This window comes from Aulonocara sp. 'chitande type north' Nkhata Bay, linkage group LG13 (assembly GCF_057382095.1).
Source record: "Aulonocara sp. 'chitande type north' Nkhata Bay isolate Kocher_YH1m ecotype deep benthic linkage group LG13, A_spYH_male_GT1.1, whole genome shotgun sequence".
Classification (NCBI taxonomy): domain Eukaryota; kingdom Metazoa; phylum Chordata; class Actinopteri; order Cichliformes; family Cichlidae; genus Aulonocara; species Aulonocara sp. 'chitande type north' Nkhata Bay.
Window position 1 is genome coordinate 23,382,028 of NC_141356.1, and position 144,179 is coordinate 23,526,206.

The following is a 144,179-nucleotide window of genomic DNA, read 5'->3' on the forward strand; positions in this document are numbered from 1 at the left end:
ATGACTCTAATGAGACCGGGAATTGTGGGCTTTTAACCTTGAGTAAATGTTTTTACCTGCCTTGTAGTTTTTAACCTCAGGGGAAACAGCAGAAAACACCACATCACATGTTTTTTGGACTTCCAGGTACATTAAGACATATCCAAGGTAGGATTTTTTTTTTGCACAACAGGCAGTTTAGAATGCAAATCTTCTCTTATGCTAGAAATCATAGCCTGGTAGCAATGTCATAAAATATTCATTTTTTTTTTTACAGGAATCCTATTCTATGGTGGTGCAAAATCCTCCGCTTCTGAGAGAGAAGTACAAAGATAGACTCACATACCCTACAGTCTTCCTCTGCCATATCATGTACCTGTCAGGGAAATTACAAAGACTCGTGAGCTCATGTCAAATTTTCAAACGCCTAACCTTTTTGTTTTAGGTTTGTGTTTCTGTGGCAGCACTAAATATATGAGATGCCCTCTAGTATTGTACAAGCTTTCCGTTTTGATCTATGAGGTTGTGATATAACCTTTGGTTAATAATTGATGTCTGGAAGAATGTCTCTCTCCAGCTACTTCGTATGACTCAAAAATGACGTTCCTGAAAATAAGAAGGGGTCTTTTGCAGGATGAAAATGTTCACTTTATGAATCACTGATGCACTGTGTGGGAGTTCCTACGCTCTCCTTGCTACCTTATTATTGTGCAAAGTTCAGTGTTTTTAAGTTTGCCATGGCCTTTAGACTAGTAAGAAAAGGTTGAGATGACCTCATTAGTGGTTACTGGCTAGCACCTGGAGCTAGTAATGTGTGCCCTGAAGTTTATATCTGTATGCTAAACATCAAAAATGACCTTCTCATTTTCTCTTATGTGTCTCACCATGGTTAATTAATGTCAGGAGAAGGTGGTACCAGAAGACACCTGCTCTGCAAGGTGAAACATGAGAACAGCATGTTGCTTCCAAAGCTAAGCTGCTACCAAACGTGGTGTAATCCCCACTGAAGAGAAACAGCCAGCAGTCTGTTAGTTTAATTTAGCATACAGACTGGAAGCAGCACTAAACAGCTATGTGTCTCTCTGCACCAAACAATGCATCTAAAAAAGGATTCTTGAAGTGGAGTCTCAGGATACCTAAGAGCCTACGGGTAGCCGAGAGGTCAGCAATATAAACAGCTAAAATCCTAATATTATACACAAATACAGATCATTTATGACAATTACGCCCAGATATGTTATCTTGGGGCCAAGAGACGTTCTAATTTGAGATGACATGAAATTACTGAAGGCCTGTTCCTGCTGCTGTGTAGCTTAGCATGTTAACCAGCTTGCTAGCTAGTATTTGATTGCGCCCCACCAATTCCACTGGACTAAAGTACAGGGTGGGCCATTTATATGGATACACCGTAATAACATGGGAATGGTTGGTGATATTAAAGTCCTGTTTGTGGCACATTAGTATATGTGAGGGGGCAAACTCCTCAAGATGGGTGGTGACCATGGTGGCCATTTAGAAGTCGGCCATCTTGGATACAACTTTTGTTTTTTCAATAGGAAGAAGGCCATGTGACACATCAAACTTATTGGTAATGTCACAAGAAAAACAATGGTGTGCTTGGTTTCAACATAACCTTATTCTTTCATAAGTTTCTCTTTGTTCAGAGCCATTGACATGTCGAAGAGGTTAACACGTGAGGAGCGGATCAAAATTGTGTTGATATCTGGTGAATGCAGTAACCGGGTCATTGCAGCAGATTTCAATGCAAGACACCCTACAAGACCACTCATCTCCCATGCTACAGTTAGCAAACTGCTTGCTAAGTTTCGTGAAACTGGTTCAGTGTTGGATTTGCAAAAATGTGGATGCAAGAAAACTGTCACTAATGAAGAAACATCAGTGGCTGTCCTAGCTTCATTCAGCAAGAGCCCACAGCGTAGGACTCATGTCACTGGAGAGTGGCATTAGTCGAACATCCCTTTGGCGGATATTAGCTACTCACAAATGGCACCCTTACAAACTCCAGCTACTGCAGCATCTCAACGAGGATGACCCAGATTGGCGCACAGAATTTGCAGAATGGGCAAAACAAAAATTGAAACAGGAACCTCAGTTCACGCAGAAGATTTTGTTCAGTGATGAGGCAAACTTTTATGTGAATGGTGAAGTTAACAAACAAAACCAGTGCTATTGGTCTGACACTGACCCACATTGGATGGATCCCTCCAAGACTGGTGGAACAAAAGTGATGGTTTGGTGTGGTATATGGGGTACAACGATAGTGGGTCCATTCTTCAATGGAAACCTCAAGGCCACTGGATATTTGAAATTGCTACATGATGATGTGTTTCCCTGTTTATGCACTGAAGCTGGCACGTTCCCTGAGCTTTTCCAGCAAGATGGTGCACCACCACATTATGGGTGCCAGGTCCAAGCATTCCTAGATGAACAGTTTCCTGGAAAGTGGATTGGTCATCGTGGGCCAGTTGAATGGCCCCCAAGGTCTCCCGATCTGACCCCCTTAGACTTTTATCTTTGGGTCATCTGAAGGCAATTGTCTATGGTGTGAAGATACGAGATGTGCAGCACCTGAAACTACGGATACTGGATGCCTGTGCTGGCATTTCTCCTGCGGTGTTGCTATCAGTGTGTGAAGAGTGGGGGAAGAGAGTTGCATTGACAATTCAACACAATGGGCAGCACATTGAACACATTTTATAAGTGGTCAGAAACTTGTAAATAACTCATGAAAGAATAAAGTTACGTTGAAACCAAGCACACCATTGTTTTCCTTGTGACATTACCTATAAGTTTGATGTGTCACATGGCCCTCTTCCTATTGAAAAAACAAAAGTTGTATCCAAGATGGCCGACTTCTAAATGGCCACCATGGTCACCACCCATCTTGAGGAGTTTCCCCCTCACATATACTAATGTGCCACAAACAGGACTTTAATATCACCAACCATTCCCATGTTACTACGGTGTATCCATATAAATGGCCCACCCTGTACTGTTAATTTTGCTGTGCCCAACACCACTCATTGACAGCACAGAGCAGAATGAATGTAACTATAGATTTACTCGAGTAGTTTACTAGAGTATAGATGTAATGTAGTATATTTAGGTTTTCTCAAGGCATGAATGGAAATATTGTACTTTGTACTTTAACAAATGAGACAAATTACATTATTATAGATCAAGCTACCCAGGAAGTCATTAAAAAGCCATCAACATCAAGTGCCATTCTACATAGTGAATATATTAACTTTAGATAGATAGGGTTATACAAGTTGTGCACTGCTAGTAGATTTATAACTCAAGTAAACAAGCTTTTTTAAGAAAAGAAATTCGACTTTGTAAAACAAATAACCAAAACAGTGTTAGTTATGTGCAACTCATGTGCGGCATTTCTTTTCATGTATTAATCCTATCTTTGATAGGACAAAACACAACACATGAGCCTGACATCATTTTAGATCATTTACATTTTTTTTTACACTTATTTCCTATTAAATTCTCTGATAAAACACTGATGTCATCCTGTTCTTGTCCCTCTCATTATAACCCTATTAAAACAATCTGGAAATGTCCCTGATGAGGAATTTCCCCTAAGGAATCCCATACTTGAACATGTTATAGCTAATGTGTTTATTTGTATAAAAGCAAAAAGAGAGTGAGAGACATGCTGTCTCCTCCTAAGAAAGTCAAGTGAAATGACATTGTCTTGCCAAAAGAGGTATCAGATGAAACAAACTGCTTACGTGCCATTCTAGAGGTCATAGACAAACCGTGGATGTAGTTCATTGATTTAGAGGGCCTGTTGTCATGAGCCAATTTCCAAAAATAGAGCGTATCTTTTCTGCGTGTATTCATTTGTATATTAAATATATAATACAAGAAGCAGATAGATAGATAGATAGATAGATAGATAGATAGATAGATAGATAGATAGATAGATAGATAGATAGATAGATAGATAGATAGATAGACTATTCAAATCCTAGGAAACAGTTTGAATGCGAGCATATATAATTGATAATTACAAGTGTGTGTCACAGTTTGTGGTTCTGCAGCTGGAGGCTGATGAAAAGCTGATCAAAACCGTGACTCCCACTGTGTTGAAATTGTTTGCTTCACCCAGCTAAAGAATAGCGATCAAGCTTAGCTTAAACATTCTCTGAGAACAGTTTCAAATGTTTATCTAGTTGGTGTATAAAAATCATGTGGTATTCTCTTACTTGAGAGCTTCTGTCCAGTTGTAAATTACCATGATGATGTCTAAATTAAGCAACAAAAAAAGAAAAAGACACATCGCTTTAAGGAGGGGATGCTCACCAGGACGCCTGGACATCTGATTGATTTTGATTTGATTTGATTTTATTGATTAGCATTCAAATTCAAATCTCAGTGAAAACAGTGAGAAAAAAAAAACAAAAAACAGTGAAAACAGAACAAAAATCTACCATAAAGAAAGAAAGCATGAGACAAGGCTAATCAAAAGGTATTGGCTGAAGCATTTGCTTATTACGCCAACCCTTTTCACAAAATATCTTTTTGTATGCAGCTCCTGTACACAGGGCTTGAAGAAAATAATAAAACAAAGCAAAAACCAAACAAACAAACAAACAAACAAACAAACAAACAAACAAACAAACAAACAAACAAACAAACAAACAAACAAACAAACAAACAAACAAAACAAAGAAAAAAAAAACTTTCCACCTTAGATAAGTAACTACATCAAAGTAAAGAATCAAGAGGTTGTTGTTTTTTTTCTCCTTTTTGTTCTTTTCATTCTTGATATATATATTTTTCTAATACTCTATTTTTAAACATGTTTTTAAACAAGGAAAATGAACTACACCTTTTTAAATCACTGTCATAACTATTCCACAGGTTAACTCCTCTAACAGAAACACATCTCTGCTTTATATTTGTCCTCATCTTGTTTTTCTTAAAGAAATCTGTTCCCCTTAAGTCATATTGACTCTCTCTGACTTTGAACAGCTTCTGAGTACTGGGGCAAAGCAAGTTATTTTGTGCTTTATACATTATCTGTGCCATTTTATATTCAACTAAATCATAAAATTTCAGGGTATTCAGATTAATAAACAAAATGTTAGTTGGTTCTATATAGTTTGATTGGTTTATAATTCTTATAGCTCTTTTTTGTAACTTGAAAATATGAAGAGTGTTCGTTTTATATGCATTACCCCATATCTCCAGACAGTAAGTCATATATGGAAGCAACAGAGAACAATAAAGTGTGTATAATGATTTTTTGTTCAGGACATGCTTTGTTTTATAGAGAATAGCAATGGTTTTTGACATTTTTGTTTTCACGTGGTTTATATGAGACTTCCAACTCAGCTTATCATCAATTATCACTCCAAGAAATTTATTTTCGTACACTCTTTCAATTTCAATTCCATTAACCCTTATTTTAGATACATTTTTCACTTGTCTAGTGCCAAAAATAATCAATTTTGTTTTCTTTATATTTAATGATAACTTATTTACATCAAACCAGTTTTTTAATATATTTAACTCCTTTTCCGCTGTAGTCAGAAGCTGTTCTAAGTTTTTACCTGAGCAGTACAGAGTCGTATCATCAGCAAACAATACACATTTTAACAGTTTGGAAACACTACATATGTCATTTATATATAATATAAATAATTTAGGGCCCAGCACAGAGCCCTGAGGAACACCACAAGTTACCTTCAACTGCTTAGATTTTACATTATTGAATTTGACATATTGATATCTTTCATCCAGGTAACTTTTCATCCACTTGTATGCTATCCCTCTTATGCCATATCTCTCTAGTTTATTCATTAATATAGAATGATCAATTGTATCAAACGCCTTTTTTAAGTCTATAAAAACACCAACAGTATATTCCTTATTATCTATTGCATTAGATATCCCTTCAACAAGTTCCATCACTGCCATTGAAGTGGACCTTTTCACTCTAAAGCCATATTGGTTATCACTTAGGAGATTATGCTTCTCAATATATTTATCAAGTCTATTAACAAATAACTTTTCTAAAATTTTTGAGAACTGTGGGAGTAGTGATATTGGCCTATAATTGGTAAACTGACATCTCTCTCCGTTTTTATGGATTGGAATAACTTTTGCTATTTTCATTTGTGAGGGAAACACACCAGTTTGAAAGGACAGATTACAAATGTATGCGAAAGGTTGCACTATATATTCTATAATACTTTTAACTAATATCATGTCAATACCAAAACAGTCAGTGGACTTTTTATTTTTAAATGTCTTCACAATGTTAATTATTTCTCTATGAGTTACAGCACCAATAAACATGGAGGACACATTCTGAGTAATATGTTTATTTAGGTCGTTATTATTTCTTGACTCTGGAATTTCTTTTGCTAAATTAAAGCCAACATTTACAAAGAAATCATTAAATTCATTTGCAATGTCTTTAGTTTTATCAAGCACAATATCTTTATCTTTTTTTAAATAATCTGGATAATTCTTATTTTTTTAGCCCTTTTTGATTAGACTGTTTAATATCCTCCATGTTTCTTGTGTGTTACTTCTACTTTGCTCCAATAATTTGTGGTAATATTCTTTCTTACTTGTTCTTATAATATTTACTAATCTATTTTTATATAACTTGTACTTTATTTCAGCATCTTTTGTCCTCTGTTTTATGAATCTCTTATATAGATTATTTTTCTTTTTACATGCATCTTCTATCCCCTTTGTGATCCATGGCTTATTTGATCTGTGATGCTTTCTAGTGATTTTCCACTTCACTTCACTTTGTAGTGACATCTGTCACTACAAAGTTTAATTACAAGCTATATCAGGAGAACTCCAGACCTGCTGTGCCAACATTTCAATATTTCTCTCAGATATTAATGTTTACAGCCAGCGTGCCCTCAACTACAGGTTCAGCTTTTTTTTTACTTTTCCCACTTTCTGGTTCCTCAGACCACCTAAAGTCATCCCCCAGGAATCAAATTTGTTAATCTAATGGTGGGTTGAATCACCTAGACAGCAGTTTCCAAGGAATCCATTTTTATAAAAGACAAAAAAAAAAAGACAGAAGGAAAAAAACCATGGGGCCATTGTCTGCAAACATGCATGAATTTGCTATCGTAAAATGAACTTTTTCATAAAACGAACTCTCTTTTTCCTGCCTTTTTATGAAGTGTACCACATAAAGATGACATTTGTTAAAGGCTATACACTCACGCAGAGAGAACTCTCATTCATTGCTAACATTTCCTTTAACTCCAACAGGCAGGTCCGCAAAAACATAATTTAAAAGATATTTCATTTCTGAAAATGGATGCATATTCTATTGAAACGGGATATTAGGCTTGTACATAATGTGATCTTTGGCTGGGTTTTGTTCCAAAATAACCTGGGGAGGACACCTTTGTCATCATGGCTGCAATAGTAAACGTGCACTATGGATCACTTACGGTAAAAAATTCTTTACATTTCAAAGACTACACTGACAGTCAGCACAGAAGCAAATTACTGAGTCCGTGTCTAAAGCACATCTTATCCAGAAATAACTCTAGGTGTTGTTGATTACATTGTTTTTTTTACTAGCAGACCTGAATGTAAACACATTTTCACTGTACAAGAAATGATGCAGTCAATAATGAACGCCTTCAATATTGCACAGTTGCTATCCTCCTCGATCAGTTTCTGAATGCTAATTAGCACTTGCATTATCTTTTAATATTTAGTGCCTCCATAGTGTAGTGGTTTACACATTCGCCTAACATTCGTCTAACAAGCAAAAGATTCTCCCATGTTTCCTATGGGAGGAAACATAAATCCCTTCGGATGTGAAAATCTGTCAAATCAAAAACATGTGGAGCTACCTGCTGCGGTGACCCCTTGTGAATAAGGGAGCAGCTGGAAGCAGCTCTGTTGTCTTTTTAAATTTTGTGGTTATTCAAGTCCTTCTAAGTACTTCAAGTTTGGACCTGTAATGTTAAAATATTCAAATTAATGCATGATTCTCCAACAAAAAATGAATGCAATGATAAAGCAGGTAAACATTTACTCAGTACATTTGTCTCACACTGTAAAAATACCTTTACTACCCAAACCACTTATGAAAAAGTAGTCCAAGCTACATAATTGTTGATGTTATTCTTTTTGTAATTTAAATTATTCTGCTCCTAGTCCTAACTGTAGCTTTCAGCTAAATTTCCTGAGACCAATAATGGGGTCAGATCAAACACACTGTAGTTAAGCAATAACATCAATGCATCTGGCTCTCTGGCGGGAGTAAAATGAGGAAAACTCTATGCCCTGTAGCTCAAAACCTTTATTTCTTAGCATTTCCTCAAACTGTGAAAAGAATGAACTCTTTCAGATGTGGATTAATGATGCTTTTGTGATAATATTAGGCTGCTGTTGTTGTCCTGAGCTCCAATAAGGCAGATTCTGCCCACTGAAGGTTAAGCAAAACATTAGGAAGAATGAAGATTAACATAATGGTGAAGAAGTATGATAAGCACTAAATTTGTGCTGAATAACTAATGGTTTTAAATTAGACCTCATATGCAAGAACCGAAGGTCAGTTAATTAAAGCTGCACCCACCTTACCTGAAATAAGCAGAAACTAGACTTCAGTACACAAAGTATGCATGTGGTAGGTTTCTGTTACTTACACGTTCACAGCATTTTACACACTGCTTCACTTCACTCACAGCAAAGCAGACACATCAAATCATATATTTGAACGATCCACTGAAAGGTTTGAGCTATCAATTGTACATAGCCTGTAGCATTTCAGCGTTTGTTTCAGCGTTTTACCTTATCTCTCAATATTGTAATTGAAATCATTATTTGAAAAGGTGATTTTCTCTTCCTGGTGCCCCCGAGGTGTGTTCAGCATTAATTAAAGTGGATGTCTCAGGTGTCCGTCATCGAACTGAGCTCGGCTATTCCTACCGCAACACCTTATAGCGAGGCACGAGTTGCTGCATAACACGTCTGCACAGCAGCTACACTTTTTTTCACCCCTTCTCTTTTATTTTTAGACGATCACATTTTCATTATGTACATTGAATTACTGTATGCAAAAAAAGGTTATTTTTCTATGGCAACCGTGTGTGACTTTTGCCATATACAGATACTGTTGCTGCCACCCAACACTTTGCAGCACTGAAGGCAGATGTTACCTTTTAGTTTGAGCAGAAGGTTTTAGACAATGTTCTGTGCATGAGTAATGTCCTGACTGTCTTTGCTCCCTTTTTAAAGCTATTATGAGGACTGGAGTAATAAGGACAGTTGTGAAAGTAAACCAGACGTCAACATGGAAAAGACTAATTTCAGAGATGCCCTATACAGTGCTCTCTTCTTCTTCTGCTGAATTCTATTTAATTAAAAACACAGACTAATCCAGCAACATAGATAGCTGTCACCTCTTTCCTTTGTGTGCTTCTCACACTGCCGGCTCACAAGTTCCCATCATAAAGGCAGGAGCTCAGGAAGCATACGCAGTTTGTATTCAGTCAGTGTGACAGGCAGAAAAGCAGCAATCTTGTCTGTCGAAAGACAATGATTCCACTCAGCTGCCATGTTGTGCACACAAATGTGCTATACGACATCAGTCCCGAAATCTGTCACCTTGCAGTGAAATTTAAAGTCTGCAAACAAGTCTAAAAGATCCTCCGCGGATATTGTTTTTTTAATGCACAATTTATTTTTGCTCTCTTTCACACAAAGTTGGCTTGTACTTACCACAGTTTTTCTTTTTCTGAGACATCTACAAGTTTTTTTTTTTACACTTCAGCCTCCTACCGTGGCTTCAACAATGCGTAAAGAAAACAAGACTTGCAGCTCAGGGTTTAATGATTAGTTGGCTACTGGTTTATCCACAGAAAATGACTTTCTCCCTGTGACACAACTGCTTGTTTCATTTATATGAGCTAAAATCAAATGACCCCTGGGTTTGGGAGATTTTTTTGAGATCAAGCAAGTAATTTCAGAATGTCACCTTAGACTAAGATATTGTCATGGCCTCTTTTCACTATTTTCTGATTAAAACATTTTTGAATAATATGACAAAGTAATCAGTAAACGTAATAAATCTGCTAAAGTGGTGATGCTGAGGATGACTTTTTAGCATCATCTATCACAGAGACGTTAAAAGCAAAACAAAGGCAGGAACTGCTTATCCACATCTGAACTATGCAGATAGGTCAGGCATTATGATCACTGCATTATTACTGTGAACTCGACAAAGGCAGAACAAGCACAGAAACACACATGTGTAAACTTGTGGAAGTGTCACTCACACACACACTCGTACCTAGAGAAAAAAGAGACCAGTTTTTTCCATTTTTAAAAAAGGTGTTCTGTATTGAAACAGTTGGACTTTGCTTGAGGTTTTCATTACAGTCGAAAGTTGAGGTTTTTAGCCAGTGTTCTCTGTGATTGAAATTCTCAGTCAGCCATCAATCTGCATTATAGACTGGTTTCCCCTTGTCTGGTGGGGGCTAACTGAAACAGATTGAGACAGCTCTTGCTCACTGCATCACTAATGGCTGGCAATGAAAGACGTCTCTGTGCAGTTGACCCGTATGTGGAACAGGATCACGTCGCAGCTCAGAGCGATGGGGAGAACGCAGCTCAATATAGGGAGTCTCTTCGGCATCACTCACCAGTCAACAGCATCCTCATCCTATTGACTAAATGTTGCCCAGAAATAGAATCTAATCACAGAGTTTGGACAGGCTCTAGTTCTCCTAATGGTCCACCATTAGCTGACTGGAACAAAGCCCAAAGTATAGAGAAATATAACAATATATTTTTGCTGTATGCACTGCATGGCAATAATGGGATCGTTATTATTGCCGTGACACCTGCGCACTCTTCTGTACTTATACTCAACAGCAGAGATCAGAGATGTAGCAAGACTGATTACTCACTCACCTCTGCTTTGAATTCTTCTCATTATTTTCTGTTATTCAAGCCTCCATTAACCCCAAGAAAGGGCCACAGAAAACAGCAGGTAAAATTTGGGGAATATGCATTTTCTCCATTCGGGTGTATTGAATGGATAATACAGGAGCAAAGCCTAAGTGAAACTATTTCCAGCCCATTTTGCAGGCAGGCCACAGCCGGGACTTTACCTGCATGACATAATTGACAGTGAACACAGGCAATCTTGTTAATTGATTACTCAGACCTGCTAATGGAAAATGCAAAGCCTCATTGTATCTTCCATAAAGCTCCTGTCAGTAACATTTCCTCACAAAGACTGCCAGTGGCAGACCCACTAATGTTTCCAGACTTCCCCCCCAGGGACCCCATACATCACCTTTCAGGCTGTTTTGATTCTGTGCATAATTACCAAGATATAAGATGATTATTAAATCAAATGTTTTATAATGACATACTATCTGTCACACTGTTGATCAGGAATAAACTTAAGTTACACCCAACCCCTATGCTTGTTTTTATTATTTTGTTGTTCCTTCCTTCTTCTTCTTCTTTTTTTTTGTTTTAATCCAGGTTGAGATGATGATGCGGGGTATCGGCCCCGCTCCCCTCTTGTGCAGGATTCAGCCTCCAGCTCCTCCTCTGATGCATCGTTTGCATCAGTACTTGGGAGCACTTGTCCGCGCGCTGCTGCACCTCCTCACAGTACATTCAACCACTTTACCAGGTGATGACAGACACTCGCTCAAGACTAAAAAAATGATATGTTTTTAAGTAGGAATCAACGTAGAATGGAGACGCGCCTCGGTCACTGCCTTTTTATCATTTTCTCTGAGTGGATTTGGATATTTACCCTAACTTCCATCCTGGGCGGAACAAAAGCGGAGGTAAGGTGCATTCCGTCTTGCCAGCTGCCGCTCATTTCCGCAGCATTTCCCCGGGAACTCTCGGCGCTGGATTTGACAAATTTTGGAGAGGCAACAGCTGAAGAGTTTCTTAGATTTACCGAGGGGTCGGTCACCCCCCGAAACGAAAGGCACTACGATGCAGAACTGACCGCGAGCGAAGAAAGTTCGTCCAAAGTACAGCCACGGTTTGGGGGAAATATCTCAAGTTCTCTGCATAAAGGCGCCCCAAGCAGTAACCAGAAACTTTCCCAATCTGAAGTGTCTTCAAGCGTGTCCTCCCCCTTTCTCAGCAATGTAACCGAGAATAACACAGACGACGGGGGAAATAAAATTGGTGATGTGACGGAAAACGAGGACAGGAATGTGACCAGTTGGAGACGTAGTGCGAGGAGCACAGAGACTTGGTCCGGATTCAGACCCGAGGGCGGGGAGGATGCCTCGGTTTCGGACCAGGAGGAGTTTCACCTCACAAGTTCGACATTTGCGCTCACCGAGGACACGGCTCATAACCAGGCGATGGTGCACTGGTCCGGACAAAACAGTAGCGTAAGTAGTTAATGTGCTCCAGATTTACGCACGGACCTCTTTTTGACGCAGTGTGGTCATCATTCATCCACAGGTCTTACGTGGCAGTAAGACTCATTCAGATGCGTCTGAAAAACGCGATGAAAGATTAAAACTGAGAGCTTGCAGACTTTAAAGGAATCAGTCTCTGCCTTTCAACCTCTCCCTTGCTCTCCCTCTCTCTTTTTCTGTCTGTCTCGCGCACGCGCACATACACGGGCACGCACACCCTATTTATGCTGTTGTTTATTGATCGGCTGACTTGGCAGATATGGTAAAGAAAAAGAAAATAATGTTAAGGGGATTATGCCCCATTTGCTCTTTTGTGCGTGTTTCTCCCATTTAGTCACTCACAGAAGCTCATTTTGCTTTTCCCCGTTTTGGTCAGTCACTCATTTGTAAGTTCTCTGCATACATATTATTTGCAAGCTTAAATCAATTAAACTATAATTCTCCTACCACCCATTATATAAGAATGGCTCAGATAAAGTATAGGACGAAAGTTATAATAGCGTAATAATTAAGAATCAATATAATTACAATCATGCAAAGAACCTAAACCTGGAGTCCTTTAGACTAAAAGACAAATTAAGGATAAATGAAGCATGAAATAACATCATAATACAATGACATGCTAAAATAAGGACTTGGAGACAAATGGATTTACAGGTTGAAAGATAACAGAATGCTCAGTGGGGGTTATTCCCTGATATCCAGAGGGACATACTTTCTACAGTTTGTACAGATCCAATTTTCTTGGGTCTGATTGTGGTTCTGAACTTCAAACAACCTACATGGAGGATGTGAGTAAATGTAAAGACACTTAAAACAACAGGGAGCCTTGAGGATGGAAGCTGGTGAAACACTGTCGTGCTTTATAGACAAACAAGTTATTTAATATCTGTAAAATATATATGGAGCTATACCGAGTTCAGCTAAAACCAGAATCACTCAGTGTTCTCTTCTTCTTGTTCTGGTCAATATCACAAGAACCCGGATTTGAATGATTTATAATTGACAAATCAAATTCTCAGCAAGACCACTGAAATACACAGTAGGCTTGTCTAGTCTACTGAGAATTAAGCACAAACTGGGTTTTTGATATGGCAATATTACTCAGCTGAGAGAATTCCAATTTTATGGTGTAATATAATGCTATGATCAAAGTCCAACACACTCTCACTAATGTCTTTTGCTTAGGCTTGAACTGTGGAAGCAGAGAGCTAAGATTTTTGGACAGTACATCTCTTGTGGCCCTGAGGCAAAGCAGAAGTATTTTTACCTTGCTTGTCTTTCATGAGTCTCACAAAGTTATTACTCATCAGACTTATTGTATCATTTGGCTGCACGGGTGTGCATAATTCTGTGTCATCAGCATAGCTGTGGAAAGTTCCTATTTGAATACATTACCTCAGTATTGCTCTGCTTTGACTTTAGGGCAGTTACACCTATTGGCTTTTTTGCTCATAGTTCTGATAAGGATCCTCTCTCCTCTGCACATAAACACTAGTTAGGATGCCAGAGCCAACTGGTGGTTAGCCGAGTTTAGCAGTAAGCCTGGAAACGGGGGAAACTGTTTCCCCAGCTTATCCAAAAAGTAACTGGTATGATACATCTTGTCTACAACAACAGCAGAATATTTTTGCTTTGTGGGGTGACTAGAGTGATTTCTGAACAGTTTCCCCCCAGTTTGTATTCATTATGCTAAGCTATAAGCCTCACAGCACACAGTTTTCTACCTCTTGCCAGGAAAGTAAATAAGCTTATCATCCATAATGCAGTATAGTTACAGTATAAGATGGGGAGTATCTTGGGGTACCAAAGATCCAAAAGTCACACAGTAATAAAAAGTGATTAAAGTGCTTTTTTGTGTATTTTTGTCTGCTTTTAATTAATAGTATTAGTTATACTCCAAAACCTATTATTGTATTAAGTCATTTTCAGCAGGATTTGGCACTATCGTCTTCACAGTTGCATGGCGAACTTTCTGCTTCAACAAATTTCCCCCTTATGCAGAATCTCATCTCGCCTACTCACAGTCTAATGTGTTTGTGTGTGTGTGTGTGTTACTTGCCACACCCTCTCCCCTTCTTTCTCTCTTTCTCCATGTGTGTAAGTGGAGGCCAGGTGGTCAGTAAGAAAACGTGTACATTTTCCAGCTGGTCTACTTTTTAAAATAAATCTATTTAAAGCAGTAATCTATTTCAAAATGAAGCCTTGTCCTAATTAAACATCTTTGCTTAATCTATTAACACTTACAGTTTAGTCATAAGGGCTTTAATCAGATTCCCTGGAAACAAGAAGACATTTAGTATCACACATCACAGGCCTAAGCAACCTTGTCTTACAGGCTGAATAGCACATTTTGTATTATTGACTGTCATACAAAGAAAGAAGAACCGTTTAGGGACCCGTGTAACTCAGTTTGTATGGGAACCTGCTTTGAGAATTTACACAGTTATCACATTATATTTGTCGTCCATGACATTATATTTTTAGTAGTGCTCAAAAATGTAGATATTTGTTTGTTGTGCTTGCTTGAAAACTCTGACATATAATAACTGATGAAGCATTACATCTAAAGAAATTCAGTCAGTTTGTACGGTTTGTTACACACATTGTCCGAGCTTGATGTCGACATGCCTTGATATCTAGTTTTTCTGTCCAGCTCAGGCAGATGCTTTGGTACTTATTTGCTGAAGCCTAGTTGATGGATGGTGCCATTCATTTATCATTTGTCCAATTATCACGGTTCACAAACGAAGCTGCAACATCATTTCAGCTTTTCAATCAACACAAAAAAACAGACAAAATCAAAAGTAGTGCTCAGTCCACGCTGCTAATTCATGTGGTTGTTGTCTGTCACATTTAGCATTTCAATACCAAGGCTGCCTTCATTAGAGTTGAACAATTTAACTGTAGTGGTTAATTAGCAAGCTTCAAGGACTCTATTAAGAAGAAACTGCAATAAATTGAGATATATTTGAATGTTTGCTTCACGGTGAATTGTAGTGTAGCATTAAATAACTTTCAATGGTTTACCTGCATTAGATTATTTCAATAAACTCTTCAGCACTGGGTTTTTGAGTGGAGCCAAGGGCACAACGTGTTTTGCAGGAGGAATTATAACAGCTTAAATATCCACAGGTGAATAGTGTTTGATAAACCATATTTGCGTTAGACTTTGTCGCTCTTTATTTGAACAAACGAGGTGTGTGTATCTCCAACAGGCTGCTTCTTATAGTCTGCTTGCATCTTTTTCAGTGCACTGGGTCTCTTCCAACACGTCCTCCGGATAAACGATTGTGATCAATCTGTTGTTTCAGCCGTCATAGCACAAGTCATCACCATTCCTGGCTTGAGACAGGGACGCTGGAGTAAGACTGTTATCTAATTTTCAGAATTTGCTTTAAAATAGAGCCTTTTAAAACATTAAACACATATTTCAAAGTTTCATTTTGTAGGTTATAAGGGTGCCTAAAGGTAGCGACTCTCTCATTTAACAGCTGTTTTCCAGGGGAGGACTGTCTCTTCTCCTCTGTTCAGTAAAATAGAAAAAGCATCTTAGCTGAGAGCTTAGACTGAATTTTGGAATCTACAATATGGATGGAAAAATTGTGGGTAAGGCTTACAGCAAATATTTCAGGTCACTGGCTTATAGAACATGTATAAATTGGACAAAACGTATACATCCAGAGAGCACAGGTAAACCAGCGATATATAAGGCAAATCAATGAAAACTTGCAGTTTTAGTCACACTATATAAAATACTTATTTTAAAAACATGCTTGCTGTAATTTATAATGGATCTTTTCATGGCAGCCATGTGGAAAATCAGACTGGAATTTTGGTGAGCAGTGTTGCTAAAAGTGCAAGACAGGTGACCAGAAGTTAATCAGGTAAATAATCGGGCATCGTGAGTCCCCATCAACTAAACATTTAACTTCAAATGATGTGGAAAAATCACAAAAACTGTGCGACAGAGGCAGCACTGCAAATTACTTCTGCAGAATATTGCAGGATTGGGCTGTGTGGGTCGCACCCAATTTATCTGAACAAACGATGTGTTAGTTTAATGTTGAACGTTGTAATTTTAGAGGGTATGATGTTCAGGTTGCGTGTTGTCCTTGTGTTCGAATGGCTTCATTCAGGTGCTCTAGTTTCCTCCCACAGTCCAAAGACTAGCAAGGTGAATCGGAAAGTCTAAATTGCCTGCAGGTGTGAAAGTGCTTGTCATTCTGTTTCCCCTGTGAGGCTGTCAAACCTGTCCCAGGTCTTACCCAGGTTACACTGGGATACGATCCAGCATCACATGACCTTGAAAACATCTGTTCCGTTTTATTTTCACTTTATCCAGCTGTTACACAGAAGAAGAAGAATGCAGGATGCACATTGTGTTATTTGTTTTGTGAAGGAAAAAGTTAAAAGCAGAAAATTATTGATAGTATTGTTAGTAGAAAACACATTTCCCCCCCACCCTTCCATATTTTCAAGGTCAGGATAGGGAAGAGTGCTACGACGTCCAGGAAAATTCTCAAACATTTTTGTCCAAAAGAATGCTTAAATTACTAGTAGATAGATAGAGAGGCTCCTAATAAATCTCCCAGTCCTTGAGCTTTTCAGGGGTTAAGACATTTAACGTGGTTCATAACTATTTTATCATGGTCAAGCTTGAAGCCTTCTGTGCATGTAGTGTTGAATTTCTCTGTGCTTCTCTGCTTTGAGCAACCTCGAGGAGAAGCTTCGCAGTTCATGACAATCCATATTTTCAGCTTTCCCATTTTTGTAGAGGGCATCCTCCTCTTCATAGATCACGTTCTTGATAGCTTGGTGCGCAGCTTCTCCTCATCTGCCTCATTGAGTTTTTGGTGAATTGTCTCATCCGCTACTGCGAAACTGGAGGCTGGCCAGGTATGCAGTCAGTCACCAGTTTCATCCGAGTTTTTAGTCGTTTCTATGACTCACTGACTGAATCACAGATAAAATTTTGTCATTCTCCAGTTCCACTTTATGACTGTCTTCTGTGCCCTTGAAAGTCAATATGGGTAAGCATCACTACAGTATCTTTTTAACTGTAATGTTCCTGAGCTGAGTCTTTGTGTATGTTAGGTTTGGGCTATAAGAATGATGAGATGAGCAAGCCATTTGTGTATTCACAGTCAATACAAACATCTGTCCTATAATTCACTTTTATATGTATTTAAATCTCTGCTGTTACATGGAAAGCGTGAGTCTACCGCACCCCAACTACATAAACCTGAAAACGGAAGATAAGATTTAGGGTTACAGATATATTTAAGTTTGCCAGCACCTGTTTTTTTTGAGGATAAATTATCAGTTAAAGATGAGGTTATGTGGTTTAAGTCATACTACCAGTGTGAATAAAATGATGTGATTTCCCAAGATAATTAAGGAATCAAAAGCAAAATGTTGATGTTAGAGCACTATGGAGGTATGTAAATTAATACATCAAAATTAAGGCTGGAAACTTCATGCTAATAAAACAAACAAATAAATCTTGAGGGTGCTGAAAAACGTGAAAGTCATATCTCTTTCCTTTCTAACTTCCAGGCCTCTTCTTCTCTGTTTTCCCATATATACCATCATCCCGGAGCCACAGCGAGAATACTGTGTTTGCCCAAAGTGCGATATTTTGAGTACAAAGCTGGCCTTACTCAAAGAAAATGCTAATGTATCAGCACCAGGAATATGCAGGATAAAATTGGATGAAATAAGCAGTATATGGTTAAAAAAACTGCTGTGTGGACCTGAAAAAACAGTCAAAAATAAGTGAGACGTGCAAAGTGTTGGAAGGAAAGTAAATAATCATATTTACCAAGATGTTGCATTTTTGGTTTGATGTAAAGGACAGGAAAGGCACAGCAAACATACAATATGCCATGTTTTTAAGAAAATGAGCACACGGGTCAGAAAAAATTCAGAGGTCTTTGGACCTTACCCAAAATTAGCTCATTATTAATAAATGTAATAAAGCAAAAATAATGCTGTCATTCTTTCTTTCTTTAAATCTATACTCATATAAGTCAATGCTAAATTAAATCTTAATGAATAAACAGTGACATGAAAGGGATTTATGACTTCACATCTCCCTGTTGATCAGTTTGACACAATTTCCTGTCCCACTTCTATCAAATGCCATATTGAAGTAATTACAAAAAAAGTGCAGCTTTCTCTGCAGCAAACTCTAATCTGGATCATATTGCTGCTGTTCTGCCATTTTTATTTGTGCTGGGTTCAAAAACTAGTCCGGTCATTAACACCTTTCCACTATTTTATCTCATGTAAATTCTGTCTCTTCAGCAAAGCATCACAAACAGCAAACAGCCTGTTGACATGCTCAGACATCCTCAGACAGCCCACTGACCGACGCAGCCAGAACGGACCTCCACCAGCTCTGCTCACTCCTGGCTGGGATGTGGAGCCCGAGGGGCTTGGTGTAACATTTCGGGAAGGGAAATATCACACACATAAATAAATTCATGAAATACATAATGATAGGAATCGCAACACCATGACTTAGCATAAGACAACCGAAGACAACAAATTAATTTTTCCTGACAATTTATGGCTGTAGTACTGCCTGTACTGCATGGATAAACAGAGAGACTGATTTTTTAAAGCTCAGCACTGCACAGAAACTACTGGCAGGATGAGTTCAGCTCTGCCGAGCCACCAAGCCTTCCTGTGGTGAGGTTCTCTTACGCCTTGAAATCCTGCTGAGTGTGTTTTTTTTTATTGGCAAGCTGCGTTCCCCTCCTGGGTTTCCTTTCTTCTGCACCGAGTGTGGTCTAACAGAGCAGAAATTCCAAATTCAAATCAGGTAACGATCTTATTCTAGACAAGGATAAAGTTAATTTGCCGGGAACAATGCATAATGAGATCTCACCTCTTTCTTTGTTATTTTTTTCCTTTTTTTTCTTGTCACAGACACATCTTTTTGTTTGCACTTCTTTTTGTTTGCTTAAATACAACTTATGCTGTGCAGGTCCATGCTATTGTTATGTGTGCTCTGGCTGTTTCCACTGTGACTCAGTGTTGTTTCATGAGCAGCTGCTAAAGCTTCAGAATAATTGGAGTACCAGTTGGTAAGCAAAGAGTTGGCCTATTCATTTGCACAGATATCTTCACAATTAATGTTAAAATTACCGCTATATTGTTGAAGTGCTATTTGAGTTGTCGGCTGCTTGGTGTGCCTCAGCGCCTCAGTGCTCCAGCTCAAACACTCTGCCAGTTGGTTGCTGCTGTCAATATTCTTTTGTCGACCATTGCTCAGTTTGCACCTCATTTTGTGGTTCAGAACACTTTCATTTTACAGTGGCCACCTGCATTACTTGTTCATATACCATCTGGCTGCTTCAAGAAAAGCCTTATAATCAAAACCATAACTTTGATTTGCTCACTCGAGCTCTCCGTTTTGGATTTACAGTGATGCATTTTGGCAAACAGAAGGATCAGCTGTTTTACTTTATTTACGTCAGAGGAAACATATTGAAGAGTCCAGGGAGCTTTTAGGTTTGTCAACACACTGTCAATTTTTTACCTTTTCACTCAGCACTTCCAAATTTCAAAGTGAGTGCTGAAGATTTAAAGAGAGTTTTGAAAAAAGAAAAAGACAAATCCTCCTCGCACAGCGGGCGTAACTTTTTGGCTGAGTTGGAAACCTACCCACTTGCTGTCTAATCTTGCTTGCATTGATCAGACCCCCTCCTCGTGCACACTGACTCACAAGCTTAGCATGCTGCTGCAACCCAGCTGCTGGACTAGCCTGGGCGTTCATTTATGGTGAAGAAGCAAATGATGCGAGAGCGTAAGCTGAAAGAGTAAGGAAGCCGTTTCAGATGACTTGCCAACCGAGCTTCTACTTCGACACAGTTCCGTTGTCTCGGCAAGAGAAGTCCAATAAAGTCACATACTTGCTGCTCTGCTCAAAAGCCGAAGCTGTAATGTGAAGCTGCACTTAAAATGCTGATTATTTGATGTTTTCTGTCTGCCAGAGGAACAGAGTACTGCCATCAGGCACATCGTAGATGAACTTTATTTCTGCAAGAATGAAAGTAAAATGTACATCCTTGTTAAAGCAGCGGTCAGAAAGCCTTTACTTAAATTCCCAAGCAGCACATTTACTCCGATTAACACCTTCTTGTATTTATACATCATTCTCATCAGGACACGGATAGTTTATGTTGTGCAAAGTGCTGTTGAGCAGTTACTTCATAATTTATGATTGCAGTGACCTGCAATCCATGGGAAAGCCAACAACTTCAAACAACCTAGCTCCAGCGCAACATCTGCTCTACGAGGAAATGTTGCCTTTGTTAATGAAATGATATAAATTGATGTGGCAGACAAAAGGCTCTGTACATTGTGTGTCTCACTCAGGTGGTATTGAAGTGTATGACGGCATGCCCTCCTGCAGGCTTTTGTTGCCGCGCAGTGTGTCGTAGGGCAATAAACACCCTAATAAAATTAGACAATGCTTTCTTTTTTGAAGGTGTTAAATGATGCTGTTTAATGTGGTAATTTCATAAAGTGAAGTTTCATAATTTCTGCTGTGCTTCCTCTGGGAGCATTGAATTTGCTTGCTAAGCTTTGTTTTTTTTTTCCATTCCTTAAACAGCGTGCACTCTAACATTGTTATCACCTCTGTGGTGTGGATATCTAGGTGTTCTCACATTTCTTCTCCCAATTAGTTTGCCTTATTTGTGAAAATCAGTGCCACCAGTTGTCACACCTTTAAGCGTCATCATTACGCAAAATCTTGATGCCCTATGACAACATGCAGTAATTAAATTTGCTTAAATTGTGTATTTGTGTTAACGGCGGATCGTATGCTTACTTGTGATGCGGATGTGTTACATTTGAGCATGCAGCAGGGAAAAAGGCTTCGACAGTGACCACTTTTTGATGTGTAATATTTGTCTTTATTATTAATATTCCAGTGAGTAACTCCTGTAACAACTGCTTTTATGGAATCATCCATCTGTTTAATTGCTGTGGCGAAATGTGATGACAGTTTTATTGATGAGGCGTCTTAATTCCAACAGCTGATAAGGCCTGATCAGCGGGTTGGTTAGAGTAGGAATGAATTGCAGTGTGCACTCTGTTGCTCATTTCATTTGTCTCAAGTGTTCATCCTTCAGTAACCGAATCCTCACACTGCTTTCTACCACCACACCGCCCCTACCCCTCCGCATACAACGCCTTCATTTCCCACCAGTAATCTCTTCACCCTAAGCTCTTTAAGTCACCATTAAGCCTCCATTCATTCTTATATAATGATCAAATTCATCCCAGGCCATTTACCTTCAAGGTTTAAGATTTACAAAGGATTAAGAGTTGAAAAATCAATTTGCTTGCACTTGGATGTCAAGTAATCCACTTTGGAAACATGCTGGAGTTACTGCAGCCTATGTGCCACACCTTAGCTGCAGGAGTAGGTTGAGGTTGATTTGCAGTGTAAACATGCGTGGTTTGTCTGGTGGTACACGATCTCGATAAGCACTCTGCAAAAGGTTTTGATTATTATTATTAAATCTGTTATTTAGACACTCACCTTACACATCACGCGTGATTCATTCACAAATAAAGAAAAGCAAATGCAAGGTTAGTTCAAGATAAATAAATATAACCTTTTAAAATGTTTCTATTAAATCGGGGAATGTAGTTTCCTAGCTTTTTGCAGCTCTTTCCATTTATTGACAGCAAAGTATTTAAATTCAGTTTTTCCAGTGCAGTATGTGAACAAGAAGTCCAGCTAATGTTAAAATTATTAGCAGTCCTGGGATTGGACATCGTAATTACAGTGTTTAAATTTAATTAAAGAGCATATGCAAGCAAGGAGTTTTTACAGTAGGACAGTAAATACAATCATAGAATGATGCTATCTTTTCTAAGCTTGTTCATGTAAAATATATAAAAAACAATCCCCACTGTGATACACACAATCAAGAGGACTTAAGGTAGATGAAGAAGCTTGCATGTAAACAATATCCCCATAGTCAAGTGCAGACAGATTGCTTAATGATTTTACGACTGCTGAATGAGAAGCAAGATTTGTTTATCTGCAAAAATCCAATTTTTGATTTTGGCTGTCTTGGTCCACGTGGGCCTAAAAACTGATTCCAGCATCCAGCCACTGTTGTAAAAGTATTTATAACAACAGATTCAGTTTTATGACCATGAATGGTTTGAATATTGACTATAGAGCTGATACTTCTTTATCTCCTCCAAGGAGGTTATGTGGTCTGTTACTCAAAAATAATTCAATTCAATTCAGTTTTATTTGTACCAACAACAGTCACCTCAAGGCCACTGATGTTGTGCTTATATACAGTTGTATACAGTTGTTGTTGTTTTTTAAAGCTGGTAAAAACCAAAATGAACCATTCCACCTACCAACCTGCATAAGTCATAAACCTAAATAGAGTCCAGTAACATTATCTATACGGTTATTGTAAAGCTGAAGCTGGTTTACTATTCAGCTATTCACCATTTTTATTTTGTTGTTTGTTAGGTTTATTTATGATCAATTTGCTGTTACTTAATAATAGTTATTATAATGTGAGGGCTTGAGTACATCAAGATCTGCTGCGTTCAGGATCTAGCATTTGTTTATTTTTCTTTCATTTATCCATCTGTTAATCTATAGGTGCATTTCTATTATATCCATGGGAAAAAATATTCTTCACCATTTGTTTCTTATTCACCCCCTCTCCCCTTTAAAACAAGGGAAAGGACTGAACCAAAGCCAGAGTACAATATGAGCCAAACAGTGAGTTAGAGTGTTGTTTTACCCCCAGGTAGCTGACACCTTTGTTCAAATTGAAAGGTAAAAATGTGCTAAAACAGATTCTTTTACCATTTTCAGAGGATAAATTACCATGTGGTGTATTCATTAAAAGAAGAGCCTTCATCTGGTGGTTTGAAAAAGCAATTTAATGGCTTCTGTGACATGTTAAGCACCTTTCTGACACAGACATGCCAACAAAGTGTCACAGTCTGGCGAGAGCAGACTGTATGTATTGTGAAGAGTGGACCCAAAATGCAGACACCAAGGAACTTGGATCAAAACTTGAGTATCAACAAAAAGCGAGCCGTTTAATGAGGCTGGCAGAAAAGGTACAAATAAAGGGCAAGGCAAACAGAAATAAAACTAACATTAACCTAAACTGGGAGAACTAAACAAACAACATGGAAAAACCTGGACATGAAACCTAGAAACATGGCATGGAGAACATGGCGTGAACAACAGACGACCTGACAATCACACACTGAAAACAGAGGACTTAAATACACAGGAGGTGATTAGGGGAAGTGGAGACACATGAGGAAACAGCTGGCACACATGAACATAATGACGTCACAGTGGGAGAGTAAAACTGAACATGATGAACACAGAACACCAGACCTCTTCACAATAAAACAGGAAACATAATGAGACGTAGACATGACAACCCAAACTTCACAATGTAAGACACAGACATGAAACACATGAAAAGCAGGGGAGATTTACCATAGTTGGAAACACGAGGGGGAAATAATAAGAACTAGAAACACTTAAGCATGATAACACAAACTTGATAACAAATAAACTTAGGAAACCTGATAAGCTTAAACATACACTATGAACATCAAAAGAACTGAAACTCAAAACACTGGGTCATAAGACCCAGGACCGTGACACAAAGTGAATATTGTATCACTTTATTGACGTGTTAACTGCAGCCATCAAGTTTCACCTTACTTTCAGCATCACTCAGAATACAGGACTCTTTTCCAGCCAGCAGGAAGGTAGATACACATGACATTTTGCTGTAATCCTGGAGTCTTTCCAAGGAAATGCATAAAGCTAATTGCCATACAGAAGAGGGGGTGGGAGTGTAATTTGTCCTAATTTTCAGACTGCTGCAGGTTGTTTTATTGTGTATGACAGTGTCCATGAGGCTATGACTTTTGGAAGGCATAAAGGCCATTTTATTGGAAGACCATAAATCTCTGCAAGCCAGTCTGGACACAAAGTTATAACAAGCTGTGAGGATTATCTTAGAACTACCTCCCATAAAGAGAATTTTTATATATTCAGCACAAGGTAAGAGCAGAGTCAGAGTTTTCTGTCTCAGCCTATGCATAGGGGGAATACAGTCTGGAAAGAAAGTAAAACCGTGAATTTACATTTTACTGCATTAACGGTGTGGTGTTAGGTAGAAGCAGTGGGCTATTGGTAATATTCATAATATATCAGATAATGGGGTTTTCTCTTGGAGAAACATAAATTTGCTGTTTAGAGGTTATATACAGTAATTGCAAATATGATATCTCTGAGAGGATCTTTCATTCAGCTCAGAGTAATTGTGATAAAATATTAACTGATCTGTAGACAGCTAATCAAAGCAAATGATCACTGATTTCAACCCCAGTCATATAATGTCCAAAGTAAACTGCAATCGCATAATAACACAATAATAACAATAACAATATGTACTTGAAAAAAAGTCCAGAATTTGTTGAAAACATAACTACTGTACATGAATTTTGTAGTTTTTTAAAAATATGTAAACCACAGTGGATTTTAATTAAAACAATTGATATGTAACCAAAATGCAGATTTTTAGCTTGATTTATTTGTTTAATTTTTGTTAACGAATCGCAGCCATTTGAATACTTAGTCTTCCATTTGCACAGACTCAAGTAACAGGGACTGGATGACTGCCTGTCTAATGCTATGTTTCCTCCTCTGAGATGCTCTGCCAGGCCTATACTGCAGCCACCTTCAGTTAATGCTTGTTTGTGGCTCTGTCTGTTTTGTACATAATAACTGAAAGCATTCTCTACTGGGTTGAGATCAGGTGACTGACTCGGCTATTGAAAAATGGCCTTGAGAAACTCTTGGGTTGCTTTGTAGTATGCTACAAGTCATTATCCGTTTGCACTGTGAAGCACTACCTGATCAGTTTTGCACTATTTTTCATGATTCATCTTGGTGCTTCTATCAGCAGTCACATCAACAAACACGAGCAGTCCAGTTTCATATGCCCATGCCATAACATTACCATGATCCACCAAATAATGTGGTATGCTTCAGAACAGGAGCTGCTGTTCTCTCCTTCTCTATACTTTTCTCTCCCCATCATTCTAGTACAAGTTCATCTTGGTTTCATTTGTCCAAATATGTTTTTCAGATCTGTGCCTGCTCTTTTAGGTGTTTTCTCAGAAAATCCAATCTGGCCTTCCTGTTCCTGAGTGTAACCAGTGGTTTGCACTTTGATTGTCTAAACCATCTGTATGCCCATTTTTGAAGGCAGGTCTTGATTGTAAACCTCGGCAATAATATGCTTACCTCCTCGAGTGTTCTTGACTTGTTAGATGCTCTGAAGTTGCTTTTCTCCCAAACCTTTTGCTATCTCTCTGTTTATTTTGTTGTTTCAACCTAATTATGGTCTCGCTCGCTTGCTGTGACACGTCTTTGCATCTACAGTATATTTAGGAATTATAAGCATATAGAGAACAAACTTGATTTGACTTCATATTGAATAATTTAGCTTTGAAAAATACTTTTTTTTTTTTTTTTTTACAGAAAATATGGTACATGATTCACCTGAAAGTGCACATTTATCAAATAGAGATGAAAAGGATTTGTTTGATTTTAACCTGGAAAATGAGTTCTGTTTGGCCTTTTTATATGCAAAAGTTTAATAAAAAAAGTTAAAAATTCCTGTTAATATGATGAAGTTCTTAGTCATCATAGGGAATGTCACCCCAAATGCTCATAACACTTGATAATTAGAAGGTAGCGGTGAAAAGCTCAACAAGATGCCTCAAAAGGCTTCCCGAGAGAGTTATATGAGCTGCTGGTTTTATGATTCCCTAGTGCACAAAGGGCACTGCTTGAGCAGTTAATTTGCGTAAAGGATGAAGGGCACCATGTGAACTGCTGTTCACGTGGTGCCCTTCATTAGCTCACAATGACTGTTTAGCAGACATTATTTTTATTTCTGCATTTGTTTCTGCTAAATATATATAATTATATGTAAAACCGTTTCTTCACTAAAAAAAAAGTAAAAAAACAAACAAGTAAAGAGCATGTAAACACGCCTTCATGCATCAGTAATTACATGCACATACAAACACACTGGCTTTGATTAAGGTTTGATACGTTCTGAGAAAAGCAGGCAAATGATATTCCACAGCAAGCCGTTTATTAATATTAATTTGAAAGACAGCAGGAAATCTGTAGTTTTTATGTGTTTGGTAAAGCCCTGTGAACTGTAAACCACACATGTAAGTGACATTTTTTATGACTCTCTACAGAATGGATGTCCTATATATTTTTAAGGTCTGCCTTTCTATGCCAAGAATAAATTATAGTGTTTACTGATTTATTCATTTAGTCATTGCTCACCAGTGGTTGCATTTCTTGGTCCTCTACTCTGTCTTAACAATATATAGGTATATAAAACGCAGTATATCATACATATGTGATCAGATTTTTTCCCTTGAGAATATGCACAAGGCTTCATGGCGTACGGGGGTAGTGGGTTGACAAGGCATCACGGTTTTGTTGTGTTTTTAATAAAGCATTGTCTGTCAGGGAGATTAAAAGACACATGCATGGGCGGCTTTTGGTTCGCTATCTGACACTTTGTGGCTGCTATTGAAAACTGATGATACACACCTTCACAGCTGGTAATCTGTTTGATCTGTTTTCTAGGTGATTCTCATGTTGACAAAATACTACGACTTTAACTCTGGCAGAGTAACGGAGAGTTCTTTATGGAGGTAAGATCTCCTCTCTGATATTACGCTCTGTAGTTATACAGCAGGACACATTGATGTTACTGTTATGTTGATGTTAGTGTAGTTGCACACTGTTTGGACCCTTGGAGAGATCAGCACAAAAGCATTAACACTGAATCATTAATTTAATGTCATTGTTGTGTCCACAGTGACGCAAGTTACTTTCCTGTCAGTAAAAAGTGAAAGATTTAATTTCGTGTAATAGAAGTTGGTAAAGTCTACACTTTGTCATCAAATGCTGAATCTATCCATTTCCACATATTTATGACAAGCATTTAAATTTTTGTTGTTATTAAAAGAAGTGCCCATTAAAATAAATGTTGACAACAAAGAATTTAATTAAATGGGAGGAACACAAATTACTGATAGAATAGTTGAAGGATGAAGCTTTAGCTTATCGTGCCTATCCTTTATACAGAGCAAATTTGAAATGGCAATGCTTTTCTAACTCGATTTCATTGAAACAAAAACCAAATGAAAAATAATACATTTGAAACAAATGGTAAACAAGGACAAAAGCGAATGTTTCACAGACAATAGTAATAAGGTTTTACATTTGTTCATCACCTGGTTTTTGGAATTTAAAAAGAGAACTACACAATCTTAATTCCTTGTCATACCTATTCCACAATGGTTACACCTATTTGATTTAACCTTTGAATACAGTTTGGAGGTAGATTATTTTGTGCTTTGTATATTACCAGTGCAGTGTTGAGATGGACTGAATAGTAACATTTTAAGGCATGTAGTTTAATGAATAGTTGCATGGTTGGTTTATGGTTGGTTTTTAAGTCCTGTAGTATTTTTCCCCTGTACCATACGCACTGTATTAGCTCTTGTTTTGAATGTGTTTCTCCACACCTCCACACAGTAAGTAATGCACAGTATGTATAATGATTTTGATTTATGTAAAGTTTTATGTATATTTAGTTTTGGACCTTCATATTTTTACATTGTTTATATTCGCCTAACAAGTGAAAGTTCAATCCCTTTCAACTTTGGGAACATAGATCTGTTTGGGCTTGTGTCAAGAACGGCATCTGTCGTAACAAATCTGCCAAATCTGACATGTGGAGTTACCCGCTGTGGCGACTCCTTTGTGGATAATGGAGCAGCCAAAAGTGGTTTTCATATGAACCTTCCAACATCATTTATATACAATTATCATGCCCGGAAATACATTTTTCTTGCCCTCTTTATACTTATAAATTTACTTCTTTTATTTGCCTGTTACAAAACATCCTCTGCTTTATTTTGCTTTAATTTAGTGATAATATATTTTTTTAATTTCAGCCATTTTCTTTCAGTTTTCTTTCCACTATATTGTTCCAAGTGTTCCTAGGGAAATATAAATTAATCATCAGCAAATGAAGTGAATTTTAACAATTCAGACATGTTACATGTCATTTCTATACAGCATGTTATGTTGGTGTTTAATACAGTCATCAAGAACTGAAGAAACAAAGTGATTTCCTAGTTATTATCATTCTTAGTTCATGAAGTTTTGTGCAACATTTCAGTGCATTCTCTTGCCAGGATATCAAATACTGGTGTTTATCCTCTAAGACATCCTAAATCCACAAGTTTTTTTTGTATTATGCAGTGGAACGGCTATTTTTTACTGAAATGTCACCAACCACCTAAAACCGATATCTATTTTGGTGAAAATAATAGGTATTCAAAATGAAATCTGAAATAGTGCCTTTGTTTTGAGATGAAAAAATGACTTCAAAACCCCATTATTAAGCTTTCAGGCAAATATGTCCTTCATTTGATTTCTAAAACACGACAGAGTGGTAATTAAATGTAAGCATCAATAATAACACAATAATAACACTTATAATACCACTACTAATTAAAAGGAATAATAATATCATGCCCCAGCCACACATGCAACACTGGATTTATTGTTTATTTTAATAATTTAAAAAATCTCCATTCATTTAGCAAATTGCTTCACGACTTCTGCTGTGGTAATTTTCTGCTTCCCTGAAATGCTTAATGATACCATCAGCATCTTAACTAGTAGGTGTTGCGCTGTTCTTCTCTTCTCTCCAGCAAAACCCATTTACTTTGTCCTGTAATTGAATTTTAGGTCAACTGATTATGGGACCACGTATGAAAAGCTCAATGAGAAAGTCGGGACAAAAACCATACTGAGCTACTTGTATGTCAGTCCAAACAACAAGATGAAGGTAAGTGTGAACGTGCATGTCGTGTACGTGGATTCATAAGTCTGTCAGCAGGGTTATTATGATCTTTACCCTACACAGCCCTGCAGGAGTCTGTGCCTTGCGTCTGTTGCACAAGCACTCTTTAAGCCCTGTGGAATGGATGCTGTCATGGTGGGCTGCTGATTCCCCTGTCTCTTGTCTTGTCTTGTCTTAGATCATGTTACTGACCGACCCAGAAGTGGAGAGCAGCTTGCTCATTAGCCTTGACGAGGGGGCGTCCTATCAAAAATACAGCTTAGCCTTTGATATCCTCAGCTTGCTTTTTCACCCCGAGCAGGAAGACTGGATCCTGGCTTACAGCCATGACCAAAAGGTAGAGTGTAGCTGTCAGATGGCATGAAATAGTTGCAATAAAATCTGAAAATGTGACAGAAAAACATCTCCATATGAGAATGTGGGCTGTTGTATACAGATTACTTGCTGCTTTTTATTCTTTTGTTACTTTTACTTGAATGTTCTGCCAGACTGAAGTCACCGTGGGGTCACATTGCAAGTAATCTCTCTTCATGCCTTCATGGTCAGATGCATTCATTTTAATGCCAACGTTAACTCTCATAACATGGTCTTCACAAGCACAGATATCTGCCGCTTCTGCAGCCCTTAACAGGTCATAAGGTGCAGCTACAGACAGCTCTGAATGGATGTGTCCTCAGAAAGCACAGGGGAAAGTTAACAAGTTAGACACGCCCAAACAATGCACAAACTCAGTCACACACAATAGCGAGCATAAACACACACCCTCCATTACTCTGTGTGAGAACCCTGCTGTCTGCTTTACTCAAAACCAGAGGCATCAAACTCGGACTCCCAGCCTGCTATTGGAAGACTTGATTTTCAGAGAGAAAAACAGTCAAGGTCTGAGAAGTGAGATAAATGATGCAGGGAGGAAGATGAAAGCTGAGTTGAGAGCCACAGATGGGTCAAAATAAAGATGCTCCAGAGACGTTTGCCTTTAGGTCATTCTGTATGTCTTTGTAAAGCTACATTTCAGTGGTTTTCCTTGTTCCTTTTATCGCAGCTATAGCTGGGTTTCATTTTACATTTATTGATTGCCTGTCATGTCTTTTAAAAGTTGTAAATACTTAGATAACTCAAAAATTATATTGCCGATCCTTGTAAGGCTGAGAGCTTAAGATGCACGCTGCTCAGTCATTAAGGAGAGATGACAGGCTTTCGGACTGCTTGAACACAAGTAAAATGGCTTTATGGAGAAAAATTACAATGACAGCTACAAGACGGATTTTAAGATGTCAGGTAGGAATCCTGCTGTGTTACTTTAAGAACAAGACGCTGTGGTTTTTAACTCAGAGACCACTTTGTATATCACTTCCCTCTTATTTAAGCCATCACAGTAGATATACACCATTCCCTGTTTTATTTTTAAAATCTGGCTTCTAAGGGTTGCTGCATTTTTACATGAACTGGTGGATCTCCGCATAAAGCATGCACTTAGTAGTGCTGTATTTTTTTAAAAAAACAACTAAAAATCTTAATGCCACAAAATTTAAAGATTTGGCAGCTGCTTGGAAAAGAAGTTGGACATAAATCTTGAAATAATCCTTTTGGAGATTCTGAAAAAAAATCATCTTTATACTGTACCTCATGCCGTAGACATTTGATTAATGCCTTCCCATTTTTCAGCTCTATGTCTCCGTTGAGTTTGGAAGAAGATGGCAGCTTGTGCATGACAATGTCGTCCCCAACAGATTCTACTGGTGAGATCAACATCCAGTCATTTGTCATTCTGGTAGAAACATGCTGCATTATTTTCACACAAAATATGTAAATTGAGTTGTGTGCATTTTTAGCACTCTGCTCACAACAGTAGTACAGAGGGGAATGATCAGTCAGCAGCTTGTTTTCAGTAATGACAAAGAAAACAAAACATTAATGTTATCAAGTCAGATTTAAACCTAACATCTAGAGTCTTAAGTGTGCCATTTTTTAAAAAGTTTTAGCTCGGGCCTGCCATTTTTATTTTGTCTTGTAAAGCACTTTGTGGCTTTGTTTTCAAAAGTGCCATGTAAAGCATTTTTTTAAATAAAGTTCTTTGTAGGAAGTGCCTTGGGTTATAGAAAAAACAACATGTTTGCATTTGTCCTTTCAGAAATGGTAAAAATGAATTAAACTTAAAGCCTTTTTCTTTAAATAGCAAATGCCAAGCAAGGTTTCCAGGAAGGCAGAGCTTGGCTTGTATTTATAAATATTTTATATTTGCTTGTCGTTCTTTTTATTTTTTACATAATGCGCTGTGTCTAGTTTACACACACTTATAAATATTTGATCCACCGAATACAGTCTCCTCATGAAATATTTTTGGCATATTTTTGGATTACCATATTATGTTACAAATCAGGGCTTACCCGAACATTATCCATCAGGTTTTCTTTTTTTTGGTTTCCTTTCTTTCTTTCTTTCTTTCTTTTTTTGCATGCATGTACCTGATGCATAGAGTCAGGACTGAGGTTGTGTCCTGGGGCTTTTGAGCTTCTCTTAGGAACCGATACAGGGACTATGGTCGCTGATATGTGTTAAATTTATGACAGTTTTTATAGTAGCTGGCTTCACACTCTTCTCTAAATAAATAAATAAATAAAGCCATATTAATCAGGAAGTTTGAAATGACGTACAGTGGAGTGATCTGCAGGTTTTTGTTAGTCTTAAATCATGTTGACAATATTATGGTAAATAGAAATCTGTAGGGAAGAGGTAATGACTAAGTAGAATTCAGGGAAAGTCATGAAAAAGGCATTTTAGTGCCTTGTTTAATGATGCTGATATTTTTATCCTCAAGCCTCATTGCTTATGGTTGTTCAGGAGAAATAGTTAACTTTCTAATTAGTTTTTTCTAGTCAATACAATTAAATGCAGAACGATGGACATCTTTGGGTTAAAGGTACTTCAGTTTGCAGCTAGGTTGGAAAATCTTCATAAGCTAAAACTGCTGCATGAAGTAAGCCCACAGGATTTACTGTGTGTGTGTGAGTTCGGTATTTATTGTGTCAAACTCCCAGCCCACAAGGACTTAAAATACACTAAAAATACAATTTGCAGTGGTGAAGGAGCTTGTCACACAAAAACATTTTATTGCCAACACAGAAATCCTGTCCCATGTTCAGGGCTAAAACACAGCATTATATTAACCAGCCTTCTACAAGAGTAGGTTATAATCCCTTTATAATGATGTGTAAAACATAAAGTAGACTGGATCTTTCCATGTAACCTACATAATGAACTACACCAGTACTGTACAAGGTCTTTCATAATTTTCCTATAGACTATAGGCTATTTTTCACTCATTTTCAGTCCAGTACTTTTAGAGAAATGTTACGTAACACTGACCTAATTATCATCTAAGGATACCAAAAAACTAACTGAAGGGATGAACCAGTCAACTTGACAAATAAACAATTTTATATTGTATCTTTAGGCACTTTGTTACTAAATCCTCTCTCAAACACATTAGTTCCCATTTCTTGAGCTAAATATGTGATACATGTCAAACATAAAGCAGTTTTACAAATGAAATTGTATGTTTGCACCAAGTTGATTGCCAAATTAGCTGAAAAGTTGCCATATCTCGATGTAGTGTGCAGTGTGTACAGGTGTAGTGCAAGGATGGGCCAAACTAATTTGGGCTGGAACTTGTAATCACATAAAATGCATGTGTTTGATACTATTCTACCACTTGTGTTTATTACGAGTGAATACATGCACATGCATAATGTATGAAAACAATACCTGATCTATCACCATTGTGAAGACCATCATAGAGTATTCACTCTCTTAAATACTGACATTCAAATTGTAACTAAATAAATAATATAATAAAAGAAAGAAAGCAAGTTTATCCTCACTGTATGTACTCAATTATCAGTGTTTTCATAGAATTCACATTTAGCCTTTTGTGCATTTTAATACGTTATTCTGATCATTAAAAATTAAAAACAATATTCTTATGGGCAGTCAGAATGGGCTCATTGTAGATGTGGGTGGGCCCTCTCCCATTAGACATTAAAAAATGATGAAATGCAGAATCTATGATCTAGAAAGCATCTGACTGACAACAGCTTAATTTTTCAGCATTAAAATGATCCCAAACACACAGTGAAACACGGTCAGTTATGAGTGGCCTCCCCAGATCCAGCCAAAAAACAGCCAATATTCAAAGAAAAGCTTTAAATGTCCTTCAATAAGCATGGAAAACTATTCAAAAACATTACAAGATAGCTTGCCTAAGAGGGTTCAGGCTGTGGTGAATGTAATCCTACCAAATATTGACTTTCAAGCTTGTTAGAAATGTGTTTTTAGGCAGTTTACCTTATACACTGTAGATCCATGTATGTTTACTGCACCTGTTCCACATCCCCTAGCAAAATATAAAGAAATGAGGGGCAGCTGAACATTTTTGCACAGTAGATTAGTATATAAGTACACATGTTTGACTTTCAAATTCTTTCTTACATGAGACTGCAGCTACTCTTCAGCAGAGAATGTGTTCATAATTTAGGTTTGTACAAGACATCAGCAGATGGTCTTTCTTCACAAATCACCAAAGGTTTGGTGTGAAAATCACTCATAACAGTTGTTTGTTTTAAAAAATAAAAACCAAAAACCAAATAAAGAATTCATCTCACTAACACAGAAGCGTCAATGCAACAAATCCTAGTTTTAAAGATACGTTTGATTCCCCCCCCCATCATCTGGAACAGTGAGTGATGCCAAAGGATTAATCAAAAATCAAATTTACAGTGCTCAAATGTGTAAGCACATCCTTTTGTCTTTAAGGAAATACATAACCCAAATATGCAAGAAAAAAGCATCCCACACTGCTCAGTTTAAGATGATTTACAAAAGCATATGGTAACACTTATCGTGAATTCATGACCTCTTGCATACTGATATGAAAAGTTGAATATGATTTATTTTCTGCTGCTATTTATCATTTGCTTTGCTGTGTTAAAGAAGGACAAGGCTGCCTCTTTATCGGAAAGGCCAGGCTAAAGATACGAAGAATGAAAGCTCTGATATGTAATTATAACATTTGGAATTCAACCAAAATCGCTCAATGCCATTACTTCAATTTCTTTAGCCCATCCTACACCATGATGAAGACATTAACATGATTTGATAATTCACAAATCTTTGCCATTAAAATTCCCTAAGTTGTTGCGTTAGATACTATTAATTCAGGTATGTTACTTATAGTTCTGAAGGTTTTAATCAAATATTTTAATCAAATGTGTTTACTCAACCACAAAGCGGTCTATGAATTCCTGAAAGGTCTTGCGTCCTTGCTGTAAAATGCTACCAAAAGGCGTTAGTTATTGGGGAACATAGTGTAACATTGCAGGGGTTATTTAAGACCAAGTGCTGCTGTTCACTGATAGAATTGGATGAAGTATTTGACAGAAAGTCCATTAAAAGAGATGGAGCTGTGAGGCAATTACAGAGTGCTGAGGGAAGCAGGATTGGAGCTTTTTATATTGTAGTTCAGACACAGTATGGAAAATGAGAAGAAAACCCATCTTCTGTCACAACAGCTGCTATTAATACAAGAAGTGGTCACTCCAGCCACTCTTCACTTAACCGCTACCGTGAAGAATCTGTGGTGAAAGTGAGTAAGTGTCAGGTTTCGTAGATCGGACTCACGCGCAGACCACTAGTGTCTTCAAAAGGTGCATTTATTTACAGTGTTCCTCTACAGTGGAATTCATATATACATATAATGGTGTCAAGGGAAAAGGGGCCGGGGTTCCAGGGTCCAGGAGCGAAAGAGGCAGGAGTCCAGGAAGGGAAGGTTTTCATTCAGCCCTCGCACATCTCCTCTCCTTTCCTCTATCTCTCTTGCTTCCGTTCAGTCGCCATGCACAGGGAAAGAACAGGTCCAGAGGCGATCTATACACAGGCAGAAAAAAACCATTAGTTTCCTGGTTCAGACAGGCTCACAAACTGACTTTACAAAATACAGGACGACTGACGCTGATGGCTCAACGATCCAGCGATGAGTAGAGCAGACTCGCCCTCTTAAGAAGGGTTCCAATCTCTTATGATCAGCAACAGATGTGCTGATCACCTCCAGGTGTGTAGGCCAGGGGCAGGAGCCCATACTGAGCTCCGCCCCGGCAGGAGAAAGAGAGAATGGAAGAGGGCGAGAGAGAAAGGGAAACAAAAACAAAGCACCTGACAGCTGTCAGCTGTCGAGGAGCGGAGACCATGACAGTAAGATAGCTAAGTATACTTTACAGATAACGAGTGGTACAGGCCAAACGACCCATCAGGTCTGTAGTTATGGTTGCCATGTTGTTGCTCCTGGAAAATGAAACCCTAAAAATCGCCACTGCTCCTTCTCTTATTTCTCATGACCACTAATGAAATTTAAATGACAACCAACTAATCTAAGACAAATATTGCACTTCTAAGAGCATTAAAAACCCCCACCAATTACTGTGAGCTCAATGCGCTTACTAAGGAGTTTTCTCAGTTTTCTTTGTTTCTGTTACAGCCTGATTATGTACAAGGCTCCACTTTATTCAAATATATTCAGTGCTTTTTGTCTCGCTATTTTACTAAGCTACTTGTTACAAAACACTGAATGTTAAAATTGGGGGACCTACAATGAAAGCCTAATTTAGGGCTTCAGGAGTCCCAAAATAATTTATTAAGGGGATAAAATAAAAATGAAAAAAAAAAAAGAAAATTCTGCCTGTTCTTTAAGTTAAACTAACTTTTAATCCTTTGCAAATGTATGCAAGTCAGTACAATTATATTAATATGTAAATAAGTTATTTCTCAGTTGGCATTAGTTGTTCTCGTGCAGTTTATGAAAAAAACCATGAACTGCATGAACATATGCAGCAACTATCAGCACTAGTGGTGACAAAAAATAGTAATACTCCAATTTAAATGTAACAACTTCTTGATTTTGGAACTAATGGGAATAACTGGGAATAACTGTTTAATACATAACTTAAATTCGCATGCAGTGTAATGCTTGCTGCTTTATATTTTATTGTCAGTCTGTATAGCTTTGGAGGAATCACACCAAAAAAATCTGATAAAATATAAATAATATAAAAGCTGATATTACTTCTGAACTCTTTAAGTCCTTCATCTCAGACAGCCTGTTGTCTTCTGATTGGCCAACTGGAAGCCTGGGCAGCTCCAGGTGCTTTGGAGCAATATCACATCTGTTTGGCAGCGTGGAGTTTCCAAATACACATATGTGTGTATAAAAGATAGATGTACCCAGCATGTCATTGTTTTCTGTGCTCTGTGTTTTGAAGCCTCATTTTGGCTGCTGCCGTGTTAGTTTTTGGACCCAGAAGAGACCAGATTTAGAGAAGAAAGCAAAAGTTTAACAAACCACCACCACAAACTTACTGGACAGACATGTGTACCTGCTAATTTGTTTTGTAGCACACTAGTAAAATACCAGAATTTAACTCTTTAACACTAAAGGGCAAATTTCTAAACCTTCTTGCACAAGCTGTACCACAGCCATAATGTCAGTCAGGTTATTTCATGAAAATGCTCCAGAAGACACTAGCAACAGACAGTGGAGGGCTTGAGTCTGTGACTATAGTGTTCAGCAGGCTGCATCAGCACACATCAGTCAAAGCAGCCACGTCCAGAATCCAGAAGGATGAGTTATAAAGACCCAGTATATATTTGTTATGATGGAGGAGACTACCTCTAAAGACAAAAAACAGTGTATTATGTATTTTCTGTGCCAGGCTGTAAACAAGGTTTTTATTGCTTCTAAGTTGGCCATTTTGCTATAGCAGTCTGTGGGGACTGACTCGCTTCAAGTGGCCTCGGTAGTTTTTTAAACACTTTTGTGTTGGATTCATTTTTCTAGCCTGGAGGTTGTAAACCTTCTAAACAATGTACATTGTTATTTACAACTTTTTAATATTCATGTCAGAGCCAGAATCAAATATGATTAATCAAAAAACCCATTGCTACAAACATGACATGAACATTTTTTCCTGCATCTTCATAGAGATTAAGTAAGCTTATCACAGATTTCTTTTATATAGATTTCTCCATATATTGCTTGTGATTGAAACTTCAGTGTTATATCATACAGTCAGCTGGTAATTAGCTTAACCAGTCTGTTTTGAAGCATAGATGCCCTGCTGCTGTCCTTGTTGCTGCAGATCTTCTCATATACCAGACTGAATTTGAACATGTGAGAGTAGATTGGAGAAATTGCCATTTGTAGTTAAGAACAAGACATTTGTGTTCATCTCTGTTTTTACATTTTGCTCTTGGAATCTCCTCACCAGGAACAGGAGGAGGCAGTGCTCACAAGCAAAGGATGGTAACTCACTACAGGCACCGGAAAGCTGGCCAGTCAGAGCACAGTAGGCTTATAGAGAAGAGGTGGGGCTCAATGAGCCCAGAGCTAATATCACCTTTTTCATGAGGAGGCTTCAGCAAAGCCCATACATCAGACGAAAGTGGGCTTTTAGGCAGCCTGTAGCTCTTATATGTGCTTCAGAGTAAGAAATAAATGAGGAATTCTTCAGACAATGTGAAACGTTCACTTTTCTTAAGGGTCACGGGACAGACACTGATTATAAAACAAAAAGTAATGTTTATCATGATGTTACAGGTCCAGACTGGGCTTGGACAAAGAACAAGGAATGATTCATCTGGAGATCAGCGTCTCTGATGGGCGTGAGTAATAACAACATGTTACCTTGGCAACACAGAAAAAAAAATTGATTTATCACAATTTAGTTTAACAATGTTTTTTTTAATATAATAAATATATATGAATAATTTCATTTAAGTATATTATTATTATAGTGAGAAACAAAGAAAGTAGTCAGTGCTGAAATTCTTCTTCCCATCTGGCTACATGAAGTCTTCATACAGTCGAGCTTATTCATTTTTGAAGGGCTGGGCTGTGACTTGGCGCACTCGGCTCGACTTTCTTGGCCACAATGCAGAGAGGGGGGCACTTCCATAAGGGCCTTGTGTGTTAATGCCCTATCTCTGTAGAGAGTACTTCATTTGGCTGATGTTAACAAACTGGGACAGCTCTCTCTACTTTATCTATTAGTAAGAATATTGGCTTCCAAATTTTTGCTTCTATGCTTCACTTAATACTATGAGCATAGGCACTGCTAAGCTTTTACTGTGGGCTACAGAAGGTTGTTTGTTCCTGTATTATGTTGTCTTTTTAGCACTAATTTCTTGCTTACCCACAGGATCGCAGTACATAACTTGTAAACTTCAGAATTGCTCTGATGGAAACAAGAGCAAACCTTTTCCTGGGTTTATCATCCCTGATTCCCTTGTGGTTCAGGATGAATACGTTTTTATCCAGGTGGGTTTTTATTGTGAGGTCTGGTTTCATTAAAAGACAATTAAATGCTGTAAAACCAATGTGTTCACTCTTGTCTTAATGTACAGTCATGTTTTTCATTAACTAAAAGGGGCCATTATCCTGTGAAGGGATGGGGTAAAAATTAAATTGCAGCGTTGTGTATTACTACAATGCCACTCTGGCATGATGCACAACAGCCTAATTAGCAACAAACCCAGAGTTTTGATGGCTGCATAAATTATTTGACCCGAGCTTCGGGCAGTTAGTGTCTTCATTTATGTTTATGGATGTTTACTATGGATAAATGTACTCTATTCTGCTTTTGTAGGTGCCAGTAGGTGGCCAGTCTGTCCATTATGTGTCCTATAAACGAAATGCTTTCTACCCGATGAAGCTTCCCAAGTACACTCTGCCAAAGGTAAGGTAACTGGAAAGGATGCAGTGTTTGATTGAGAAGAACAAGTAACATTAATTTAACTATGAAACATTTATTCCTCTGGGATATTTTGTTCTATGATTATAAGTTTTAGTTGGGTGATTATTTCCAAATGCTTTCATCAAGTTTGCTTCCAGTATTATTTACTGACGGATCCATTAAATTGTTTTCTGTGCTTTAATCTCCTGAAAAATGATATAGGATTGCATAATTATGTCTCTGTTTATTTAATAGCATTGCACTGATTTTCAGTTTTCTCATCTATATCTACTTCGCCTAAATTACATTTACTTAAAGCAAATCTGGAGTTCCCGAGGGCTCCCCAAAATGTTCTGAAGCAGAAGATGTCAATTTAGCATCTGCACAAAAATGCACTGACTTCCATTTACTGCAAGCACAGCAGGGTGGCTTAGCAGTTTGAGAGACTGTGTTAGAACAACAGGAGAGATTTAGTTCCTGCAGTGTTGTTTCAATAAATCTATCCATCCTGCCTTGTATTCTGTGACCATTTTTTCTGGGAAGGGCACATCTTGTGCACCATGCTGGATAAGAGATTCAGTAAAATTAAAAGGAGCTTGGCTTCATTTTTAGTGCACAGCGTGAAATGCCTTAGGTCTAATTGCTACAGACCCAGACTGAGTGATGTCAAGAAGTGACAAATTGTTAGCTCGCAGCTTTGTGCACATCGCTAAGCGGATTTACACTTACTTGTTCTTTAAGCCATTTCCTAAGAAACATATTGGCAAATGAGTAGTTAAGTAATCCACACAGAGGCATCCACTCATGAATTCTGCTTATTTAGGACTTACAGATAATCAGCACAGACGATAACCAGGTGGTGGCAGCGATTCAGGACTGGCACCAGAATGATTCCTACAACCTGTACATGTCTGAGTCCAGAGGGCTATTCTTCACCCTGATGCTGGAGGACGTTGTGAGCAGTGGAGGTCCCGAGGGAAATATAATGATAGACCTCTATGAGGTAGGCAGTGAATGTGCTGCAGGGGTGGTGCTTTTATCTGACTACATGGTTTTGCAATATTAGGGCAGTGGCTTTTTTTGTAGTTTCTCCTTTTATATATTTCATATATTTATTATAGTCTGTCTGTCTGTGTGTATTGACATTAATGCATTACTACTTAAGAATGCTTTATGGAGCACTAATTGAGCTCCTTCAAAATGTTAACCCCAGAGTGTTATTGGAGTATATGGTTTTAATTTTATGTTCCAAATTAAGGTAAATGAAGGTATCATATATGGTTCCTCGTTTTATTTTCTGAACATTTTCTTGACTGGAGTCTTGTCCAGTCACAGGCACAGGCTGCTGTAAGGTGGCAACATTTGCAAAATGTGGCTAAAAATATATACTTTTCTTCAAAGGTCTAAGTTCATTTGAGTTCATACACTGAACTGAGCATGCATATACACACAAATACAGGTTGTGCCCGAACAGAATACTTCAAGTGAAAAAACAGTATTTTTTTGAGTCAATACTGAGCCCACTTTGAAGAAAAACAGTAGCAGTGAAGTATATCTCTACTACAAACAAAAAAATAAATAGCATGATGAAACCATGTGAAAATCAAGGAAAACTAAATAATTCATAAACATTGAATTACTAAATCAATTTTAGCAGTAATAAAATATAATAACACTATGTAACTGAAGTATAATAAAAATACTATAAGGGTATCAAAAAACCAAAATCACACATTTCACAGCTTGAAAATGACTAAAAGTGGGATAAATGTCTCACTGGATCACTGTATGATGTTATAGGAACTTGTGGCAACATTCAGTGTATTATTCACTACTACTATCCTATATTTATAAGAGTTTTTTTTAATAACACAAATATGGCTCTCTAGATGCATCTGGTGTATGTCTTAAAGTGGACTTATGGAAATATGATCAAATATAGTGCCACCACTTTTAGCCATAAATTCCACTAATTTCTAGAGACAACACCTATCTCAACATTTAGAACAACTATTGAAATACATAATGTAGAAGACTAAAGTCTGAAATACTCCCAGCCACTGCTGATTGGATGCACTTAGACCCCCGGAGAGCAGTCATTTTGGTTTTCTACCTTAGACCCCCGCGGAGTCATCATTTTGCGTTTCTACCTTTAAAAGCCGGAGAGCAGTCAGTCAAATGCTGGAGTCATTCATATGTATATTATGAATTCTGGAGGGAGGGGAGTGGGGGTGAGTGATTGAGGGGGTGGGGGAGTGGAGTGTTTCAGTTTGCCATCTTAGGGAGAAATCAACACATGTCCTTTGTATGTCCTTTGTTGCTGACATTTATTGATGAAAACAGTACAAAAAAAAAAACCAACCATTTGTACACATATTTACAAATAATGATAAAAAGTGAGTGAGTACATTTCAACATTTTCAGCAATCACTCACAATCCTGGCACTGCCACGGTATCTGTCGTCTGCATTTACCACATGTGTACCTGTAGCAGTGAACACATCGCACAGTGGCCTGATTTTTTTTGCATCTGTGTTTGACCTGACACGTGGCCCTTTTTCCAGGGCTCGGTGTGGAGGGTTGTGTCCGAAGCAACTGTTCTTTTCTTGCCTTCTTCGCAGCTACATGAGAGCGAGCCAACTCCCTTGCAAGCTCCACCAGGAAGTCCACCCGTCTTTCCTTCGTCCCGGTGCATGCTTGATACAGCACATGTGCATTCAGTGCTGCCATGTCAATCATGTTATAAAACACGGCAACTGACTGACTAAAGGTAGAAACGCAAAATGATGACTCCGCGGGGGTCTAAGGTAGAAAACCAAAATGACTGCTCTCCGGGGGTCTAAGTGCATCCAATCAGCAGTGGCTGGGAGTATTTCAGACTTTAGTCTTCTACATTATGTATTTCAATAGTTGTTCTAAATGTTGAGATGACTAGCCAATTTAGCTTCCACTTCCAGCATTTGACTGCTCTCCGGCTTTTAAAGGTACAACGGTAAAAGCCTGGCAATCCCAGTGAGCATTGCATTCAAATGCACTTTTATCACTATGTGTCACATACATTAGCCTGATGTTTGCTGACTGACTGGGAGACGTTTATATGGTTCCACAACCTCACAGTGAAGCCAGTTTTAACGTCTATTTAAGTTACCAAATGTGGTTCCTTGCCCCAACAGAGGGTTTGCTTGACAGAAAATCAAAAAGTCACAAACTTTCATCACATTCATCAAGTCAAAATGTCAGATATTTACCGAGTTAGATTTCTTTAATTTGTTTTCTCATTTGGGACTGTATTTGTGTCCTTAAAAAATGATAAAAAATTACATGAAATAACATTAACTTGATGCTGCTTAGGAATGAATTTTTTTTAGATGAATAATCAGAAAAACACTTGAATTTTTTTTTACCCATATACTGAAACTGTTGACTATAAGAGGACTCTGATGGCAACATGGGGAGCGCTAACGGAGACACTATGTGTCTCTAAGAGTACCATACAAAAGTCAAATCACTGGTTTGGGATCTTTCTTGAGCAACATAACAGACTCTGACAAGTAAAGCACCAACAGATGGACAAAAACTTTCATAAGAGTTCTTGTGGATTTTCTGCTGTGTTTTCCTTAAGTGCACTGAGATGTTTTAGATGCCCCTTCTATAATGAAACAGATGTTACACTGCATTCATTCTGCAGCATCTGGGTGCTTCTCTCATATCTACTTTATGGCTGCTTTATCATCTTTTTCATGCAACATTACAGTTTCACAAGAAATCATTTAACAGGTTTAGTCATTAGATAAGGTATCATTCATATACACATTTCGAAAACACAGTCAGTGATGGTGCATTGGCACAGTGCAGAATACTGGCTTTAACTAGTGCCCTGAACATATTATATCTGTGCTGACAGATCTACTACGAGGTTGCAGCAGCTGCACATGTATACATCAGCCTAGATTATCCTCATCCTTAGCCAGCAGTAAAAGCATCATGTTGTTGAAAGCTAAGATAGCCATCAGCAGTAGTTATGCTGCTCTCTGCCCAGAAACACTTAGCTGCAGTGACCAGTAGAAGATATTAAATGGTCATTCATACTTTGACAAAGATTTGTGGAAATGAAAGAGAAATGTGAGCTCAAGTGATAGCTGCAGGTGAGAGTCTGCATCTCTCTGCACATAAATACAAAGAAGAAGACATATCTCAGGGCTGTGCCATATGTTGTTTTGATTTTGCAGAGTCCTACAGATGGTCCAAAATAGTGCTCCATGTCAGGAAAAACTATCACTTTCAGACATCTCTTCCTTTCCAAACTAGGTCTTCAGCTTTACTTAAGTTTGAATAATTTACGGTTATTTTTTTCCTCCCTTTTTTGTTACTTTTCCCCCCACTGCTCTCCTTCTCTCATGTTCTCAGGTTGCCGGGATTAAAGGGGTGTTCCTGTCAAATAAAGTTGTCGAGAACCAAGTGAAAACTTATATCACATACAACAAGGGGAGAGACTGGCGTCTTCTTCAGGCTCCAGCAACCGATCTCCAAGGAAACAAGGTCTATTGTGAACAAGTAAGTGGGCCACTGACAAGAGGTACATTTGGTTATTTGGATTTCCATTATCTGCTTGCAAAAATACCGCAGTGAATCATGCTAGACCATGGTCAAAGTCTGCTGATAACTATGTGCCATAGCAACGCAGTTCTGAATGTGGCAGTAAGTGAAGAGACCTGTTATGATTAGGTTTACCTTCCAGTATTCATTTATATTCAATACATATTACTACAAGTAAAGGGAACATACCATACCTTTCCTTATTTTAAGTCATACTCAAACGTGTAAATGTAATCCCTATGAGCCAAAGCTCAGGCTCCAGACTGCTCTGAGTACTAGGTTCATATTTTCGTCTTATGTGTTGCTCAGTTCCTGGCACAGAACTTAGATGAAGTCAAACATGTATGTACGCACTCTCTCTAGACAGTATTACTACAGCACTGCGTACGCAGTAGGGGTGCAACATTTGCACAAATCTATACGGGACTGGGGAATGACTGCAGGCATGAGCACTTGATCATCGTAAATCACGAACGAAAAATTGTGATGCACTTTCAGGCCACTCTTTACATTAATCCCCTTTAAAAACTCCAGTTTTGCACTCAGATGTTGAATTTTAGAGTGTGTCTGTGTCCCGTAGAGGCTTATATTATTCATGCAACAAGATGTTAGCAGCAGTGGCAACGAATAGGGTGTAAAACACTGGATGATGGAACTACGACATGAGTAAATTCTGTAAATTCAATATAAGTTTTAGTATTATTTCTGTAGTACTGAATGTGCAACATAGACATTTTACTTGCTGCCTAACCTTTGGTGTTTCCTGACATTTTCCTGCTTTTCCATGTCAGTCACATGTTATTATAATATTATGAAGATGATTTAATCATCAAGTTCTAGCTTTAAACATGTGGTGATTAAATGATTTAAAAATCACTGGATTTTATTTTTATTCACGTTTTGCATAGCATCCCAGCATGCTTTGAAAACCAGACTTTACTGTATTGCTCTGTACCATAGATTTTTGGATAGCTTTTTGTTTGTGTGCTAAAATGCAGCACATTATTGCATTTTTGCTTTATTTTTCTTTCTTTTCTTTTAAAAAAAATAAATCAGTACAAAGCTTCACATTGTTTCTTATTCCACCAGGGTAGGTAAAGTCAAATCATAAAAGATAAGGAGCACAAGCATAAGTGGCAGACTTAGTCAACGACAAATTAAAGGAAAATTAAAACTTTTTTTTAATTTAGAGAGATTCTAGGCCCATAAATTAAATCTAAAGAGGCACTTAATCCAAAAAGGTCCCACAAATACTTTCTGTCGTCCAAACTGCCTTTTAATCTACCAAGCGTACACTCGTAAGAGATTTATCTCTACTGCTGCATCTCTATCTCTAGCCATTTTCCACTAATTTTGGGAACTGTAATAAGACAATATTTACTAAGCATTACTCACTATGTGAAATAGCATTAGTTGGGACTCATATTGCTTCATAAGCTTTGATTCCACTGGGCTACAGCTGCAACTAAAATGTTTTTTTTTAGTTGTTGTAATTATTTTTGATGCTTGTTGTGTCTTTTTACAACAGACAAAAGCCCAAATATGGGCTTTGAGTTACTCATGTATATAACAATCAAATCTTCACATCATCTCCTGCGCATAGATCTGATCTATATTAACGTTTCATTTTGATTTGGAAAACTAATGTCCTTCGCGTTTCGCAGCCATACTGTTCGTTGCACCTGCACCTTCACGTATCAGAGAATCCTTACACCTCGGGAAACATTGTCAGCAAAGACTCAGCTCCAGGAATCATAATAGCATCAGGTGAGACGATATTTGATTATTTTGCACATCCATACTGTTGTTTACGCTCTGCCTTAATGCTGGTCTTTGCTCACATCCTTCAGCACACAGTCACATCTGTTTTTTTTTAGATGCAATTCCAGCTCTGTCTTTCTTAGCTGACAACAATTTAGAATATAAAAGGAAATCTGTTTGTCCTGCACATCTGTTGCATGTTCTTTAGTGGAACGACTAACAAAAGCACTTTTTTGTTGGTTCTGAATTAACGATCGGATCTGAAAACGTGACATGCTTAAAATAATTGAGATTAAAAATCTTTTGTATTCAGGCGTGGTTGGACCTGAGCTGACCAACGCTAATGTCAGCATCTTCATCACATCTGATGCTGGGAACACCTGGAGAGAGGTACATTACATTAACTGTTAGATTAGGGCTATGGGTACATTTTGTGATATTAGTACCTGTACAATGTCTTCATCTCGATAGGTAGTGCTTTCTGAATGTATTACTCTGTTGAGTATAATCAGGTTTTCCTTTTGAGTCTTTTTATCCATTCAAGAAACCAGTAATGTCTTCCCCATGACTATTCACTGAGTGTAATACGGAACAAAAGTTTTAAAACATATGACTTTAGTGAGCTATTATCTGAACAAAGAAGAAGAGAACAAAACAGGGAATCTGAGCTTTCATTGCCAACTTTCATTCCTCAGTTTTCAGCTGCTGTTGCTGCAGTCACATTTTCAAAAAAAAACCCTACAAAACAAAAAAAACAAAGGCGTGAAGTTTGACAGCCAGCCTTGTGCATATCTGATCTTTAAAACAAATAAAACAAAAGGAGCATTTAGACTTTTTGCCATTGGCTTAAGTCTGAAAAAAATATCAACAATAAGAGCAACGCTCGCTTGACGCTTTCCTTTATTCACACAGCTGAGACTCTTGTGTGTTCCTGCTTGTTCGTTGTATAGGTGTGAACATGCATGTTCTTGTACTTTGTGCAGACTTGAATTTTTCTCTGGAGTTATGAAGTGGAGCTGATTATGTCTGCAGGTTTTTCAGGAAGAGTACAGTGTGTTTTTCCTGAATCAAGGAGGATCTCTGGTGGCCATCCGACACACACCTCTGCCAATTAGACACATATGGTAAGGCTCTCCAAGGACGCACCACATCTTTTTAGAGACTGTATTCAATCTTCAAAACAAGGGAGTTTGGGGGGGGGGGGGGGGGTTGCTTCCCCTCTGATGCTTTTCATACAGAATTCAGCTCTATTTGTGGCTGGTCTGTCTGTGATCCAACCATTGTTCTCTCCCTCAGGCTGAGTTTTGATGAGGGCAGAAACTGGGACAAATATAGCTTCACCTCCTCTCCGCTCTATGTTGATGGGGTGCTGGGGGAGCCTGGAGAGGACACCCTTATAATGACGTAAGATTTGAAGGAACCATGAAGACTCAATGTGTTTCATGTTAGTTAATTACCGTCCTTGCTAATTATATTTTACCCAGATGAAGACTTAGAAGAGTTCACAATATTCTTGATTTTATTTGATATGGATTTTGGGTTTCATCAGCCAAGATGTAGAAGAAGGGTTTCTCTGCTCCTGCAGAACATGGGTTAGAGTCAGTGTATTGTTATTATTATTATTATTATTATCAGTGGAGTTACAGGTTTTTCACATATTTCTTCTCAAATCTACCCCACATTTGATTAATTTTCTTGCTTTTCTGACTTTTTTGTGTAGAATATTCGGTCACTTCAGTCATCGATCTGAGTGGCAACTTGTCAAGATCGACTTCCGGTCCATTTTCCAACAGCGGTGCACATCTGATGACTATCTGACGTGGCAATTGCACAATGAGGTAAGGCGATCTTTCTGCTATTTGACTAATGATAACGCGAAGATTCATCCATTGATTAAAGCCAAGAGAATCACTTTGATTTAGCTGCACAATAAAAGCAAGATGGTAAAAAAGAAACAAAAAAAAGAATTTCTGAAATGTTTATGATGCATTATTAATCACAGGGTGAAGTGTGCATCATGGGAATGAAGAGAATCTTCCAAAAACTGAAAGCAAACGTTCGATGTGTCAAGGCCAGAGATCAGTATATTTCCCAGATGTCAGATTCCTGCCTGTGCACAGAGGCGGATTTTGAGTGGTGAGTTCCCTTCTCTGCAGCTACACTCTTTTCACTTCATTAAATCCAATGCACAACACTTTATCAATCTCCAGAGGCAGAGTCTGTGAAGTAAACCTAAGGCACAACAAGAACAGTATTTGAAAAGATCTATTTTATAATTCACTACTTGTTATTCCTATTTCAGTCATGTTCTTTTGTAAATTTAGGACATAACTTGGTAATAATAATAATAAAAAAAAGTTTCACGAACACAGATGTTTTTCTGCTTCCTAGTATATTGTGCAGTTCATTTATCATGTCACTTTTACCACACGGTGTTACCCAAACTTATATTTATGATAATATGCATCGCAAAAGTATGAAAAATCTCAATTATAAAAAGTTTAAACACCACATGATCACGAGATAAAGAAAAATGTGGGTGCCCAGCCTTCGCAATCACATGAAAGCAGGTTCATTGCTGCATGATTCAAGTGCCCTTGAATAGATTTCCATAATGAATAGCAGTAGTGGTTCACTCTACACTCTATTATTAGCTACTTCTGTATGTCTAACAAGTATTGCTTCGATACTTGTTTATCACTTCAGACTGTCTCATCCTTTCTTTTATCTTTCTCATCTAACCGGTGCTGATTGAGCAGCACAAACTAATATAACACAAGCTTAACACCACTTTATTACTAGATGACTTCTGGCTCCTGAGAGAGTGTTTCCCTGATCATGATGAAAGATTTCTGACAGATCAGTCTTACTGATGAATACTTTGCAGAGGTATTATAATTGTGTGTTTGTGTTAACACAGACAATGCTTTTGCTGCCTCAGAAATTTGATGCAACCCCCCCAAAAACATCAAAACTTCAAATACTGCTTTGCTGTGGGGACTTTTCTCTAGCCCAGAACATTTCTGTTTGAAGGATGCATGTAGTTATTGATTTTTTTATTTTTATTTTTTGGTGTGGGGTTTGGGTATTTTTTTAATATATAAATAAACGATCCGTAATCTTGATAGTGTCTTTTTCCCTACTGAAACAGCGACTATGGGTTCGAGAGGCAGATCGATGGCACCTGTGCTCCAGCTTTCTGGTTTGTTCATTCAGCAACATCTAGAGACTGCATCGCAGGGGACAGCTTTCTCAACACCACAGGGTATGCTTGAGTCACTTGTTCATTATGTTTTTGATTTAATTCAGTTTTATTTGTCAATGCAGTTTACATTGCACAGTAAAGACCATCAATAGTAGAGAGATCAAATATCCCCCACCGAGCTAGCACTTGGTGGCAGTTTTCACAGGATGAGATTTCTGGTAGAACCAGATTGAAATGATGCCAGAAAAACAAGCAGCAGATGCACAAATGTTTTTAGTTAGTTTCAAATCAGCCTTCATGAATCACCAGTTGTTGTGTTAAAATAGTAGTTTTCATACAATGTAATTTCCAAGGTTAAAAACAGATGGAAAACATGCTTGAAAGAGACGTGTGTGGAGTTTAGGTAATTAAAAAGATCAAACCTCTGATTTTCTTACTTCAGATTAAGAGCGAGGCTTGCTTATATTTATTGCCACTATTTAACTGTCAGCCAAAATAAGCCAGCTGTATAGCACAGGCTTCCCACCACACTGAACATCACGTCACATGCTGCTTAAAAACTAGTCATTAAACAAGACTAAACCAGCCAACATATGTGGGAAATATGATTAAAAAAATATCCAGTAATAAATCTGTTTGCATTGATATCTATTCATAACAGGCTAATTAAACTCACCTAATACAGCAGTTAAATATGACAAACAGTCGTATCCACTGTCTACATGGGTTGTGCCTGCTTTTATGCTCATGCCGTGTCTGACAGTCCTTTATTTTAGAAGTCCTCTCTTTTCTTTTACGAATTCTAGATATCACAGAGCTTTGTCTAACAACTGCACCGAGGGAAACCTGTTAAAGTACAGCCCCAGACGACAAAAGTGTCCCAGTCAGGCTCCCAAGGGCCTCCAGCTCTTCACCAATGAGGGAACGCTGGTAGCAACTTTGGGAAAGAATGTCACCTTCTTGGTGTTTCTGGAAGAGGTGCTGAGTTCACTTAAGAAAAAAAAACCCATGTACTTTACATTATAGGGTGAAGCTTTTAGGGTGCATGCTCTTTTATTGGTGTACTGTATACCAAGATGCTGTCATGAACATATCACAGAGGACCGAGCAGCAGCACATCAAATAAATATGCTGTGACATGATTTACAGCATGATCTCATTCCAGTAGATATTAGAGAAAAAGCACACGGTTGTGTGTCAGCGAGAATGCTGACAAACAACCAAGGTTACAGCGTGAGTGACAGTATTTTCTTTTCTTTTGCAAGGGTCTTGGCTCCATGACAAGTATAACAGTGGACTTTGGTGATGGAACCACTATATCCTATGTGAATATAAGCTCCATCGACGACGGGGTCAAGCATATCTACAGTAAAGTTGGCATCTACCAAGTTTCTGCTACAGCAAACAACGCTCTGGGCTTTGAAAGGATCGTGCTCTACCTCCATGTCTCCTGTGAGTGGAAAAAAAGTAACTTGTCCTGGATAAGCTCCTGCTAAAGCATACAAAATCATATAATGCATACACTTCCACTTCCATGCTAGATTTATAGGCATCATTCATAATGCAATGCTCATATTAAACCTTAAAAGTTCACATGATTCACACAGTTTTTTTCTGATCTTGGTGTTGTATGATGTCAGTGACATCTTTAATACAATCAGCTCAGGCAATACAGCTCTAGCTCACAGATGCCCCACCCACCTGCTGTTCAAACCTTCTGTTAATTGTTTACATCAGACGAAAGTTGGCTTAAAGGGAGCTAAAACAGCTTGAGGGTCTACACCATGGCCCAGTGTAAGATAAATGAGGATTATTTTGAAATCTGAATCATGCAAAGCCATGTCCAAAAATAAAAATATGGAGCTGGAATATACACGTATATAATACAGCTAACTTTGCACCAGCCTTCAAATAGATCAAAACACTTGGACTTTTGAACCTTTAGAGTGAAAAAGTGGTTTGAAAATGCACTCACGCTCCTTCTGCGGGTTCAGATCGGCTCATTAAAGTAAGACTTCACCGAAAAAAAAAGAAAAAAAGCTTTGAGTGTCATTCATCCAGCGTGGGTGTGAAAGACAGCTGTTTGTTGTCTCCTTGTTGACAGAAAAGAGCGCCACTGGTCAGCTTGAATTTACCTCATTATAACAGATTCCAATAGTGGCACTTTCATGGGTGCAAAAACATCAAAACATCTGCAGACACTTGTCAAATCACTCCTGAAGCGCATTCAGCTCCATCCTGCCTGTCAATGTGTTCCAGGCCGCCATTGTTGTGCCAGAATACTGTGTGATCAAATACGTGGTTTCTCTTGAAATTTGGAGCACCATGAAAGCTTTACGTTTACGCATTTTAACAAAAGGTACGACTTTGGAGTTTCTGTATTTTCCCTCTAAAGGTCAACTCGAGCAGGTCCAGCTTTCTGCTCCGTCAGTGGTCATCAAGAACAAAGCAGTAAACCTTACCACAGTGCTACAGCCCAGTGATGTGGGAACAGTCACTTATTACTGGTGGTTTGATAACAAAACGGAGGTAAGCCATACTTTCTCCTACTAAACCATGCCGCCTGTTTACTGAGCAGCATGATAGATAGTAGACAGTTTCATCTCATCTCATGCCTCTATGCCTTTTTAGCCTGTTGTGACCCTCAGTGGCGCAATGCCCTTCACTTTCTCCAAGGAGGGAACTCACACTGTTACTGTTCAGGCTTCAGTGGGCAACACTGTCCATCAAGATCAAAAGAGGGTATCAGTTTATGGTATGTATCTTTTTTATGTTACCATCATTTTCTTCACCTAATGCACTTAAGTAGCCATTCGATAATTGTTTTGCCTCTAGAAATTGAGAGTGAATAACTTGAAAACTTTATGGCTTCTGACAGCACAAAAAAAAAGGGTTCAGTGATGCTTCTTTCAGCCACATCTCGTGCCATTCATGAGTGAAGGACGCTGGCTGTGTTGCAGTAGAAATTGTTTAGTTTAATAACTACAGTTTTGATCATGTGAAAGCTCTGTAGGGGTTATGAGATGTGCCAGAAAACATAAAAGCATTGCTGCAGTGTTTCTATGATCCAAGTTTAAGCCTGGGTAAGCAAGTGAGACCAGTTCATTAAGTAAGAACTGTTCTTACTTAATGAACTTAATTCTATTTTTAATGACTTGGGGGCATTTACTTCAGGCTCCAGATGTTTTGCCTGTTGTTTCTGGAATTACAATTACTTTTACAAAGATATTCATTTTTTACAGACAATCAACTTTATGAATTTTGGTTGTTTCTGTGTTTTATTTTTATTTTTATTGCTTGCAATTAACAATGTGTGTATAGTTTTGAATGTGTATGTGCTACTAAATTATGCAACTTATGATTGCACTGTTGTCTTTCTTGGCCAGGACACTGCTATTTTTTTCTAGTATAAATGAAGGTAATTATAAATAATGACAGAGCATTTCTTTAAATTTCGTTCACTTTTTATGCTAGTTTGCAAAGTTAATTGTACCACATATGGAACTGGCACATGAACAGGACCCATCACTCAACTTTAAATGCATGCATTTTCTTCTGCTTATCCAATTAAAGTTTCGAGCCTATCCCAGCCATCACAGGGTGAAAGGCAGGGTGTAACCTGGACAGGCCACCAGAATATCGCAAAGCTAACACAGAGAGGACCAACCATTCACACTCACACCTGTGGCCAATTTTACAAAGAATTTCCAATCAACATGCATGTCATGAGCTGTGGGGGGAAATTATACCTGGAGTGTACCTATGGAGGCAAAAGGCAAACATGCAAACACCACACAGACACACAGTGGATTCAAACCGAGGCCCTTCTTGCTAAACAGCAGTGTTAACCACTGCACCTCTGTGCCACCCTCACCATAAACAATAAAAATACATGTAACACAGACAAAGACAGCAGAAACTCTGCACAGAATTTCTATTTATTTTCTTTTTGATATAAATTGTTTACTAACATTTAAAAAGATGTAAATTTTAATGAAAATACCAATTTTTGAGAAGTCCTGGGGCTGCTCTTTGAATCTAATAAAACACTTAGCGCTATAGCAGATCTCCAGTGTGAAGCAGTTCATTTTACATTCTGCCAGTAGTACAATCAATACATTTTATCACTGGCACTCCGACTGTCTTTTCTTGTAGCAGCTAATAAACAAAGTTGAGGATTTAGCTGCAGCTAATGATGCATGCACAGGAATAAACAATGTATTCTAAAATGAAATAAGAAGGTCACCAGACCAAAAAATATATGCAAGAAACGACACTTTTGCCAGTCAGTGTAAGGGTTATTTGAAGTGTGTGAAGTGGATAATTGTTTAAAGAGTTTTTTTTTTCATGAAGTAAGAAGATTTCTGCCTATATTTCAGATTATTTCCGCTCACACGTGTTGGCATTTTCATCTAATTTGGATGAGCTGAACCCCGGGGTGTCTGAGTGGAGAGAGGACATCGCCAGAGTTGTGAAAAACTGCATGGTTCAGGTCAGTTTTTCAGCTGCTGGTGTTATAAAGGCTGTAACATGAGTAGGAATAAACTAAACTTCAGAAATCTCATTTAGATTCTGGCAATTAGCAGCTTTACACTAGTGTGGAGGAGGGAAAAAAACTCTAGTCACTGTCTAGTGAGCTGATAACACTTAAGATTTTGGTTACGCTACATTTGTAATGTATGCATGTGATCTTGTCAAGTGTTTCACTCCAATAGCTGCAGTGTCTTTAACCTCAGTAGCTGTGTAATTAGTCGTTTCGCTCTGAACGCTGACATAGCGCATCACTCGAAATCATTATTACGAGCGCAAGCTTTCAACTGAACGTGTCAAAACACTAAAGGGCAGTAAAAGTGCTGCTATGACACTTGCCTTTTGCCTCTGTGAAGAAGAGAATGACGGTGAGAGAACACCACAACCTCTAGTAAAAAAGAGCCACACTGTGGTTAAATGTGCCTGGTTTTCTCTTTCAGACACTGTGGGGATGTGATCAAAGCAGCGGGTTATGTAAAAGACCTGGATACTGAGCTCTATATATATCCGACAGTAGCCCTCAGTATGAAACATTCACTTTGACCTTCTGTCTTGTCAGATATGACCACAGTTTGCACCAAGAAACTGACAGCAGACCTCTGGTTACGGCACAAATGCACTAAAAGCTCTGGCCTTTACCAAAGACTGTCATATTGAACTTGCATGTTTAACTTGATTCGTGCATTATACCTCGACAGTGACTGGTGCTTAGGCAAATGATATATGAAGCAGAAAGCAGAAAGAATTTACTCGTTAATACAGATGACCCCCAAGGATCGTATTTCAGGGCCGTAGTGCACACTATCACCTCAAAGTGTGTCAGTTCAAAAACCTTTTTTAATGAGGTTTTGTTGTTATTATAAAAGGTCACTGGAATCAGTGAGGATCAGCTCCTGGTCACAGTGCTTCCAGGGCTACCAACTACAGCAGAGATTTTCATTGTACCTGAGAAGAGGCCAAGTGACAGAGCCATGGATGAAAAGTGGGCACACCTGGATCAGGTACTGTCTCATAAATCACTATAACGGTCCTTGACAGATACTCAGTACACTTTGGTTTTCTGTAATCCACAAAAGAAAATAAATAAATACAAGAAGTTGAGGAGTTAAGAGACCATCTCAGGAGAGAACATCTCAGGAGAATGCCTCCTTTCCTTCAGAGTGTCATACAGGATTGTTGAGCTATCAGTATAAGCTAAGTATTAAAAACATATCTTTCTATCACTGCAGCTGTCTAGCAGGCAGGAGAGGACCCAAAAGTAGCACTCTAAAAACACCACATAAACTCACTGACTGGACTGAGGACATAAATACACATGAGGTAACAAGAGGACAGGCCACAGGTGTGAACACAGGTGACACTAATCTAGACAAATGAGACAAGGGAAGCAAAACTGAATGTGTTAGGAGACTATTGAAGTAAAACAGGAAGTAAGATAACCACAGAGACAAAACCTAAGACTCACAGGCTTGACACCGGGACCGGGGACAAGACAGACTGAGGCTGAATCACAAAACTCTTGATAAACTAGAAAATAACATTCGGAAACCAGACATCATTATCTCCTGCTTTCAAAAAATACAAACCCAGACGAAAACTCAGAACAGTTTCTGTCACCACAGGGTTGCATCTTGCTTTGCAGATACACAGAACATTGTATTTACCATACCATAGTCTTAAGCTAAAGGATAAAAATGAAAGTGGTCTGCAATTTTTTTTTTCACCACACTGCCTCCTGCATTGATTTTTTCCCCCCCTGAGAAACTCTTTGCATAAATTTCAGTTTCTCATATATTGCTGCAATCATCCCTAATTATCTAAGATTCTTTCTCCAATTTCCGATTGATGTGGAGCATCAAGCTGTTTTTAGAGTCCTTGGTTATATGTATTGGAGAAGTGTTTTAAGGAGAGTTACATCTTAACTTCCCTTTCTCTCTGTTTGTCCACAGTACTGGAAGTATGTGTGCGCTGAAATGAAATTGTATTTGCACAAATTCCCCCTCTCTTATCTCTGACTACTGACTATTATTTCCTGTTTCCAGTTTTTCTTTTCTTTTATGTGTTTGACAGACAGAGTCTGTTATGCGAGAGACTGCCTAATTATTATCCAATTATTTTATGCTTTTATTTATTACTTCTTAAAATGTCTTCTGCCTTCTTTGGTGCCACAGTTTCCCTTTTTTTTCCATTCCAATCATCAACTTGGGGAGACTTGAAACTTGTTCTGGCAAGACAATACATCAAAACGAGCATAATGTCTGCTCTTGTTTTTGTCAGAGTTACATTATAGTTGCATAGTAACACAGTTTTAAGTGCAGCTTGACTTGGAAAGTCTGCACTCCATCACCACCTAACATTAAGGTTAACTCTGACAAAAATAAATGCAGACGTGATGCTCATTGTGATGGATTACCGAAGTCAGCCAAGTTTAAAGTCTCTGAAAATGCATTTTCATACCATTGTGAAATGAATGGATGCCACTGGCTGCTTGGTGGTGAGGAAAAATATGATGTTATGCCTTGGAAAAGGTCAGCCGTAATGAGGACTGTACATTTTTTGTGGTAATTGGGCTAAAGCATGCACAAACTCTGGTGTAGTCCATCAAGTGAGAACTCAGTGAATAAGAGGAATGTGTTCCATATAGGCTCATTGTTATTATTATATAGACCCCATAGGCTCTTTTCTTACACGAGCCAATCTTTCAGTAGCGTCTCAATAGTCTGTCCTCATGCACTTTCTTGTTTTTTGAGTATACCCCTATTTAATCAGTATTTCTCTTCCTTATCACGCGTATTATTTCACAGAACCTCCAAACTGATTTTAAATCTGTATCACTAAACTGTTAATTATTTCAGTGTTTCCACTGATTCATATTGTATTTCAGGCACTCCTAAAATGTAATACTTTATGTCAACACTAGAGGGCAATGCCTTCCCGTGTAAAAGCACTGCTGCATCCATCAGCGCACTGAAATAACACTCAGAGTATCTCAGAATGTGAAATTGGACTGACAGTCACCTCTGTGAAGTTTTGAGACTTGCATAAACCTTTGGGTAACGATAACAACTTTATTTTAAGCCGCCCGGGCTTCGTGGTTGTTATTTTCTTGCTGTGAAATAATATTCCTGGAAATGTATCGTGCATCATGTTCGGAAAAGCTATCAAATAGGTAAACAAAGCAATAAAACAGAGATGTTTTTTTAAAGCTAGACAAGCTCATTTATTCATAACGGAAGAGACTACAATGTATCACAAGTAAACATAATTTTGCTGGCTCACAGTCAGTCTTGAACTACGTTAATAGGTATTTAATTACATTGATGCATCATATAATTGGCACCATCGAGAAAGGAGACAATCTGGGGCAGGCGGCTGGGATTGGGAATTAAAGAGATGTATTTATCTAAAGCCTGTCTGATTACCTGGCAGAACCTCACAGACAATAGGGTAATAAATCTTCAGTTCACTGTTCTCATCTCCAGTGAATGACTTGCAATGTGGAGGCACTGAGTGAGCGCCAACACATACACATGTGCATCGATGAGTGCATGTGTGGAGGAGCTTATTAAAATGTGTAATAGATTTACTGACCCTGATATGCCACTAGAACAAAAAGTAATTATTCATACTGTGTAGAGCGGTCTAATTTTAACCAGTGGAAAGATTTTAGAAAGAGCGAGATGGAATTAGTGAGGCATGGCTAAGGACTCAAATGGGCACTGGGAAGGCATTTTGGTCTCTTGCTAAATGACTGCTTCATCAAGGTGTGAAAAGCAGGGGAACTTGAGTCTCTTCAGGGAGAAAAATTAAAACAGCAATTTTAAGATATTAGAACACACTTTGATTTCCAATAATGTTGCCTCACTGAACCTATAAATGGGCAAATCACATTCCCTTTAAAAGGAAGCATGACAAGGAAATAGTTTGAAAAACTCCCCGCTGTGATGGAAATGGCAGAAGATTATTTTTTAATGTCACTGCCACACCATAAGCAGAACACCTGGTTACCTGATAAGGTTTTTCCCCCACCATTAAAGCCTGTTAGGTTTCAGTGCAGCAGGTTTGGTTTTCCCTGTGTCACATCACCATTTGCTCCTCTTTAGATGGAAGCAAAAACTCTGATCCATAATTCAAGCTGTTGGATGGAATGGCTGTGGTTGAAATATTGATGACTGTGAAATATTCCTATACAGCTGCCGCTAACTGAGCCTTCTCCGCTCTGCCACTTCTCGTCATAGCTTTCTCAGGTTCTGCTAAGTGCTCTGAACCAAGACCTCATCCAGTTCACACTCAAACCGGGGGTGCAGGTAAACGTGTACGCCACACGGCTGTCTCCAGGTGAGCCTGCTGCATCTGTCACACACCTACCTGAACAAATGGCAGGCAGTCTGATCCATTTTTGTTAGAGATGTGTTCCAGACCCCATTTCTGGGGTCGTGTTGGGGCCAGACTGTGTGCGGTTCTTCTAGTTTGAGGCTGAAAATGAGATCTACATGTGAACGAGCTTTCAGCTTTTCAAATGCTTATTAAAAATTAAACAGAAGTCTGGAAAGTACAGCTTATGTATTTTGTCATATTGTTGTATTCGTTTTCCATGTTCTCTCTGTTTATACTGCGCTGACTGATATTTAACAGAATTGCTATATAATCTTGGCCTGCATATGTGCTCATTTTCTCCATCTTTCTGCTTCAAAGCTCCTCTCGTGGACAGCAGTGATAGTGGCCACAGCGGCACGGCGGTCATCATGCTGGTGTCAGTTGTCCTGATGGGCCTGGCTGCCTTTGTTATATATAAATTTAAAAGGTACAAAATACTTGGGTGACAGAGCACAGTCAGAGAAAGATAAGTTAGGCGGAGTCATAAAAATAAGCCCTCTGATTTGCAGACGCATCCATGAAGTTGTCTGCGATAAAATACATTATTGCTTTGTTTGTTTGTGTGTATTCGCACGGCCCTATTTAGGGTTGCTCCCATTATCTAGAAGCAAGCACCTAACTGCCGAACTCCTAAAACTTTCCAGAAGTATTCAGACTCCATATATCTCTGAGTTATGGACATCCACGACACAATAATAGCTTGAGAAATAAGACAATTCCCCTCTGTCTCAATCTGCAGAATATTACAGGGAATGACAGGCTAATCAATTCTCCCAGAGCGCTGAATGGGTGTCAGAGTCCTGCAGTTATCAATATTCATCTATCTGACAATGTGAGGGTTGACCTTTCGGAAATGCTAAACACAGCTATCCAAGGTGAGGCATACTCTGCAGAATGGCAGGAAAGGTTGAGAAGATGAATCCTGAGACAACACACATTATACAGTGAGGGACATACAGTAAATAGCATCCTCTGCTGGAGGTAATCCCATGCCAATCACAGGGGGATGGTTTTGTTCGTCAGTAGTTTGTGGAATTTTACTCATTATAAAGCAAACACTGCTGAACTTTATGGATAGTAATTACTACATTAAGAAATCAACTTGGAGTTCTTAAGCTCCCCCAAATGTCACAGCACCAGCTGCAGCACAAAAACACAAGGGGGTGAATCTGAAATTAGAATGCAAGATGTTAGTTTTAAGCAGAATTGGGGATGCATCTGAGGGGATGAAAAATTGATTGAAAAGTGAGGTGAACAATACGAAAAGTGAGAGAGCAATGCCCAGTGGAATGCAAAATGCCCTAGTTTCCAGCTTTCAAGCAATCCTCTCCCATCCTTAACAGTTAAAAATAGTGCGTGACACATTATGCCTAGTGAAGGCATTAGTGAAACAGACCTGATGGCAGGTTTCCATTAACTTGCTTCCCTTTCCCCACCTTGTGCACGACCTGCAGGAAGATCCCAGGCATGAACACATACACGGCAGAGCAGCCTGACAAAGAACAAGAGGTCATCCCGTCAGTGACCTCCATAGCCGTCCCAAACCCTGAGGGGGACAAGCTGACCGCACTGGATCACGTGGATGTACAGCTGGACTCAAAAAGCAGAGGTGTGTAGCGCTTTGTTAAAGCTACAGGCTTTATTCAGCTTGTATCAGTTTTTTAAGCAACAAAATAGGTGTCATCTTCCCAGGCAGCCAAGCCGGCGGTGTACTTGTCACTAAAACTGCATAATTACTTACCTGATAGAATTGAGGTAACTGGAATTTTATTTGTAGTGCTAAGAGCAATAACAAAATGACATTTAGAAGATTTGTTTCTTTTCTGGGACATTATCGCCATTAATTTGGAGATCCCACAGAAAGCACTGTCAACAGTTTTTTAAATTTTTTTTATTCAGAATGAACTATAAAACACGGTTTACAGCAGTGTCTGTGAAGAAGCCAAAAAGGGCACACTTACTTTACGGGCTATAATTGAAGGGAGCAAATGTAGATAATGAGTTCAAAGAGGATTATCCTGGTGGAATCTTCTGGACAATCATGGCAGGAGCGAAAGTGAGAGTTACTTAAAGTGGAAATTCACAGAGAAACTGAAATAATGAAACTGTGCAACATAAATCTGGTATTTCTTGTTGACTAGTACGCTCTTCCATTAAGAATCATAGTTTTGAACATGTACATTGACAAACGCATGATGCTACACCTGATACATTTTTATTGTATGATTCCCAGAAGACGTCTTGTTTGATACTGTATGTAGCAGTGTCTTCAGTAAAGATGAACCAAATGTTTGGCAAAAAAAATGACTAGCCACGTGCTAGGAAATCAGAAAGCTATATCTTAATCGCGACATGCTAAAACTGTGTTCACTGAAAGGCATCGTGTCTTTATTTGTAAATAATAAATATTTGAAACATTAAAGAAAATTGTCGCAGTCAGGAGCACTGGCCACAAGTTAAAGCTCGCTGACTTGATATTCGCTTACTATTAAGTGCCAATTCTATTTTTCCTCCCCGTGTATTGTCAGACGAGTTGCCAAGACAGAGTTATTATTTTGTGTTATGTATTTATGTATTTGCCAGCCTGACTTTGGCACAGTGAGGTATTAGCACGCACAGGTAAGCGAAGCACAACCAAGTGTGAGCTAAAGTGATGAGAATGTCTCGGTGAATTATTTGACCCAATAAAATAATTAGTACAGCTGCAAAGAAGCAGAGTGGTGAAAGCATTTTCATCAAGAAATATATATGAAGTTCCGGTTGATTTACCTCCACGCGTAGCTAAACAATCGACCCATCCAAGATAAATGTGTTTGCCTGCAAAAATACACCCTCATGCAAATAGCATACATAAAATTCCTCCCGTGTCGCTTTCCTTTCTTCTCCCTCGCCAGGCTACCTGCCATCTCACACAGACATCAAGCTCTCTGATGAAGCACCCCATGTGTTTTAATGTTGAGAGTCTATGACCGACTCGAAAGCAATACATCTTCTTTGGCAGTTACTTCCAGCAAGCTATGAAACCACGGTCACAATGAATGGTCTCGAGTGTTTTGCTACCCATGCATGGATGGACCAGTTCACACTGTGCTGCCTAATCCCTCTGAGGAGACTGTACAGATTTATACTTGCTTCTTGAAAAGGAACACTTTTTGACTGAAATACTTGTATTTTTGCAAGGACACTGATCTTTTTATGTAAATAATGTACATCCATAATGGAAGAAGTCTCAGCTGGTTACAGCTGCGCCTGCCCAAATATGAAAATATCAAATGGGAGTGATGTGTAATCATATCTCAAAATATTCTACCGTTTCTGTTTTTGGACTTGTGTTTGTGGAGTTTACTTTATTTAACTATGTGGAAATAGCTTATCTGAGTAAGACAGTGAGGGAAGCAGATTCATTAAGTTCTGTACAATCAGTAAATCTTATCAGGAGATTCTCATCAAATGAAAGCTTGCAATATCCAGGAGATGAAGGAGAGCTCCTAGTCCCAGATCTGTGTATTCCATCAAGCCTGCCTCTGTGCCGCTCAAAATGTTATAATATGTGTCATAACAAAAATAAGAACAGAAGATTACAGTAGATGGGTATGCACAGCAGATGAAAATCCGAGCAATCCCTCTTGTCTAGTAGACTCAAATAAGTCATTTTGGTGACAATGAAGGCAGCGGAATGAATGCTAACGTCATAAATGTTACCCTGCTTTAACGCGAACAACACATTAGTGCTCTAAATCATTGTTTTGGGCTATTATATTTGATTGTCATACGGTCAACTTTAACTGTTGCACAAAACAGTGACTTTTACACTTTGTATTTATTCATTGCCAGAAGCATTCTGGTGTATTCGGGTTTCTATACAGAGAACAAAATGTAAATTTTCAGAATAATAACACTGCAGCAGACACTCACTGTAATGCAGTAAAAAAGCGCTAAATTTACACTTTAGTTATTAGATCAAGGTTTATTTTCAGTTTGTCGCCTCCTTGACACAATTATTACTTACTTTTCATATTTTCTTTGAACTGCTGGTACTGTGAAGGATGTGGTGCCTTTTTATAGGAAAAGAGTGAAACTGTGGATTTTTGGATTATTGTAATTCACTTTTTATTTACTCTGGACTGTTTATGATATTAAGATGATACCGACATCTACACATAGCATTTCCTCGGTTTACTGCAATGCACGGGAGCCTGCAGTCTGTTTAAGGTTTACCCCCAAGGACTCGGCGGACAAAAGCCTGCAGATTTGTTCATCTCGTTCGCTGCAAGGGACACAGAGATAGAGAAGACATATCTCCTGTCAACAAGGCTCAGCCTACGCACACTGCTTTGGTCAGCTGCTGTCTCTTTGGGATAAGTACTAAAGTTCTTCTTCATCAAACTTTTCTTTTTAAGTGTTGTCAGCATCATATGTCAGTAAGACAAATTGACTAGAGGCTTCTCCATACTTCTTCCCTCCAATCCTCCAATTGAGCCTGAAGCATAAATAAACTCGTCTTCAGACAAACTCTCATCTCTCCACATGGTCATCTGAAGATTTTTTTTTTCTTTGTGCTTGTTATTTATTTAACAACTATTTTTTGTTAAGTCCGAATAATTAACCTGTGAATACGATTGTGAACATATTTGCATGACCTTTTTTTTTCTATTTCAAGCTACCTAAATATGTCTTAGGTAAAAAAAAAAAGAAAAGAAATGTTAACAATGTGAACTGGAAAATGTTATGTTTCTCAACGGGCTAGACTAATCATTCATTATAAGTGATGTGATTATTCAGTGGGTTGTTACTGTGTTTTTCATTTGATCTTGCAGAAGTAACCATAATTACATAAATAATAAAGAAGAAACACAAAAGGATTGCAGTGTGGCTGCTATATTTCTGCTGTTTAAACCACGTAGTTAACTCGCAGGCTATGCAAAGTCAATCAGCAAGGCTCATGAGGAGCAAAAGTAAGGCTCTACCCTAGCTGACTGTGAGTCTATCACAAATTGGTACTTTTGATTGATAGGCACGCTCACATTGTAGAATTAGTTGCTTCTTCTTCTTTGTCTCTTAACAAGTGTTGCTTAGCATGCCTGAAGTTTCAGTGCAGCCATTTGCATAATACAATGGGGCAGAGCGAGAGGACAATGAAAAGCACCAAGTAGCCTGGAGTGATTCTAATGGGATAGTTCCTTGGCTCTCCCACTGTGCAACAAATTAATTATCCCCTTTCCAGGAAATCAACACACACACACAACACACACACACACACAAAATCAACAAGGAAGATTTTCCCAGTCTGGGTAGCACCTTGAATGAAAAATGTCCCACAACAATAACCCACAGCAATATTGTGTTAGCCACAGTGTGAAATTGATGAGCATGTTTCCTTTCATTGAGTGCTACATTACAGTGTCTGGCTGCAGCGAATCATCCATTAGTGATTGTCACCGTTCAATTTGATTGTGCACTGCCGAACATCCCAGGGCAGTTAGAGAAAGGCCTTGGTGTTAATTCAGACTGAGAGCAGGAGCGAGAATAAGACTCTCGGGGCGTTGATGGCTGTTGGAGTGATGAAGATTGGTGTGCGATATGAAGCCGTTGAAGTGGCAAACAAAATGCAAAACACAGAAACAAGGTCCTGGTTGCTGCAGCTTTGTGTGTGAAGACATATTTCAGCCAATCAACCACAGTGTTTTATGCTCCAATCTCACTGTCTTTCACATTTCTTTTGTAACTCAGAGAAGAAATCATACTAATACCCCCGTACTAACATCTGCTTTTCATCACTTGACCACAGCCGTAGTAATTGTTCCCATTAAAAAGAAACCAGCTATAACTGGCAACTTGAATGATAGAGTGTTAGAGGTAAAATGAAGCTCAGTCTAAATGTCAGATGGGAATCTTCACATGGGTGTTATCACACTTCTGCCCATTAAATCTGACTTCAGAGCCTCTGTGGGATCATTAAAAGTGCTGTGGTGAGCCTGATACACTGGCTGCTACATGGCACCTGTGTTTCAGATAAGGCTGTGGTAGTGCTGTTAAAGAGAAGCTTCTCGAACCCTTTGGTTTTTAGGTTTGTGTCATGACAACCCCAACATTTTTTGTAAGCACTGCGAGCCATTTCTTAATCTTATATGTTCCACTGTTAGGCTTACTGTGGGTGTATGCATAATACAAAACATAATTCCATATAAAAATACATTTATTTTGAACAATTTCAAAATGGCAATTTGTTCACAGTAAGAAATGTGATTCCAAACAAGACGATTTTATATAATCGACAAAAAGGAACAATATCATAGAAGTTTCATGTTTCATGCACAACTCTGGGCAAATGCACAACTAGACTATAAGACAAGGTGTTTAATAGTTTGTTTAATGTGTCAAGTAAAGTTTAAAATCACAATGATATATATTTATATATATATATTTATATATACAGTACTGGCTCACCCCAATAAAAGTCTTTTATAGTCTTTTATCACAGATAATTAGGGCATGCTACTGTAAAAAAAACAAAAAAAAAACAAACGAACAAAAAAAACAAAAAACCAATGAAATTAAAAAAGTGGACATACATCTTGCTGTGAGACTTAAAATCAAGGAAAGACACAACTGCCTGCTCAGTGGGCTGCCTTAACGACAATGTATGACGATGCTAGTGTACAGATTTAAATTCCATCTTATTCTATGTACATGTTGTCGATATTTCCCCTTGTAAGGCCAGACTTTCATGATGTTGTATACCATATTCTGAGAAATAGTCATTGAAAGCACCATGTTATCTAACAGAGCAGAAACATACATCCCTGTCTTATACTCTTTACCAACAGTCACATATGTATGCATAAGCATTATATCTACAACTCAAAGACCTCTAGTTTTAGGATGGTAACGTTTAGCTTGAGCATAAAGTTTAAGAGGTTAATAGAATAAATTATATGATTTAAAAAAAAATCAAACAATCTATTATATTTTTGTCTTATATTATAGTCACACTCAGGAAAACAGTGACGTGAGCCAAAATTACTGAGACTGTGTACAATGATGATCTTGTCACCTGAAATGATTGTTTCAAAGACAGGGACCAGGTTTGCAACCACTCGCAGTCAGTTGCCTTTGGTGGATGAAGACAGCAATAAAACGGTCAGTCTGCTTTCAGTTTGAATGTAGCTGGCTCTACATACACAGAAATTCACATCAAACGGAAATTCACACAAACTATTTACAGAGTTCAGCCAGAACCTCATAGATCTGAAACAGAATTTCCTCCACAAATAATGACATCATTGCTGCAAAATGACAGAGATGGTCAGCAACCTTGCTTTCATATAGAGATATAACCAGAATACAACTTGTTGGCAACCAGTTGAGTCATGTCTCCTATTTCAAAGAGATGCGCCGCAGATGAGTTGTGCTCATTGGTGCAGACTGACTCAGATTGATTGCATTGTGTTGCAATCTATGTTTATAAATGAGACTGCAGTTTTATGCAAACCTTTGCTAACCTGTCTGAAGGTGACTGCACTCAGTCTGAGTCAGGCCATGATTGTTTAGAGACAAAGGTTGAAGGTGTTGCATGCTCAACTTCTGCTTCTTATTTGCAATTGGTCGCCAAATGCAAAAAAAATCTGATGCAATCACAAGGCCACCACCCATTTTTCATAGTCATAATGGGGTTGCAGTGCTAGTTTTATACTAGTGCAACTGAGCTATTATGAAGGAAGAGCAGAATGTAATCTGCCCCATCATGCAAGTCTTTGTTGGATGGGTTGACTATCCATTAAAGCTGTGTCCGCACAACAAGTGATTCTCAGCAGTGCTGTGACCAGAGACCACAAAGTCAACCTCAAGTGACTATAGATCAAAAAAACTGCTAACAAAGCAAAGTGGACAAGTCCAAGATAAACTTTTCTCAAAATTGAGGCAATCGATTGAAGTGACTACCAGAGAGATGCTGGTGATTGACTTACAACCTGGTAATCAATACAGAGCATAACCGAGGCAACCAGAGCCTGGAATGATCGCTAGCAACCAACTGTTGGTTTCAGATGCATGAATTGCTCCCTGTGTGGACACGGCTCTTCAGGATGTAACAAAGAGGAAAAAGTAAACAAAAAGTATGAATAAAGTAAAATATTGTAATTGACAGAGTTGATCATTTTTAGTCAAATTAGTATGATAGAGATAAATATGAATGCAGCAGAACCTTTTTATTAGATGGAATCAGTATTTTCCAGCCTTGTTTAGTAGTATTCTAATATTCCCACAGGGCTGTCTCCTTACGACAACCACTGAGAAATCAATGTCGAGTTTACAAACTATAGTAAAGCCTATCCATCCTCTCTCTAGTACTAACCTCTCCATTAATAATATCCTCCTTCTTATTAACATTATACCCATATATTCCTAACACTGTTTCTCTAGAAGGGCACCTACCAAAGCTTCCGGGGTATTTGTTTTCTAGTGCCCGGCCATGTATTTCCCAAATACTATACAAAAGGAGTAAAACAATATTTAAAGCAGCACAACATCATCTGAGTATTCATAATATTAATAATGTTCATATTAGCAATGTAGGATCCATGGCATGTGGTAAAGAGCGAGGGAGTCTTGACGCCACTTACTTTTTGCTTGTTGCTGCACTTATTAACACATTTCAGCATTAACTGTCCCCAAACTAGAGGCCCTGTAGTCTGGCTCAGTGGATTCATCTTTATCATCTGGTATTGTAAACTAGATGCTTATTCTATCCACATGAATAAAAAAAAACATGTCTCGGAACGATAGCAGCTATTGGCATGAAAACAAAGAAGGAAAAAAAAGACCAGTAAATAAAACTATTTCAGCACAATTGAAACACAACAATCAGTACTTACTCTGTAACAGAGCTCATGTCTTAGACATTAGTACAGTTAGGAAATTCCCTTGTAACAATTCTCTCCATATTTCTGCCAATTCCACCTGAAAAAAAGAAGAAGAGGTGAACAAATTATTAAACTGAGTAAATAAAATAGCAGGGGACTGCTGTGGCATGATTTGGTTTTTTTGTGTTTTTTAATTAAATGGCTTGTAGAGGCTTTTATATTTAATTGCATCATTCATGCATTTTGCCTGAAACACACTAAAAGAACATGGCTTATCCGAGCAGGGCTGAGCTGGTGATGACGGTAGGCTGATAAGATACAATCGCCGTGACAAGTGCGGTCATTCAGATCGTGCAGACACTGGCTTATTCGAAAGTTGAACTTCAGCGTCTCAAACATCTCAGTTCAATAAATTCAGCCATTTGTATAGAGCAGCCTGAACCTAATTTCATGTTCATTCTCATAAGTAATAACCTGCAATAAATTCATTAAGGTGGAGACCTGGCTGTCAGTTCAGATTTACAAAAGACATACAGATTTTTTTTAGCTTTAAATTAATCTTATAAGAAGGATGTTTTAAGAGTAAAACTTGTGTAGCCTGCAGCAAATTGAGTATTTAATATAAAAGATAAAATGAGCTTTAAAATTGAGATCGGAATTCTAGTGCTTTTTAAAATGAACCAGAAACAGTAACTGTATATTAACTAAAGGGAGCTCTTTCACCTCTATAAAGCTAAAAGCACAGCTCAAAGAAATGAGCAGAACACTTGATTGTCACAGTATAACACAGTTGGTTAAACATCAAGTTTATCAGTCTGTTCAGTTAGGAAGCATAAACTATTGTAAATCCATTTCACCTGCTTTGGTAACAGTGAAAGTGACAACAGGTTCACTGGAGAGGCAACAACAAGACAGCTGCTAAAAAAGGAATGTTTCTGCAGGAGGTGGTCACAGACAGTTGCTCTCTCCTTAGCCCCCCCGACTGATTTTTCTCTTATTTTGCTTTTTATTAGTGTCCTTGTCACTACTGGTAGCATGAAACAATACTTGCAGCCCATTCAGGCTGCACAGGTAGCTGCCCCAGGATGGCGCATCCATACATGCCATCACAAAAACTTTGGTGTATGTCTAAGGACAGTCTCAAGATTGTGGACATGATACCAAAAGACTGGCTAATACATGCAGAGAGGTGGACAAGACCGAAGAAGGGCATCAACCAAGAAGCAGGATCGGCCTCTGCTCCTGTGTGTGTGGAGAAACAGGGGGAGCACTGCCAGAGCCTTACAGAATGACCTCTAGTGGGCTCATTGTGCATATTTCTGACCAAACTGTCAGGAACAGACTACGGGAGACTGGGATGAAGGACTGAAGTCCTTTAGTGGGACCTGTGCTCACAGCCCACCACCGTGCAGCTTGGCTGGCATACGCCAAAGAATGCAAAAATTGGCAGTATCCACCTCTGATCCCCTGTTGGCTTCACAGATGAAAGCAGGTTCGCTCTGACAATGAGTCAAAGAGTCTGGAGACACCATGGGAAACTTTATGATGTCTGAAACATCATCCGGCATTACAAGTTTTCGCGTGGGTCAGTGATGATCTTATCCTTATCCTTGCAAGGTCATACAGACCTGCATACACAGACTGCTGTTTGGTACCAGGAGGGAATCCTCAGAACTTTTGTCAGACCCTATGCCGGTCTACATTGCTCTCATGTGTCCAGAGGGCATTTAAGGCAGTGATACACTGACTGGCTCTCATATTACCAGGCCAGGGCTGATGATTTTGGTTACAATTGATGTCGTTGCATCATTTTGTTTGCAACAAATTATAGATTATACATCAGTAAATAGTTACAACTTAGATATGTCATTCATCAAGATGTGGTGTTTGACTTAAGCGTTTCATGGATTTTTTTTGAGCGGTATACTTATTTCCTTCTGTCTGGATGGCTGCTGTAAAGAGACAGAAATGAGTTAATATGTTTTCAGACATGTTAACTTCCATTTCTATATCAAATGATTCTTATTCTAGTTAGGTTTTGTTTCAAATCTAGATGGTTCTATTTTATTTCAGACCAATACATAACAAACATTACTAATGAAGCTGCAATGAACCATTTTTGTGGTTGCTTTGGAAAGCAAAAATAATTAATATACAGATCTGTTCAGATTTATGTGGCCAATTGTTTTTCAGTAAACATGTTACTTTGCACAACCAGTTGTTACAAAATAACACGATCTCCTCTTTCAGCTCTGTGTTTGGTCTCCTATAAAGTTTTTATAGCTGCAAAATGTCTCAGTATTTTTGCCATCTAACTTTTAATCTTGACTACTTGCTGTTTGGTGCTGAGCTGCTGGTGTTTTTAGAGCTTTTCACAATAACAGTGGACTCAACATGCTAGTTGCAGATTGCATAGCTAAGGTTAAGTCCACTGTAAAGCCCTGCAAAGCTGAGGGGAGCTGCAGAGTCAGAGGTTAATTCTCTGTAGGTTCATCAATAAGAACACCTTTCAAGCTGTCCTGTCACATTGCCTTTTGACACACTATTATTAGAAAACAACTCAGAATCGATTTAAGGATGTCACTTAAGAGTAACCATCAATGGAGCACATGCAGGATACACCCGAGACTGATAGCTGTGACCAATTATGTAGCCGAATGAGAGGTGCTCTTCAAAAGTTACTGCTTCAGTGTTTTGTCTCTTTGACCAAGAGATGACATTTGATACTCCTACACTGAGTCTAGTGAATTCAGGTGTAATTTTTGGAGGTTACATGCAGTACAAGCCTCATCCTCCTTTCAAAAACAGTTTCCTTTTTCCACATACAGCATCAATTTTGTACGTACAAATGCTAATCAGAGAAACTTGTCTTCCTTAGTTGATTGCTAGGTAGACTGGTCCTGACAACTTCCTGTCTTGTATAATGTATCATACATGAATCCCCTTTCCAGCATAATTAATCCCCATTTCAACTCAACTGTAATTTTCTACGGAGCCCATATGAGCTGTCATTTTAATCATTTAGTATTAACATATATCAAATGAAAGTCCTTAACTAAGCTGCCAAAAAAATGTTCATTTAAGTCTGTCAGATACTGCTTGAAACATTCAAATCTTCCTTTTAACCTTCATGAATTCTGACTGTAATTTTACTTAATAGCTTCAGCGGCATTGTGACAGCTACCAGTGATAAGAGATTCTTCTTCGTTTTAAAGCATGTAAGGATATTTGGACTAAAGTGAGGACACATAAAATCACTGAACCCACACATTAATTAAATTAAACTCTCTAAGGAAATATTTCCCACTGGCTGGTGGAAGACCTGCCTTACAAGACATGGAAGGTTCAGTACTGTATAACAAATGTGCTCTATTTATTCCACATTTTTAAAAAGAGTTCACAAAATTGTGTAGGTAAATCATCGATGGCAATACTCAAAACAGATGAACAATCATATTAATCCTGCAGTAAGCTGAACAGTGACTTGGACTAACAGATGGTAGACTTTATAACGTTCCTGTAAAATAGTGAAAACCGAATACAGCAGACTCAGCTTTCTGGGAACATTTATATCTCAGCCAGAATTGGAATACATGAAAATCAAACCAAGCTGATGAGTACTAATGAAATCTTTAAGCAGCAGGTTGTAAATTCATTTAGCATAGCGAGCCACAGATTAAAGGCCCCATGCTGCTCTGCCCTTTTCTAAATAAACACTCTCGAAAGCAACTAAAAAGGAGTCAATTTGTTTCAGATCAGCAAGGACTTGGTTGAAACAGCTGAGAAATGAAGAACAGCCAAAGTGCTGAGTGACCAGAAAAAAGGCCTGCAGCCCACATGTCTGTGTCAGGAGCACTGCAATGCTAGTTTTGTCAAACAGTCCACACCGTCTGCAGGGACTGAATAGTTCTCATCTAAAAGACATCACAGCGGATGTCAAGCATAGCAATCAAAAAGTTAACTTGTCATGGTGATATCTGGTTTCTGTGCAGATGCTGCAGTTGTGCTCGGGCTGTGCAAATTGCAAAAATATGACACAGCATTGATAAAGACGTCGCAGCACCTCAGACACGCACTGAATTCTAATGTATTTTTGAGTAGTTTCACTAAAAAAATAAAAAACATGCCATTTTAAATAAGAGCAAAAAGAACATCCTCGTATTTTGAGTCTACGCTATATTAAATTTCAGATTTATTCAAATGCTCAGTGATGTTTTTTAGGGCAATAAAAAGTTAATCAGCATCTGTCTTTTACAATAACATTCAGCCTTTAAACCCCGTATTAATAAAATACATATTATTACATTAAAAAATAATCACAGTAGGTTCTCATATACTCTTAACGTGGGCCTGAAATAAAAGCTTGCATCATGATACACTGTCTCTTCAATGATTGAAAGCAACAAAGTACATTCGTGGGGAACTTATACTGTACTTGACTATTTGACATTTATACTATATGTTTACACACTATGTTTTAACATAAAGTAGGTCCAGCATTTTATTGAAATATATGATCTAACATGTTAATACAGTATGTAAGGCAGAAACAGAGCTTGCACAATTGGAACAAGCTTGAAAGTGAATATTTGACCTGATCATCTTTAACTCTCTTAGCAGCATTCTTGTAATTTCTTTAAGTAGTCTTCAGGAATAGTTCTCCAGGGTTCTTGAAGGACTTTCAAAGCTCTTATTTGGATGTTGGCTGCCTTTTGTTCCTGTTCTCTATCAAGATGATCCCAAAATCCTTCAATAATGTTGAGATCTGGACTCTGAGGAGGCCAGTCTGTGACTGCTACTATTTCAATTTGTGCTTTTTCTATCCTGTAGACACTCACTGTTGTACCTCACTTCTGACCTCCTCCATTCATATTGATTATGATTTGAACAGAAAACTTCAAATGTGGACTGATTACTCCATGAGACCAGTTTCCTCAACTTTTTTTAAGGATACACTGCACAGATCGCTGCAATCTGCCAGGTTTTTAGCTAATAGCACCATAAGAATCACCTTGTTGTTGCAAAAAGTAATATTTTGTGTTTTTCAATCTATATTGTTAACATTTTTCATACAAATTACATTTTTTGACAGGCTAACAAAGTGCCAAACAATACAATTTAAAATTGGTTCTTTGTTAGGTTTTCTGTGATGTGTAGATACAACACTGTTAATTCTGTAAGCCAAGAGCCTTTTTAAGGTTAAATGATTTATACCTCAGTGTTAAGTGGTTCATGAAAATACTCTGAAAATGGTCAGGTACAAGAGCTGCACTGAAAATAAGTAAAAAAGCAACCAATGTCAAAAGAAAAACTTTGAAAGACCTTCAGAAAGCCTGGAGAATTATTGCTCCTGACCATTAAAAAAAATTAGACATAGCATGGGTACTTGGAAGCAACATATATAGAAAAGAGGGATGCCTCACAACTTTTGCACAGTAGTGCAGCCTCATTAGAATGTAGATTTTATGTCACTACTCCATTAGTAATAATTACAGCACATTTTTCAACAACACAGTCACAGTTTGCCTGCAGTAAAGGCATTTTGAAAGGATTACCTATGTTCCTCGCCTCCAGCTCTTTTTCCATGAGTTCTTTCTGGGAGGGAAACTCACTGAGCTTGACCTTGGACATGGTGTCATTCTGACCGACTGTGCTTATCACTTCTGGATCCTTCTCATGGCTGTCCTCAGTCTGAACGTGGACCCAAGGGATTTTCCTAAGAGACAGCAGAGCAATAAAGATGATTAGCTTTTGATTATCAAGTGAGTTCAACAGTATTTACTTCGTTATCTCAGTAAACATACCTTTTGAACTTGTAGATGAAGAATGCAGCTAAACCAACAAACACCACGATGAGCAGCATCAGCATGGCCGACCCACTGGGAAGTGAGTTTGAGTCCACAAGTGGTGCTGAAAGCCAAACACCATAAATGAGCACCAAACTTTTTACATAATATGTGTTAAACTCATTACTTTTTCCTAAACCATGTCCTATTCCAAGGATATTACTTCATTACCCAATGTCATGAAGAGCATATCCCTACATGTTATCCCCTCAGGGCATAAAAAGCACCTTTAGGAGGTCCACTGCTTCTCTCCAGGGTTCATACTGCATGCAGCAGTAGCTTATGCATAGTCATGGCTTTATAAATGCTGAGATGCAATATTCAAAGTATTTCCTCTCACTGCCCATCTTTCTCCCCGTCACAGAGAAGCCTATGAAGTCTTTGACCTTTCCCGATCATTTTAAAGGCAACCCAGACCTTTGTATGCAGACACAAATGAAGACAGATCCATTGGTGGATGAAAAGGGTAAAGACACGCGAGGTGATCGACACGTTTTTACGATATGCTAATGACCCGGTGACCCTGTGAATTTCCCGTGCATATCAAACACCTGCTTTGTCAATCATGTGATTGATTGGCTGACTTCAAAGAGAGCTACTGTCTCATAGCCTCAGGTGCAAAACTGGCACTCTGTGAAGGATATTTAAATCCTGTGATATACAGCATTGTCCGTCTCTCAGGAAACACTTTGTCTTTGCCTTGCTTTATTTTTTCAGAGCGTTGTTAAAATTCAATGTCAAACCAGTCTAACGAAGACACATCTTATCTAATGCTCTGTGGATCTGTAGACATGCTGTATTAATCTGCCGTAAAATAAGCCTAGGGCCTGTTTGAGTGTTTTGTTTTCACATATCTCTATAAGGGTTTCAATGTAACGACTGCTGAAAACTTACCCAGAGTTTGCTGAGTCATGTACACAATAATGTGAATGTCAGCTTTCAGTTCAAACTGGATCAGGCCTTGGTTCAGTGCAGTGACAAAAATATTTGATATCTGTCACAGGATTTTAACAAAAACACACAGAAAACACAAAGGTTTACATTAAAATTTCATGAACAAGCAAGACATTTTTGGAAAAGAAAAGATTGATACAATAATTAGCTCAGCTTAGCATAATGGCCGGTGGCGCCATTGACTGGCTCTCTCCATTGTTCAAAGATTCGCCCGATAATTAACACATTTCAGTGCATTTGTCTTGCGTTTTGCACTTACTTTGTTTGAGTCCTAGCAAAATAAGCAGTCTGCGGATCTTTTGTGAGCTCAAAAGCTTTTGCTCAAGATCATTTAACAAAAAGAAATAAAAATCAACTATTCTGACAAAAAGACAGGAGCCTGAGATGGAAGTGGCAGAACTGAAGATGTTAAGAGTTTTACTGAGGATGTAGTGAAGGAGGACGTGCAAGTGCTTTTGTGACAGAGGAGGATGCTAGGGATACGCTAAAAGAAGAAGAAGGAAAACAGAAGAAATAAATACCAACTATGGAAACATGCCATATGAACAAACAGTCTTATTATCCTATTAACAGCCTTTAGGTCCTCTTAAATATCTAGCATAAATATAAATACAATGTATCTTTAATGTCCAGGAAACAGCAGCTCTACATAAAAGCTGACATGATCTACATTATTGTGGCTCTTACCATCTCAAGAGCCGCTTCGCTCCCACTCTTGTGCTCAGTAGATGTCTGCTCATCAGGCAGAATAAAGAGCTCTGCTGTAGTTGGAAGCCCTGGATACAGAGATACCAGCAGCTGATCTTCATGAATCCCAGACACCTGCAGTGACGCGAAAACACGACAGCCAGGTATGGCTTTACTCTGAAGGCTAAATTCACACTAAATAATGTGTCTCCTAAACAAAATAAAAGAAGAACACATGGGTTACAAAACATCATGACTGCTGTGTCATTTTAGCGCACCCGTATAAAATAGTAATGACCCTGAAAGCCATTGGTGTTCGCTGTCAACTGCAGGAAAGATCTCTTAGGAACTGATGTACCTGTGATAGAGCTGTCCGCACCACACGGCCTATGTCCTCCCTCCATTCGGGGATGTCAGGATTGTGCTCATCAAGCGCTGGCGAAAACGACAACAGCAGTGACCTGAAGAACTCTGGAAAAAAGGTGAAGTGATGTCTGTTAGAATATTAACGCTACTTCTAGTTTAGGTTTTGATTAATCTGATGTGCAGTTTTGTCCTTTTTCATTTGGCAACATCTGCCTTGAAGTTAATTGCTCCTCGAGATTTCGTGTTCGCATACCGTGACATTTTATTCATTAGATAAGTCCACGTTGACATCAACGTGGCGAAGCTTGCAGCGCTGACCGAGAGGCATCACACTTTCCCTGAGATAGCATATTGCATATTCATGTAACAGGCATCTCTCCAATTAAAGTGCTTTGAAGACTGTCTCCCCCACTCACCTTTAACAGTTGTAACTTTTGAATCCTGCATTACAGTGCTCCCAGAAGCAACCTGGACCGTGACCTTGCTTTTTCCTTCGCTCTGAAATGTGTGTGAGATGCTTCCCTCCAAGGTTATAATGGGCTGGATTTCAAAAGGAAAAACACAGAGAAATGCACAGAAAAAGCTGCATCCTCATGGCTGAATATAGAACACTACGTATATCTACTGTATAATGAGGGGATGCTGCGCTGAACACAATCAATCTCAGGCAAATATAATCAACCATCCAAGCTGGATCCTCCAGAATGGCACAGGGCAGTCACATACTGTCACTTTTTCCATGATTTGTGGGGAGATCTGTGTAGATTTACACTTTCAGATTACAAACAAGAGCACAAAGACATCAAGGGAGGAGTGGGAAGATGGGGAAAAAAGCAGCAGTAAAAAGGATAAATGCCTTGTGTGTATAGAAGAATGGTGGGAGGAGGTGGAGGAGGAGAAGCGTCTCACCTCAGAGCTGTTGTCAAACCACCAGAAGAAGGTCAATGTTCTGGTGTGGCTCGGCCAAACCACTGCAGTCAGATTAGCCTCCTTCCCTCTGACGGCTACAATGGGAGCGGAGAGATACACCCGCTCTAGTGGACCTGCGGCGATGACAAATATGCCATCATATATCCATACATGCATCGAATGAATGCAGCCAGCAAGAAAAGTATTATTGTGATCGCAGTTGATGTACATTTAGCTTCAGGTGTGTGCTTTTGCATTTTCCAAGGTTAAAATGCATAAAAGTAGTAAAACCATGACTGAAATGCAATTCAGCGGGAACGTGACTATCCATGAAAGAAAAGAGGTTTATGCTATCTGCACAGCCTCAGGAATCAGTAATGATGTTTCTTATTCACATACTGGTGATGTGTAAAAACAGTGTGCTGCTGTCAGATCCTTGGCTGTTTTCTGCAGTAGCTGTCACGCGGTAAATCCCAGTCGTTCTGTAGATGTGCTTGATGCCATCATCCGCCCTGCTCAGGTTAGAGTACGTGATCTTGATGCCATCTCCAAAGTCTAGCTGGATGCTGGTCCTCAGCGAGTCTCCCTGTGGACAGATGGTATTACATAGCATCTGTCATCATGGCTTAGGTCAGGATACTTTCACTTGGACCACATGCAAGGGAAGAACGATCAGTCTGCCGCTGAAGTGCTGGAGCTGAGATGTCATATAGGCTGTGTCATAAAAACTTTGAAGGTGAATATGAATGGAAAAAGACAGAAATTCAGCAGAGAAAACAAGCAGAAATGTGAAAAGAGAGACGCAGAGGCAAAAAAGGTCATGAAAGAGTCCCAAAGTAAGATGGAGGAGTTTATAATCTGGTGTCATTTTTCCAGCTGATCACTCAAAAACAGACACATTGCCATCACCAAAGTGTTTTTCATACAAATTACAGAAACTTTAACAACAAACTTTTGGTTTTATTACTCAGGCTTTGAGCTATCTGTAGTGAGATGCCACGCTGAAACAAAAGATCAAATAAACTTCATTTGTGGTGATCAAAGCTATGAAAAATTGCACTTTAAAAACATTCAGCAACACCCTGTCAGGCATTTCAGAAGAATCTAGTTCCAATTAAATTAGTTAACAATAAGATCTCAGGACTAACTTCTTCCTTAACTAACCTCAAATTGTTTCTTTTTCTTACATTTAATGAACTTACAAAGAGGTGCAAATCTATGTTATGTTAAAAGAGGTAAATTTGAGTGGAACAGGGAACAAGGAAAAACAATGTTTGAGGTGATATTTCATAAATACATCCATTTTTCAGGCTAAAGGTTGTTTTTTTTGATAACCTTCGAGTTAAAGCCGTTCAAGTTTTTGGGCAATCTATGTAAATCCTACAAGGTACACACATTGCATTCAGATCTGGTTTTTGGTGCAGTAATGTGCTGCTGTGAATATATTAGTCATAAATAGATCAACGTTGTATATATTAGTATTTTGAATATCACACTTTTCTCTTTTCTGCATTTGTCTTTTGAAAAAATCAATACATATTTCCCAGAAGAGAAGTCTTACAAAATATTCCTGAGAATAATTTGAGATTTCAGATTACTTTTAAATGAGGTTGATAACTACCATCATCATTTCCAGTTCCATCCATTTTTGTAACTGCTTATCCAATTCTGGGTAGTGGAGGAGGGGGCTTAAATCGACGTTCTTTTCTTTGGGTTAGGGTTAGGAAAATGAAACAATGAACACCTCGGAAGAAATTAAGACCACATAAAAGGAAGGAAGACGGTTTGTCTTCCTTCCTTTTATGTGGTCTTTTCTATCACTGGCTATTATATTCTTTTTTTCTCTCTCCTCCAAAATGAATCTCAGTCGTGCCTCATGGAGAACTGGATGATGATTCCTCGTAGGCTCCCAGTTCCCGCCGAGCGAGCCAGACCGATGGACGACATCTGGAATCCGATGCTGTTTTCTGGCAGACGATGACGACATCAGCTCAAATAGCTTCTTCAATCTCTTAAACTCATCTGAACTGATGTAGATCCTATTGCCTTTCACATCATGATATTGTAACATGCAGCTTTCCCAGCCCCTCCGTTTTTTGCTTTGTTTATCTTTTTAAACAAGCTTATATACGTTTCCTTTCTGGAATCAACTGTACATCAGTTGTTCTATTTGCTGTCCTCTCTGTTGCATAATTTACTATTAATTATGTTTTGTAAGGTGACCTTGATTGTCAGCGCCATTTAGTAAAGTTTTTTATTATTACAATCAACTCTGAAACCAGTTTTCACATTTTTCTTTTACATCTTTTACGTCCCTAATTATTTCAGATCATTTATGCTAGCCTGTAGGCCATCATTAATTGAGAATAACATCCTTTGTAAATGTGTCCATCTCCAGCAAGGCACATTGTTTCTTACAGGTTTTAATAGGAGGTTCAGTTTGTCACCATAAATTATATTTAAACAACAAAATATAGTAGCTGAAAAAGAGGACATAGCATGTCTGATTTAATGGGCACTTGAGCAGATCTTTTCTTTAAAATTTGCTCCTACCACCTCCTACCACACACAAATGGAAAAGTATTCAACATAACATCCTCACTTCTATATAACAGCAAGAGAAAAGTAAATGAGTCATTCATTTAGCTTAGGAATTAGGAAAAAAAAAGCAGGAGAGCACTAGCCTGGGTTTGGTTCATTATGCAATATCTGCTTCTTCTTACACTGCAGTGACTTTTAGGTGTAATAACTCACCTCATTGAGGGAGACCATAAAAGTAACGTTGCTTCCAACAGGGGAACTGAGCTCTCCCTGACTGGTAGACAGCTGGAGGCCCCGGGGTGCTCTGGGATGACACGGCTGCCTCCTGGGCGAGTACACATTCCTCCCTGCCTCCTTACAATTATTGGACAAAACCTTCCGATACCTTTTGAGCATAGAGTAAGTAAAGAGCATTGTCACATCGCATAACAGAACCCAGCATTAGATACATGTTTTACCAGTTTTCAAAAAACATAAAGACTTAACTGTTAAGTGCCAGTAAATTTTCATAGAGCTCACAGCTATTTACAAAAAGAGGGGAAAAAAATGTTTTTCCCAAAAGATTTTTTTTCTTTGTTCACCACTATCACATTTATTTTTTATTTATTTCTGCTTGGAAGATGCTCCTCAGTTTTATTTCTGCAATTTAGTGCAGGAAAATAGCACCCAGCAACAGCACATACTGTGCATTTGGCAGGCTGAAATACAGACCTCTATGAGCACACTTAATTTTGTCAGTTTCCTGAATGTAAAAAAGCTTCATAACCAAAAACCTGTTTTGAATTATTATACATTATGAATTATTATATATTTTAGAATTGGGAAATAATGCAGATTGGGCCCTCCGAGCCCTATTTCTCAACCAATAGGAAGTAAACTATTATTTTCTGTTTATGTACTACACAACATGACAAAAAAGGTGTAATGGGATATTGTTTTGTGATGGACTGAACATTGGGGGCCACTTACCCTGTGCTGTTTAGGAAGCTTTGGCTGGTGCTGCAGCTTTTAGCCGCACCGTTTGGATTAAACCAAAAAGCAGGGGAGCAATTCCCATCTGCCTGGCGCTCCCATCCATAATCACTGCCAAAGCAAAGCAAAACAAAACAAAGCAAAAAAAACTTCATGAAATGATAAACACTGCTACTCAGAGTAATCTAGCTATCCACGCTTTTGTAGTGGGGCAAATGCTTTGCATTTGGAGCTTCATGGCATATTTTAAGACCATAACTAGAGACATGATTGTCAGACATGTGGGATCAAACAGAATTTCAGACAGATGGATAAAAGATATTTAAAATTCATTTAACGATCCATTATTAATTGAATTCTAATAAGTCACTTGACATTATGCAAATCACAGCAGCGCGATGAAAAGTTCTTAACTCCGATCCATATTTTTCAAACTATAATTATATCCGATGAACAGAGTCATATTGGTTATTCTGTAAATATGCCGTGTAAGAGGGATATTAAGCCTTATGAAGTTCTGCAAACTGATACTTTTGTTCTTTTATTACAGCCCTAATTACACACAACTGAATTAGATGTTCAAAGTAGAGAGGCTGTTTGGTAAACATGTGATGAAAGAAATTAAGAGTCACTGGGGATAAAAAAAAAAGTGAGTTACAATATATTCCCTGCTAGGAACACTGAATACAAGCCATTACCATTCGAAATCATAAGCTGTGCAGGGGCATGGCTCTGAGGAATAGATCCTGGAATAGTCTTGGGCCAGCATGCAACGGTTGCCTGGCCTGCGCTTCATATAGATCTGCTTCTCACCCATCACACAGAGCTCTCCCTATATCGCAAAGAAGGAAAGAAAAAAAGCTTGTCTTCTTTTTCACAAGTCTGAAAGAAACAAATGTGCAAACACGCGCTCGAATCGTTAATAAATCAGAAGTGATTAATAATCCTGTTACCTTGTTGTGCAGGTACCATGTCTGATAATCTCCATCCATGCATCTCCTGCTAAAGAGGCCTTTGTAGTCAATCTTAATCAGTTGCCACTCTGACCGATGGCTGAAGTGCCCAAAGAAACTGAAAGATGATGCATAAGAAAAGCAAGATTATCTTGAGACATAGACACGCAGTTTTCTGATATCATATTCAGCACCTGCAATCTGAAGTCTGTCATTAATGTTAACAGGCAACATAAAATTCCTCTTGATTAGAAGTCTAAGTTAATCAGTTGAACCTTTCCTTGTTTATATCAACACAAGAGTTAATTCTTCAGATTTGATATTGTTCTATTCCTCTTGGACGCTACCCATGTGTCTCCTTACGTGATAATATGATTGTCAGACTCTGGCTCCATTAAAACTCCATCCACATACAGAGGAGCCAAGGAGAAGCTGTGGCGGTCCCATTTCTTTCCTTCATCTAGACTGATCCTGCGTAAAGGAAGACAACAACTGTCAGTGGACGAATATCTACCTACCGTTGTTTATCTAGCTGTAGTAGATAAAATCATTGTTTTCTCTGTGCGTGTAACATTAAACATCACAAGCACACAGGTTACAGAAACAAAAAGCAAGAACAAAGAAATATGATAAAAGATTTGAGTTCATTTAGCTTTTGCCGCGGGTGAAAAATGAAGCACCTTGAATTCTCTTCAATGTGAAAAATTATCTTGACAACAGACTGAACAATAGAACAAATGTTCCTTGGCCCAGGTAGATTTTTGAAGGTGACAACAGAAAAGAGAGATATGACTCAGGTTGTAACATTAGAAATAGATTTGGGGGGTTTCAAATCACCTCTCTCGGAGCTTAATCACATTTGACAGGGCTGTAGTGTGCAGGGACATCAAAGTAGATAGTGTTACAGAGCTCCCACAATATGAGGGACTTATGAGGGCATTCTGAGTCTCATATTTCCACCCTGCTCTACTCCTCATTTACATAAAAGCACTCAAACCATCATATCCAACTACGAGTACAAAGCTGTAACAGACTCTCTTCCGCTGGAAATGACTCTGACGGTTCTGAAGCTGCAGCACCGATACAATAATCATGCAAACTTGGCCCATCAGCATTTTAAAACATTAAATATAATCATATGCAGCACCCCCCCCCCCCCCCCCCCAAACAAAATTGCACTCGTGTAATTTCCCACTACAACCCCAACACCTACAGTTTCTATCTACAGTATTTATGGGATTAGAGATTACTGAAGAAGCTTATACCTACCATAAGTGTCGAATTGGCGCCGCTGCTTGCAATACCGCCAACAAAGCTCCTCCATTGTCAAGAAACCAAACGTTGTACTCTTCATCAAAAATCTGAATCGTAAATTTGAAAAAGAGACACATTTGCTCATTTTATTAGGCAGCACCATTCTTTAAGGTAACCATGCAAAGCGTGTCATGGATGTCACCTGTCTCCAGCTATTTCCTGCGTCAGATGTTATAAACATCCCAAGGTTGGCGGAGGACAGCTGTGTTCCAATATTCCCTGAGTCCAAAAACATGCATAATTTCAGTCAGCATTTACATAGCAAAGACTCACTATAGCTCATAACTCACCTATGTGCACAATCAGCTGATAGAAATCACTCAGAAGCTATGTACGTTCTCATTTTCCACTGCAGGAAAATGACAGTTTACGATTTAGCCTGATCTAATCATCTCACCTGAAATATCAGATTTAGCCTGAGAAGTTTTCATATTTGACTTCAATGACATAAAGAGGGCACTGTGTGATTAATTGTGTGTTAGCTGAACTGCTACAATGTATTTACCTGAAAAACAATGAATAGCTACAATACTGTGCAAAAGTCTTGAGCCATGGCTCATTGCTTTATATTTGGCTGCAGAGGATACGGGACTGTCTTGCAATTTTTATCGTGGTCTTCAGCGATAGTTCTCCAGGCTGTCTGAAGGTATTTCATAGATTTCCTTTGGACATTGGCTGCAATCGTTCTCCTTTTCAGTCCAGTTTTTGTGCCTGACCATTTTCAGCAATAAAACAAATATCTTACCCAAAACATGAACCACCGTTGTGTCTCCACATCAGTGGAAGCAAGGAACCAATTTTAAACTATTATCGTTAGCAATTTTGTCACAATATCATGCAATTTATTCTGAGTTCTTTAGTTGAATCTACAAAAAATGTCAAAGATAACACATTTTGACAGGTATAAAGTAGTAAATGAAAAAGGGAGAAAAGCCTGAGGTTTGTCAAAATTACACGACACCTGAATGGGTCTGGATAGCAATGACACTTACCAGTGAAATTGAGTGATATGAAGTTTTTGTTTCAAATTCCTCTCATCTCCTCAAATTCTCAATATTATCAACATGTATGGAGGAGGTCAGGAGAGAGGTACTACACTGAGTGTCTTATACTAATCTGTAAAACATGGTGGAGACTGTAATGGTTTACCACAGCATTGAGGATCTTCTCAAAACTGATGAAATTATGAACACAGAAAAGTACACATTTCAATTCACCATGCAACACCATCCGCAAAGTGTCTGGAAAACAACGGCTTCATTTTTCAGCATGACAGTGATCCCAAACACACTGTCAATATAAAAAAAACATACCTGGGTAAAAAACAGACCGTGGAATACCATCAGCCATGGATTGGCCTCCCTAAATCTTAGGCCTCAACATTAGTGAAGCCATGTGGGATCATCTTGACAGAGAATGGAACAAAAGGCAGCCAACGTCCAAAGAAGAAACCTGGAGAAGAATTCCTCTATAATACTTAAGGAAATGATAAGGAAGCTTGCCTAACAGAGCTCAGACTTTGTTGAAGTTCAAATCAACTACTGACTTTCAAGCTCAAATGAACTGTACAAACTCTGTGCTTCTATATTTAATTTCCATATAAATGTGCACATGTTTCAGTTCTCCAGTGCATCTATCTCCTATTTTTCTATCAAATTATTTAAAAAATGAGAGGAGACTCAAGCCTTTTGCACAGCACCTTAAATTCATGTCCTAATGTAACTCTACCTGTAGCCACAATGATTCCTGGAACAGACTTTTTGCTGGTGATTGGTCCGGATGTGTAAGGATTCTCTGACATCTCCAGTTGAAGATGCAGTGAGCAAAATGGCTGTCAACAAAACGGATTCAAATACAGCACAAGTTGAAACAATATATATCTCAGATCTTAACAGCAGCAATTATAATTAGTTCGGCTTTCAAACTATTCTTCCCGTTGAGCGAAAAGTGTTAACATTTTCAGACACCATTTATAAAACAAAGATACTTTGTTCCTCTCATCTCCTCTGCTAGGAGAAAAAAAAAAGAAATGGCTGAGGGGACACAGAGGGCATTTGAATTGTTTCATTCTAAAGCAAACAAGGCATGTAATTAAAATTCCCCAAGATGCACTGATAAAAATGGCAAAATTGATTCAAATCATTTCACTCATCTCCCCGAATAAAGCGCACCGAAAAACATCAATAAGGCTTTTCATACGGCTGAAGTTGGAGGAGGGGGTCAGGAAACAGAAGAGAGCATAGTGGTCATTTGTAAGACACACAGAAAGACTATAGCCTGCTATTAATTGAGGAATGTACATGATTTTAAATGGTCTCTGAAGAACATATTGACTGGATTAGGTGAACATCATACCTGCTGAAAAACACCACAGCCACATAATGTAATTCAGTGCAATCTAACTTTCATTAGTCCTGTTTGACTACAGTTTCAGAGGTTAATGGAAAGTCTAGACCCCTAAAATGTAATGCAATGACACTCTGTGACTTAAACTGATAATAAGAATATTCCAACAAAGCATCTTTTCAGTCATTTAGGGGACTAAAAAGACAAGTCGATGCTGAGGCTGGCACCTGGCCTGGTGCAAAAATGGCTTCGTCTCCAAGAACATCCAAAACACAGCTGATGAGGCTGAAACATTTGAGGAATGTTTCATGTCATAGGCTTAATTTTGCATGAATAAGAGCATTCATTCACTCCTGCCCAAAGGCTCAAGCTCACCAGAATGCAGTGAAGGTTATTTCCAGCCACATCAGTGGCAGGAGCTGGCAGCAAGGACCATGTTTGCCCCTTGTTGTATGTGATGAAAGTCTTTATGTAATTATCCACCAGTTTGTTGGCAAGATACATGCCATTTATCCCCTCAACCTAAGAAGGAAAACAACAAAAATGCATTCATTACTGTCAAAGCCCTTTTCACTTCTAGTTTAGAAAATCAATCTATAATTATTGACTCGTCTTTTGAGCCTCAGTGGAAGCAGGCTGAAAATACATGGCACTGTAAAAAAAAAAACTCTATGAAAGGATATTTCATGTTTTGAAAAATGTTCTTTAAAAGTACAGCATCATGAGCAAAATATGTAAAGTTTTATTGTTAATAATTCAAAACAGCTTTAAATAGTTTACTGTGTAACGATGCACCATATTTTAGTAGCTGTTCAGACAAAATATACTGCCAACAAAATTCTGATTTTTCATTATAAAAATGTATTATTAGGATTAATGTTAATGGATTAAAACCTACTATATAACGACAGCTTCATAAATTAACAGTTCTCCAGCACAGTAACAGGAAAGGGAGTAAGTGGTGGAGTGCCAACATCAGTCCATAAACAAGGCTAACTACACACCTTATAAAAGTCCACTAGTAGATTACCCGCAGGTCCTCTGCTGGTTCTCAGGTTCTCTAATGAAAGGATAAAGTAGACCCCGGGAGAGTCTGAGATATACAGGCTGTAAGTGTTGTTCTGATTCCACTCTTGGACAGCAGCAAATACCTGCTTCTCATCTGTGCTGATAATATGCATGTCCTGTAGTAGGATGTGTGCGAGAGAAAAATGGACAGATGGAAAGACAGAATGGGTGAGAATGACAGATGCAGGCAAACAAACACAAAATAGTCTCAGAAGAGATGGCATTAAAAGGCTTAAATGTGACATTTCTTCATAAAAGTCATGTGACCTAACTCTTAAAACAAAAAGCAACAAAGGTGATTTGAAACAATAACAATATCTTTTCTTTTTCCTAAATATCAGACACTTTTAGGAGTTGTTATTTCTGTTGCTCACCTTTGGCAGACAATATTTAGGTAATTTCATCCGCTTGAATGATTCTCTCATGTAGGAGACAAAGTAGCTGGCTCGTCCTGACTTGGTTACCTTTGCAATGAAGGCAGAAAAGCTTTGTCACTCTGTAATCAGATCACATGCACTGTATATACCCCTGTGTCAAGAAGATACATCATATTTGAAAGTTACTTTTTCACAGTAATACAAAAAGAAAAGAAATTTAGTTCAGTGGAATTTATTTGCACATTCCCATTATAGCCGTTGCTGTTGGTATGATTTTCTCCTACATAGAAAAGCCTATGTAGACCATCAGACAAATGAAAACCAAACTGAGATGGGAGGTGTTTACAAGACATACAGTACAGTGAAAAAGGTGCAGAAAGTAAAGTGAAAGTCGTTTTCATCAGTAGCTAAAATGCCGTAAAAAAAAAAGGGAAAAAATCCCTTTACTGTGGCCATCGTTTTCTTTTAAAACAGCACTCTCCTAGGCTTGCAAACACTTTTTCAAGGTACAAGGTTATTCAAAGCATGTTGCCGAACATGTCAAACATTGCTCCTATGGATTCTCTTTCATTGGGGATTATATCTCTTTGTATAATCCTGGACCAAACCATCTCCTAGTGGAAATTGTGAAAAAATGCAATGGTACACTTACTTGTTTTTTTTTTTGCTGTTTTTTCAGTAGGCAGCTTATGTACTCAGCAGGGTTGTCAAAAAAATAGCACGTGCATGCTAATTGATACTAATAATTACTATCAGGTTACATACTCCTTTAATGCAGTATTGATATCAATAGTGTCACCTATGCCTCCTTCAGGTGACATAGAGCTTCACACAGCCCCTCCCCTCACTAGCAGCTAAACACATGAATAGCATAACAAACTTGGGAAAGCATCTGAAAGACTGATGTCCCACTCTTCAGGAGGTCAGTGAAGCTCCTGTTCCAACAGCACTTTATTATTGAACAGTTATCATAAATTTGAACTTGTTAACAGATCTTAACGTCAGCTGTTTAGCTAACACTAGTTACCCACATCAATAAGCTAGCAGCTAGCAGCTATGGTCAACAGTAAAACAATGCTTAAAACCTTATCTTTAGCAAACCTCATCAGTTCTGCCTATCTGTAACAGGATAGCAATTATTTGTGTCTGAAAAACTTGTGTTTCTGTAAAAGTCCCAGACTGAAGCTGGGAAACAGATAGAAAGAGTAGCAGTCTAGCTCTGACTGACAATAAAAACATGATTCTAAATCACCTGAAAGACGTAAAATAAACAGGTTTGAAGCTGAATACATCTGCATAAAGCACTATTTTTAAAAATAAAAATAGTAACATCTGCATTATGTAAAAAATATAAATATATAATAAAAATATTTTTCTGGGTATCGAATTTTAAATTCAACCTCTCTCTGATTATATGTTTAAGTTTGCCATAATGCTACAAATTGAATCTGGAGCCAATCAAAAGCCTCCTCGACTGTACTATACGACACACAGATATCAAACAAATTATAGTACCTAATATTTTGTACAGCAATGCATGAGAGTTGGACAGCACCCCGCTCTGTTGTGAAAAGAGGGCATGCCTAGACTTCTATCGAAGGTGGTATATGAACACTGCTTTCCAGAGTGTTGAAAGCAGACAAAAATTAAGCACAACAGAAATTACTGTCATTATCTCAATTAGTCTAAAGCTAAGAGGCACTGAAAATTGTGCTGGCTTTATCTACAGTGTTTCTTGGAGATCTTAATGCACTACCACTTTCCCTTCCACTTACAGGCAGGGCAACACTACTTGATTGCTTATTTTCTAATCAACTAGAAGGATGGTGTTTGTCCCCCAACACACTACATTAGGACCCTAATGGAATAATCTATCGAAAATCAATGAGCTGCATTTTCCCAGGCCACATTTTTGAGGATGTTGCACTTGGCTGTTCCTTCCCTCCCAAGAGACTTTGGAGGTGTTGAAGACTGCTTATTTCGTTGTAGCCCAATCGATAACCTCATTACTCTTTGTCAAGTTAAATCCAACTGCCCCAAGCAATGAAAGTCACAAGAAAGTCATCTGTGCCACCAGATCTCCGTGTAGACACTCCCTGTATGTCCAGTTATTTTCACCAGCATCTTCCTCGTGTCTGCCTCAGCCTTGACGGTCAATCTCATCTCAGCTAAATGCAATTTGGGCTTTTTATTGAATCACCATTTCTGAATCACACTGTGATTTTTTTTTTCATACAGTTTCATTCTTACACTGTAGCCATTCCAATCAAGTCAGTGGATTAAATGTGTTGAAAGTGAAACTAGGTCACTGCTAGCATTGCTGCTGCAACAAATAAATTAAAATGAACAGAAAATATTTAGGGGTGTTTATTTAAAATGAAAGCAGCCACAGAAAAGTAGTATAATTTGATTTTTTTATTTTCCCCAAATTTAGTTAGTACAGTCAAGGATGACCAAAATGCATCAAGCCTGACCAGCAAGAGAAAATTGCATAGCTGTGGATGGAAATCAATGACAGTGGAGGGCATTTGAAAATTAAATTTTCTAATAATGACCCTGACTGTGGATGTCTAATTGGAGTCAAAGTCAGAGTGAATGATAATACGGACACCAACCTGTCTATTCACAGTTCCTTTTTCAGGCATGGAGTATGTCTGTGTGGAAACTCAAAGACTGAGCGTGCCTTGACATGAACGAGACAAAACATAATCAAAACACACATCGGGCCAGTGGGGAACAGGTGTGTTGGAGAAAGCTATTACATGGGTTTTGATGGAAAAGGATGAATTGGGTGCACATGAGAGCAAAATAAAAACAAACGACAATGAAAAAAAGAAAATCAAAAATCACATAGACAGCAACCTTTGCATGAAAAGATGCCGACGACTGGCTTAGTTTAATCGATGAAAGTAATCTATTACTATGCAAACCTGTGTGAAAACGTATTCATCCTGTACGACGAGTGAGTTGGTGTCTACGTGTCCAGGGAAGAGGTACTGTCTGTTGCCTTCTGTGCATCGCTGGGCTCTGCACTTCACATACTGAGCACCTGGAAAGAGACAAAAGGAAATCAATCAGAAGTTGATTACAACCATTTATCTTCAAACAGTACTTTGTATGCAGTGGAGCTGCTATACAGTATGTAAATCCAAAATCCACTCCAAGTTCATCGCTCTGGAACAATTTTCAGCTTGTGTAACAGTCAAACACTGACACTAGTCACCAAATACTTTTAAAATCCAAATTAGATTCAAGACTATTAGAGTCAAAGCTCTGGCAGCGTTACACGACAAAGTAAATTTCAAGATGTTATTGTGCCAGACAAGGAGAGGTTGTATGGTAATTCTGATACACATTTTCTCACCACAGGAGGAATATGAGCATCATTTCTAATGCAGGAGATTCCTTTAATTGGTTTGACAGAATAGACCACGCTGTTTAGAAAGGGGAAGCTGAGGTTTGTCTATGAAACTCAGGGGGGAGATTAACGAGAAGAAACATCCATCAGCCCACTAAAATTCTCCGTTTTTGTCAGGAGACACCTATTCTGCTTTACTAGACTTCAGGGACCAATCTGAACAGAAGAACAGGTCTCATCTTGCCCGTGACCTCGCTCTAAATGAGAGGCAAGGGGTCCTGTGGGTCTTGCTACTGCAGCAAACTGGAGTGCAGTACTCACGGCCTTTTCCGATGCGCGTCTCAATGTGGACCACATCTGATTCTCTGTCTAGCCCCATTACCGCCCTTGAAAGAAGAAGAGGAGGAGAAAATAAAGAGGAGCGGAAAAAGGTTGGTGGGCAAGAAAAGGAAAAAAATGCTCAGATGGACATCACTATTCTGTGAAACCCATAACAATATGTTTTTATTTCCTGTAGATCGGTCAATGTACGATCTGTGCCACCAGCGGCAATTAATCTCAATTCACCAACAACAAAGGAAACGGCAAAAGAAGAGTAGTATGGCATGGCGGGGGGCTTGGCAAAACATCCCCCATTCCCATAAACACATACCATGGCAAATGTGTGTTTTTACAAAATTGTAGGAGGCTCCGGCCTTATTTTGAAAAATAACTATTTGGCATAATGTGCATGAAGAAATAGTATTCAAGTGGACAAATAATGCAGTGTTTCGAGTGCTGCTTCACCCGCTGCGCTCTTCTTATTTATCAAACATCTAACTGTTCATGCATGTGGAGAGGATGTCCTCCAACCAATGTCCTTTCTTTCCCAGCAAAAAACCCACTGGGTTTGACACATACTATGACAAACAGGGATAAACGGCCTCACATCAATATTCACTGCCTTGTGCCCGCACAGTCAAGATTACTAAATGACAGCGACAACAAAAACAGCATGTCATGTTTGTGCTATGGACAAAGAAACATATTCCTTCAGGTCTACGTGACGTGGATATAATCAGTTTCGAGCTCGACTGCTGTGTGTGAGATCTGCTTTTGACTAGAGGTCACAGGATCCCTCTAAGACTATAGAGTCGTGAACACTCTGATGATGCAAATTGCAATCACTGTACAGAAGGAGTTAAAAAGAAATACGGGGGTCGACATAATCATACCAGTAGAATCTGCCTGGCATCACGTTGTCATGAACAAGCTGCCATTTTCTCCCAAAGTCCATCGAACTGTACAGCTGCAAGACAAAAACAGGCTGATCTTCATCACGCGTAAAATTTTCAGGAATAAGATGTTACTGAGCATCGAACATTATTTTATTCCCACTTTAAGTTTCATTGTGGATTCACTCAGAAGATACCTTGCTGTCATGACTATAGGCGAGTATCCAGTTCTCCTGCGCGGGATGGAAGAGCAGGCTCAGGATGTTGAAGTTAATGGGATGCTTTTCAAAGCTCGCCCCTTCATCTGAACTGATGAGAACAGCGCTCTCTACTTCTGGGTCACTAAGTACCATTATCTAAAGTACAAAGGGCCAGATGATGTGTATTTATACACACACACACACATATACATGTATGTGTAGGTGAGAGAGAGAGAGAGAACAACATTTAAAAAAAAAAAATAATAAATTTCACGCCAGGAAGATGTAATAAGCAACAGGTAAATGCTAACCTTCTGTTTGTTGGTAGGGCAGACGTAGAGGTAACTTAAAACTGTCCTTGAACCCACTTTGTCGTTGAGTTTGGTGTAGGTGCTCCCATAATCAGTGGATCTGGACACAAACAAAAAACATTTCATGTCTGATGAAAAAAATCCATTAGAGACAAATTTGAAAGCCCCATAGCAGAGTGTTGGGATGTTTTAGCCCATTAACTGCAAATCACTTATTCTTTAGAAGACTCCAGAGTATACCATACTTTTTTCGATAGATTTTCTACCATTCGGGCAGCCTTTTGCTTTAAGGGATGAAAATCTACTTGCACAGTCTACATTCATGCTAATGTAGGTTTTGTTGCTCCTGCAAAGTGCTGCGTTAAAAAACACTGCTACACTAAAAACTGCCATTCATTGCAGCTCAGATTATAAAAGGACTAAATGTGTAATGTAATCAGAGGGTGGTGTTTGGCTGAAAAGCAGGGCTTTCAAGTAGTAACTGTAGAGCTAATTTTTACAGAAATATGCTGGATAAAAAGATAAAATTAATCACTGCTAAAAGTAACCCCACGGTGCTTTTAGCAAGTAGTGAGCGGGCGTCTATTTTGTTTGTTTGTATCTTAGGCTTCAGGCAGCCACGCCAAGTATTTTGAGTGGTAAGTAGCAAAACCCAGCTTTGAAAGCAAGATGCTGAGTCACATACAAATTTGCACAGCAGTGTACATGCATATAAATAAATATTAATAAAAGTTAAAGCTTTGAAGTCAGCTTTAATTTAATTTGCTCTAACTAGCTGCAACATCTGCCTATTATTTTTGAAAATACAATTTCAGTATTTATATAAATATTTCCAAAACTTTAATTTGCTCTCCAGACTGTGGAGTCTAAATTGCAGATAACTTGGCAACTCATCACTTGTGTTCCAAGGGGGAAGCTACGTTTTAATTACTCTACAATTGCGCTCACTAGCCACTTCATTAGTTACACCTGTTCAGCTGCTCGTTAAAGCAAATATCTAATCAGCCGATCAAGTCAGTGCATTTAGGTGTGAAGAGATGTTCACACTGAGCATCAGAATTGGGGAGAAATTTGATTTAAGTAACTTTGAATGGAGCATGGCTGTTGGTGCCAGACGGGCTGGTCTGAATATTTAAAAAATTGAGAGTACTTGGGTATTCCCATGGTATGGTCAGAATTTGGGGTAAACAACATGAAAGCATGGATTCATCCTACCTTGTATCAATGCTTCAAGCTTCTGATGGTGTAATGGTGTCAGGGATACTTTCTTGGCACACTTTGGGCCCCCTAGTACCAATTGGCAATCATTTAAACACCACAGTCTACCTGAGTATTGTCGCTGACCAGCAGAGTGGCAGAACTCAAATTATTTCAAACTGGTTTCCTGAACATAAAAAAATGGCTTCCATAGTCTCCAGATCTTAATCCAGTACAGCACCTTTGGGATGTGGCAGAAATCTGCATCAAATGTGTGAGCTTATCATGTCAGTATGGACCACAATCTCTGAGGAGTGTTTCCAGTAGAATTAAGGCAGGAAAAGTCTGTTTTTTCTTTGGCCCTTTGTTAAGATCAACTTTTGTTTAAGCATCAAAACTTATCAAAGGTTTTTAACAGCATTTAGGACAGGTGAAGAAGACAGCCAAGTCATTTTTGAGGCCTCCCTGGCTAGCAGTTGAAGGATTTGTATGCATGTGATAGAGGATTTTCCTGATTTTCCTTCTTAAATACTGCCAACTTCTTCCCGTATCACAATGTGAAGAAAGAATCTTAGAAAAGCTTCCTTGTAACTTTGGAATTTTCACTCCACCTTCAACCCTAAAAGGTCCAAATAGTTCATCCTTAATTATAGCAGCTCTTACCAGGACCCCTTTTCCACCTCCACCTCCGCCCGGTGCACTTTGTGTTTAGTAATCCAGCCACGGACACATCCGTCTGCTCCAAAAACAGTCACTGTCATTTCATCTTGTTCTTGTTCAGCCAGAACTGGAGGGGTTACCCACATTCTTCTGCATTTAATTTGTGCCATTTTTAACAAAACACTTCATTATTTGTTAGTCACTCAAAGAGGTTTTGCAAACATCTAAAAGTCACTGCATGGTTTTTGATATTTCCCTGTTATTTAAATCTCGTCATGGGCTACCTGAGATAATTAATTTGTCCAGTAATTATGAACACCTTAATAAACAGTGTGAATCAATTTAGCCTGCTCCCTCTCATATTACAGAAACATCACCTGAAAATGATAAACAGCAACAAGCTTTTAGGCTTATATGTTTTGGAGTTGAATAGTGTGCATAGAAATTATTATATGATGAATACTAACCTGCCAAGTGATTGTGCATGCAGTGTAGTTATATGAAGAATGATATGTAATTTAGCAACAATCGTGTAGCTTGAGGACTCACATGCACAGAAACAAATATGCAAGAGACAGGATATGTATTATCACTGCTGACAAACATGCTATTAGTAGGCAATACAAATGCATGCTGCATGAAAGCTGTAAAAACAAGAAGGAACAGCTGAAATACAAAAAAGGTGCAGTGAAGGATGACATCAGCTAGTGAAGGTGAAGCCACTGTTGAAGCAAATTAATACATTTGGCTCAATGATTAGTTTGCCAATAAAGTGAAAGCAAGGCTAGTGTATGACATCACACTGCTGATTCTATTGATCAGCTACTGGTTCCAATAAAGCCAAAGGAAAGAGCAGACAACACTATTCACATAGGATTTGTATTGTCAGGGGAGCTTTATGTGACTTAGACATTTACCCAAAACACGGCATGTAAACTGTTGATTTGCTTGAATTGAATAACATGTCTGCTAGCCAGCTACAAAACTAATGTTACTATAGACTGCCAAATAACTACATTTGAGCTTGCATTTTGTATGAGTGGGTGTCCATGCTGTGTGGCAGAATTGATACCTGAGTTTGCATGCAAAAAGCAACGAAACATAAAGAGGCAAAACACAGGTGCACAGAAAAAAGACAGACATCACTGTGATGTCTCCATGCATTCGATTATTATGCCATGGCACTTCTGTATGAGGTAGATATTTTGCTGTGGACTAAATTACAGACATGTTACATCTAAAAAGGATTAAGATTATAGATTACTAGGAAATATTGCTATAGTAAAGAAACACAAGATTGCTAACTAAAGTCACTGCAACATATTTTTTAAAAGCTAGTTGTGCAAATATTTAAAAGAAATACCCATACCTTATAGGACATTTCTTGAACAAAGTTGTTTGGCCTCAGGAATACACATAACGTACAATATTGTGCAAAAGACTTTAGCACAGCCTAATTCCTTTACATTTTTACCCAGACTTTCTTGTATTTGTTAAAGTGTTCTTGAGCAATAGTTCTCAAAGCTTTCTGAATTTATTTTAAAGTTAATTTAAACTGGACATTGGCTGCTTTTTCACTGATTCTCGTCTTTGTAACTGACAGTTTACAGTGTAGCTTTTGTTTTGTTTTTGTTTGTTAAGCCTCTTAATACTGATCTATCAATCATTCAAATAAAAAAAAGGTGTTGCATCAGACAGCTTCGCAGAAAAAACTGTTTTAAATTGTATCTTTAGGCACTTTGTTACAAGCAGCCTGTTCCATAAACACATGATTTGTTCCCATTTCTTTAGCTGAATCTACAAACAATGGCAAAGATAACACAGTTTGACAGGCGTTAAATAGTATTTTTGCACCAACAAGGTGATTTGCAAAGAGCTGAAAATCTTGACATGCTGTGCAGTGTTTCCTCAAGAAAATTGAGGAAACTGGAGAAATGGAGGACAAAGGAAAAGTGCCAGGTCTACAAAACTATCTACAGCAGAGAAAGAGTATCTAAAAGCAAAAATCCAACAAAGACCTGACACAGGACATGAAGAGGTACTAATATGAGTGTTTTATAGTAGTCTTTAAACATGGTGGACACTGTCACGGTTTAGGTCTGCATTTCAGCCACTGTTTGTTCAAGATCTGTTCAAAATTAATGTTATAATTAACATATAGTATTCTATATAGTATTGCTGGCAAACAAACACACTGCCAATGCAGTAAAGGCATACCTGGATAGAAGAACACACAATGGAACACTATCAGTTATGGATTATCCTACCGAGATAGCGGACCTCAACATTGTTCAAGCAGTGTGGGTTAAAGAGCAAACTTCAGGCAACATTCAAAGAAGAGCTTTGAATGACTTTCAGAAAGTCTTGAAAACTATTCCTGAGGAATACTTGAAGAAATAACAAGAAAACTCACCTAAGGGATTTTTTTTTTGAAAATGTGTGTTGAAGAATGAAGATAGTCATACTGAAATATGAACTTTTACAAACTTTGTAGATTGGTGCAAACTCTGCTTCTTCCTAATACTGAATTTCTATATATGCATGTGCACATTTCAATAAACCGCTGAACCTATTTTTCCATTTTCCTAGCAAAATAGAAAGAAATGAGGTGTGACTCAAGACTGCTAGCCAAGACTGTACTTTGGTGAATAATATCAAATGTTAGAAAATTATTTTTATGAGAAAATTCCACAAGATACATTTAGTGTTTTGGGGATTTTATCAGGAAATTTGTCATCGCTGTAAGATGGTGTATATTTCACACCGGGGCTAATTTGAAGACTCGTGCGTTCGAAATCATTAAGGAAAGCTCACACTTTAAAGCTTTTTGACACCCAACAAGATAACATGAACGTCAAAAGAAGGAATATGATTTATGAGAGCCAAGTCTGGCAGATTTCTGCAGTGAAAAGTTGGGATAATAATCAGGCAGTTCTCACAGAAATCTGCAACAGAAATAATTTAACTCTGACAAAGACATCATGCAGACTAAACATCAATTCCCTGCATGTCAAACAAGTCTCTGCAAGCTGATTTAAACGATACACTGACATGTAATAAAACCAGGTACGGAATCAATTAATGAAGTCCAGGTATGTAATGGAAAATGTTAATCAGTAAATATAGAATATGCTCTTTGTTGTTGAAGGGCTAAATCATCCAGCATGACTACAGTCCTTGAATACAACATTATTCTGCGTAATGGACACATTGCAAGCTTACAGTATAAGAGTAATAACTCTCCTTTCATACTGTTTGTACATTGAAGGCTGTGAGGAAGGAATTTTGAAGACTTCCTTTCAAGTGCTGTGATGAAATCCCCTTTCATATAGCTTTTAATCTTAAATTAGAGCCAGAATTGCCTTTTATTCTCTGTGCTTTCAACTGATTTAGATATTTAGTTTCATCCTCTTTCATTAGGTTTTCTTTTCAGTAGGGAAAACTTAAAGTGCTCACATTATGCTTTTTGAGTTTCTCCTCTAACCCTTTAGTCTGTTACATGGCATTTTTTTGTAAATGTAAAAGGTTTTCAAAGTAAGAGAGGACAAATGTAGTTATTCCCTCCCATGGAAAATAGTGCTTCTGAACGGTTTGAAACACTTGTAGTTCAGGATTTTCTTCTCTTACTTATCTGTGCCACTACACAGCAGACTGTTATACTGCCCACATGGAGGCAAGTTTGGCACACCCTCAAACAAAATGGACAAAACACTCTGAATTATCTGTTGCTGCTGAACACATGCATACCCAACAATGCAAGAAATAAAAAGTCACTGGATTACTTTTATTTTGGTGGCAATCTCCCCGCAACAATAAGAAAATCCTTATAAGTGCTAGCACTGTGCACAGCTAGTGTGGTTAACATTATTGTTTTATGCATTTGTTTCTCTGCAAATCTCTTTGCACTTGCATGTTGTACTTTGCTGAATTCCCAATAAAGCTACAGAATGCACATAAAACAGTGACACGAACACAGCCAATTTAGACCAACGCACAACATTATTTTGAAGCAATTTTTTTAACCTGCTACTCGGTGCATCTAAAAGAATTGTAGCAGCAAGCTACAAACAGCAGTGATGCTGTGTTTTTTTTAATTTACATGTAAATTTATTGGTTAAGCTAAACCTTTTTGTTTACAGGCGACAGTTTTACATGTAACCCAGTGTTACCTTGCTTTGGACTAGCTAACTGACCAATCAGACCAATCCTTCCTGAAAGGTAGTTTAAAAGGAACAGGAGCTAAAGCAGAGTGTATAAAAATAATCTATGTTTAATTGATCCTTGTGGGGAAATTCCTCTCTGTATTTAACCCATTCACGCAGTAAAGTGGTGGGCAACCATTGGGCTGTAGAACAGGGAGTAGTGGGTAAGGACAGTACCTTGCTCAGGGGTACCACAGGGTAGCCGTTCAGTGGATTCAAACCCCCGACCTTCCGATCATAGGGCCACCACTCTACCTACTGAGCTATCCCTGCTCTATGAGTATGAGTATCCCAGTACAGCCTGAGAAAAGCAGTGTTTTCTTTTAATATTAAAAATTTAATGAGACAGATTTTAAAATAAATGTAAATAACAACCAGCTGTATTTAAACGCAATCAGAAATTTAGATCTGTTGCATGTAAAGACACTTGCACAAAACTGCTATCCACAAAAAGGGGCAGATGTGTTCATCATCTTGGTTCTCATATTTCTCCTCAGCACAAACGGCCAAACCAAGCTTCAGTTTTACCTGAGTGCCTCCAAATGTAATTTCACTGTATAATTGGATAGACACCCAGTGTCTGCTATCATTGTCTGTGCATTAACTTGAATCGTTCCGTTTGCTGTTGACATTGTTTTCAAAGCCTTACCCTAAACGCATTTGTATTTGTGCTTAAGTACTGCTTTCAGCTGGCATATCGCTCTTTGATTGCAGTGGTGGAAGTAAGCCTCTTAAACGATGTTACTATATTGTGATGTTTCTTGGGCAGGAGCGGCAGGCATCTCAAAACACAAAAGGCACTTGATGCGTGTTTAGATGGCTTCTGTAAGTCATCCGTTGATCCGAACACTGCGTCTTGCCACCAACAGAGGCCTGCAGCTGTAGTCATAAATCATTTATTGTGTTATCACAGAAATCATTTACTCCCTTTTCTTTTCATAACATTCAAATCTCTGCTTTTCTAATACTCATACTAAGAACCTTTGTGCATCCCCGGAGGAACACTCTAATTTACTCGTGGTGCCATTGTTAAGCAGACACCTTGATGATGGAAGACCTCCTGTACACAATATGGGATTTCAAAATGTGTCAAGTCGGGTGTAAATCTTAGTGCCGCCTCTGGTGAAACAGATATTAATTTGAAACTCTATGCTTGGCGGACTGATGGTCTCTTTTTCACGTGTATTTCAGAATGAAATGAGTTCTCTGCAGGCTATGGCAGAGGTGAGAGAAAAGGCATATCAGAGGCTGGATTGGGCTCTATGGTATAATCCTTAATGAATTCCATTCTTATTTATGACCTGACAGGGCACTGTAACTCACCTCTCAATACATACTGAATGAAATTACTACGGCTATATAGCAGCAATTGCATGTCAATTGCTTCTGAAACAAAAGGTTACAGATGACAATCAATCAAAAACTCCATCACAAAGTTTCTAGGTCAGAGGAAAAGCACCACAGATCCAAACAGAGAATCCCTCAGATCATTCTTAAGGTTTATCTTTCAGAAATAGTCCTGCTGATGATGGACAGAAAATAGGTTGGGCCTTCTTTAAAAGGTTGTTGTGGTGCTAGTTGTGTTATTTATGGAACTCCAGCAAGCAAAAAGAGGATGGTACTTCAAGATGCTTTATTAAAACATACTTCATATTGGCTTCGAGTGAAACTTGATTGTTCGTATCCTAGCAAGGGAGAACACTATAAATCATGCTTACAGTATCCAGCACTCGATGAATATATTATTGTTGTTGTTCTTGGCTTGTGATTTTGCATTTTTATAAAATTCCTGCAGTGATACCGCAACCTTAATATTGGTATGCAAAGGAAAAGATAGCAGAGATTAAAAAAGGAAAACTTACCTCCAGAGTGAGCTCTCGGTAACACCCCCCAGATTGAAGTCATAGAGTTTAGTCAAGATCAGGATCACCTGCAACGTAACCACAACAGACATATTTAATTACAAGTCAAGATCTGCATTAAAAACCTTTGGCTCGGCAGCGCACATTATCTGTCTCCACCTAATGACTTGGAATAAATACAACATGTCCGCTACTTTTCTTTGCTAATAAATATCAGGCTCATACAGTATGTTAGCCCAATGACAAGTGATCCTCATGTTGTCAGGAAATGTCAGTCGACTAGTGGCAGGATCTGAAAAAAGAAATCCATGAAGGCTGTCAAGAGTTGTGTCTGTATCTCATGTGGAATGATACCTACATGACAGAAAACTCTGAACATAATTGTTCAGTGAACAATGAAAAGAAATGCAGTCAGTGGCTGCAATGCACCATCCTCTCTCATTTCCTTTTTTTTTAAACTTCAGCTTTGCTTTTACCTTCAAAACATTTAAGTACCTTGGCTGCAAAAGCACCAACAAATCTCAAATGCTGATGTTACATGTTGTTATTTTACTCTTTTTACTCATTGGAAGACGTCCAGTTCCAGTTTAGGTGGAACATTTGTTCTCTGGGGATGGTTGGACAATGTGTTTCTGGGGAAACAAAAATGCGGCCCATAAAAGCCTGTCAAGGCACAGAGGGCAGAGTGAAATGGTGTGCAAACGCATTATTGTCACTCCAATGGCATTATAAATGACTTCCCGTGGGGATGCTCATAACTCAGGATAGAAAGAGGGGTAGGGTAGAGAGCTTGGGGTGCTGTATGAATTGTGGGAGAAGGAATGGTAGATAATTACAATCAAAGACTAGAAAGATGACATAATATTGTGATTTTATTTAAAAAAAGCCATGAAAGATAGGGCAAAAGCTCAATTACAGTGAGTTTAAAGTATTAACCTTATGGGACCCATGGAACGACTCATTAAACCGTAAAAAGCCACACAAGACTCAGAGGAACAATGACACGTATCTAAGTCTGCTTTGAAAATGTTAAAACCCAATTGACCCACAATTTAGCCATCAAATGGCCACTGTGCATGGCTGGGACTATCTGCATTGCAGGTTAATTAACCAATCACACAGTGAGATAAGCATTTGCATAACTAAATGCACCATGTCTGCAAGGTCCAACGCTGGAGTCAGAATCAATTTGGAGCGCAGACTTAGTTAAATGGCTGTGATGTTAGTCCTAATTGCCTGCTTTGAAAAATAGATACAAGAGGAAAAACTGAGCCAAACTGTTGATCGTTTGTCTCTTCAGTTCTCTTTTGCTAACAACAATGAATCTGTGTCACGGGATATTATAAATACTACGAGGTAAATTGAATCTGGATTTGATTTTATCAGTGTCAGAACTAGAGCAGTTCATTCTTAACCACCGGCATTCAAACATCCAGCACAGCAAACGAATCGAGTGAACAACGATTAGATGTTCACAGTTTCGTGGGTTTCAATCATTTCTGCTGTCTTGCACGTGAATTCCAAATGAACCAAATGTACATAAATGTAGCTGGTGATGTAAAATAACCTTGATAAAAATAGCCCCAAATGGCAAAACTTGATAACGAAAAGCCTCTCTGCACCCAAGCTGTAATTGCCATTAGGAGCTCTCCCTTAACTGTTGTCAACGTGTTTGTGTGGTTGGCTCATTAACAAAAGCTGACCCACTGAAATGGGTCAGTGAAGATCTACCTCAGGGACCAACAGACTAGTGAGGCAGCTGACTGTTTGGATGATTTGTCCCTAAGTGGATACATCAAGAGTATATCACTGTAGACTGCACGTTCCCACATCTTCAGCGTTATTGATAGGCTGTGCATCTGTGACTCAAGTCAATAGGGAGCAACTACTATACATGCAAATGCCGAGACCAGTAGGGACAGCACATGACTTGCACACCAGATGTGTGACTTAAAGTATGAGAATGAAGGTGCATTAAACACGAAATTCTGCGAGTTTGTGGTGCAGCCTTGCATTTATGTAAATACCAGGAACAAACAAACACAAAATGGCTTCCAGAATTATTTTGAGCCTTCTAGGTAAATACAATTCTCCATGCATATCATTGCTCACTTGCATACATGAAATTAAGTAAGGACCCTGGAAGGCCAAAAGCAGTGCATTTATTCATGTTTATGTTTTATTGATGTGAGCAAAGAGAGCTTTGCCCCGGGAAAGTCAACCAATCATTTTTCAGATTGGCTCTCACCCTCCGAGGAGTTGGGTTTAGTCATCCTTTTATCCTAACATTCTATTCTTGTCGCAGTTTTTTCCTTCTTTGCTTCCTCTTTTCTTTCTTTCGTTCAATCTCACCTCATTTGTTTCTTTCTTCCTTATAGAACAGACTCTCCAATTACTTTCTTTATTTTTAATCCAGCATTTTTCGTTTGGCGACAGAGGAAAAAGAAAACATTAAAAGGCACACACAGACAGGTCGTTTTTGCCAAAGATTTGAACTCTTAGATGACTGAGTAAACAGCCTCCATGGCAACAAGTGTTAAAAGCCATAATTTAATTGTGATTATTTTTTTTAGCTTAATTCAAAAGACTTAGCAGCGAACAGATCCACCAGAGTTTTTCCTGCCTAATGGTTTAGTCACTCTAAAATAGAAATAGGTCAGAAACCTCATTTCAACTTGGAAAAATCAGTGGGTTACTTTGTGATTTCGTTCAGTTTTTTTGCTGTCAGAAGCCGATTGCATGTAGTAGCAGCCAGCTGTTTGCTCAGACGTTGAGCGTGCAACACCGTCAACCTCTGGGTTGGGTGACCGTTTTTGATTACAAGGTGACAATCATGGCCCGACTCAGATGTACTGCAATGACTTTCAGACAGATTAGTGAAGGTTTGGAAATAGCTCACATGATGCAATCAATCTTAGTAATGCACGGATAAGCTCAACTCGTCTGCAAAGCATCTCTTTGCAATGGAGCACTCAACTCAACTAACTACTTGAGTCGATTGTTTAGATATTTTTTGTTTATATTCCTACATAAAAGCAAGGTTACTGAGTGTCTTTGTAATTTTTGCTGATCCTGCAGCCATCCTGCAGCAACTATGTCACTATTTGTGGAGCGATTTCTGAAGTTTCACAACTATGAGGTTCTTGGTGGAGTCTGAATGTGAGGAGTGTCTGTGAATGTCAATATCTGTGTCTGTAGATGGCAACAGACTTAACGCTCCCAACTTAACCACATTCAATCTCAAACTTAAAGCAGACTGATAGCAGACTGACTCTGTCCTACCACGTTATTGCCTGAATCAGAAAAGGTTCGAAGACAGCAATGTACTGCGAGTGTTCACAGACCTGGTCCTCATCTCATCAGATCAAAAGTTCATTTTCCGCAATTGAAATAATGCATCTTTGGATGCCACCAAAAATTTCTCTGCTCAGGAAAAACCCTGCCTACGCATTCAACTTGCACATCTGTGCAGGCCAGACAGCATATGCAATGACAGCCTGTGGACTGAATCATGTCTCTACAAATTCCATATCAATCCGACTTTTGTTTTAAGCGAAATGGTCAAATTTGAATGTGCTTCAGTGGGACATGAGAGGCATCTGAACATAGTTGGTGGGCAGAATATTTTCTACACAACTCGCAATTTAGGTATGAATCATCTCTTTGTACTGTACTGAAAAATGGCTATTAATAAAATAAAATAAAATAGACTGTTGCTGCACATCAACACAGTTATTTTGTGATTTCTAGCACCAAGCTTCAAATGGAACCTGTTGCTTATTCAGCCCCAAGTAAAGCATAATTAGGCTGGCACCCCTCAAATATTGTTTCTGCCTAATTGGGTAGTCAAGGGAAGCAAAGGAACCCTTACTCTAAACATCACACCTCCAGACTGTTATTTTTCTGCTCAGGAGTAACACATCGCGGGAAGTAGAAACAATCTTTAGAAATGCGAGAAATGAATCCACTTTCATGTGGATCTGGTGCTGTTTTTGAACATAACTAGAGGGGACAACAAGGAGCTAAATTAATTTCCAAGGGACCCCCAAAGTTGATACCAGTGAGTGATGTAAGGTTCATTGTAATAACTCAGCTAGCGGCTGATGCTCACCGAAGCACTGACATATCTCTATTTTGTTACTTACCTTTAGCCTCTGCAAAGTTCACTGCTACAATGACACACATTTACATTTTCATGAATACACATAAGCTTTGTATATTGTACTGCAGGGTAAACATTCATACAGTGAGCGAGCCATCTCCTGGGAGTGACCCCCGTCTATCTGAGCCACAAACGTCTAACAACTCACTGGAATATTTCAACACTAATGGAATTATTTTCATGCATTAGATATTTTATTTTAAAACCAAAATATGCCACCTCTCTCTGACAGCTGTCAGGAGGTCAGTTTTGTGATCTCCCAAAAGAGTAAAAGTGGTTTTTGAATCCATCAAGTGACTGAGTAAGACATAATCTGACAAGCCTTGCCTTAACTGGCATGCGAGTAGATACATGTGTACAGTCTTCTCTAAGAGCTTTTCATGTGTCCAGCTGTAATAAGTAATATGACAGTGCAGACTTGAGAAGCGTCAGACTGGGTTTGAGGTCGTTTAGGAATGACGTCAACGTTGGAGAGTTTGGTGATTTTTTTCCTTTTTTTTCACTCATTTTTTCACTCGTCTCTTTCGCCTCAGTCCAACCGGTCGAGGCAGATGGCTGCCGTCGCTGAGCTTTGCTCCGCCTGAGGTTTGCTCTGCCTGAGGTTTCTTCCTGTTAAAACTGGATTTTTCCCCCCACACTGACACAAAGTGCTTGTCATAGGGAATAATCGGGTTTCTCTCTTTCTATGTAATATTTTACCCTACAATGTCAAGAGCCATGATTTCATTTGACTTCCTGATTTGGCTATTACTCACCATTTTTACCTTATTTTGTGCTCAACAAAGTGTGTGTCATTGAAGATTTTCAACTTAAATATTTCATTCATTAAGTGTTTTAGGTGATTTTTTTGAGCAAGGGAAGAATATTTTCATAGAACAACAACACATAGAGATTTATAACAAGTATCAGCTCAGTGTCCAACACCACGCAACTTTTCTGTTTTGTTTCACAGCTCTCAAAGCACCATTTTTGGCAGCAGTGGGCAGCTGTTTACAGTGAAAAACCTCCAACACACTCCTGCACAGCAGCTCAGCAGCAAGCAACAGATAGAAACAGTTAGTGCTTAGCTTTTTCACAAGCAACAGATAGAAACAGTTAGTGCTTAGCTTTTTCACAAGCAAATAGATAGATATATGCCTTTATGCTAAAAATGTATTAGTATCGTTGTAGTTTTAAGTCTCATGTTGTAGTTGTTTGAACCAGGTGGTGCTGGTCCCAAAAATTCTGGATCATTCAAGCCATAGCAGAAAGGTTACTCCAGCAAAATAGGCGACATGCAAAGAGAGAAATCCAAGAAAGGTGAGAACTGGTGAAAAAAATCACTGGTTGACAACAAATATAAGATAAGCTGTATCATAATGACTGATGTGAACAATAAGGGTACTCTATTGTATTCTATTCTAGTCTGTTCTATTCTATTATTTCTGCAAAATGGAGCCTGGGTAAGCTATGCCTAGCTTTTACAAAAATCCCATTCAGCATTTACATAATTTCATACCCGTGTCACCCCATCCACAGGCACTCTCTATGCTCTTTCAAATAAGAAGCAATGGAAGTGGTTTGAAAGAGGTGAAAAATGTACAACACCTTGGGGTGAGCCATATCTAACCAATATTGCTGATCCACAGAGACCCCCTAATGCATTCAGGCTATTATCAAACACCAAAAACTGGTGAATACAGCAAGCTGGAACTCTCCGCTCTACCTAACTCCACTCCATTCCTGTTCAGGCAAATGCAATCTTGAAGACATAAAAATAAAGTCTGTTTCATTTGTTGTTAAGCTCATTAGATTCTCAACTTCATTAAGGAAATAAAGGCAAAAGCCAAGGGCAACAAAGAGTAATTTGAGTAATTTGACAAAGACTGCTTTCTTTAAGTCAACTACCTAATTAATATCCTTGATCTCCTACCTACACTGAGCACATTTCAGGTTTGCTGCAGACTATCGCTTTTAACATTCATCTCCTGTGCTTTGTGGGGGGGAAAGACCTCCATCAAAGCACAAGAAAAAATATTGCTGTTTTGTGTCTTTTGTTGAGCCAAATGGGACTACCAGTGTAGTTGTAGTAAGTCATCCGTGTATCAAAATGAGCTCATCTCTTTTGTTCCACAACAGATTCAACAAAGTAGTCATAAAACGTTTTCCTTTTTTTTTGGCTAAGATTAAAGATTAATATATTCATGCATCCATTAGAAATTATCTGATGCAAACACCTGCAGAGAAAAGAAATACAGTATTGGTTGCAAATTTGCATAAATTTCTTTAAGGCTTGACAGCAATGAGGGCAAAATCAAGATGCACTGCAAGTGGGTGGAGGGAAGAAAAACACAACATCTTGATTGTGGCTCTGGGAGGACATCTCCAAAGTAGAGCACTTAGTAGAGACAAATGTCTTTTAAGAAAAATTGTGAGGTCCAAGAGAGGCCTTACTCTGTCCTCATCTTAATTGTGCACCAAATTGATTGTTTGTACTTTTGTGGGGGGAAACATACTCCAGGGGATGATGCTTTCATCAAGTAAACCCCCGCAAAATGTCCCTTGTGCATTAGTCTGCTGTTTCTATGTTTGCTTATCCACTAGACTTTTGAGCTTTGGTCATGTAACCCTGATGCTTCGAGCTTGAGAGGTTTCACCAATCAATTCAGTCCATTAAGAAGGGGGAAATGAATGAAATGGGCAGAATATAAAAGGGTTTCACTTCAATGCAGCTCTATTGTGAGGAGATTTTGTGAACATGTTGTACTTTTTTTCTTGCTAACAACAATACACAATAAACTGTGCTGTTTGTCCTTAATAAGATAAAAGGTTGTGATAGATCTGCTTCAATCTTTTTTTTAAAAGAAAGTTTGGGGTAAGAAGTCATTGAAATACGTTTAATGGACTGGATATGAAAATATAAACTGTCATGGTTTTTTTCTTCCTTATGTTTGATGTTGTTATGCCACGATGCACTGTGGTTTCCTCTAAAAAGGTGGAAAACAAGGAACACAGCATTCAAGGACAGATTTGATTGCAATTTTAGAAGTCATTTAAATGTTTCGACACGTTTAACAAAGTTTTAGTCCCATCCCATGCAATCTAAAATTTATTTGATGCATTGTAAGTGGTGTAGAGAGCCAAAAAAAAAAAAAAAAAAACCCTGATATTTGCATTTTTCTCTTACAGGGTTTTGGCATGTGCTTCTCTTGATTGCTCAGATTTAGAGTTCATAGGTTGAAGGTACAGTTGCATGTTGTCTGTGCATTATCATCTTATTCATTAAGCCACAGAAAACAACCAAGTCTGACGATTAATATGATTATTAGATGAAATATGGTAATATAAAATGTAATACTAAATGAAAAGTTCCCCCAAAATCAAAACTACTATTTTCATTTTGGAGAACTTTGTACAGTCTAATGCCATCTAGGCATTTCTTCCAGTGTCTTCTGTTCTCTCACAGCTTTGGCTCCTAATGGCTCAGCTTCTGCCTGGAGGGGTCTGAGCTAGAGCCAAAGGCGGTAGTTAGTCCAAATTGAGATTTTGGAAGCGAGAAGCCCTCCACCTAAAATGACCCCCTTCACTGCCAAAAGTGCTGAGACTCAGCTCGTGAGCTAAATGTGTCCCACATATAATTTTGTCTTTCTTCCCCTCTTGCTTATTTGCATTTTTCATAATGCAAAGAGAGTAAACTGGTAAACATTAGTTTTAATAAAAATTAAATGCATACACTACGCGTTTTCTTTGCCAATGATACTTTTTAAGGAATAAAGTCCTGCCAAGATCATGTTTGATAGGAAAGTTCTTTTCCAGAAAGTAATGTGCTATGTTCCTCTTTTTCTTCTTTCCTATTTTTTTTTGCCTGTACAAATACTGTACCGAAGTGCTTGTAATACAGTACAGTACAAATATAGTTTGAGCTGTTTAGTTGTAAATATCTTGTGTTAATTTGGCTTATATTTACCCTGACAAAAAGTTGTAAATACAGTCTAGCAAATCAGGCCCTTCTCCTCATTATTATGATAAAGACTGACAGGGGGATGAGCTCGGTGGGTTTCAGCGCCAAATGTTGTTTCCAGTTCATTTGAGAATAATTATGTTAATAAAACAAAAGATCAACCCGTTGCTCTTTTTTAAAAATTGCATCCATATTCAGCCGTGGAGTGTAACACTCGAGGTAAGCCAAAACAGTTTTTTCCGTAGAGAAAACTTCGGGTGTTTTACAATAATTTCTTTTTAGTATTGGCTCGTGAATCTGGATGTTCAAAGCGCAGGACTTTGACACCAGAGACTGGGCTTTTCTGATAGACAATACAAACAGTTTGAAACCCCCTAATCATAGCCATAGTCTCTGATAACTGTTAACAGAGTAAACAAGTGAGATATTCAAATCACTGGTGATTTGACTGGTGGTTTTTCTAAAACTAAAATCCAAGAACAGCATTTTTTCCTAACATCAAAACTAACAAGGAGCTGCCTGTTTATCACCACGCAAAGGTTTTAGCATGCTTTGATTGCAACATGTAGATATTTTGTACATATTTTGTACATTGTAAGAAAAGAATGAATTGTGTGGTCAATGTATTGTCATTTCAAAGTGTCAACATTTTGTGAGCTGACAGATAGGTTAACAATTCTTCTCATGCTGGTGACTAAAACCATGTGATGTGTATTATTTCTGTTTCAAAGCACACTACCAATTTATAAATAAACATAAGGTTCAACATAGTGGCAGTTTTGCCTATTATGTTGGCCATGTATAAATGCATCCATCCAGTCATTTTCTTCCTCATATGCAAGGTTACAGTGGGTTGTCACAGGAGAGAGTTAGTTTGTTGCAGGAATAATGCTTTATTTACAGTACTGTGATTGTGTCCACATGCTGAGGTATTTGCCTACAGAGAGGCTATAGAGAAAGGTTTTCAGCCAATGCAAATGTGCTCCCCTTCAGTCCTCCAGAATCCCAAGTGCACTTTGCTGAATGTGGATGCCACTGTGCATTTGTTGAAAGTTTATGATTTGACAGGAAAGAGACCCACGGTGTAGTTCAGCAAGAAGGAGAGAAGTGCCAAAATCCCAATCAAAGATCAAAAAATACAGTATGAAAACTACAGACAGCAGCTGCAGTGAGCAGCTCCTTTTTTTTTTTTCTCACTGTTTTTAACACACTGCTTCACTTCAGCTCTTTCTATATGATAACTTTGCTCTTCTCTGTGGCTGGCTGATGGACCAAAAAAAACACCACAACCAAGAGTAGCCCACAGGCTTGATTCTGCCTCCATCTGAGTATAGATGTTCTCTGCAGGTAGATGGGCAGTCCACAGTTACCAGCAGACTGCAAATGTGCTACCACCTGTGAGCCATAATTTCACCACAACACAACAGCCTTCAGCCACACATCTATGGCCAATTTAGAATCTCCAGTTAACCTATAATGCATATCTCTGGACTGTTGTAGACAATGCCACAGGCACAGAGAGAGCATGCAAACTCCACACAGAAAAGCCTGAGCTAGCCAATTCAAACCAAAGACCTATTGTTACATTCTCAACTACTTTTCTTGTTGCTGCAGCAAGAGTAGAGCTACATACAACCAATATAATAAAATTTCCATTACTTCTGGGCGGCAAATTAAGCCATTAAAAGAAGCAAAAAAAAAAGACAGAAATGGATAGGATTATAAATTAAAGATGGTCATTTAAACATTCTGAACAGCACTGTTTAATTATAAGTGTGTGTCAAAATCATCGTAAGAAATCAGGGCTTACAAGTTGTTTGCTTTGGCTTCAGAGGATGTGAAATGATCACCATAGTAAAGCTAGAACATAATTAGATTTTATTTAGCTATTAAAATAATTTAGTCTCATTCACAGACATTTATAATGATGGCAGTTCAAATGTGTTCAAATACAATCATTAACTCACATAAATGATGTGTAGATCCTGTCAAGTCTTGTCACCATTTCTGCCATTATTTTGATCCATATTTATTTGCCCATTTATACAGCTTCCGAATTTGACAATAAGTCACTTTTTTTTGTTGGTTTTTTTCTTTGCAAAAGCAAGGCGTCATTTAAAATGATTTGTTACAGGAAACCAATTGAGAGAGTACTCTGTTTTCTAAATGTGTCATTTTGTGTTTGGAAGTTTTCCATCATCTCCATTGATTGCACAGTGTGTGTGGCGCTCAAGGGTTGGGTCCTTTGCATCTCGCTTGATCGGGAAAAAAACGTTTTCCTCCTGCAACTAATGCATTCCTGTCACTGTAACCAGCCAAGTCAAGCTATTATTTAAGCTGAGTGCCACCTGAGCAATCCCAGTCATCTTTAAACGTGATAGTACCGTCTGTGTTTCTTCTGGTAATATGCTGCTGCAAATCCCAGCAATTCCCAACGCACAGTTTGATCAAACTTGTTTTGTGTATCAAGAAGAATAAAACTGAAGACTAAATTAGCCTTGACCTTTAGACATACAAAGTTTTAAAAAGGCACAGTTTGTGTTAGCTCGGTCTCTATGTTAATTAATAAATTTGTCTCCCAATCTGAATATCAATTTTATGATTTTCTCCAATCAGAAAACGCATAAATTTGCTTTTATAACCTAATCACAGTTATATCTACCTCACTGCAGTTATTAAAGCTAATTAATCACATGCAAACCTGTCAAGTATGATTCTGCACCCGCTTTGTCTCTTTGATTAAAGCTGAAAAATAAAACGTGTGCATGTGTTAGTCTTGCACAAATAACGAGAGAGCGAGGTCAAATCAAGTAATGACAGTGTGCTTGAACATACAACTGATGGCAGGCCTTTATTTGCTGCTTAAAATGCACTTTGTGAGGCAAATTTAAATTCTGAGTGCTGAGGAAGTGCTGAGAGGATATGTTGATGTGATGCATTATGGTCCCTGAGCACAAATGATTCATGAAAAAAAAGGGGGCACACATTCATGTCATTTGTGGAGTAAAAACTGGGATTTCAATGAATTATTACTACATCGAGGTAGAGACTTGTAGCCTGTGCGCTATAAAATAAACTGAGACAAAAGGAAATAACAATGCGAATGCTGCCTTTTTCTCCAGAAATGTTTAAAAATTGCCCATCCAACCCTGAGAAATTGTAAGGGTTTTTTTTTTTTTTTTGTTTTTTGTTTTGTGTGTGCCAAATATCAATCTGCCTCTAATAGAGGGCAGAGCTCCAACCACAGCCATAATCATAGATGTTCTGAAGTATGGGGATGGTTAGGTGCTTAAAAAGGCCTTGATCTTTACTTGAGAGCCATTTTCTATCATTAACATTAGCTAACATACCTGTTTGCAGCTAGAGAACACTTTTGATTGCAAGGCAACTGCACAAGTTACCTGGTAGAAGGCGACCAGTCTCCGAACAGTGGTGGTCTGCAATCACTAAGTAGTGAATGTGAATTTCTGTTTAATGTGAATTTCTGTGTATCCAGACAACAACAACTTTGCAACAGAGGACAATTTAAGAATATTTTTTTGCCTTATTTATCCCAATTAATCACCATATTATCACAAGTGATTGCTGACTGACTCCATTATATTGCTGTTTTTTTTATTGCACCATCTTGACACACCAAAATCACTCTGAAAACAGCAGCCAGCTGCAAGTGATCCGGATCCAATCCTTTGTGTTTAAAGCAACCATTTTAAAGATAATGAGCTTGCACGTTCATTGCACACGCTGGCAATAATTTTGATCATGCCGTAGTATCCAACCACCGTTTTCCATGGTGTGACTACAGCATAAGTAACATAGCTGTTTTAGCTAACATAGCTTTGTTGGCTAATGTGCCTGTCACAGCAGACCAAGAGTTACATACACACTCATTAAACACCATTAACCTATAATGCATATCTCTGGACAGTTGGAGACAATGCCAAAGGGCACAGAAAGAGCATGCAAACTCCACACAGAACAGTAACAGAAATGTGCTATCCAAAATAACAAGTTTTAAAAAGGGAAAAAACAACAACAAAACATTTTTACAGATGATAATACTCCTGAAAATCTTTTCATTGTCACTGCAATTTAATGCTATCTTTCAGTAATTGTTATGAGTTGTTACGGACATGCTTTGAATTTATAATTACTGTGGATTTATCTCACCCAGCCTAAGTTGTCCATGGAGATTGCTTTTTTGACTAAATTTGGACTAAACGACTGTCATGATCTTTAAAAAGAGAACCCTTTATGTCTAAAGTTGGTTTAAAGGTAAAAGATCAAAAGTAATTTGTTTCAGTCTATTGCTGGACTTGAATTCATGTTTATCCTCCTGAACATTTTCTGTTGATTAGAGGTCACATTTTAACATTGTTTAGAAATTTGGCAAAGTCATCTTCAGTATGTTTTCAATGGGTTTTTGCTGGGTTGAACAGTAGCACAAGCACTTCTATGCTGATAATTTGATTCAAGCCATCAAAGCAGTCCTCTGCACAGGCTGGCAAAGTACTTGTATGCAGGTATACTAAGAGAAGCTAAATTAAATATTTTTTACCTTGCAAAATGTCATGATGTCTCTCTGGATTTATACTATCCAGTGTCATTTCAGCTCTCTACCGATCTGGAATGAGTTTTATTCCCTTTGTTAATACAAATTAAACCTAGGGATGTGTAATAAGTCAGCTAGATGACTGCTAAGTGGTTGTGGCCATCACTCAACAGGAAAATAAGATGTGGTTAATGTGATTTTAAAAAAAGATTCTCAAATGAAAATAATGTAGGGCTTTTTTTCTTGACAATTTTTAACTTGGTGCATTAAATTGTGTTCAATTTCGCCTTTTTTCCCCCATTTATGTTTTCCTTGTACTCTTTTAGAGTAGTTACTTAGTCTAAGTGTTACTCATATTTAATCACTAGTTCCAGGAACATTCTCACAATATTCTTTTTTACAACACAGCAGCACATTTTCTATGCAATAATGCAGAGGATGGCATCAGAGGAAAATGGAATATGGTCAATAGCTCATAAATGTGGCATTATTAACCGGTCTTAATACCATGGGAAATAGCTGGACTTGGATCTAATTACCTTTTATTTATAGCTCCACAACAACAATCTCCAATAAACTAGAAGCTCTGTGCCATCAGTACGAGTAAACCATAAACCATAGTAACCAGGTAACTGTGTCACACGCTCTGGTCACAACCAGTGGCTCGGTATTTCAGTGGGAACTAGACGGGTCTCTTTTTACACAGCCAACAAGACTGGTGCAGTTTCTATCACCATCTTACAATCACATCAGTGGACAGCACACCCCTAAAGACTTGAGACGGGCGGGATTAATGAACAGCCGTGTGGTGTTGACACCTCAAGGGACAAGCAGGTAAAGGACAAAAACGGCTGTTCGAAAAACTCTTTTATGTTGAATTTTATTCTCTCTTTTTTGTGCATTTTAAAACTCTAAATATACCATCTATGTTAAAATCAATTAGTAGGAAAAAAATGAAAAAAGAGACATAATTGAAAGAAAATATTAAGTACAAATTAAAGATTGAAGTGCTGCCAATATTATAATACAAAGTGTACCACAGGAGGGAAATAATTTGTACTTAAATGTGAGAACAACAGACAACTTTGATTTTCATCAAACGTTCAATGGATCAAAATCCCCTTAGCTAGCAATCGGGGGCAGGATGATGAAAAGTTCATGAAAAACAGGCCTTTTATCTGTCTCTTTGACTGAGTATCGTAATGTTTTTTTTAATAGAGGAATTTTGCATGAAACTAGAACTGCAAAAGCAGAAAAGTTCTCTTGTTTGTGTACAATAGGAAAGTGAAATGTTGCAAGTTATGAGAAAATTTTAAAAGACACATTATAACTTTCCTCTTTATTTTATCTGAGAACCTCACCAGTGGCGGCTTTTTAATACACTTTTCATCATACTGTAACAGCACCAAACTCCAGTCAAACTCCCCTGTGAATTGGGAACCCATTACATTTGATTTTATGGATCAAGGAGCTCCCATGCAACCAGCTTTGGCATGTTAAATGGAATGGCTGTCTATCTAATGAACCAGTTTTAAACACAGGTGTCCCCAAGGGCCATGCCATTTCCTCCTTTTTATTGTCTATTTATTCTGATAAGATTATGTGCAACAATAACGGCCTTTCTCTGGTTAGGCATGCGTACAGCATGACTCAGGAGGCCAGTCTGATTCCCAATCAGCCGCTGCAATGGACGATGATGTTACAGAGCTGACAGATTGACTTGAGCCTTGCCACCTCACAAGAAACAATCCCCCCCCCCCCAAAAAAATAAATAAATAAATAAATAAATAAAATAAGAGCTTAACAAGTCCAAAGGTGCCCAGTGGGAGCATGGCCCGTCCTAAAGCAAGTTTTTAACAGTAGCTTCATAGAGATGACCAGCTCCTTATTGTTATGGTATATATTTACTTTATTTACAATGACACACAGTATAATTTCTGAAGCAAATGCTCAGACGAAGTGAAGTCAATAAAGATACTCATTACTGTCTGCAGCTTCAACACAGTGTCCTAGTTTGGTCAGCTATCTGTGAGGAGCTTGGTCAATCAGGAGACTAAAATCATTTGGCTGCCAATAACTCCATGATCACCAGCGGCTTGCACACTAAGACTTTTGCCTTCAGTGGGGTAGAGAGGGGGCTCTCTGCATCCCTTGAGTGTAGGATGTGGTGCAATGGCTGTTTAGAAAGATTACCAATAGCTTGAACACCCATGTGAGGAGAAGACTGAAATATTGATTTGCCATATGACCATCAACAGCCAAGTGTATTTATTAGTGTTTTTAATTAGTTTATTTTCTGTTTTTATGGCACACATCATTACAAATCATGAATCTTTTTTATCACCATCCCCATTCACATTCAGCACAGACTTAAGGAGTAAGAAACATGCACAGCCAATCGATACATGTAGCTAAGAACCATTCATTTCAAAGGGAATTAGTACATGTTTTATTCCCATGGTCGACTCCAATCAATGTTATCTCTCCTAAAATCAGAGACCAGAGAGCTATGACTTAGGCTTTGATGTCTCAGACAATCACTGAAATCTAATAATAGTTGAGAGACTGATTTGTGGACAGATTTTGGGGTTTTATGCAATAAAATTCTTTATCAAATCTGTACTCTGAGGATACCCCGCTGGAGTTTTCACCATCACCTTCTACATCTTTTTCATTTTACTCCCTGTGGAATTTTACATCTTGGTCAGATCACAGGCAAAGTCTTGAGGTGAATATTTGATAGAACTACCCCACACCACAGAAATGAAGTAATTTTCCTTCAAATGTCCCTGTAAGATTGGATTTATTATCAGTCATTTACATCTAATATAGCCTGAGCTATAACATCTAGTCATAAAATGCCATCAATCTAAACTCTACTGTTTCAGTCGTACTTTTGGGACCATGGAAAGGAGTTCAGACTGTATAAATCTCAAATGTTGACAGCTGCAGTGACAACCCCATCAGCGATAATCCAGTGAACAGTGTCCTGCAGTAGCAAAGGCCATCGTTGGTGAAGACATCTCAGACCAGAAGCATATTTCACATAGCAATCCATGAATCAACGTTATTATTAGTTATATTTCAGGACCTTCTTCAATGACCAACGTCTGTGATGCCTCTTATGTTATGACATACACCACAAAAGAAATTGCACCAGATAAGAAAACGCTTATCAGGAACATGCAAAATAATATAATTCACCAAGTGAAATATGTCTGCATTTTGGGATAACACATGAATATTTGCATTTTTTCTGGGACACAGGGATCTTTAGATGTGGTCTCAGACTAATGTTTCAGCCGCACACCCGTTTGCCCAGCAGACTAAGGTGACTCAAATTACCTGAAGTAAAAAATGCAGAGCAGCTCATTTCTTTTGAACAAGGCTGTTTGTAGTTTAAAGATCTTTGTTCCTGATAAATGCTGCCAGTTGAAAACATTTTTGCATGGTGGATATGTAAAGAGAGATAAAATCTCCATGGCTTTGTCTTTGTTATGGTAAAAAAAAAAAGTGCATGTGCATTTAGCTGTGGTGTAGGTGTGTGTGTGCATTTGTGCGTCTATGTGCACGTTTGTGAGGATGTGGATGTGTGTGTTTGTAAGGGTGTGTGACTGTGATGCGGGCAATCTGGATGTTTACTGCAATGTCTTGTCATCCATTTAAATTGTGCATAGTCCCATCAAGACGTGTTGAAGTGTATCATACTGCAATACAGTATTTAGACGGGCAATTGAACAAGTATCAGCTAAGTGTGAGTAAATGTCAGTGACAAAAGCATGTTCAACTTGCCAAAAATGTCAGATAGTGTCTCATCAGCATCACATAAAGGGCCAGGTTGGACACAATCCTTTTTAATTGTAGCTACTACACCTTCCTGGAAGGCATTACTTGATTATTTCATAAATTATTAATGTGTTTTGATTGCTGCCAAACAGCCTGCACCTTCCCACGGCACTGTCACATCAAATTTACCTAAGGGGTTAACTGTTATTTTAAAGTTCAGGTGGCGAACAGTTTGTTGAGATAACCGATTCCATTACTGTTTGAAAAAACACGAGGGAATCCTCCAAGTGCACACTTATATCCATCTGGCGTCCAAGCAAACAGGCGCGCAATGCGCAAACACTAATAATCTCTTTATAGGTAATAAAAGAAAACACAATTGTGGTTAAATGCTCCAAGTTAAATGCTTTGTTAGAGTGGAATTTATTTGCAGGAACGAATTCTTTTTGTGCGCACGGAATCAGCTGTGCGTAAAAATGTGACAGATTGATGCGCATCGACTGAATAATAAAAACGTCTATATCAGGTAGAAACAAAGTTAAATATCACCAGTGTGTGGGGCATTTTTATGTTCTTTACACCTTTAAAAATATGATAAAGTGTATTTTTGTAAAACTGAAACTTACGCTGCTGTTGTGCCCGGACCAGTGCACCATAGCCTGGTTGTGTGCCGAGTCTCCCGACAGAGCAAAAGTAGAAGTGTCCAGGTGAGGTTCGTTCTGTCTCGGGTTTGACACTCTTGCTTCCTCTCCGCTGCGCCGATACTCGGGTCTTGCGCTGGAAACACCTTGGACAGTTTGCACGAATCTCTCTCTTGAATACGCTTCTCCACTTATACTCCTATCCACGTTTTCGTTGTATGTTGCGCCCACACTCCTCTTTGCCTTCTTTCTTCCGGCAGAAAATGTATTTTCTAACATTATATTCGCTTTGAATCGTCCTTCTTTGTCCTCGAAAATGTTATCATACTTTTTATCGGGAATGTTGAGACCGCTGCTATAGTTTGTTTTGATGTCGATCGGTGCCTCATTTCCACTCTGTGTTTCATTCCACACTTGCTGACCATGGTTTCGTTTCAAAGCCCCGGCTGTGTTTGTTTCATACGCGCTAAAAACTTTCGTGTTATTGTCGATTTTCAGTGAGACTTTGATTTCCGCCGATTTTCTGGCCACACGTGCGTCCAGTGGCGTTACATCCAGTCGATAAAATCTGTCGAGTTTTGTGGAAAAACTTATTTCCGCGCGAGCCACAAACTTGGGGTGAAAGGGGCAGAGCAACACCAAAGCCAAAAGAGAAAACCCCCAAAATGACCAAAGTGCCATTGTGGTCTTCCAAACTGACAGTCCACCAGTGGGGGGGAAATACAGAGAGCGGCAGAGCTGTTCAACTTCTAAAATATTCAAGGCATCATCTTTATGAGCAAGAAGCCATTCAGGAGACCCGCTCACGTCCAAGAATTTGTCAAAGTGAGGGACCAGTTTGGGAGGCGCTGCGCATCAGACAAACGCACCGACGGTGAGTGACTGCGGGAACGGTTGGAGCTCATTGTTCATGAGGACGTTTGAAGAAAGAAAACATTTATAACGCTGTAATCACCCGAAATCATTTCGAAATTATTCCACAATTCTATTGTGTTTTATTCAGTAACATCTTAGACTCTTTATGTTGCCTAAACCTGTGCAATTTGTCCAAAACAGAGCTTGAATGACTCAGAGCTGTTGACAGCAAAAGTAATTTGTGCTTTGCAGTACCCTGTTCATTCCGTGGCAACGTTTTGCCTTTGAAATGGCAGGGGAAAAAAACATCATTTGCTTGCATCAATCAACACCGGATTCACTTGTCAAATGTGCACGCGCCAGAGTAAGGGTGCGTTTGGGGGAAATTCAGATGGACTTTCTGATAAACATCCATGACTGATATCATTCTAAAATGCATTGCAGCAGAGATTCGGAATTATCTACCTTTCTTTGTCTGTTGACACTGTAACTTTTTTTTTCCAATTACGCCACAGACACGGTGTGCCTCAGGCCTTCTACTGCACAACAGCCCAGGATAGAAGAAGAGCTTTGAAGTCATATAATGATATGTTTGGCACCATCTTCATGACTTGTGTTCCCACTGAGGCAAGAAGGATCAAGTAGCTCTTTCAATCTTAGCACTTCGACAGTTTTTATTATTCCGTCATTTTTAGAGTGTACATTTGAAAACTGAGTTTCCTCCAAATCAATATGCAATTTAAAAGGTATTAGTTTCAATTAGTGCAGCTAAATGAATCCCGAAAAGGCAATTCCAACTTCCTGCTGACTGAGCTGTCTGTCAGTTCTTGAAATTGTGTGTCAATATTTTAAAAAGTACTCCTGAAATACTTGTTTGTGCTATTTTGAGTGCATAAGTGCATTCACAGTTGCACAAGCAAGCCTAAAAGTACACACTGTGACGTCACCCTTAGCTTTGATCTCTGCATTTTGAAACCTTAACATTAGGATTTTGGCTGGCACCATATTTGATTTTTAAGCCAGAAGTTACATTATATGGATGAAAGGATGGAGTGATAAGTTGTGCTATTTAGGAAGGTTTCCTAGTAACCTACATTTGAGTGGTGAAACACACATTGGCTAATTAGTCCTAAAGTAATAGACTAATAAAAGGTGTATCTCCATGTTGGTCTTGTTTCTGCATCATCATCATAATGTTGTTGCAGCATCAGCACTGCAATTGACCAATCATGTTGTTGTGATGTCGGAGCTTTGCTATGTGGTAAAGACATGTATGTTTCAACCAAGTTTCATGCTGGTTCCATACATGCCAACCTTCCAGATTTTTCGGGGAGAATCATGAATTTCAGTGCCCCCCCCGAAAATCTCCTGGAGTCACCATTCTCCCAAATTTCTATTGATTTTTCACCCGGACAACAAAATTGAAAAACCATATCGTAGAATTCATAGCGCGGCCCAGCCAATTCCAGTTTCCAACAATGGCGGCAGCTACTTAGTTTTAATATTACTCTTATTACTCTTTCTGGGTCGCAAAATAAACTTTTAATATATTTTCAGGCGAGAAATCGATTTGGATGAGATTAAAGTTATTAGATCAGGTTAGATTAAATTTAACTTTATTAATCTCTTGGGAGGGTTCCTCCGGGATTTTCACACAGCCGAATAAACATCAAACAGAAAACTGATTAAACAGAAGTGTGAGATGGTCGAGAATTTATGCTAGCGTCCGGTTATATTTTTGACAGCAAGGAGCAGACGGCAGAGTTTCACTCCACCGAGAGAGCTCGTGACGTAATTCTGAAGGCTAGACCGTCCAATTGCACAGTCGCTCACTTCCGGCCTGCCCGGCTTTCAGAGGACCCGGCCCACAGACCGCGGAGGTCCTCAGGAGGATGCAGCCTCTGAATTTGGATGCCCCCGCTGTTTCTGGCCAGCCAATAATAACGATGACATTTAACTTATTTTATCTGATAAATAAAAACTGTAAAATTCAAGTTTTTTGTATACATATACATATATATATGTATACCACCCCCCACCCCCAACAGCCCTTTTCAATGTCTCCCTAATTTTTTAGGTCTCAAGGTTGGCAAGTATGGTTGGCTCCATGTTGGTTTTAAATAGCATTAGCTACTCTTAAATAGCATTAGCTAACTTCATGGCTAATGCTAACTGAACTGCTAACTGAACTGGTTAATCCTGGACCATCATTGTGTGGATGCTTTAAGCATCCACACTATTGAGTTCCTTCTTGGTGTTTCCGTACACTTTTCGCCGTGGATCTACTTCCACAATTTTTGTGCTATTTTCACCGTTCAAATTTTAAACTATTCTGCTATTTCTGCTAATGACGGCTATGTCTTTTGGTATTTTTCACTATTATACTTTTTAAAATATTAAGCTTTTTTCCTTTAATTTGAAATGAATGGGAAACTTCTGCAATTCTGCTAAATTTTGCTTGTTTTTGAAACTTAACTACTTCCTCATATTTTCACGTAGAACAACCATTCAAACTTTAAAATGTTCTCAAATTATTGGGCTATTCAGGTATAAATCAGCTTTTTCAAATCTTTTACCGTTTTACTTTTATTCCTCTTAAAGTTTTGAGTTGCCAAATTGTGATTTTTCACAAAATACATGCGTTGTTATGGTTGCTATACTCTTGGCTTCCAGTGTGCCACTGAAGGTTTTGCAGTTTTCTCTTCATGTCCGAACAACTTCTTGCTACTTGCTCAATTTTCACTCAACTTCCACAAATTATACATCAAAATGTAGGTATTTTTGCTGGCTTTCAGGAAATGTCACTATCATTGTTGTGGGACTTATAGGATCTTTGCAAATCTCCTCAGACCAACACAAAGTCGGAAAACTCTCCATAGAAAGTCAATGGAGAGTTTGTTCAAAATCACCGCTTGATTTCTGTAATGAGAGGCATATTCGAATCGTCATATCTCCTTAACGAAACAAACTTAAGACATGAGGCTTGTCCCAGTATATCTTCAGACACTCCTGACGCTCACAATTCAAGAATTTCTTTCTCACCTATTACCGTTCTGAAATGAGTTAGACTTGTTTGAGGGTAGGAAATTTGTCCTTCGCTCAGATTTCAAACTCTGGAAATGAACCACTTTTTTCTCTTGTCATAACTTTTTGTTGGATTTCCACAGAGACCTGAAAATTTCCATGACTGTTCACCAAAGCCTGCTGTCTCTTACAGTGAAAGAATGATATTGATACTCCAAATAGATTTAGAGTTAGAAAGCGTTGTTTGAGGGCAAGTCAAGGCAGTTTTTGCTTCGCCTCTACTCAGTTATGGTGCATTACAAGTCAAATATCTTTAATAATTCAGATTTTAATGATAAATTGTCAACACTGGAAGATTCCCCCATCTCTTCTGAACAAAATGGTCTAAGAATTACCGTTCTAGCCTCTACGGTTAGGAAATTACGGCCATTTGTTTGAGGGGAGTCCGCACTACGAGAAATAGACTGCAAAAATCAGCTGTCCATTTTGCTTTTCCAATTTTTCTGTTTAAGTTATTACTAGTTCTGCTATTTTATAAGATTTGTGCTAAATATAGTATTTCTGCCAAATATAGTATTTCTGATTAATTATAGTTTTTCTACCAAATCATAGTACAGTATTTTTGCTTTTTAAAGGATTTTTATGGGATATTTATATTGCTTAATATAGTATTTGTGCTTTTTATAAGATTTGTGCTTAATATAGTATTTGTGCTTTTTATAGGATTTGTGCTTAATATAGTATTTCTTCTTTTTATAATATTTGTGCTAAAACATAGTATTTCTACTAAATGTAGTATTTATGCTTAATCATACTATTTGTGCTTTTTATAGGATTTGTGCTTAATATAGTATTTCTGCCAAATGATAGTATTTGTGCTAAAACATAGTATTAATTTAAAATTACAATATTCATACTTCATCACAGTGTCTCTGGTAAATCACAGTATTTCTACTATGTTGTACTATTTTTCTAAATCATAGTGTTTCTGTAATGTTCAAGTATTTTTGGCTAAATATATTCTTTCTGTTATCTTATACTATTTCTCCTAAAGTCTTGTATTTTTGAGAAGTTATCATGTTTCTGGTAAGTTACAATATTTCTGCTAAGTTCTGCTATGCTATTGTATTTCTGCCAGGTATTATGTTTCCTCTAAGATATTGCAGTTCTGCTAAGTTATTACATTTTAGCAAAGTTCCTTTGCTTCTGCAAAGTTTTTACAATTTCTGCAACTTTTCAGCTTTTTCAGCTAGTTTTTGCATACAGCTTCAGCTTTAAAGCATCCACACAGCATTTTCGCAGGAAATGCAAATTTTTCTAGTTGTTATAGTGATGCAGGAGTAGGGCTGCACGATTAATTGTTAGAAAATCGCGATCTCGATTCATACTTATGTGCGATCTCATTTCCAAATGACAACGATTTAAAAAAAAAAAAAAAAAGACGACGACAAACGCTACACAGTGCCGTCCCGCAACTATTTTTCTATTGTTGCACTACCTGCTCTATACATGCAGCGTCGAGCAACGGTGGAGACGGAATTTCAAGCAGTACAACATTTTGCGGCAACAACAAAACGTGAGACATTTGTTGTTTTTATGTTTATTTATTGTTTTTATGTTCAGTCTCAACTGTTACGAAGTTGATGTGCAGTTAATAAGTGCAATAAATATTTATACTGGAAAAGTAAATCGTGAGAGAATCGTGATCTCAATTCTAAGCCAAAAAATCGTGATTCTCATTTTATGCAAAATCGTGCAGCCCTATGCAGGAGTCACACCAACAAAGGGATATCACATTGTAAAAATGCTGGATTTAAAATCTGAAGTACCGTGTTTATGTATGTCCAAACTATTGTGTGTGTGTGTTTTTTAACAGACTTTTATATATGCCTTTTATTTCTGTAAATTTGGCCACTTTAACATGGAAGTCTATGGGGAGCAAGCTTCAAACAAGCACCCAGAGAAATGCAGTTTTCAGGGGTTGTCCCTTGGCCTACACATGCAGCACATCAGTTCTGATAACAGTCATGCTGAACATGGAACTGATCTCTTCTTCCTTTCAGCGGTTGCAATTTTGGAAATTGTAGGGTCTTGACCTTTCAGCATAAAGCATGTTGAATGTTGTTGGCACTTTATAAGTAGACCTGGATTGAATTGAATTGAAACAAAACAGAAAGAAAGGGCTGACCAACCAAATGTCAGCCAGTAGCAAAGGAGATCGTCAGTGCTATCTAGGCAATTAATGGTGGCATTTTTCATCAGCTATTAATGTTACATGTCTTAATAGCTGTCTTTGGTGTAGAAGAATTTAGTACTACATTTTTGATGAGAGGATCAAAAATATGACAGCTGTGGTGATAATCACAGTCTGATTCTCCTGTCTTCATTTTTGATAAGTGAACAGTTTGCATCATTCAATTTGAAATAACACCATCTTGTTGGAATTTGCGCACTATGTTAATAAATATGCATATACACAGTGCACTACATGGAAGCGTAGTCCACAGATGTATTCAAATGGAGACACAGTGATAGGCCTATGTTTACATCTGCTGCCAGACAGCTGCCCAAAGGATAACAATAAAGAGAAGTATTTTCATCTTTTCCAAGGACGACAAGCACAGCACAAAAGCAGTAACCAGATATGTTTTTGTATGTTACTTACATTTTGAGATAAAGTGAGAGCAATAATACCCGTCAAGGTTAAAAAAAAATCCATGAGATGCTTAAAAATGGATCCCACGGTTGCATGAACATGAAAAATAGAGAAAAAAGCCAACTGTCCCATCTTATTCTTAATTTGATAGTGAACAAAGTACTTCAGAACAAGTAAAATCAAATCATAACGATTTTCAGATTTCATATTCAGGAATGCAGCCTTTTACTCTACTGTTACAACTCTCAGCAGCAAAATCATGCATCTGCTCAGCTGTAAAACATAGTGGAATTGGGGGTTGAGAAAATTTACAGCCCTTGAAAACTGTGCAGCAAGAACAACCGCAAAACAATTCGCTAGAAGGACTGACGTCGACATGAGTTCAGTGCTGAGAACAGCACCTTCGGATCATGCACACATTCACAGACAGTGCAGTGAAAACAGCAATCAGAAGGTAAGCCGGCAGTCCCATCCGCCTCAGAGGGCTCAATTCTTGGTCATCAGCTTTTGGCACGGCTGTACAAACAAATTGAGATTCATACAAGTGAGTACTCAGGGCAGCAGGTGCTACTGTTGCATCTCCACAGCACGCCAGACAGCTAACTCTCTCTACAGGCCATTCCCGCCAGAACGCCCCTGCAATGAGGGGGTAATTGGACTGATCACACTCTGTTTACCCATTATGCTGCTAAAATGAAGTGGGTTGTTCCCAAACACACTGTGACAGGCCAGGGAGGGAGGAGGAGCCTCTTCTATCAATGACACATCTTTTAATCTATACTAACCTTGGGCAGGGAGCATTGTGCGAATTCGCTGTTTGCCTCATTGTGCACGTTCATGTGTGCGTCTGTGTAAGACAGAGAGGAAGAAAGAGGAAGAGGCGAGCATTTGTACTTTTATGAAGAAGTATCAGGGGGAGAGTTTTTAATGTGTCTGTGCCCTACATCCTGTGTGTGCTTTCACTATGACAAGGAATATTGCATATCTTCCTGGGTGGAGAACATCTCAAATTCTGCATAAAACTTAGCTACAGTGAAAGAGAATAGGCAAAAAGAGAGATGAGAGGACAAGACTGAAAACTGTGTACATCGGTGGAGCTCATTTAATTTTATATGCTCCCCTCCCCAGTGTAGATCATTAGCAAGATTATCAGATGTAATCATCTCATTTCTCTTGGCACATAACTCTGACAATCCTTGCAAACGGTACCATCCTCTCTCCTGTTTCAACCGAAGACAGGGAGCAAACTCTAAAGCTTTCAGGACAAAATCCCATTTGTGCATCCGCTGTCTGCATCCCAAGCTTGTTAGTTCCAACACTTCAGTGATCCCGGCGGAGCAGACGCACAGGCAGTAGCAGGAACCATAATGGCCATCACCCAGACAGCTCACACTCGCATGCAAGAGATGAACAGCAAGGTGCACTCCCCACACTGCTATACCCATGCCATTAAAAAGGGAAACTTTCTTTTATTGCAGATGGCAAAACACTTATTTTGTACCTCCTTCATCGTATAGATGAAATAAAAGGGATTTTAAAATCACAGTGGGAGTAGTAGTTTAGGACAGTTTGCCACTGCTATAAACTGGCCCTGTCACTGAAAACGGGCCTCAATGGTGAATCACTGTATTACTATTATCGCTTTGACATATTTGTTCTTGGGCCTCTTTCCTGTACATGATGAACACAGGGAGCAGCTTGGCAGGATATCAATACAATTTAGAATAGAATAGAATAGAATACTTTTATTTGTCAATTTCTTCAAATGTACTTGCCATACAAAGGAATTGAAATTACGTTTCACACTGTCCCATGCGTAGACATTGACAACAATAAGGTGCAGATGCACAACAAAAACAGCCCTAACAATAAAGTAATAAATAGTAATATAATAATATAAATAGTGCTAAAAGAAATACTAAAAATATATATATAGTTGCAGGTGTGTGCAATTGCAATGCAAGTCAGGAATGTTTTCAGTTCTTGGTTCAGAGAGTGTTTCTTTGTTGGAGAGTGTGCGTGGGTGAGGGGGAGTAGAGTCCAATCTGTCTTCCTATACTTCTGCCAATCTGGTGATTCTGCTGGCTGGGAGTCGGGAGGGAAGAGAGTTCAGCAGTCTCACAGCCTGGTGGATGAAGCTGTTGGTGAGCCTGGTAGTGCGGGAGTGGAGACTTCTGTATCTCTTTCCAGAGGGCAGGAGGCTAAACAGACAGTGCGCGGGGTGGGTTGCATCGTTGACAATTGTGATGGCTTTGCGGGTGAGGCGAGTGGTGTAAATGTCTTGCAGGGAGGGGAGTGGTACACCAACTATCCTCTCAGCTGTTCTCACAATGCGTTGTAGAGCTTTTCTGTTATAGTCAGTGCAGCTACCGCCCCACACAGTGATGCAGCTGGAGAGGATACTTTCAATAGTGCCTCTGTAGAATGTAGTCAGGATGGGTGGTGGAGCACTTGCCCGCTTGAGTTTGCGCAGGAAGTAGAGGCGCTGTTGTGCTTTCTTGGCCAGTGATGCTGTGCTGGTGGTCCAAGAGAGGTCCTCACTGATGTGCACCCCCAGGAACTTGGTGCTGCTCACCCTCTCCACCGCAGCGCCGTCGATGGTCAATGGGGGGTGACAGGTGTGGCCTCTCTGGAAGTTGACAATAATCTCCTTGGTCTTACTGACATTTAGCAGGAGGTTGTTGTCTCTGCACCACGTGGTCAGGAGCTCAACCTCTTTCCTGTAGTGGGTCTCATCGCCCTTGATGATGAGCCCCACCAGCGTTGTGTCGTCCGCAAACTTCACAAGGTGGTTGGAGCTGTAATTTACTTGATCTCTTAAAGCTGTAGTTCATCTGTCACGCACAGCGGTGATGTTTTACTTTCAGCAGAAATGTGTTGGGTCAGTTATTGGCGTTACTCCTTTAGCTAGATACATTTACATAATGCATCATCATTGCAGTTCATTTCCAATTAATCACAACTTAGATTGACATCAGTTTGGCTATTGTGCCTCCCTGTCTTGATCAAATTGTATCTCGGAACACTGGGATAAAAAGATGTCTGATTATTTATCAGTCAGGTTTTAAACCAGTAGCTCTTATGATCCCCACAATACTGCCCAAAAGTCCTGAGCTACCCCTTCATTTCTTTATAGTTTGTTAGGAAAATGGGACATAGGTGCAACAACTTTTGAAACATTTTTAAACTCATGTGGAAATACAGCATTTAAGGCAAGAAGAGATAATATATTTATAAGAAAGTTGAAAACCAATATTTGGTATGACCATCTTTGCTCTTCAACACAATGTGACAAACATGTTTGCAACAGGCTGCTTGTATAAAAATGATAAAGGTTTTGCTGCACAATGTTTTTAAAAAGCAAAATCAATTGCACTACACAGTAGTCCTGAAATATAGGAAACGTTTTTAAATTCATTCTTTAGGAAAACTGAAAAATGTAAAATGTTTATTTTACATTTTTCAGTGTCATTTTTTCTTGTATTAGCAAATTACCATGATAAATATAAGTTGAATCAATTAGGAAAGACTGCATTCTCAATTATATATTTAAAAAAAACTAAAGGATTATTTAAAATCTGAGCACCTGACTTCTTTTTAGATCGTTGTAAAAATGTCGAAAAAAAATACCATGCCTTTGTTTCTTAATAGAACTAAGTTTGAATGTTGCATCAATATTGGTAAATTCATGCTAGAAATTAACATATTTAACTGGGAAGGCATGTGACTTTCTGCCAACCACGTGTCGGATTAACAACTTTCAAGATGTAAGAGAAAATACATGAATAAATTATTGAATCAGCTTAATCACTTTGGGGAGAATCTGTGTATGAACAGAGGCTCTCAGTAATGTTTCCGAATACTTCTTTTTGCCTAATTATGTCACCATACTCTTCAAGGCCTTTATAAAATATGACCAAAAACATAATCAGATAATTATAAAGTTGGTCTGTTCATTCTTATTAAACATGTTTGTTTATTGCCACTGGAGAGTGAACACCATCTGTTATCAAAGAGAAATTCTTTGACCCACACTGTAAATACCTGATCCTTCTCCTACAGAAAAGCCAGCCATTTTCTGCAGATACTGTTCTACTTGATCAAATTAACATGTGAATTCTTTTAAATCGTAGCACACTTGTTACCAGTTTAGTTTGAAGTTGATAACAACTGGCATAGGGAGTGACCTCATATTACGTAGTCACTTTATTGGGTACACCTGCTCAATCACATGGCAGCAAGTCAATGCTTTCAAGCATGTGAACAATGTGGACGAAAACAGCTGCTCAAATAACCTCTGGTTGCAACCAAGGTATGCAAAAGGGTCTCTCGAAGCCACAACCCATCAAACCTTAAGCTACAGCTGCAGAAGACCACACCAGGTGTGAACCCTGTCAGCTAAGAACAGGAAACATGGGCTCAGCAAAAAATTGGAAAATAGCAAAAAAACATCGTCTGGTCTGGTAAAATCATGGATCCATCCTGCCTGTAACAACGTCAGTATCAACAGTGGTGGTGTAACTGCACGGGGGGAATTTTTTGGCAGACTTTGGAGCATATAGTTAAAAAAAACAAGAACAAAAGGGGGAAAAAAGCTCTAAAAAGCAGCCAGGAGATTTACATCAGCCTACAACTATGTGATGCTATCATGTCAATATGTACCAAAATCTTAGGAACGCTTCCAGCGTGTTGTGAAATTGATGCCATGAAGGATTAAGGCAGTTCTGAAGGCAAAAGGGTGTGAAATCCAGTATTAGTGAAGTGGCCTTAACACAGTGACGGTGGTTGTATTAGGCATAATTGCAGTACAGTATGCTGAATAAATCAGATGAATCTGTGATCATTATGCTCATCCACTACTATTAGTTTTTGTGTACTTGGCACATTGCAGTCAATGTGCAGCTCATTTCATTTTCATATATAATTTTCATCTGGACTCAAATTTAATTCTATGCTCTTGAGCTTTAGGTCATCTTTATGTAGGCAAATAAACTGCTTATGAAATCAGACCATATTTATATGCATATATATATTTAGATGTATAAATACCGAAATCATTTCATATTCTTATTTAGGTGAGTTCAAATATGATTAAATACCAACAGGATAAGATAAGATTAGATTAGACTATAGAAGCGATAAAACCTACTTGACACTGAGTTCATCCAAATCCATTCCCCACCTTGCTAGTATCACGATGATGTTAAGACAGATTTATCACAGTGGTATACCATAGCAAATTAAAATGAACCAGTACGTGTTGTGACTGACAATTGATTAAAATAAATAAATATCTAAGTAGCTATCCCATCTCCCCTGCTCCAGCATCATAAACAAGTAATGGTTGTATCAGTTTACTGTCGTGTCATATTTTACGCTGACAAGAAAGAGGCCAAGGGAAAGAAATGTCTTCCCCATTATGGATTTCGTCCTACATTTACACATCAGCTATGTGGGCTAACTTGGACTTTTAGTGGGTTTCCTTTAGGCTTTCCTCACAGGCTGAAAGGAAAGTCAATACTGCTTAAACCCCTCTGCAACTTTTGTGAGATTTTTTTTTTAAATGAGCACTTTAGAACTCGGCCAAAGGTGATGCGTTCTCTGCTCCCGTACTTTTTTGGGGGGGTCTATTGGCAGGCAATTGCTTACCACCAACCACACTTTTTCTCCCACCACACATACACAAGCGCACACACATTTCTCCTTTTTGTCTCCCTGTGTTTCTTGGTTTCTCTGTCTTCCTTTCAAGTACATTCCCACCCCCCTACCCCAACCCATTCGCTCTCGGTCTATGTGTCTCCACTTGCACTTCCTCACTTCTTTCCCATCTCACTCCTTTTGAAGTCTGAGACAGCTCGAAATCCTACGCGGTTCTTTTTTGGACAGCCAAGGGGAAATGGCTCAGAAAGAGGGGCTCAAGTTCGATTACAGCTGTTAATCAAAAATCTACACTGCCCAGCATGGCGTGATGTGAGAAATGATTTTGGTTTTCATCTGTAGAGGCCATTGTATGTTACATGCACAGAGCCATATGAAAATATCTTGTGCATCACTGCACATACAAAAATGTGCAAAAAAATGTACTAGGATAACACAAAATATAAACACTTTTGAAGATATGCAAGGGAGGACACAGGAAAAAAGAAATCTATGATCAAGCAGCTGAGGATCAGTACAGCTCATTCTGCTCACATGCAAAATACAGTTCAGCAGGTCTGAGAGTATGTGCTGTTTGTTTTATTGAAATGAAGGATTCTCTGTATGTGCGTATCTTCATCCTGTCCACTTCACCCTGGAAGTTATTATTATATTCTGGGTCTTTATATTTTGGCTAAAATCTATTTTTTTTATGTTTTCCGACAGATGCACCTTGTGAGCATTCTAGATAGACATATGCATTATACCCCATGGCATCAGGGATGATAAACATTATGACAGAATCTAAATTTTGTCACTCTGAATCTAGCTCCATCAGAGAGACTTCAGGACAGACTTTCCTTTGCCTTATGTGGAGAAATAACCGTCATAGAATCAATATTTGAACTGGCCAGTATAGACTCTGGAACAGGGATGATGGTAGCATGGAAACAGAGACAGCTTAACTATGAATGGACAAGGAATCAGATGACCAAAGACCAGGAGCAGATTCAGCAACAGGGAATACAGAATTGATTAAATAGTGGTTGATCTTTGGCTGGCTGAACTGAACAGATTTAAAAAAGGACACATCATGACCTCTACAGTACTAACCAGCAGAATCTCTAGAGAGGCTGGGGGGCTGATGAGCTGGGCAGTTGTAAGAGGGAGGAGCTGAGTGATAATAAAGGCAAGGAGCTTTGTGGCTACAAGGTACAGCTGTGATGTGACCTACAATTTCATCTCCAGGTATTGCCAGCAGATGGTTACCGGAGAACCTAAGGGCAGGATTAGGCTGGAAACAGACAGGTTTAGTGCCAGACTGGACAGTTACTGATAATTCAGCCAAGACCCAAGGCTTGTAAAATGTGAAAAACATCTTCTTTTGTTAAAAAATCATTAAGTGCAGTAAATGTGCAGTATTGTGTGATTCATAAAATAGTACCCAAAAGAGAAGTTTCAGTTGACGTGGACCATGTGTTCATTGTACCAGTTAAATTTAACTTAAATCCAAAAGGTGATAAAACAACAAAAGGAAAAAAAATTATTTTCTGTAATGCTTTACAAAATAATCACATTACATTTTTCGGTAATGTTGTAATGTAACACATTACTGTACTAAATTCAATAATTACATTACAGTTACAATTATGTTGTTACTTGGTAGTGATGTGTCGGCTGTAGCCATGAAGTTTATACAGTTAACTGGTTATTATGAGACGGTGTGTTTCAGGTGATTTTATCGAGTAACAACAAAACAATGTAACAAGTAGTGTAACAAATTACTTTTCCCAGCGAGTAATTAAGTAATGTACTGCATTACATTTACGAAAAAATAATGAGTAATGTGTAATACATTACTTTTCTTTGGTAACACTACCACTGCACAGAATGCAGGGGAAAACTATGGGATACAAAAATAGTGTGAGGTGGACTGACACGTGAGACACGGGAAAATCTGTTTGTTAAGTCTGAAGTCACTGGGAGTTTCTGGGTCCAAACACTCTTCCAAACTCAGAGGCACTACTGAGTATTAAAAATCATCCAAATTCTTTCAGCTTCACAACAATGATCAGTGTTGCTGTTGCAGAATCCATGAAAGTCTAGTTTCCACTAAAAGATATTAATAATAATAATAATAATGGATTGGATTTATATAGCGCTTTTCAAGGCACACAAAGCGCTTTACAATACCTCTATTCATTCACTCTCACATTCACACACTGGTGGAGGCAAGCTACGGTTGTAGCCACAGCTGCCCTGGGGCAGACTGACAGAAGCGAGGCTGCCATATCGCGCCATCGGCCCCTCTGGCCATATCAAATTCAAATTCAAATTTTATTTGTCATGTACACAGTCATACACAGTACGATATGTAGTGAAATGCTTGGACAACTGCTCGTGACCTAAAGAAAACAAAAAAGGAAAAGGCTATGAATAAGAAAGGAAATAAATATGAAAAATTAAAAAGGGTAAATTTAACTAGGAAGGAATAAAATATAAATTAAGGTTAAAAATGAAATAACTGTACAACACAAATTAGAATGAAGGGTAAATTTAACTGGGAAGAATAAGATAAAGATAAATATATAAATTAAAGTTGAAAATAAAATAACTGTACAACAAAATACACAATACACAATATAGAACTATATAAGAATGTATGAAGAAATCTAAATATAAATAAATATATACACAATAACAGCAGCTGTACAAGTATTAACCGGAAATGAAGAATATAGTGACCAGTGTTGTGCAAAACCAAAGTCCAGAAAGTCCAGTGTGTGTGTAAGAACCATATGTGTGGGTCAGTACTGTGTGGTGGTGTGATTGAGAGACCGTATCGCCTGCGGGAAGAAGCTCCTCCTCAGTCTCTCTGTGTTGGTCTTCAGGGAGCGGAATCGCTTTCCTGACCTCAACAGAGAGAACAGTCTGTTGTTGGGATGGCTGAGGTCCTTCACGATCTTCCTGGCCTTGGTCCAGCACCGCCTGCTGTAGATTGAGTGCAGGTCAGGGAGCTCGGAGCGGATGGTGTGCTCAGCTGACCGCACAACCCTCTGTAGAGCTCGTCTGTCCTGCATGGTGCTGTTCCCGAACCAGGTTAAGATGTTTCCCGCCAGGATGCTCTCTATGGTGCACGAGTAAAAGTTCCTGAGCACCTTGGAGGCCAGTTGGAAGTCTCTCAAGCGTCTGAGGTGGTAGAGACGCTGTCGGGCCTTTTTCACCACGTTGTTGATGTGACAGGACCATGACAGGTCCTGCGTGATGTGAACTCCGAGGTATTTGAAGCTGTCCACTCTCTCCACTGGGCACTCGTTGATGACGGGGGTCTGGTAGTTCCTCTCCTGCTTAGTGCTGAAGTCCACTATCAGCTCCTTTGTCTTACTGACGTTTAGAAGGAGGTTGTTCCTCTGGCACCAGTTCTCCAGATTCCTAATCTCCTTCAGGTAGGCCGTCTCGTTGTTATCAGAGATCAGGCCCACCACGACGGTGTCGTCAGCAAACTTGATGATGGTGGTGGAGCTGGTAGTGGCCACACAGTCATATGTGTACAAAGAGTACAGCAGGGGGCTCAGAACACACCCCTGGGGGGCTCCAGTGCTGAGAGTGGTGGAGGCTGAGACATGTCCGCCCATCCTTACTGCCTGTGGTCTGCCAGTTAGGAAGTTGGAGATCCACTGACACATAGATGAGCTGAGTCCCAGATGCTCCAGCTTGGTGGTGAGTGTGGAGGGAATTATGGTGTTAAATGCAGAGCTGTAGTCTATGAAGAGCATTTTAACATAATTCCCCCTTCTAGTGTCCAAGTGTCCAAGTGAGTGAGTGATGTTATAATATTATATAATATTATACCATATATATATATACCATAAAATATATATACCATATATATATATACCATAAAACTGGAAACCATAGCTGTAGTTTGAACGTGAAAAGTTGGGCTAGCTGATGATGCTGTGATTCCTGGTGGCTAGCTATGAATGGTTAAGTTCATAGAAACACATTAGCATGATGCAGAATCAGGGTTATGGAAACGAGGGTTCAGGCATTGTAGATAATATTTTGTAAGACACACTTCAAAGGTGATGTTGAAAACTGGATTGTAGTTCATGCTAACAATTAGCCGATTCCTCATTCGGTAATGACATGCCTGCATGTTTAAATCCACATTTATATATTACTAATTCACACTCAACAAATGGTAAAGCCACAGTGTTAACCTAAAATATATATAATTAGCTTATTTTTGAGTACATATATAAATCACTCATAGGTTTTTGTTTTTTGATGAATGACGAAATCTTTCTACATCCAATCTTTCACATCCACACTTACAGCCAATTTAACATCAGTGATTAGCTTTATATGGATGTGACGTGGGCGGAAACCAATAAAGACATTCCCCAGACGATCAGCAGGTTCCAGCCACTTCGCTACTGTGCCACCCGTGAACTTTTCAATTTTCTTATTTTGCAGCTGTGTCTATCAATGCAATCACTAGTGATTCTAAGGGTTATTTGAAAAATTTCTCATTTGGAAAAGTAATTACGTGGCATTACTTAACATCAAAAGTATTTAGTTTTATCACTTTCTTTCTTCCCTCAGTACAACTCAGTCAAAGAATCTTCAAACAGCATTTTAAAACTGCTGAAATAGGAAAAGAGTGCAACAAAAAGCAACAAATCTACAATAGGTATTGTAGGAGGTATTTACTGATTCCAGGCAGCCTTTATAGTCCCACAGACACACCCACCAACTCTGAACAAAATTTACTTTTATCTTTCAAATAGGGGAGAACGGGGATAGTTGTAACATTTTTTACATTTCTGTCTGTAAATTGGAGCTCTTTTAAGGTAGTGGATTCAAAATGTAATGCAAAGTATTTACATGTCTCTGCTATTAAATAGTACAGCTATTTTCTCTGCAGCACAATTACTCATTGCATGGTATGGTCTCAAACACAAAGAGTAAAATGTTACAACCAACCCCATAGCCTGCGTTAGTTGTAACATATCCTGGGGTGAAATGCAACACAATGAAAAACATTAACATGTAATCTTTTTTTATTCAGCACATGAATAAATGAATGCCATTTATGTAGCTATGTGTGTGTGTGACAGAATGCAGAAATCTAGCTTTTGAACATATTCCAACCCCCCAAAAAAGACAAATTATGGAGTTTTCTGCAACTGAATATTTCATTAATTTTGGTTGGTCTTCCTTGAGTTTGGCTTCAGTGGTTCAGTGGGCATTGTAACCTACAACTCTTGCACCAACTTTTGAACATAACAATGAAGCACCAGCATCGCAATTCCATTACTTTTTTTCATGGCTTACCTTGGTGTGGTTTGCAAAGTGCTTCAGAAAGATGAGGAAATCTGTTTCTTGCACCCATCCGGATTTATTTCCACTACCAGTACTTCCTACTGGTCCATCTCTGACAAAGTGGTCTGTATAATGTTTGTGTGGGAACACAAACAGTAGAGGAATTGTGTTGCCAATGGCATTAACCGCATATACAAAGGTGACCAGTGAACCTCTCTCTGCTGATGTCGTTGCCCCAACTTGTTTAATATAAGTTAAAGTAATAGTGTGGTAAGTTGTAACATTTGCAATATTGTTACAACTAACCCAGACTGTTGCTGTTACAACTGACCCAGACTCCTATAGCCATGAACTAGCTAAGATTGCAGCCAACGGCTAAAACATTAGCACTAAAGACCTACACAGAATATATCCCCACAGACATACAAAAAACATAATTTAAGTTTGATGAGTTTAACTGCAAAGCAGATAATGCTATTAGAAATTGAAATAAAGTAGAAAAACTTACTTTTTGGCATACAAATTACTTTTTTTCTTATTAAATTGTCCGTGTTTGACAAAATGTGCTGATTTTTCACATGTGATAGAAGAACTGAATTGGGCATGTACAGGATGAATCACATCATCCTGTACATCATCCTGTACCAGCCCACCGGGCTTGTCATTTTTCGTTTTTATGGGCCGATGGGGTTTTATTTCTTTCTTTTTTTTTACGATATAAATGAATTGTGGTGGATTGGCCAGTTGGTCATGATCGACTCTGGGCTTGACCAGTTACCGCAAAGGAGGTCGAACTTTACAGTTGAGGTGAAAAGGAACGCGATTTCATAACTATTTCAGCTAGAAAGTTGCTAATTCAATCATGAAACTGATCAATGATCAGCTGATCGGCTTTTCTCTCTGCGCCAGAAAGAGGGAACCAGCAGATGTCGCGCTAAACAACAGCAGCACGTTTAAGCTTGATCAGCTGTCGGTAGAATTTATTTAATGTTCATTTCTAGTATCAGCTGATGTTTGTTGGAGCCACAGCTGTAAAGCTGCTGGTCATGATATCGGTTTGGATATGTGGTAAGGGGGAAACATGAAGATGAAACCAGGAGATGTCCTTACTGAATCATCAGAGCTGAACAGGTGATGGAGAAACAGGTTTACATTTTAGGTGACATGAATGAGTTGAAGGGAAGTTGAAGGGAAGAAATGAACCGTTTCTGAGAGCCAAATAACACCAGGATCCATACTTTTCTTTCTTATTCTCATTTAAAATGTCTAGCTTTTAATAAATATTTATCTGAATCTTACAACCAAAGTTTTCATCTTATGTAAAATGTATAGAAATACATTATTGTATTCAGTAAATATTAAGTCTAGTAAATATTCCAAACATTTTACATTTGACCTGCAGAATTTGGTACAGCGTCTACACTGCATAAAGTTTACAAAACGTCCAATTAAAAATAAAGACCTCATTTGAAGTCATTACTAGAAGGAGTATTGAAACTCTAAAAGCAGCATCAGACAGCAAATTCAACTAGAAAGTGCATTTCCTGGAGTAAACACACTGGGATTATTACAAGCTGCTGTTTGCTAGAAGCAGTAGTGGGTTTCCAGCCTTTAAGCATACTGAAGTAGAAGAACATGAAAGTTTTGCAGAATGAAAACAAATGCAACTGTTTATCAAGAACAGAAAAATTGACAAAATTTTAAATTTACGTTTTCTCCTAAAACATGAAATATTGTTGGGTCACTGAAGGTCTCTAATGCACTGGACACCTGACCTTGGTTTAAAATAGATAATGCATTCAAGAGTTATTGCAATTCGGATGAAATTGGCTCACCTGCAAAACTGTGTTATTCAGTTATATAAAAACAGTAACTTATATTGTTTATAAATGTAAGAATCGAGATAATCACACTTATCTAAATATGGTATATGTCAAGAATACATTGTATACACTGTAGAATAGGAAATAAAGTTTTGTGAATATTTTCATATTTAAAAGTGGACATGGACTATCATTGTCTGCAGAATTGAACAAATCCTTTGACCAAACAGTTAGTCTTCCTGGAGTTAGTCAGCTAATGTTAGCTGACTAACTCCAGGAAGACAGGGTGTCGTTGTGTTTTTTGGTTTGTCCATTTGTTTGTGTCTTTTTTCTCTTTAAATCAATGTGTTCCCACAATGTCTAATTTATGTCGTCACATAGAATAGAATAGAATAGAATTCAACTTTATTGTCATTGCACATGCACAGGTACAGGGCAACGAAATGCAGTTTGCATCCATCCAGAAGTGCTTTAGTGATATAGATATATTACAATATATATTAGCAATAATATAGATATGTGAGTATATTACAGAAATGGGTCTATTATGGTATGTTATAATGTACACGGTATGAAGTATGTTGTGAATATTCTATAACTATAAGTATGTACAGGCTGTAGTGAGTACAAGCTATGTACAGGATATGAACAGGATATAAATATGAAAAACTATACAGAATATGAAATGAAATAAATAACTTTACAGAATCTGGGATATACAGCTATACAGAAATGGGAACTATGCAAGTTGTAAACAGTTGTAGGATTAAAGATTATCGAATGTACAGAATGATTATTTACACAGAGCTATACAGTAGTGCAGTTAAGATAAGTGAGGGTGTAGATAGTTTCTACAGAGGCTATATAAAGTGCTAGTGGTTGTGAGTGGTGGTTCAGTCCATGTTATTATTGTGTTTGAGGGTACAGTTGTCCATTGTGGGTGTGTGTATGTTCAGTCCATGAGTTTAACGTGGGTCAGATGTCAGGAGGCAGAGTTCAGGAGTCTGACAGCTGTGGGGAAGAAGCTGTTCCGGTACCTGGTGGTCTTAGTCCGGAGGCTCCTGTGGCGCCTCCCAGAGGGCAGGAGGGTGAAGAGTCCATGTGATGGGTGACTGGGGTCTTTGATGATTTTCCCAGCCCTTTTCAGACACCGCTTCCTGTAGATGTCTTTTATGGCAGGAAGTGGTGCTCCGGCGATGCGCTGGGCAGTTTTCACGACCCTCTGCAACGCCTTCCGGTCCGAGGCAGAGCAGTTCCCGTACCAGACTGTTATACAGTTGGTCAGGATGCTCTCGATGGTGCAGCGATAGAAGTTCACCAGGATGTCTGAGGACAGGTGGTTCTTCCTCAGAGTCCTCAAGAAGAAGAGGCGCTGGTGAGCCTTCTTGACCAGCTTGGAGCAGTTGGTCGTCCAGGTGAGATCCTCGGAGATGTGGACTCCCAGGAACTTGAAGCTGCTCACACGCTCCACAGCCGTCCCCTTAATGTGGATGGGTGGATGTGGGTCAGCATTCCTCCTGTAGTCCACGATGAGCTCCTTGGTCTTCTCGGTGTTAAGCAGCAGGTTGTTTCTGTCGCACCACTCAGCCAGACGATCCACCTCCTCCCTGTAGGCGGCCTCATCGTTGTCACTGATGAGGCCAATCACCGTGGTGTCATCTGCAAACTTAATGATGGTGTTGGAACCATCAGCAGGTCTGCAGTCGTGGGTGAAGAGGGAGTAGAGGAAAGGGCTCATCACACAGCCTTGTGGTACACCGGTGTTCATTGTGATGGTAGATGAGCAGCGGTTATCCAGCCGGACATGTTGGGGGCGGTTGGTCAGGAAGTCCGGTAACCATTTGCAGATGAGGGAACTGATACCCAGGTCTGTCAGTTTCCTGATGAGTTGTGAGGGGTGGATTGTATTGAATGCTGAACTGAAGTCTATAAACAGCATTCTGGCGTAGGTGTTGTTGTTGTCCAGGTGTGAGAGGACAGAGTGCATTGCGATGGAGACTGCATCCTCTGTGCTCCTGTTCCGGCGGTATGCGAATTGGTGGGGGTCCAGGGTGGGGGGGAGACAGGATTTGAAGTGTGCTAGGACCAGTCGCTCTAAGCACTTAGTGATGATGGGGGTGAGTGCTACTGGGCGGTAATCATTGAGGCAAGATGGGTTGGAGTTTTTGGGTATCGGGACGATGGAGGTGGATTTGAAGCAGGCCGGTACCACAGCGTGGGCCAAGGACAGATTGAATATGTCTGTGAGCACTCCTGCAAGCTCCCCAGAACACGCTCTGAGAACACGCCCGGGGATGCCATCAGGGCCTGCAGCCTTGTGGACATTGATCCTGCTCAGCACCGCTCCTACATCGGTGGGGGAGAGAGTCATAGGTTGGTGGTCTGGCGTCATGTCTGCTTTGGTTGTGGTTGTGGGGTTCCCTCGCTCAAAACGAGCATAAAAGTTGTTGAGCTCGTTGAGGAAGGAGACATCAGAGGATGCGGGGGAGGGTTTGGTGGTCCTGTAGTCTGTGATGGTCTGGAGTCCTTGCCACATGCGTCGGGGGTTGGAGTTGGAGAAGTGTTCTTCTACCTTCTTTTTGTAATGGTGTTTGGCTTTTTTGATGCCCTTCTTTAGATTAGCCCTGCCTGTACTGTAGGCGTGTGCACATCATAGTTAATGCAAAATATACCAATAAACCAGTTCTTAAATAAAAACTAAAATAAGACTAGTGCTTTTTTGACAGGTGACTGGGTTCTGCACCATGTTATATTTATTTGTGTTTGTTTATTTGTTCTTTCTATTTTCTGTAGGTGAATCTGGCAACACTGAATATACAATAAATAATAGGGTAAACATTTAATTTAGCAAATATATGAAAGATCTATAATAATCAGTGTATCAAGAAAAAAAATAAAGTACTAGTATTTGACGAGTACATAATAAAAGGCCTAACTATCACTGTCAGTGAAAACTACCTGGAACTCCAGTAGTGGTTGCTACTAGCAACAGGATTTTTCACTTATACTGATTTTCTGAATGAATGATTACTAGTAACATTACAGGTGCACCAACTTTAATTTTTCTTTGAGCCTTGAAAATGTGTCTTAGCCATTCTCAGTATATGTCACTGTGCGACCTGTTTTCGACCCTATTGCAGCAGCAGTGTTGTCATGTTGATGAACTATTTCAGCACATAGCAAACATGCTCAAGATGAATAATTTATCAGGATGTGAACATGATTACTGCCAATACTAAAGCACAGTTACAAATACGTACATTCAAAGAAAAACAAAGCAAAACAAAAAAAACAGTTTTTGAGCATCCCATCTTATTGGACTGTCATGGGAAACAATGGAACAATACAGATATTAAAAGACGTCTGTGTTCATTGACTAGCATCTGCTTTTGCTTCTTGTGTCATTATACCAACTGCCATTCTTAATAGTGACTTTTTACTTTTTCTTTACTCTTCTTGCAATTGGAATACTGAGCTGTCATATTTATAGGCTCTGCTGCAAGTCCCATAATAAAAACATGCAGATAAAGAGAGTGAGAATAAACTGTCTCACTTCTCACAGTACAAATGCAAACTGTACCTAGAGAGCTAGTCTAGAGTAGAGCAGACAACCAATTATAAAGCTAGCCTCAATAAAGGCTGAAATGTTGAAACAAATGAAATAAGATAAGATAAGATAAGATAACCTTTATTAGTCCCACACGTGGGAAATTTGTTTTGTCACAGCAGGAAGTGGACAGTGCAAAAGTTATGACGCAAAAATTAGAATACAATAAGAATAAATACAGTACACAGCTGTACAGAATAGAATAAAATAATATACTATATACAGTAGAATAAAATAGAATAAAAATATACAATAAGATAAAAATAGAATACGAATGCTATATACAACTGAGTAAAAATACAACGATGCCAGAAAAGATTATTGCACTTAGTGTTATTGCACATGTGTGGATGTGTGTGTTTGTTCAGTTAAAGTCTTTGTTGTGGAGTCTGACAGTAGTGGGGAGGAAAGACCTGCGAAATCTCTCCGTCCCACACCGTGGGTGCCGCAGTCTCCCACTGAAGGAGCTGCTCAGTGCTGTCACAGTCTGCTGCATGGGGTGGGAGACGTTGTCCAAATAAATAGACATTAGATATGCTCAGAAAAAAAGTTATTTTGTTTTATTGCAAAGTATAATATTGCATTAAAACATGTCCTTGCTAAAATGTTAGAAATGCTGTTTAAACGATCTGAAAAGTACTGGACCAACATTATATGACTAATAGCAGCATGTGAATTTCCTTAAATATATAGTTTGTGTGTGTATTTCTGTTTTGTGGGGCTGTTTAAATGTTTTGCAGGCTCCTGAGTTCACAACGAGGGAAATCTCAGCGCTACAGTGTGAAGCTGAAAAACACATTTAGGTCCATAAGCTTATAGATAGCATTAAATAGCATTGCCTGTTTAGTGGTTCTATAGAGTTGTTGTCTGCACATTTGACCAACAAGCAAAAGATCCCTCGTTTGATGCTAGGAGATGACACAAATCACTTTGGACTTGTGTGAGGAAGGCTATGTGTATAAGAAAAATAGAAACCTGTCATATCAATCGTGCAGAGCTGAGATGAAGCATTTTAGGAATTATACATCTAATTTAATCTATCTAATTTTCATACATAGTCCGCCATTCTATGTTAGTTTGTCCAAAAGTAATTCGACAAATGAAAATAATTGAAAAAATATCAATTATTATTTTTTAATTTGGGGTGAAAATCCTTTGCAGTCAATGACTGTCTGAAGTCTATAATCCATGGATATCACCAAATGCTACATTTATTCCCTTGAGAAGCTCTATACGGCCTTTTCTGCAGCCACCTTCACTTGCTGCTTGTTTGTGGGTCTTTCTGCCTTCGGGTTTATATTTAATAACAAAAAAAGCATGCTCTATCAGGCTGCAATCAGGTGACTGACTTGGTGACTGAACAATATCCCATTTCTGCCTTTAGAAACTGTGTTTTTGCAGCATGCTTTCCATCATTATCCATTTGCTAATGTGAAGCCCCGACCGATCAGTTTTTTGCTGCATTTGCCTGAATCTGAGAAGAGTATAGCCCTGTACACTTAAGCATTCATCCTGCTACTTCTATCAGCAGTCACATCATCAATAAGCATTAGGGGTCTGACTTCACTGGCAGCCTTACATGCCCATGCAATAATATTACTTCCACCATATTTGACAAATGATGTGGTATGTTTTGGATCATGAGCTTTTTCTTTCCATCTCCATACTTTTCTCTTCCTATCATTTTGATAAAAGTTTCTCTTGGTTTCATCTGTGCAAAGATTTATTTCAGAACTGTACATGCTCTTTAAGATTGTGTTCTTGAATGTAACCAATGGTTTCCACCTTGTTAATACACCTCTCCTCTTCTGCAGGTTCTTGATTTGGACAGATATTTTCACAGCCAAGGAATGAATTATTTGATTGTCCACTTTGTTGTCTTCAATGATCTTCCTGGCCTTTTGGTGTATCTGACTGGCTGGTGCAATACTTCTTTTTAACAATGCGCCAGATTGTTGATTTTGCTGCTTCTAAAGGTTTTTTCCTCTTTAATAGGTTTGTTATGTTCTTTCAGTCTAATGATGGCCCCTGCCACTTCATCACCAGCAGCATCAACTGCTGCAAGTTCAGCAGTTGGAATCAACTCCAGATCTTTTATCTGCTTAATATGTCAAAGAATAATGAGGGAACTAGACTCACCAGGCCGTTTAACTGCTTGTCCAATTACTTTTGAGTCTGTAAAAATTGGTGCCTGTGCATAAGAATGTCTATAATTCCCAAAATTGTTAATGTTGTTTATTGAACCCCTTAAATTAAAGCTGAAAGTCTGCACTTCAATGACATATTGATCGTTTTAATTAAAATCTACTGTGGTAGTGTACAGAGGCAAAAATTGTGTCATTTTTTAAAATTATTTAAGGACCTAATTGCACTTTATTTCTCATGTATTTTGGAGCTGAAATAACAATAATAACAGCCACACAGGATCGTTTTAGACAAAAGCATGCTTGGCAGCATTTTAAGACAAATACTTTTTTCTTTTTCTTTTTTCTTTTTAGAATGAAACTGCTTCCATGCACAACGCAAGTTCTTAAAGGAATTAGTGGAAGTCCTTGACAGGCTGATATTGCACCTTGATTTTTACTAGAGATGGCACGATACCACTTTTTTATGTCCGATACCGATACCGATATCATAAATTTGGATATCTGCCGATACCGATATGAATCCGATATAGTGTTTTTTAATCAACAAAACTGTTTTTTAAAATATCTTGCTGCATTTTGCAAGTCTGCAAGTTCATACTCAAGTTTAAAACAACAACTACACTAAAGCTATTCTGTTATACCTGTATACAAAAAAAATATTTCATAGTTCAGCAATACTGATCAATCTAATAAACTTAAACCTACACCATCCTCCCTATTCTGGTATTTTAAAGAGTACTTAGCGTAAATATTAAGCAACCTAACTAATAGAGTTCCAACTCCCAGCAACAACAAAAATAAAAAAATAGGGAACCACCCCTCACGCTCCACCTCATGATGCTTAATCGACGTAATCAACCTTAATTTGATGAAGTGTGAAAAAAATGCACAGAAATCAATTATTTTTCAAGAAATATTAAATAGATTCAACATCTTTCTTCAACAAAATTGCAGACTGCACAGATGGTACCTTCCCAAAGTAAAAAGTACTATAGCTTACTAGGGTATATATATTAGACTTAATAGTCACTATATACAGTAATTGACTTCTATTCATTTTACATCAAATTAAAACTTTGGGTGTCAGATAATTATTTATTAAAAGCTCGACATTTTAAATGAGAATAAGAAAGAAAAGTATGTCTTTGTGCCCCCTTTTCCCTGTTAATGCCCTATCGGCCCCCCTGGCTAAACTTTGCTAGATCCGCCCCTGCACAGTTACCAGCGTCAGCTACGTCAGCTATGTAGAAAAAGATCCTGGTGTAGAAAGTAATATTAAATAAATTCTAACAACAGCTTATCAAGCTTAAACGTGCTGCTGTTGTTCAGCCGCTGGTTTCCTCTTTCTGGTGCAAAGTGGGCCAAAAACAAACCAGAGACACGGACTCGCGACAGAAAAGCCGATCAGCTGATCGTTAAGCAGTTTCACGATTGAAGTAGCAGCCGGAGAGCGAGAGGCAGTCGCTTGTTAAGCTTAACGCAGGAATGCTTTACAAACATTCAGAGATGGACTTACACACTTGCTTTACTTCTCTCGGGATAACTTTGTCGGAGATGAAATGCCGGGTTGCTAGCGAAGCTCCACATGCTATCCAGACCACTGACAGGTCCCGCATGCCACAGCCGCTCTATCACGTGATGCATACTGCTCCGACGTGCTAACGTCGTTCTGAGGCAAGTTACGGCGTGTTGCAAGTTTTGTGAGGTGCTTTCGTGATATTTAATGGATCGGATTACATTTTTTATTTTTCTCCGATATCCGATCCAGTAATTTAGGTCAGTATCGGACCGATACCGATACGTAATATCAGATCGGTCCATCTCTAATTTTTACACATCCACCACCTTTGGGATGAAGTGAACTGTAGACTGGTACCAAATGTCACCAACCTCACTCATGCTCTTATGGATTAAATATGAACAAATCCTCACAGCCTGAGTTTAAAATCTTGTGGAAAGCCTTCTCAGAGAGAATGTGAGGCTGTTTTGAGAGCATGTTAATTGTTTCTAGAATGAAAAGCAGTCACATACATATATACAGCATATACAAACACAGGTGTGTGTGGGGGTGCATATCCATTTGTCTGTGTGTGTGATGTTCTTGGGTTAATTTGTTTTTCCATTTGTGTCTCAGGAAATGTAATTGCTGCTTGGATTATGCTCAAAGCAATGTTTTACCACTGGAAGAATTGCTATGCTGTCGCACAAAGCACAGGACTTTCACAGCATATACAGGGTCTGAGTTGTAAAAACAACTTCTTTTTTCTGTCCACTGTTTTTTTTTTTCAATGTTTAGTCAAGACTGAAACCACATTGACTTGCATAAGAAAATAAATAAATAATTTAACTTCATTTAGCAGATTCACTCAGTGTAAGTATTTTGCACCTTGGCAGATGCATTCGTTGATTGCAGTGGTATTATATTCATATATATATAATTATATACATATGTAAAAAAATACACTGACTAGCATGGTGTTTTTTTAAATTGTACAATATTTTGTAATTTATTTTAAAATAACATCACTATTAGAATTTTAAAAACACTTTGCGTTTGTAAATGTAGTTTAAGGTAAAGGCCGTGTCTTGTTCTAGGTTATTCCATTGTAAGAGAGCTTGTACACTCTCGAGATTCCTTCCCAGGGGTTTCAGCCCCGCCCCCGGCCCCCACCCCTCATGCCTTGCCTTAGGTGACCTCAACAGTTGACATGATGGTAAGGTGGGGCAATGTCATCACCAGGGACAAGGTGTGAGCAGTATATACTGCTCAACAGGACGCATGTACTGTAGCTTATTAGTCTCAGTCTTTTCTAAGATAAGATAAGATAAGATAAGATAAGATAAGATAAAACTTTATTAATCCCTCGGGTGGGTTCCTCTGGGAAATTCAGTTTCCAAAAAAAGCACAGCACCGACAGAAGTTACAGAGTTACAGAATATTATATATATATATATATATATACATACACATATATAAATACAAAGACATATATAGATAAAATATACAAAGGGGATAAATAGAATAAATAGGAATAAAATAAAAATAAAAATACAAGTGAATTGCACATTTCAAGTATGAAGTCTATTGCACCGTTGACTATGATATATGATTCTATGATATATTTCCAGCATAATGACTTAAGTAATCTATTTGACTTAAGTTGATTTACCTATAATTTATAAAGCTGACAAGTGGTTCTAATGGATGAAATCTTTCAGAGTCCATTTAATTAATATTTGATTCCAGTGCATTTTATTCATTTAAGTGACAAATGTAATGATGTATTGCTATTTGAAGTCGATGCAAAAAATATATATTTGGATAGTATATATTTTATTTATTTAGTATTTTTTATTCATCAAAATGCCATAGTTACTTGAATATTTATGAAACTGAACGACTCTCAATATCTTAGAATGAAAAGCTGGATAACCATGTATTACCCTCCACCTCTACTGACTAATATGAGTAAAAGGTGGTCCTACAATTACATTTATAATCCTGTCTGTGTGTAATGATACTGCTTATCATTACTGCTTATCAAAAGTTTGGTTATCAAGGGGAATTCATAGACAGTGAGCAGCATTTCTCTGGCTGAAAATAATTTGTTGATGTCAGACGACCAGTTCTCAAGGTAAAAGAGAGTTCAGCCTGGCACTAGCAAAGTAAACCTCAGATTATAATAAAATAACACTGAAGGATATCACTCGCCAAAACCTGTCTTCTCACACAAATCTTAGTACATTAACAAATTAAATGTTCCAGGAAGGAACCAACATTATAGTTCAAACATTATGCCCTAACAATTTTAAACTGGTGAATTAAAAACAAAGAAACGTTTCTGTGCAGTTGCTAAAAAAGGAGAAAATAAGTAAACGCCTTTTTTTAACCAAGATTTTATCACATTTCTGGTCAAACATCTTGGATTTTAGAATACAAGTCTATCAAAAAGGAATGGTGGTGGGCAAAGCAGACCTGAGAAGAAGACCTACAGATGTACACAAATATGATGTCAAGTGAGTAACACTGTTAACCCATTTGAGCTGGATGAGTAAACAGGCACAAGTATTTGTTAATGCTTTCCAATTATTTTGTAATTATTTTTACAGCTTGTTGTGCTGCCCCGTGTGGCTAAATAAT

At 38.5% G+C, this 144,179-nt stretch overlaps 2 protein-coding genes across 3 annotated transcripts; one reads left to right on the forward strand and one right to left on the reverse strand.

Moving 5' to 3' along the window:
* The first annotated feature begins 11,102 nt into the window (after positions 1-11,102).
* On the forward strand, positions 11,103-77,507 carry LOC147316092 (VPS10 domain-containing receptor SorCS1-like). 2 transcript variants are annotated; one of them, XM_086259290.1, is made up of 27 exons: positions 11,103-12,392; positions 27,139-27,206; positions 29,320-29,419; positions 29,613-29,771; positions 31,100-31,173; positions 38,079-38,143; positions 38,680-38,798; positions 39,127-39,216; positions 40,037-40,216; positions 43,621-43,767; positions 45,474-45,576; positions 45,884-45,960; positions 46,603-46,694; positions 46,867-46,974; positions 47,291-47,408; positions 47,573-47,706; positions 48,722-48,835; positions 49,582-49,753; positions 50,041-50,227; positions 51,171-51,304; positions 51,407-51,530; positions 53,155-53,267; positions 54,172-54,306; positions 57,544-57,643; positions 58,001-58,109; positions 59,137-59,291; positions 77,173-77,507. In XM_086259290.1, the coding sequence occupies exons 1-27, from the start codon at positions 11,703-11,705 to the stop codon at positions 77,208-77,210; spliced, it is 3,705 nt and encodes a 1,234-aa protein (XP_086115416.1). In that variant the 5' UTR covers positions 11,103-11,702; the 3' UTR covers positions 77,211-77,507. The 2 variants fall into 2 exon arrangements, with proteins under 2 accessions (XP_086115416.1, XP_086115415.1); XM_086259289.1 differs by lacking the exon at positions 77,173-77,507 and adding an exon at positions 60,577-62,562.
* Positions 63,340-115,815, reverse strand: LOC147316093 (VPS10 domain-containing receptor SorCS3-like). Its single transcript, XM_086259288.1, has 27 exons — positions 114,947-115,815; positions 97,881-97,948; positions 89,960-90,059; positions 89,646-89,804; positions 89,449-89,522; positions 88,556-88,620; positions 87,807-87,925; positions 84,874-84,963; positions 84,436-84,615; positions 83,807-83,953; positions 82,814-82,916; positions 81,228-81,304; positions 81,041-81,132; positions 80,135-80,242; positions 79,772-79,889; positions 79,517-79,650; positions 78,816-78,929; positions 78,060-78,231; positions 75,705-75,891; positions 75,306-75,439; positions 74,813-74,936; positions 74,389-74,501; positions 74,031-74,165; positions 73,284-73,383; positions 72,348-72,453; positions 72,099-72,259; positions 63,340-66,640 (listed from the first exon to the last, which is right to left on the reverse strand). Exons 1-27 carry the CDS (start codon positions 115,640-115,642, stop codon positions 66,576-66,578), a joined length of 3,741 nt encoding a protein of 1,246 aa, XP_086115414.1. The 5' UTR covers positions 115,643-115,815; the 3' UTR covers positions 63,340-66,575.
* Positions 115,816-144,179: the final 28,364 nt, after the last annotated feature.

What these genes read in the sequence shown, in the direction of transcription:
- LOC147316093 (XM_086259288.1), bottom strand. Translation starts at nt 115,642, where the DNA reads ATGGCACTTTGGTCATTTTGGGGGTTTTCTCTTTTGGCTTTGGTGTTG. An exon ending in CCTATAGTCATGACAGCAAG is followed by an intron (nt 89,523 to 89,645) that starts GTATCTTCTGAG and finishes TTTGTCTTGCAG; the next exon opens with CTGTACAGTTCGATGGACTT. An exon ending in TTATGGTCTCCCTCAATGAG is followed by an intron (nt 75,892 to 78,059) that starts GTGAGTTATTAC and finishes ATCTGTCCACAG; the next exon opens with GGAGACTCGCTGAGGACCAG.
- LOC147316092 (XM_086259289.1), top strand. Translation starts at nt 11,703, where the DNA reads ATGTTTTTAAGTAGGAATCAACGTAGAATGGAGACGCGCCTCGGTCAC. An exon ending in GGTCCGGACAAAACAGTAGC is followed by an intron (nt 12,393 to 27,138) that starts GTAAGTAGTTAA and finishes TCTGTTTTCTAG; the next exon opens with GTGATTCTCATGTTGACAAA. An exon ending in GGTTTGATAACAAAACGGAG is followed by an intron (nt 51,305 to 51,406) that starts GTAAGCCATACT and finishes ATGCCTTTTTAG; the next exon opens with CCTGTTGTGACCCTCAGTGG.